This window comes from Blennius ocellaris, assembly GCF_963422515.1.
Source record: "Blennius ocellaris genome assembly, chromosome: 15".
Classification (NCBI taxonomy): domain Eukaryota; kingdom Metazoa; phylum Chordata; class Actinopteri; order Blenniiformes; family Blenniidae; genus Blennius; species Blennius ocellaris.
Genome location: NC_137664.1, coordinates 12,103,990 through 12,221,602, shown reverse-complemented (window position 1 = coordinate 12,221,602; position 117,613 = coordinate 12,103,990). Strand labels below are relative to the sequence as shown.

Genomic DNA, 117,613 nt, shown 5'->3' with positions numbered 1-117,613 from the left:
ACATTCAGCTGCCACTCTGGAAAAACAAGGGGAAATCCCTAATATGGATGAAGATCATGGAAGAGTGGCAGGGCAGATGGAAGGCAGAAAAGCGGGGAAGGTTTTTATTTAATTTAATGAACACTGTAAAATCACCAGTTCCTAAATTTGGATACTCTCGGAAAGAACACACATTCTGTAATAGAATTACTTTGAGTGACACAAATTTAAACAGTGCACTACACATAATAGGGAAACACCAGACAGGGTTATGTGAGCAATGTTGCACTGAAGAGACAGTTGTACATGTTTAATTTAATTGTCCTCGTTATGAAGAAAGGGCAGTTCTGGAAGCTGAATTGAGAACGAAATGAGTTCACCAATTTTCAATTAATAGTGTTGCCCACTGTTCGAAACCTCTGATCACATTCCTCATACAAACGGGATTAATAGATAGGATATAAATATTACTCTCTGGTCACACTCCTGAACAATAGGGGGCGGTAATGCTCCATTTAAATGGTTGCTGACCGCCTTTAAAATACAACGAAGAAGAAGAACACTCCCCTGGTGTTATTGTAGTCCCGCACAGTCTGTTTGGGGCGCAGGAGAGTTCTGCATATACCCTCCTCTTCTGGAGACTTTTGCATCGTGATTAAACACCAGACATCACTCTGGCAGACAGTGGAGCACTGGAAATAACACTGTTCAACAGTTTTCCAAGCACGGCTGGCTTCAGCTGGCTGGTCCCGCGGCACTGCTAGCCGGCTAGTTTGTTAGCAGTTATGGAGTGGCTGGGTAACGGAGCTTCACTTCAGCCCGACGAGGAGTTCAGCAACGACCCAGCTTCGACTCCAGCCCGGGGCAACTGCGGGGTTCATCCTCACCAGCAGGTACTTCTCTAATGCCAAGTGGCCGGGTCACTGTCAGGAGGTTTTCCTTGGCACCATGCAGATAACTTAACAGTATTAAAAGCATGCTAACAAGCTAAGCTTGTTTGAGGCTCTGTGGAGTGAGTCCAAGCCAAGTTACATGGCGTGATGCTTTGTGACATGATGTCTGATTTTATACTTTGTTTTTGTCGTCGTCTTCCCATCCTTCATACAAGGGAGTCACCTCATCTGCTGGGTCATTTATAGTGTATGCCATGCCTAATGCTAACCTCGCACAAACCCATATGTCTCTGTCGGCTAACCAGCTGACCCGTGGTGTCCTCGCCTTGTCAGGAGGAAATTGTCCATAAATAGGAAGGGCAGTCAGATCAGATCAGAGGCCACAAAAAGCAGCAGCTCCCGTCCACAGTCCCCCAGGTCCTCTGTATTTCCAGACACTGACAGCTGAGTGTGATAGCTGTTGTTGACCACAAAGAGCATTTGCCTGTTTGGTCACCTACGTAACTATGAATGAAATAGAAAGGAGAGTTCGTTTATGTTTAGCCCCCTGCTGGAATCCTCCTGTAACAAATGGTGTTCCTGGCCATCCATGATGAAAAGCTTTTAGTTTGTGATTCTGATTCTGATCCAGCACATTATAGGCTCAAATTAAATAAAATCAAGTAGTTCCCCCCAAGAGAATGTGGCCTTATGGGACTTTTTTATCGAAACATTGCATAAACAGATTATGGTGGTGTGTATTACAACACACTTTAGTTGTGAGTCCCGAAATGTTAATACAGTGCCCCACTGAGCAAAAACTGTTCCAAAACACGTCTAAAAGACATAATCTCTATACATCTAGAAGACGTCCTCAGAAGAGTCAGAATGAAAGTTTTATAGATGTCTTTCTTGGACATTGTATTAACATCTTGTCTGGTTGACGTATGGAAGTCAATGAAAATACATTGTGAGGACAGGGTATCAGTCTATCACAGGACACATACAGGTGTAATTTAGCATCACCATTTACAGTCACATGCATGTTTTAGGAATGTGGGGGGAAATCAGAGAACACCGATGCTCATATAAGCAAACTCCAGAAAACACCTCCAGCTGGATTTGAACCCTTAATCTTCTATTCTATCGACTGACCATAACACCTATGAGACAGCTATGTTCAATGTTTTGCAACCAAAACAATAAATGGTCAAAACTTAGACATTGTGCATTAAACTTCATATGCTGTCTCCTCTTGCCTGTCATGATCTTCTTCCCTCAGTATTTTAATGACAAATCAATAATCATGGACTTAACAGACAGCTTGTGACCTGTCTCTTAAAACTGATTCTGGGTGCCTTAGATGTCCATAATTTGTATTATTGTCAACTACGCTGCCTGTCAGACGTCCAGATTACGGCCTGTTGAAACCTTTATTTTCGACTGGTTCTGGCTGTTGAATAGAAGTCCAGATTACAGCCTGGACAGAGAGACGTGTTTTGGACATCTATGGACATTGCTTGCTCAGTGGGATAATTCTCAACCATCCGCAGTCTAATACTCACATCCAAGGACATCATACATTGACTTAGTTATAAAATCTATGTGTTGTTCTTGTAGTGGATATCTTAATGGTAAATTCTTCAGTAATTTTGTTTTGAATAAAGAGTGAAACATCTGCACTCAACGCAGAATGTTAGTTGATGTTTTTCAAAGTTTATTTTCTGATTTGTCTTCTGAAATATCTCATTCCAAACGATGCTGAACGCTTCACACAAGCCGCCGTCTTTGCCACTCTGCGACTGTGCCATGGCGTCGCTCTGCCAGAGCCAGCAGCGCTGCCTCAAGGCCTCCATCGTGTCGAGCTGGAGGCTGGCTGAGGCGCAGGACCAGTTCTGTTCTTTAGGGGTCCACAGCTCCGAGTCGCTGGAGCAGGAGCGCGCTCGGACTCTGGCCTGCCCCTCGGAACTCACGCACACAGAGGAAGAGTGGCGTCTGAAGGAGAGCATGCTGGGAGGTCAGGAACCCAGCCGCAGCCCCGTGCTTGGCACTATCGGAAGTTGGGACGTCTTTGATAAGGCAAGGCATACACAGAAGTGGAAAAATTAAAATTGTTTTGGTGGTCATCTCAGATTGTACCTTGCTTGTATTAATGATGCAGTTGTATAGGTGGGTCTTGAAAACCTGGTGTGCGATTGAGAGGTTAATTTTTCCACAAAGTGTAATTCAAACAGTAACATTTTCCTTATATATTATACATAGGCTCAATTCACTTAATTTTTGTATTATTTATTTGAAAAATTAACAATACTGGATTCTAAACAATATTTAGTTACTTGAGACTCATCATCACATTTGAAAACACTTTCAAAACTGAATCTTTTGACTTCAGAAATAAGTAGTTAGTTAATAATATTATACTTGTCCATTTGTAATGTCTTTGCTGTTTTTTTCTAGAGCATCATCAATGTCCAGAATCAAGCTGCAGAACAGGATCAAGACAAGTCCCCATCTTTTCTTCAGAAGTATGAACAAGAGCTTCGGCATTTTGGTAAATGATATTAAATCATTCTCGGTCTCATCAGTTTGAAAGACAGTCTCGTTAATTATCAGATGTTAAACTTGTGGCTCACCAATTATTGACAGGGTGTCCATTCCAGCCTCACTCAATGTTTTATTCAGGAATTTCATCACGTGTGCATCCAGATGCATCACCTTGTGTTTAGCCATTTTTATTCAGGATGACAGTCTTTGATTTAATTTTCATTATCAAGTGTACATCACTTCCAGTGTTCTGTCAGAACACGAGCAACATGTGCGGCTGCTGGTGTTTTCAATAGCGACAGACATGAGAAGTGAGTAGATGGTGTTTTTGTTTTGCTCAACTTGATATTAAGTGTTTCCTTTATCAGGTATGTTGCGGAGATGGGACGACAGTCAGCGGTTCCTTGCAGACCTGCCTCAGCTGATTTGCGGAGAAACGGCCAACTATTTAATTCTGTGGTGCATGAGACTACAGCAGGAAGGGGTAAATTATGTTTTTTAGGATTCTGGCTGCTCCCTTCAGGGGATGAAATAATAATACATTTCTAATAATCATATTAAATGCATCCCCAGGACGTCTAGAGTTATTTAAACATTAGATTTTTAGGTTTTAAAAGTTTGCTGTGAGTAAATATATATAACAATGGAGGTGAATGTTTTCCTGAAGAAGGTTAAGTGCGAGTGAATTTAATTCACAGAAATAATTTATTATGACATGCTTCAGTGATGTTAAAAATGTAGATTGGTCCTATATCTTAGAGATAGGGACGACAAATACAAATCGCTTGTCGACTCGTTCTCATCTAATTGTGAAGGTAAAAAAGTTCATATCTCAGCAGTGAAGCTCCAAAATGGACTTAAGTTAAAGAACAAAACTGTGAAATTGCATATGCAATAAGATAACATGGTATTAACACTGTGAACTAAATGGCAATGTTGGTGCCGCTGCTTGGCATCATTAAAGCTGTGGGAGTGCTGGACTGTGTTGGTTCCTGCTTGATCGTTCTCTTTCCTGTGTGCAACAAACTGTGCAAGGGTATAATTAACTTCCCTCCCTAAAACAAACATCGAAGCCATAAACACATGTTATGGGAAATTATTATATGCCACTGAAGGATTCTGCTTTCTCTCAGGATCCCGCTCAAAGCCATGTTTATTGTTTCGTTTTGGCGAAAGCAAGGGTTCCCATCCTGGTACATATAATAATTTTTCATAACACACACATTATCTTAGTAGTTATTAGACAGGTTTTGTTTGTTGATTGCTTGACATAATAATTACCCAACCAGTCGACTCGGAGGACCATCAACTAGTCAGAAACTTCTTTCCACAATCCGCACAATGCGTGCCGTGTTGGTGTGACGCTTTGCATTCCCGCACTCCTGACTTTATATTTGCCTTCAAGAAATGTGCACGGTGTGGTAGAAGCGTTTGTGTGCGGTCAAGAATATGACTGAAAACCTGCAGTCTCAATGTTTTGTGCTGTGCCCTGTAGAAAGAAGCGCTGATGGAGCAGGTGGCGCACCAAGCTGTAGTTATGCAGTTCATCCTGGAGATGGCTTCAAACTCCCAGCAGGATCCTCGAGGCTGCTTCAGACAGTTCTTCCATAAAGCCAAAGTAGGACTTCCATTTTCCTTTCCACTGAAAACTGTCCTAAGACCCATGACGGAACTTAATTATTTAAAATCCTTTTATTAAATAAATTACCACACCCCAGATGGTTATCTAAGGGTATTTTAATATTTGAAAGTCGGCATAAAATACTTGTTTGTGCCGTTAACATGATGGAAATATGTTAAAAGGAATGTACGGTACTTGATATATTTCAAAAAGAATAATGTCACACTGATTTAACCATTTCTTTCTTGAAAAGCATCTACATTTATTCCCCACTGTTTCAATGGGAAGATTAGCTCCATGCTACTGAGGAACACAGCCTACTATACATATCCTTGATGGAATCTTGTGTTACGTCTCGCTAACGGTCTTTTTGTTCCTTTTGTAGGAGGGACAAGACGTCTATTTAGAGGTCTTCCACACAGAACTTGAGGCCTTCAAACGGAGAGTCAAAGAACACACAGCAAAATGTAGAAGTGATGCACACAATGTTGAGCAGCAGAATACTGGCACAAACTGCAGACCCATCCCAAAAGCAGTCACAGACTCTTTACCTTTTGTGAGTACTGGTTGCTTTTTTTTTTTTTTTTTTTAAGCTTAGTGTGGATGTGATTTATAGCCTGCTTGCAGTTACACCATCCAGCTGTGAGGTGGTGCAATTGAGCTGTTTTATTCTAGTCCTGGTTCTCCTTCCATCCATCCCTCTTCTTCACCTGGAGCTGACCCCTGCTGACTGTGCACGGCGCATCCTGAGGTCACAGGTCAACTGTCCATCACGGGGGAAACACATTTATACATACAGGCAATGTTAAAAGACACGTTTTGGGACTGTGGTGCAATCCGCACAGAGAATGAGTCAAGATTCAAACCCGGGGACAGTCGTGCCGCGTTGGCTAAAGTACGAACCACTACACCACTGTACAGCCGCGTCGTCCACTGAGTCTTCATGACACGAAGATGCAACAGTTATTTCCACGTCAGCGTGCTCATGTTCACTCTCACAACTTCCAAAACATTGATATTTGATGTTTTTCAAAAGCATTGACCACAGAGTTTAATATATCCCAGGGAATCGTAATCTTGTCTTTGCAAGTGATACCTCACTCGACGTGACAACACCTGTCTTAATTTGTTACCAAAGGGTTTAGACTGAAGTTAAACTTATTTTGCCTGTCTCTGTACATAATACAAGTAAAGCTTCAACAAGTACAGAGTAATATAGAGAGGGGGAAATGCCCCGCTGGTTACTTAAGTATCAAACTTTAAAATTCAACTGGTTGGTCAACTGAAGAAAATGTATTCCAAAAAGTTATTTTGGTTTTTAAAAGAAATGTTTACACAATTCTTACACGGAAGGCTCAGTTCAAATATTTTTATATTCTGAGGTCCACATTTTATTTTAAATCTGTTTCGACAGGTTTCAAGTTTGGAAAGTTTAGCTGAATTATTGACCCATAACTGAGATATCGTTAATCAGTAATAAATGTCCGGAGTGAAAGCTAATCATTTTTCAAATCGGCTGATGTCTGGGTGCATGAAAATACGGTTCTTTCTCATCGCAACAGTTCACAAGTGTTGGATCCATAATAACTCACCTTTGTTTATAATTTGAACGCAATTATTGCTAAACAAATCCAATGCTTATTTAAAAAAATTTTTAAATCTGTGTAATGCAGACAAATATGTGAAATTATCGGAAGTTCAACGAGACAAATTGGGTGTGAGGGAATTTCACTCTCCATGTGTCGGGATTGCATTTTCTTGGATTTTGAAAAGCGTTTATTGAATGTGTTTTACTTCACTCAAAATAATTGTGAACCACGTCTCATTTAATTTTAAAGCCGACCATAAGCTGCCGTTTGACAAGTAAACAGTGTGAATGGTGAGCACAATCTTAAATAAACAGCACTATCAGAGCAGGGTCAGTTGGATGGTGTGAACACACCATGAGGGAAATACTCAGTCTCACTCGCACGCCTGTTTCAAATGGACGGATCACTCTCGGGCCTCACGGCAGCCGGTTTTGAAACCGTTGATTTAATTCTACTCCAACCATTGACGGTTTCCCCAGAAACTAGGTTTGAATGAATCATCTAAAACAGAACCCGATCTTTGATCTCTTTGAACAGATTGTAACAGCTGACATTAAATGATACCGTTTCATACTGAGACTAGTTTGTGTACCAGCTCCTTTCACATCAGTCATCTGAACAAAAAACCTTTTTATAAATGGGGGGGGGGGTAGGACTGGCTCCCTCCGTTGGCCCCATTGGCGCTCTGGCTGCCAAATGTCCACACTGAAAAGAAGAAAACTTCCTCTCGATAAGCGTCTGTCGACAGTGAAATTGAATCTGCATATTTTGTCTGTGCTCGACGGTGATCGTTTGTTCTCCTCCCTCCCAGATGGCAGAATATCCCATGAAGCGTTGTATAGAGACCGGACTTTGGACAAGCACAGGGTGGTGGACAAAGGAGGACACTACAGAGGCGGATGACATGCGCATGATGGAGACGTCTTAGGAAATGTAGGACCAGCCACTGCTTTTCTTCCATCTCCGCTATTTTACCCGTTTAGGAACCGCCTGGGCTGTAAAGCGCTCCTCTCACAGCCGACCGGGCTGGAAAATGTTGCAGCAAAGCAACCGGGTCTTCTGTGTTCCACCGTTCAGCAAACTGCAGGAAAGCAAGTTTCGCAAGTGACAATTTTTTTTTTTTCTTTTTGGGTCACTGCTGCTTTTCGTCGGTTGCTGTTTTCAGCCTCTTGCAAGGTGGTTCCTGTTGGATCTGTTAACAACTAAAATGCATGCTGTGTCATAACCACCTTTTACCAGATGGGCTTTTCAATCCTTTCTGTGGTTCTTGTGCAGCAGTAATAGAACTTGCAGAATAAGGTTGTTTTCCAGACAACACAAAGAATACATCAATAAAGCATTTGAACAAAAACTGGTATCAACCAGCTGTTCGGACTCAGGGTGGAGGAGGATGTTTACCAGATCGTGTTAAGTCTGCGGGGGGGGGGGTAAGCATATCCGACTAAACATTGGATTTATGTCGCGTAAATGGCTTTTTCATTTTAGCACTTAAGCAGTCTCGACAAGCTTTTACATGATCATTCACATCCACTCACTCGTCATGCAAGCTCACCATTTGGAGAAATATGGGTGAGATAGAGCATGAGTACTGAGCTAAAGCTGCTAACGTTTAACATGTACTCACTGCAATACATTGGTCATTGCCCGATTTTTACTTAATTTTGTGTTCAGGTTGTTTCCATGGAGATGTGTTTATGCTTTAGACATTGAATCCATCTTCAGAATACTAATGCACCAAGGTAAAAGTGCATCGTAGAAAGAATAGAGAATAACATCCTGATGAGATTATGTGTCATAATAATTGACGATGTATACTGTTGCAGTTTCAAAGTCAAATGTTTTGAGAGTTTGGTTTTTTTTTGCATTTGTTGGTGCTGTAATGCAAATCGTGTCTAAAGGCATTTACAGACATACAAGCCTGTGTGGATTTCCAAACTTTACATTTGATCTGAATCATAGGGGGGAAAAAAAACATGTCTGGTATTTTAACATTGAGGACAAAGTTTTTATAAATAGCCACACACATGGTTAATGGAGTATTGTCTGAATGTTAAATGTATCCAAAAAGTATTCCTGAATTTGTTATGGCATTGATAGATGTAAAATATAACCCACTGAAAAATTGTATCCCAAGCCTTTTTTCTTCCCTTTTTTGGGAGGTCGGCTCACATTGTTCTTTTAAGTTCCCCACAGCTTTCAGGCTTTCACATGACCTGCATACAAAGGAGATTTCCACAACTCATCAGGGCTCTTAGGCCGATTACAGAGACGTGAGATGGAAAATGTAGCATTTCTCAGTCGTAAGGTACCACAAGTTCGAATATTGAATTAAATGCACAGTTTATAAGACAGTACTGCTCCTCTAAAGACAGAATGGCTTTGGTTAGTGAGTTTTATACTAGTTGTGTTACCTGTCAGGTGTATGAATGTGTGTAGTTCGTGAGAGATTCATAACTGGATCAGCAGATGCGGTTTGTGCATTAAAGGAAGGATGAGGGTGTTTTGGATTTTGTTTTCCATCAAGTATTCATTTGTGTTGTCTGGACGGGCTTTAAAGCTTAAAGTTTGTTCATAACCAAACATAAAACCCTTTTTCCGCTCATTAGTAACATGCACATTTAAATTTGGGCAGACAAATGGGTGTGAACTCAATCTACAAGACATCTACTGTAAAACAACAAACAAACGTGTATTTCCAGGTAATGTAAAAACTGCCGAAAATTACAATATACAATGTTCTTGCACGTTTGTTGTGCTTTTGAAAGAGTGCTTCTGATTTTTTTTTTATCAAATGTTTCAAAAAATCTAGTTTTCCATCACCTTAAATGCTTAATATAAGGAAACCATGAGCAATGACAATGTGCATGCTTTAATGTATGCAAGACGATGTAAAAGGGGATATTCAAAATGACCTGCTCTTCATGCGACGTGTCTTTTAGAGATTTGAAACCTGCTTAATTTTACCTTGAGTCTCGTTTGACAACATGCATATGGACTCCAAGTGGCACAACGCAAAGTTTCATTCATGGAGGTTTTCATTTGAGCACCAGGGTGGGATCAGTTCATATCATGCCAAAATGTGTCATTACTGTTCATTGGATTTGTATCTTGTTTTTTGGGGTTTTTTGTTGTTTTTGTTTTTTTGTCAGGGTATGTGATGTCATAGACTAGAACAAACTCAAGTTGCTTGTTTCTAGCACCTGAAGCCAAGTTCTAACCACCAGTTTTCTTCCATAAGTGCTCTGTGCAGACTGCTCTGTGTTCCAGATTGGTTCAACATCCAGGCTGAGTTCAAGCTAAATGAAACAAAAAGACACCAGTGTGGAGGGAAAGGGCTGCGCTCTTTAAAAAAAAAAAAAAAAAAAAGTGTGTGTGCAGAAATGAGCTCTGCATCTGAATGTGTCCTGCACTTTATTTCAATATAGAGCTAGTTCTGTTTTACTGAGGTCAAAGAGTATGTGATGTTTTTGACTTCTTTTTGTTGTGTTCACAATCAAAATTCTGTCGTTATGTTGCTTGTTTCATAATCTGAACTTCCTTTCTTGTCGTGTGAGTTGTTTTTTTTTTTTTACCAGATTGATCAGACTTTGAGTTCATCTGTCCCTTTTTTACCGTTGTAAACTTGATGATCCTCTTTCTGCTGCTGCTTGCGTGAGTTGGTGACCCTCTTTCTGACACCACCCTATAGTGCGATTCAAATCCCAACCTTCTGGTCACAAGCTCACTGCCCTCACCTCTGGGCCAATACTGCCCCTTACAGATTATAAACTGTATAGAAATCCGTAACAATTTCACTGCAGTGTGAGGATTTAGTAATAAGTTCAATGCCCCTCCTGACTGTGTTTAACCGTCTCCGTCTCACTGTTAAACTGGTTTGGCTTATTTTCAACTGCTGTGCACAGCACAGGCCTGTATCCATGGTAAACAACACACAGGTATTTGAAGTGAATGTAAATGGACATTTGTTTTGTTTATTTTATATTTGTTTTTTTCCAGTCCACTACCACAAGTCGACTATGCAAGACAAAATGTTGAAATTCTCGACTGAACATGCGGCCACCCTTCCTGGCGTCCTGCGTCTCTCGAAGCGACACTCGGCAGAACAGCTTGTGTCACCGAGCAACGAGCTTTTAAGTAAATTACACTTCACATCCACGGTGGGCGAGAGTGAGATCTGTTCTCTCTTACTCCTTGGTGAATGTCAAAGACAAAACCAGAGCTTGTGTCTTCTCATCAATTGTTCCAGTGCTTTGTTGACCTGCAGTAACAGTGGGAACCTTTGACGTTAAAATATAGCAACTCAAAAAGGCTTGGTCATTATATCCCCATGGTGTAACTCCACCAGTAAAGCCTGTTTATTCCGAGGAGTGCCACTATGTAAAATCTCTCTCCACAAAGGACTTCTGTGGCTTTCCGTTTGTGTAAATGTATAAAGGTTCACAAAAACCGCAAAGGGTCATCTTACAGGCTGAGGGTTACATTAGCTGTTCTGAAGAGGAACGCTGAATTCTCCCGCCAACATGAAGGTCGGGCTGTGTTGCAGGGAATGTAGACACTGAACTTTGGCAATAAAGATTGTGCAGAATGAAACAGTTCTTGTGGTTCTGCTGCTTTGAACACTTTTAAACGGTTGGAGAGTCAATCGATAGTGATTTTGTTTTGTGGAATCGGTAAAAAAAATAAAGTTGTGATATGCAACATATGAATGGAAAACATTCTCACTATTCAAAGTCAAATATGTTGTCATTGGTGATTAAAAAAAATTGGACATTTAAATAACCTCAAGAATAAAGATGTGAAATGGTGATAACACTTTATACCTCACCAACTTGATGTCATAACATGTTTCACAAAGCTGGTGGACTGAGATGAAGTGATAATATGCTTAAAAACATTTTTAAAAAATCAGCCAAAATGTTTTTTTTTGTCAGTTATTCTTATTCTCAGCATATTTTTTTGGTTCACTTGGGATTTTTTTTTGTTGGCCTATAGGAACATGATCTGATCTTATAGAACATATTTCATATTAAAGTGTTGGGAGCTGTAATTAATATTGGAGCACAAGAAAAGCCAGAAATGTGCAAGTTTGCGTAAAACTTCAGGTTGAAAAATGAAGTTGTGACAGTTGCAATGAATTAATGTAGTTTTTACAGCTTCCTATATTAATGAGAAATATGGCTATCGCCTTGATGAGGATTACACCTCAGAGAATATTGGGACCTGTTTATGTTTTTTTTTTTTTCTGTATAAGTATCTTTTGAGTGAATGGGAAAAGCAACCATTTGTTTTACAGTCCATCTACTTTTTTATACTGATTTATCCACTTCAAGGTCACAGACTGCTGGAACCAATTTCATCACAGGGCAAACGCATAGCGACAGACAAAAGGGAGGATTATCAGTTAACCTCACGTGTATGTCTTGGAGGAATCTGGAAGACCCTGCCTAAACACAATTGCAAAATAAAATTCTGTGCAAAAAATGTGGCATCTCAATGCCAGGTGGGTGCCATCTTGCCTCCTATCTCTGGAGTCCCCATCTTTATGAAATCGCAACTCTCGCTTGTTTTAAATCCAGAACAAAGATTAACGCGTTGAACATTTGCTTGCAAAACTAAATTGAGTTCTGCCCCATTTCATACTGTTCTCAGTCCTTGAGCTCTCTGTTTGCTTCTGTTAGGCTTCATTGTGTTTTAATTCATTATTCGGTGACCTCGAATGCTCAGAAAGATCCCTACGATTAGGATGTAATTGTTAATATAGTTTTATTCTAAATGAAAATTAGTTGGTATTTTTAACATAACTCATAAATGTTACTTTCACAAATGAAATATGTCATTGACATATGTGACATTTACCAAAATGATTAGTAGATTCGCTCATGATTCTGTAATATATTCATCTGTTCAACTTTAAGTTGCAGAGCCCGGGACGGACTCAGACCCAGGATTTCCTCACTGTGACATGAGAGGGCTCACCACTATACCAACATGCATTTTTCACACGTTTGAAACAACAACTCAATCCAGGCTCTGTCATTTTCATCTAAAATATGATGTATATTTATTGTGCTTCATGAAGACTTGAGACACAGTTGTTTACACAAAAATAAAGATGTGCTTTCAAAACATTACATTCAAGTGTTCAAGGAGTACACAGTGACATCTGGAAACACGAGTCTTTATCAGAGGTGGACACTCCTGCGCGGTCCTGCTGGTTTTTCATGAGAAAACCTGATAAGAGGCCAGTCCTCAAGATGGGCTGGTCCCTCCAGGACCAGGAGTGTCCACCCATGATGTCTGCAGCTCATAGCAAGGCAGGAGAGCAAAGTGCAAAAGGCAGCACATCAATACCAGAAGCTGCAATATCTTCTAACAAGATGACAGCCCTTCACAAGCTGTTATAATGTTTACATGGATTTTTTTTTTTTTTTTCCTTTTCAGGTAAGATTGTCACATTCGGGGGCACATTTCAGTCAATAGAAATGGCCACAGGAGGGAGGGAATGTTTCAAAGTGACACAATGCAGCTTCTTTTAAAGGCTGCACCAATAAGACTTGAGGTGGATTGGGGAAATATGGATTAGACTCAAAATACTGGTTATCAAAACTGTTGATCTAATAGATTACAAGATTATATAAAAACATCCATTAATAAACTACAATCGCCGCACTACATGTTATATTGCCAAAAAGCAGCAGAAGGCACTTGAGTGCAGAAGTGAATTTACAGTAATTTGAAATGCACAACACATTTCCCTTTCAGGTAACTGAATTAAGAAAAGCATCTCCAAAAAAAAAAAGTGTCCCCTAAGTCAGTTATTTAAACAAAAAAAACCGAAGTCATTTGGAAATAAAAGCATTAAAGATACAACAAAAAATTGAGTGATGAGTCCTTTTTTTTTCCAGTTACTGAAATTAGCAAATAAACCTCATGAGTGCAATCAAAAACATAACTAAATAGACAGGAATGACTCTTTAAGGCTGAATTTACAAGGAAATGGACACACAGTATTCATCATTGCCACCAAAGACACATTGTGGAATGAAGACGCGATCTTTCTGGACAACTAATGTTTGAACTCTGTGAGTTCAGGACCTCTGTGGACACAAGGCAGCTGTACTACAGTAAGCATCTAAAATGTGGAGTCCTCCACTTAATATACGACATAAACAATCTTAATGCTGTTTTCAACGTTTAGAATATATCATTTTAAACATGACTCTGCCCGGTTATTCACACAGAGTGGAGCTGTGGTCAGACGGTGCACACGGGGTGGTTACTGCTGGTAAACGTGAAGCCTTCTTCTGCCTTTTCCGCTCAGGAGTCTTTCTATGCGACTTTCTGACGGAGGGAGGAGAACTTCGATTGGAGGAAAGCCTCGACGTGAGGCCAGATCTTGTTGGTTTCTGTCCCCGTGAAAGTCTCAAGCATGCCATTACTCCTGGGGAGACACAAACACGAGAGCCTGTTTTAATCGTCTCCATTTCACCGGTTTGTTCAGGGGAGTTCAAGCGGTGGGAGAATTTCACAATTTCTTTTTGCACATTATGACAATTTACTGGTAACAACTGTTGGGATCCATAACCAATTAAAAAAAATTTTTATTTTTCATTTAAGTGAATTTAGTCTTTACAAATATTCCATAACTTTTTGTTGTTCTAAGCTGGAGGGTTCTACCAGATTGCGTGATGTGAATTTCATGAATTTGAGTATAACACTGTCGATTGAGCAATGGTGACACTGGCTGCCAGAACAAATTTAATGAGATAAATACGTAAATAAAATTCACACATAAGTAAATTTGAGAAAAAGGCCCTTGTCCCACAGTTTGAACGCCACTGAGTTAATCAACTCAATCTTTCATGTTTCTATTTAAACCACATTGTACATCGATTACAATAAAGCACACCACAAACAAAAGTGACTTTAAATCCAGTAAAAAGGTTCTGCCATCTCAAGAGGTTAGAAAAACAACTAACAGGCTTTCAAGGCTTTGCTGTTCACATAAATATTCTGAATTCGCAGTTTGTCCAGAAATTATAAAAACCAACACACGCACACAATGGAAGTACTTTGTTTTGCCTGAATTTCACATTTACTGGAAAACCTTTAACCTTCTTATGACTGTAATTATATTCAGGCAGCCTGGATCTATTTTGGCTTTTTGTTTGTAGAATTGACAAAAACCATGCAGCGGGTGATTGCTTCTGACATTTTCCTCAAGACATTTTTTTTTAAAATATCTAGCATTCCTTCAATATTACTGTTTTTTCACTGTGCTTCTTACAAATATGTGACACGCTGAAGGCCACTGAAGGCCACTGTAATGACTAGTTTAAGAAAACAAATCTCTATTTCTCCGTTTTCCAGCAGCTCTTCCGTTATTTAATGTCATAAATGATTTAAGGTTACAGTAAAAAGTAGGAAGTACTACAAATGCTGTCATGTAATGTTTATTGTTCATCGAGCTGTCTGATAGAAATGTGGCTCCTCAGCTGCTGTCTGTAAGTTATTTATAAAAAAAAAAAAAAACAGTTGTTGAAAAACAACAAACCACTTTCTTCTTTTGCATATGATTCGGTGCAATAATGCGACATAAGCGGTTAAAAGAATCTCAATCAATGTACGGTACCTGTAGTACTCTAAGACGGGCTCTGTTTGGTTTTCATAAGACTTCAGTCTCGTTATGACCGTCTCTGGTTTGTCGTCATCCCTCTGGACCAGAGCCTCTCCTGTTTCATCATCGATGCCCTGCAGTGATTAAAATAAATGAACGTGTTGACCATGAGCTGTAAATCTGCAATAGCAAAAGAGTGGTTTGATTACTATTTGTACAAAATCTAGACATATAATAAGAGTTTACGTGTTGAGAGTCGTTGCTTCCACAGATGATTGCTACAAACACAATTACTGAATGTGCAGTTAAAAAAAAAAAAATGTTGCAAACGTCAGGAAGAAATCAACATATATTGCAGTACTTCACCCTTCTACTATTACTTTTTACCAATTAACTTTATTCTAAATGCAACTTTCTGCCTGAAGGCTTTCGTGGAAATGAATGAAAAGATCATTTAAAAAAGAAACTGGTTAAAATCTATGGAGTTTAACGACAACCCAGTGACCTGTATCATTTTGAACTTCACCCAACTGTTGTTATTTTTGTGTCTCATTTACACTCTGTTGTGTATTTTCACAGTACATCCCGAGTGCTCACATCTTTGTCTCAAGTGTGTAATGGGTATCTGTTTCTCTTTTCCTGTTTGCATGAACGCCTTCATTTGGAGTCGCTCTCATTGTCCTAAGCATTTCTATTTCTACTTTTAATTCAAGCAGGGTATAAAGTCTCTCCAAAAGCGTTGTCCACATCTGATTGTGTAACGTTGATTTCAATAGAATAGCGCTTGGGAAAAATGGAGGGAACAACGATAACAAACGCAAATGATTTACAGGGCGTTTTGGTGGGTTGAAGTCGATATTGTAGACCCGGCCACTTGGAAGGTGAGTCCAGCGGGAGGTCAGCCTTTGCTTGATGGTCTCAAAAGGTACGTTGAGGTTGATGACTGTGTCCACGGTGTAGGCGTCATCCAGGGCCTCCGCCTGAGCGACGGTACGAGGAAAGCCTGGCAAGCAGACAAAGGGGCACAACGAACAACTGCTGTTAATCGAAGGAAGCATTCGTTTAAGCAGTTTGTCATTTCCTTGAGCGATGAACTCAAGCGACTGATGAGCCACGTCTCACGAACAATGTGCCGATGACACGTTTCATTCGCAGCGATTACTACAACTTGTGAGCGCCTACCATCAAGCAGCCAGCCGCTCTGGCCTATTGTTCTCAGGTGACTCAGGATGAGACGAGACATGACATCGTCAGGTACCAGCTGACCCTGGTCGATACAAGACTTCATCAGCAGGCCGAGTTCTAAAAAAAAAAAAAAAAACAGACAAAAGACAAAGAGCTTACACACTTTGCAGAACAAAGAGGTCATTTTCCAGACTCCATTTTGGAATCAGTTCAATCATTGACACTGAAAGGTTGCTTTATTCACAATATAATAAAAAAGATATCTTAAGAGGCTATGCCTACTTTCATAGGTGGGAATCACTGAAAAGATATTTAATTTCCATCTAATATACTATCATTATAACTTTCCCAGTCTCATTCACTCACCCACACAAATCTAACGATAACTTTCTGCAGACGTAATACGTAATTTTGAGAGTCTGTAACTTTGCATGTGCGTGCAAGAGACGAGAATTATTAACAATATGTTGACAAAAGTTGTATTTTGTACTATGAACATGTATTATACCCTGCTGCATAACAAAATCTGGCCAAAATGATGAACTAAACATACAGATTTTCCAAATTAAAGCAACTTAATGGTAAATCCAAAGCGGTAGTACTGGAGTTAAAGCATGGAGTTGTTTTATCAGATGTTGTTTTTTTCTTTTTGGGAAAGAGTTAATTGGACAGAGTCCAACTAAAGAAAAGAATTTCCTGACAAGCCTTGCATACGTAACTGTGCCAATGTACTTATCTTTCACTGTGCAAATAGTTCAACTCACACTCTAAATAAGTCACATACACTGCACCTCGGGAAGCCTTGTGGTCCTGCAGAATAAATGTAGTTTAGTAATCCAACACATGGCTGCATAGCTTCCACTTTAAGATATAGCGGAGAAGTGACAACTTGGACAGATTGCTACGAGGAAATGCATAAACCATCTTATAGTATTTAAAATCCACAAATACATATGCAAGGTTTCCTCTGTGATTGTGAAGGTACAGCATTCAAAAGAACTGGATTGTCAGTGATAAAGTGAAAGGACGTTCAAGGGAAGTCCATAATGAGAAGAAACATTTGGTCTATTCAGATTCCAACATATGATTTCAAGGTAAAGGTTTCATGTAATTCTTCAGATCAACCTAAAATCCTCAACATAATATGAAACAGCAGTTTCAAACATTGTGGGAATATCAGCTTAAATATAAAAAAAGTAAAGTCTGTCCTCATCCTCAACAAGAGAAGAAGTAGCAGCCGGAGTTAAAGATGTGAGATAAGATTGAGCAATGCAGCACTTGGTAGATTGTAACTACCAGCTTTGCTCATCTATGCATTTTCTTTTGTCACGTTATCAACATATAAATCTCAGTCCTTCTTATAGGCCGCGCTGTCTTCTTTTTGTCTTCTCTTCCAGAACTTGAATGTATTTATCTCTGGTTAAAGGTCACTGTGGCTGCTGCTGCTGTCCACCTGTTGATTGTCTGTCCACCGATCTCTAATCTCTTTATTATCCCCAACCCCAACTTCTCATACCAGATGTCTCCCACCTCTCTGTCTGATTTTGCTGCATCTTCCTTTATATTATTCTGTATTATTCACTGTACCCTGAATCAAAGACAGTGGGACAGAGTGATCTAATAAAAATGTGAAAATTAAATTGAATTTGCCTCCTATTGTTACCTCATCCTGCTTACCAATAGACAGCTATACCAAGTACTACATGTCTTTAGGATATTTTCACAAAATAATATGACTTCTGTCCCAGCTGAAACACAAAAAGCAGGAAGACAAAACAAGGAACTCCTTTTTTGATGAAAGAACATGTAGAAGGCGATCACATAGTGAATGACACATTGCCAACAGCTTTAAACAGACTCTATATTATCTGCTTTGGACTCTGCGACCAGCAGGTGATCTATCATCCAGCTGTAAAAACACTCTCCATTCTGCAGCCTCTGCTCACAAGGTGCAAAAGTTCACATCTCTTATTACCTTTAGTATCTTTCCTTATCTCTACCCAAGGTGATATTGAGGAGCACTGGGCCTCCTTCCAAGGTCCAGGTAATGTTCAATCAAATGTTTGTAGTATAAACAGCCACTTCTTCCCTCGCCCTGCTATAACCACGATGACCTTGGCAGGAAGGAAATTGTGCAGCTTTCGGTTTGTTTTTCTCCGATTTCCTAGACATGCATCCGCAAGAAAAGAAATCCAACTGCTGTCGGGTTTTTGGATGACCTTGCTATAACAGTGCAGTGCATAAATGTGTCATTACTGCTGTATGTATGAGTATGAACAGGCGCATAATCAGTGATAATAACATTCCATCACACTTTATCCTCCATAGTCGAATAAAACACCAAAGTCGCATCACCATTGCATCATCCCGGCTTTGGATTGAGATCTTTCTTGTCTTACCAGTTTTCGCGTTGATGTTGGCTCTTAAAATGTCTCCACTCGAAAGGTGTTTGAGTCCAAAACTTTTGCTAATGCGCCCGGACACGGTTCCTTTACCCGATCCCGGAGGACCCATGATGACAGCACGGACGACTCTTTGCAGAACCATTTCCACACGAGCGCAGGTTCAGATTCAGTCTCTCCGTCTCACAAAACCCTCCTCTCTGGACGCTCACGGGTCGCTGATCGGTGCACGAACCGACAGAACGCGCGCCAAGTAACAACGTGTCTGGTGGCGCGAGCCTCGAGTCTGGCTGAAACAGAAGATTGTTTACGTCAGTCCAGCACAAACCGAAGGAGGAAGAGGAGAAAGAGGAGGAGCGGAGAGGAGATGAGAAGTACGTGCAGGAGGAGGAGGAGGAGGAGGAGGAGGTTACAGTCCAGTGCAGATGAGGACGCCGAGGGAGAAGGAGCGCCTCTCTCCGGCGCGTGCATGGGAAACTTAATCGCCACTGTTTACGGTTTATTGGATGTGTATTTATTGTATAACCTATTATGTAATTCATGTGCTGGCGGGGAAAGAGCTTGTTGGCAAGGTTTAGGTGATTAATCCCTTCCGAGAGAGGCTGTGGCGAATAACAACCAATCTGCGCACAAATCCGCAGCTTCGGCTTTTATATTATCTGTCTCCTTATTCGTCCGTTAATATATGATGCGAATGGTGGTACAGTAGTCAGCACTCTCAATTCATAGTGAGATGTCCCTGGGTTTGAATCCAATCTCGTTTGCACGTTCTCCCTGTGCAAACACGCTTCTTCCCATAGTCCCAAAGACATGTGCCTGGGTTAACAGTTGACTTGAATTTCAATTAGGTATGAAGATGAGTGTCCACTACCCACAGATAGCTGGCCTTCTGTTCTGACCCCAAGTTAGATGATGTGACGTAAAAAGCAGAGCAAGGCAAGGCAAATGTATTTATATAGCAGCCTTCAGACACAAGGCAATTCACAGTGCATTACAAGAAAATAAAGAAACCCGTTTAAAAAAGGCAATGAAGAATCTTAATCTTATACACACAATCTGAAAAAAGAATAAGCACAGCATAGAATTAAGTAAAATATGTATCAAGATACATATAATAAAATAAGTAAAACGTATTGTTTAATGGAAAGCCTGAGCCAATAATAGTGTTTTAAGGTCTGATTTAAATGGCAAGATAATGCTCCCGTTGATAATTTAAATCACAAATAGTCAAAAATCCAATCAAACAACAATGATGTCCGTTGATTATAGATACATATAGATACTTGATAAAACAGAGGTTGTTTGTTTATATTACGGCCCGTGCTATGCCTTTAAAGATGTGCCATTTGGCCACGCCCTCTCTGTTTTAATGAATGGACGTGGTGCCCTCTAGTAACTCCACTGAGCGCTGCACCCTTAAAAGCGCTTCTTTTGTCCCTCGCCGGCAGCCGTCGCCACCCCTCCCACTACACGTCTTCCTGTGCAAACACACGTGGATTTCACTGACGCCAGCCACAAACAACAATAACATGGCAAGCCACGGGCTCACCTACGAAGGTTGCAATTTCTTCCGGCAGCGGCTGGTGCTGTCCACATTGACCGGGAAGCGTGTGAAGATCAGAAACATCCGCTCCAAAGAGGACGAGCCGGGGCTGCGCGGTAAGTTGGTGGCGTCGCAGTTAGCTCGGAGGCTAACGAGTGGCTAGCTGCTACGCAGTTGGGAGTGTGTTTAATCTGGGCGGCATCTGAGGGAGAAAAAGATGGGACAGTAGTGGTGAAAGGAGATGAGCATTATCTCATTTCACCAAAACGCTACTGATGATAAACTTGTTTGTAGCCTCGAAGTTAGGTTATTTGTTTCGGAGCGATTTTTTTTAAATACTTATTGTATGGATTGTCTTAACTTCTCTCAGTAGTCTGAAACACGTGTGATCGATCAGGACCAATCAGGACGTGATTGGACAAAGTGCAGATAGTTCACTTAAATCATATTGGAAAGATTTGGTTTGAATGTTTGTATATGAAGTTGTTTTCTGCGTCTTTTTTCAGATTTTGAGGCCAGCTTCGTCAGACTATTAGACAAAGTGACCAATGGCTCCAGAATAGAGATTAACCAAACAGGTGAGTTTAATAAGAAAACAGTGACTTTAGTATAGAGATTTTTATATAACCTGTGTTGGAAAATAATACTTTTTGTGTTTTGTTTTTTTTTACTTTTTAGCAAAAATAAAACATTTTTTTCATATAATTCTATTTCTTAAATGTTGCTGCATGTGTGATTTCTAACAGGTTTCAGGAGCACAATTCAACATGGTTGTCACACCCCACATTATTATACCTTAATATTTGATCATTTTCAAAAAGTTACAGGCACTTGTGCTCCTGCTTTGCTTTGGTCACACTCACAATTCAAAATATTTATAATCCTTCTCTAAATTTACTTTTCAAATTTTCAGCAGTCTTTCATGGTAATGAATTGTACATTTGTACACTGCAAGGAATAATGTCTTTTAAAAGGTGTTCTGTCCGAGATAAAAATGATCCAGAACATGTTAAATATGAGTAACAGTGCTGCTTGTCTGAAATTGAATTTAAATATGCATAACTCTTTTGCTCTACCATTAGAGCAATGCACAAGCAAAATTGAAGCAAAACTTCATATGATCAGTAGAACCAATTTGAGTGGTTTAAAGTAGTTTTATTCCTAATTCTGCATTGATAAGTTTTCAAAATGCATCCGCGTTCTGATTAATCTCGAGCATTTTAGTTGCATTTGTGTTGACAATAATGTGTAATGGCACCAGTAGTTTTGAAAACCCTAGTGCGTGATTAAAAATGAAATATAGATATTAATAGAGCTTTCAGTGGCTTATGTCCTGCATTATTCAAGTTTTTGTCTTCCCGGCTACATGCCTTGCCATTTGAAACATCTGTTGTTATGCTGCAGACTTGCTGCTCATCTTCTCTTGTTTTTTTTATTTACAGGTACTATGTTATTCTATCAGCCTGGCCTGTTGTACGGAGGCGCTGTGGAACATGACTGTAACCCTCAGCGGTCCATTGGATATTATCTGGAGGCGCTGCTTATGCTGGCCCCGTTCATGAAGACCTCTCTCAAAGCAACTTTGAGAGGAGTCACCAACGACCCCACTGATCCAACGGTCAGCACACATTCATAGATACAATCACCTTTTCTTTTCTGTAGATCGGCGTGAGTTTAGCCCTTTTGGTACAAGTCGATTCAGTGCAACCACACGATTACATTCCGTGATACTTAGTCATGTTTTTGTTTTTAAATAAAAAAGGTCAACTGCCCCTATTGGTTAAGACCTCATTGCCCACATTGGTTAAGGCCTCATTGCCCACATGGCCAGTTTCTTGGTCTTTGTATATATAAACTTTACAAAGGTGTTTATTTTTTTCTCCTTCAGTTAACATATTTAGCTCACTTGAGAATGTTTTTGCAAACCTGTTCCGATCGACTTTTCTTTTCTTTTTTTTTTTTAAATTCTTTGTCTCAGTTTATGTTGTATGTGTCGGTAAGGTAATAACAGACTCTGCACTGTCTTGTTTTGCTATGACGTGTATTGTCTAGACTATAATTACATTTACCTGGGCATTGATTTAGTTTGTTTTCTTGGTCGCAACATTTTCAGATGTGCCTGACTCTTCTGCGCCAACGTCATTAATTGGTATAAATGAATGACGTTGGACAGAATGGAAACCGTAATCTGTCTCTTTTGGAAGCTTTTTGTCCACTGAAGGCTTCTGCCTTGTTCTTTTATATGATCATTGTCATTTTTAAAATCCTGAAAACACTTTGAGATTTGTTTAAAGACTAAACCCTCTAAATCTCTTTTCTATGCAGGTGGATCTGCTGAAGTCCACTGCCCTCCCGCTGATGAAGCAGTTTGGGATTGAAGGGGAGGGGCTTGATCTCAAGGTGACCACACCTTTGGGAACTCAAAATAGTTTTATTTATTTTCTGGGGAGACAAATATTATGTTGGAAAAACAAGAAGAATCATGTTTTTCAATGCTGCTGCTCCCTCAGGTGGTGAAGAGAGGAATGGCTCCAGGTGGGGGTGGAGAAGTGGCGTTCACATGTCCTGTCCGCAGGACGATCAGACCCATCCAACTGACTGATCCAGGCAAGATCAAGAGGATCCGAGGTGTAGCGTATCCTTCTGAGGCTTACAGTCATTGGTAGGGAAATCGCATAAAAACTGGAAAACCCTTTTCACACTGGTCTTATGTCATTCTTTTACAAATGTGTGATTTTTGTATTGATTGTCATTGTAACATTTGAATAATAGACAACATATGCATACATAATATTAAAGTGCTCATAATGTTCTGAAGGTTCTTATGAAATGGCCAATTTTTTGTACATTTTTAACTAATTTGTGACGAAAATGGTCACTTTTTTTCTTTTCTTTTTTTTTAAGCTCCTTTGGTGGTTGTTTGGTTTGCTAAGTGTTCTTAATTTATTTGATTGAACCGATGTCAAACACACGCCTGCATTCTTCATTATTGAAGCTCCTTGACTTTGGAAATGCAGATATTCTGCACGAGTTTCTCCTCAGATGGCCAACAGGATCGTGGACTCGGCCAGAGGCGTCCTTAACCAGTTCATTCCAGACATCTACATCTATACTGACCACATGAAAGGACCCAACTCTGGAAAGTGGGTGTCTCGGGCTTTTCCAGCACTTGCGCTACTCGCTACACACCATCATGGTTGGACAGTTGATAATGGTTGTTGGTTACCCGCAGGTCTCCAGGTTTTGGTCTGACTCTGGTAGCAGAAACGCTGAACGGCTGCTTCATCAGTGCAGAGGTGGCGTCCACCCCGCAGGGCCAAGGGGAGCCCATACTGCCGGAGGACCTCGGCAGCAATTGTGCCAAACTGCTTCTGGAGGAGATTTATCGGGTAAAACACACTTCCACGCAACAGTGTTGCCATTTTCAAAAGATCTAATTAGACTATTTTTGTGTTAAAAAATAAAAAAAAATGGGTAAAGTGACGTAGGAGTTTGCATTAAAATGCAGCTAATGTAGCATAAAAATAAATAATTCTGTCTATGCATCTGCATATGCTGGTCATTTTGACTTCATCATTAAACTGTACATCCTGGATGGAATATTCTAAGAAACTAGCGTGTTCAAACTGCATCCAATTTTATGCCAAAGGGTTTGAAAAATACACTTTATTTCGTGATGTGGTTTGTAGGTGGTCATTGACTGTAGACCTGAAAACCAGACCACCACTGAGCTGAAGGTGCCGTGTGTCTTAAAATCAATCAAGCTATTTTTTTTCTCCAGAGACACAGGAAGTCAAGCTGCACTATTACTATTGACACATTGACTAAGGATTGAAAAACATTCAACTGCAGAAATAAACCCAGCTATTCTTTACATTGATATGGTTTAGTTGGCTACATTCCTCCTTTACTAGTCTTCCTTTATGAGAAGCAGATGTGTTTTTCATATTAGAAGAACTTTGTTGCAGCAAATTAATGCACCACGAACTGTTTTTTTTATCCTTTGCAATATTTGAAAGAAAATGTTTTCATGCCTTTCTTTTTTGTCTTGCACAGTCACAACTGTTAAAATTGATCTTGAAATAATGGTGGGCAAAATTAAAGTCGTAACTTTTTGATTATTTGAAATATCAAGATAATGGAAAAACAATAAAAAGTTATGGGACTGCTAAACTACATGCTCATGAACATCAGAAAATACGATGGAAATGGAGTATGTTACGGAATTGATCCTTGATGCATAATGTCAAGATTCTCTAAATGTATGCAATTATCAAAATTTGAAATCTGCCATATTTATCAATCATAAAGCACTGGGATGGATTTATATTTCAGTAACTTTTCACTTGTGTGCTTTATGTTAAAGCTGAAGTAGAACTTGTTTAGAATTGAATCTCTTCAGAATATTTGACCTGCTAACATGAAGGAGACTGGAGAATCCGTCTGCTGCCTGTCGCTGGAAGAGGGAGAAACAAAAAACTGAATTCTTGGGGAAATTCCTGACATACACCGCCGGGATGCATCAGAGTTCATCTGCTGGCTTTGTTTACCCACATTCCCTGGTTGCGAGTGTGCCTGCAGTTCAGCTCAGAAAGTGTTTGTGGTCAGAGACTCTGTTTAGAAAGGAGTTGTAGAGTATTTCCATTCTGATTCTGGTAGAATTACATATTGAATTGTTGGTTACTGCTGCAGGTCAGATAAGTGTTTATGGGTTGGTATTTCATGAATGATGTAAGAATCGGGCGTTTTTGTCATATTTGTTTTGTATATTTTCACTGAAGGATGAACACTTAAATGTGGTGGCTGTTGATGAACTAGTAAAGGTCGTTTTAACCCATCAGATCCTTTTGCTCCCAGCAGCATTCAGGGCAAGTGTGTATACATGTTCATACATTTTAGCCTCCAGTGATTATTGGAACATGTATTTTCTTCTCCATATATTCAGGCTTCAGGCTGAACTAACTTTACTTTACTCGGCTGCCAGAAAGAAAACCTTGGGCATAGGTTTGACACTTTTTGGTGAATTTGCTATCGAGTGTGAAACTGTACATTTAGTGTCACCTCGCATGCGTGTCGACACCAAACTCTGTCGCTTGAGGGTCGCAGTCTTGCATGTTTTTCATGTCTCAACACGGCTGATTGCAGTGAGTGGATCGTTATCTGGCTTTGTGTTGAACGTGGTGATGAGCCATCAGGACATTCAGTGGAGAGAGACGAGGAAAACGTACAAGACGACAGCTCTCGAGGACCAGGGTTCCCTACCCCTGCCTTAAAGGACCCGAGTGAATGAGAAGCTGAATATGTACAATGCGCTTGTGTGACTCGTGTTTGCCTCCACATGGCTCTGCCTCTCCGCTCCCTCAGAGCCATGTGAGTCCAGTTAGCTGGTCAGGGTAGTGCTGATTAACTCTGAAAGACCAATATTGTTGGACACGTCCTCTTGGCTCGCAAGCAGCAGAGTGCAGAGGTTAAAGTTGTTTTTTTTGAATGCTTCTTCGATGGCAGATGTTTAGAAGAGCACGGAGAAGAAAACTGGCAAGAAACTAAAGATTTTCGTTTGGAGCGTGGAGCAGTGGGATTGGATGAATATTGGAGCTGGGGAGACAAAAGCTGAGGCGAGAGTGGCATGGATGTGCAACTTGTGTCGAGGAATGGCCCATTTTGTAAATTTGTTCGATCCGCATCAAAGAGCACGGCTGCTGTTTATGCGCAAGACTGTTTGCTTTATGGTTAATCAGTACAGCTGTCGAGTAGTAAACCGAAGCTACACCGTGGGCATTTTGTATTTGGGGGCAACGTCAACAGACGACATGATGTTGGTACTCAAATCTTAACTTCTTTTTTTTAATTATTATGTATTAAGACATGCATTTAAAAGTGTATTGTAGTTATCCTTCAAACGGATCAGTCTGGTTTCTGGTTTCTGGCTGAACAACCTGTATTTAAACAAGATACCGACACATTATTTGATCTCTCGTGTCAATGTCGTCAACAATTATGGAAAGTAGGTCTGTGCATGCTTAGAAATGAACTTTTATTTTTTAACTTTGGCTTGTTTTTTTTAATCTTCAACTTTAAATTTCAGTTGGTTCTTTGTTTCCATTAAATGATTGAAGGGACTTTTCCGTAAGGCCTTGTGCTCATCGGCCTGCCTCAGGAGGGATTTGTCTTTTAAGGGACGGCAAGCGAAACCAGCGGTTAGAAACGGGGTTAATGCGTTAATCTGTCATGAAGTGAACAGGCACAACAATTGAAATAGTTTTTGCTTCTTTTCTTCACGTCGGCATCTTAAGAAGGTAAGCTACTCCATTTAAAAACAGTTTTTGAAAATCTGGATGAAATTTAACTTGGAATTGAATCCACTTTGGACTCTTTATTACCGGAGAGTTTGAGGGCAAATGATACTGATTTTCTGGCATAAAGCTAAAAATTCTCGATCAAATGTATAATCATGTTGAAAATAAGATGTTCGTTCTGGGTGGGGTTTTATGGGTTGTTTTTTTTTTTTCAAAACATTTAGATTTGAATCTCAAATTCCATTTATGGAAATCTAAAGTTTAATAAGGGTTCATTTGTAGAATCAATTCAGCCTCCATGTTTTCCACGACAAATACAATGCAGCCATAGTTTGAGTGATATGATTATGTAATTGAATCATAATTCTGCTGACAAGCTGCATGACTGAGCCACATGAGTGCTCTGCTGAACAGGATGGGTTTGTTGTATTATGCAGCCACTCTTTTCTCTTCTGACGGCTGCTCTTGTTCCTGCGTATCAGAAAGTCCCAAGTTGTTCTGGAGTTATTCGAGCAAGAAAAAAATCCTTCCGTGTGGGTCCAGCTGTGCGTCAAGCCCTTCATATGGGTTGCAAAATTTGCACAGTTCTTGTGGTGTAATGACTGTGGTGTGTAATATTGAATGCAGAGAGTGGCTCTTCTGTCGCCTAAATATCATTTATTGAGAAAGTTGGGGAGCCGATGGTGATTAGAAATTCTGGGGGAGGAGAGAAATGGAGCATCTGGAAGCTTTTGTCATGATTGGACTGAGCTGAATACCTTATGTTATTGTTTAATAACACTTAAAAACATTGTTTTTCATTATTCAAAATGTAAAGAGTCTCAATGAGAATGCGGGCAAATGTGTTTTTGTTTATATTTTTGATTAAGATCAAAGACTGTTGGGATTTGACATGAAGTGGTCGATGCCTTCCTAAAAATCTCCACCTCTGACGTATTTCGAGTGTTGTTTTTGTTTCTGACAAGCACAACCTCTCTGCTTTTTTCTTTTTTCCTTCGGTTTTTAGGGTGGCTGCGTGGATTCGACCAATCAGAGCCTGGCACTGCTCTTGATGACCCTTGGCCAACAGGATGTGTCGAAGGTTTTGCTTGGACCTCTTTCACCATACACGTAAGTCACCGTCACACATCTACAGCTCGCGTCTAGTTTACAAACAAAACTGTAGATTATTTACAAGTTAATGCACCGATGACCAAAGTGGGACTTGGTCAACCCAGCATTTAGTTATTCTATCAACGACAACAATAGAGGTGTTGGTTCACTCAGAGGTGGGCTCATCCAACTTGGCTTGTGATGAGGTTTTCTACAGAGCTTCATTTTGACATTTTCATTCAATTCAGGATCGGTTTACGTCATTTTTTGAAAACTGGAAACAATCACTTATTTTGCTGTTTATTTACACAAGTGTTTAAAGTCCCAATCGCTTACAAAGCGCAACATTTTCCAGAAGCCACCCATCTCCGTCTGAACAAGCTTCCTGACATGCGCAGTACTACATATGCAGTCAATACTTTCCTTCACATATGTAATTAGGTCAACAACAATGACTATAGCGGAGTACAGTGTTTTACATTTCTTATACAGTGATTGTTCTTGAAACATTCGTTACTCTCCACCCAAAATGGAACAAAAATAATTTCTCGCGGATTGTCTTTGTGTGAGTGGGGCCTTGGGTGTGTTGGAGCAGGAAGACATTGCGCCAGTTTACACACTAAAAATCCAATTTCTGGAGTTACCAGGCTACTGAAGTCGTGTAAATAGCATGGATAACGGCTGTTACTGGATTGATGCACATACATTTCTTTGTATACTTTTTAATCTGACTCCTATTCTTTGACATGTAGTTTTTATGTTAAAACAGGCGTGACGCCACGATGTGAGTGAAAAACAAAAGACAACAAATATAACATTAAGTTACACAAGAAGATCATGACGGATGAAATGAAAAACTACATATTGTGAGGATGGCAGGAAGTTTGTTCATACTCCAGAATAGATTCATTTGCTGGCAAATATGTAAACCACCCCCCCCCCCCCCCCCAATTATTGCATTAGTGCAAGGAAATGTTTCACATTAAATTACTCGTCACCTTAAACCTCCCAGTTGTTTGTTATGGTCACGTAACAGGCTCATTGAAAACAAAACGGTGACCCACCAGAGTGTCCACCGCTGCTGTTGATGGTTGGTTATTTATTAATCTGTCGGTAACAGAAAATTACAGCATTCTTTAAAATGTAATTATTGAAGTACATTGTATTATGTCCAGTCTCCACATGTTTCAACTAAAACGACGAGGCCAATCTGTTTGTGTTGATGAGCCAGGGGCGAACTATGAACTGTCCATTTTCAGTTATCATGGTACCGGTGCTGTGTCCCTCTCAAGTACAGTACTATGATAACTGAAGATTGGCAGTGCCATCTCAATACACGCTTCAGTGCTCGGGTAGTATGGCAAAGAAGATGATCAACAGTCAGTGCTGCGTGTTTAGGTTGTCAGAAGAGTCACTAGAGTTGACAGATGAGCAAATTATTTTCTTGGCAGGATTTAAATACCAGTCACTTAAAAAATAAAAAAGTTGGCGCCATCTGCTGGGTAACTGGGTATTGCATGTTTTTGGACACTTAAACTTGGAAATATTGACAAGAAGGAAACTTCATCAAATTTGGAATAAATTGGGTTTTGTACCTGCAATTTTTGCTCCAGTGCATTTAAATATCCATTTTCATTTTTCCTCACACTGTATGAATAAAAAAGGGGCCTCCTTTAATTGTTCAAAATAAATGCTGTCAAGGGGGCCATTCCTGAATGTGCACTCCTGTCTCGTATTTGATAAATGTGATGGTGGTGCATGCAATGACAAATCTTTCACTATCTTTGCAGAATCGAGTTCCTGAGACACATTAGAGACTTTTTCCAGATTATGTTTAAAGTCGAGGTCAAGAAGCCTTTAGAAGACGAGCGGAAAGGAGGAGACAAAGTGCTGATGACCTGTGTAGGAGCTGGATACAGCAACATTAACAAAACCCTGAAATAAAGTTTTTGTATGTATATTGTCATCTGTGTGCTATTTGCATCATGTGTAGTTTGATTTTATTGGCATTAATCAGTGGACTTAAATGTCTTTGCTGTGACATACAAGTACTGATGTCAGATATAAGCAAATGAAAGTCAAATATTGAACTTGACAACTGGTTTATCTGGTTTTGGACGTGGTACGAGTTAACATGAGCCAAAAGGTAAAGTAAACTACAAGCAAGTTGCTCATCCATCACGCAGGGAAAGCGGAGACCCATTTAGAGCCACTCATCAGCCCAGAACATGCATTCTGATTGCTCGAGTGACTGCAAACCACTAGTTTGTTACTTCAATTTATTCATATACATTCACTGGATTGATATTACTGAAATAAAAAGATTACACTTTTTAATGTTTTATCCTCTCAAACCAATTAAGTACCTTTGGGGACAATGTTAAAAATACAGAGATTGCATGATTACAAATGTTGGATTAGTTTGGTCATTAAATCAGACATTACACAAAGTGTAGGAGAAGAAAATGTGTTGAGTAAATAAATGTAGTTACAAAATCAGTCAAATTCTACATTCTCAAAGTGTCAACAATTTTGGCCTTGTGAAGAGCTGAAATTAACTGATCAAGCTTCAAGGTATTTTCAGGTGGTAGACTCCAACCATCATTGTAGTTAATACATGGTGCTGTAGAAGAGTTTGTCTTTGGTCATCAACAGATGTTATTCTCGTCATGAAGCTGCATTTCACACCCCAGGATTTGGGCAGAGTTAGTCGTCTTGGCCACATAGATGCTTCAGGGCGTCGCCATAATTGCCCGACACTTCAGACTAAAACACAGAGGCAGGAAATCATGTTAGCAATGTACGTCATATACAGATCTTTAAATATGGAATAAAATGAGTAACAACTATGCAGAAAATGCTCAAAATTACATCATTGAACATTTGTTTTATTTTTTACATTCACCCAATATTTTAAACAAAGTAAAAAGCCAATTATAGCCTCTGGTTTAAAAATAATCCAGAAAAACATCTGGTCCAATGAATTATTCTGATAGTTTCCATATTTGATTTCCAAAAAAACTTATGGGATATTGAATAGTTCATATAGAATAAATCTTAAACACGGGAGCGTCAGTAAGATGAGCGTGTTCACTGTGAAGTGGCTTGAAAGGTGCAGTGTTGACTGTAAACCCTCGGGGGGGGGGGGGGGGGGGGGGGGTGTACAGACCTCTAACTGGGAGTAGAGTGTGTATCCAAACAGCTTCTTGTACTCCGCTCTGATGTCCAACAAGTCGATCTCTGAGCGACTGACAATGATCCTGGTGAGAGTGGACTCTGTGGTGCCTGCTCCCTGGACAAAGCAGTTTGAGAAACAGTCAGTGGCTGGTCCTCGCACATTCTGCTGTCATGGCTGTTTCTGGATCTGTAGTTGCACGTTTTGCTTTGTTGTTTCCCCCCCCCCCCCCCTCCATCTATTGACACATTTCATCCACAGAAGCTCATTTCAGTCAAAGCAGCAATAAAACATGGCTCAACATTCCCTTCCACACCAGTGATGATTGATACAGCCCGCTTTAGATAAAGAGGATGCAGTGCAAGCAAACAATATGCAGGCTGTTTAGAGTTGCTCTCTCAGGGCTGAGGTATTTAGAGACACAAAAATGTGGGAAAATACTAGTATAAGATTATTTATTTTTGTGAGTACATCTACATTAACTGAAGTGCGATACCACTGATCTCACCAATCCAATACCAATTAAAGCCATAGGCTGTACTGTTGACACACACATGAGACTGATACAACTGAGCTTATTGTGAGGATAAAGCTTATAGTTAGGAGGTATTTTCTTCAAATTATAACTAGGCAATCATATTCTGCAATGTCTTTATTCTTTACCTCAGTTCCAGATATTACTACGTTTGAAGTAGGTCAGAGGTTGATCACAAATCAACCTGTGACATCTTTGAGCTTCAGTGTTTGTGGGACATTTATAAAATATGGAAATATGACTTAAATTGAGCTCAACTATAATGAAAAAACAAAATCAAAACCCTGACACATTTATCCTAAAAATTGGTTTCATACTTCATATTTTGGTCTCAATCTGCACATCAATAACAAACAGAACATTTTAGCCCAGTCAGGCACAAATTCATGGTGGCTGTTTCTGGTGATTCTTAATCATACAGAAGAAAAATAATTACCTTCATGCTCTTGAAAAGCCTCTCAGCCATATACACAGGGACACTCTTCACACACTTTACTGCACAGATAAAACGGGTGAAATGGATCATGGACTTTAATGCACTAATAATCAAAAACGGTGGCATCTTTTTTTCTTTTATTTCCTCACCAACAGCCACAAGTAGATCCTCCAGGCCTCCAGACATCTCGCTCTCGATGCTCTCCTGCAGAGTCTTTTTGCTGATGCTTTTATACTCAACCAGAGCTGTAAGACAGAAAGAATACAGATGCAGACAAAATAGCATTCTTAACTGCTTTACAACATTTCAGAACTAGTATGATTTTCTTTTTTACTATTCTATAATGCTTTAAAGCCACTGGTCAATTCCTCATGCACCAATAATCTTGCCTGACTATTGTGTATGGTGTATTAAAGTGTGTGCCTGCATATTTTGCCATCATTGTACTTATATATGATGTTCCTTATTTATATTACTGGGTGACTGAATATAAAAAAATAAAACATCAGTGCTGTGATGTTGTAGCCTTTCTCTCGCTGGCATTTCTAAACTAAATTTTCAACAACGTGCCAGAGGTCAACCCACTTTGTCGAAGCTGGGGAACGCTCCGATGGCACAGGATGTCGATGAACTTCGCCTCATCAGTCCCCCACTTCTTCTCCCCTGCCTCATACAGCGCCTGTGTGGAATGAGAGGGGATATTAATGCACATAGCAAACGATTCACAGTGGAAACGTTTTAAAGTTAATACTGATGAACGTGTGCTTCCACTGACAGCTGCAGAGAGGAGACTCTGATATGAAGGACGTGAGCAGTGAAACAAGTTCAGGCTTGCTACTGAGGAGTGTTGACTGGTGAGATCTCATGTTCCACTATACTAACCCTTTACTGGGAAAGGGATGTCCCATATTTAGAGAATTGTGCATTTATTACTACCCCTTTTCTTTCACATAATGTTAGGATTATGATGGTCACACCATGTGTGATCAAATACTTTTGCTAAACATTATCAGTGCACCTGATGAATACTTTAAATTATACATTCTTGTCAGTTTGGGTACTTTTTTGCTGTTACTCAGCAGTATACAGGATTGGGCAATAGGACTGTGGAACAGTTCACATGAATCCAGAAATGTATCCCACTTCAACATATTTTGTCATAGAAAATATGACAAATATGAAAACATAACCATGTAAAACGGCAATCGTTATTCATACTGCCTTTAAAATGTCACAGAGGCAAATATGAAGCAAACATTTGCATGGAAAACAAACACTGACCACAAAATGAGTGTTTCCCATGAAAGGAGCATACATACCTTAGCGTCAGCTTTAGCTTTAGCATTGTCCACATGGGTGCTCTCATCTCTTTTCCCCTACAAGAGTAAAAATGAACACATTGAGAAAATCCCACTGGTTACAACAGGAACTATACAGTATGTGACTTAAAAATGACAACAGTGCAAGTTGTAAGGACTTGCTATTGTGTCCATTCTGAACACTGACTTTTAATAGTCGAGTGCCCAGATACCACAAAAATGTACAGACATTTCACTGCTGTCCCTTTATCTAATGGCTGATTTAGTCGGATTTACACCATGTGGGTCTGCAAAGTGTTTTTGGATAAGTTAGGAATGTTCACATAGGTCACATAGAGTCGAAATATCATTTGTTGAGAATGCACAGTATCTCAGTGCGCATCGCAGTTTTCATTAGAACGCGTTACCTCGGCCAGGATGAGAAGAGCGTTGCCATAATCTCCCGACACGTCCGACTGCAGATCCTTAATCATCAATCGTCCCGTCTCTGACATGAAAAAGCAAAATGCACATCATTTCACAACAACCTGGACGAATTACATCCTTAACAGCTGCTGGCTGGGTTACAGGAACTTTATGAGCAGTGAGATTACAAACACAATGCTGAAGTTACCCACCAGCCAGGTATGCGTCAGATATGGCCTTAATCTGCCTGTTAGATCTCGAGGCAAAGATTTCTGTCAGTGTACTCTCAGTGGTTCCTGAACCCTGAACATGAAAAGACAAAATATGTAAACAGATTACACAAGTGATTAATAATGTAACGGTAATACCATGTAACACAAGTACATTGAAGCTGACTGACCAGGTAAATGTCTTGAAATATTTCAGCTTTTAAGCACAAATCCCATATATATGCTAGCTTTAATGTATTTATGAAGTCATGGAAAATCTTTGACATTGTTTCTAATTTTTGAGACGCAGAGGGTCACATTTTATGACAAATTCATGGAGGCCGCTCTGACATTATATCAAATGTACTCAGGCATATATCTTAAGTCTTTCACGAACCTTGATGGCTTTAATAACTTCATGGCAGTCGTAGACAGCTGGAGCCTTCACCAAGGCGACTAACAGGTCTTCAAAGTCTCCATGAGTGTCTCCCTCCAGGTCATCTACTAATTTCTGAATAAAAGGAAAACAAATCTTCACTTCAACAAAAACAATCTCACTTCAAGAGTCTCTGTTCATTCCAGTAATAACCAACATTTTACAATGTGGATACTATTTACCCTTCCTGTGGCTTTCTCATAAGCCCGAGCTATAAGCTGACGCTGAGCATTGCTGCTCTTCGTCAACACCTCGATCAGAGTCTTTTCTGTTGTACCTACAGAAAATGACAACAGTTATACCGTGGAATCAGAGCCACTTGTATTATACCTCAAGTAAAAGGTACATGTTGTGGCTATTTGGCTCAAGACGAAGTGTTTTACACATTCGACTGATATAGAATTTAAACTATTGTGCTGATAATAAGAACTCATTGGCTTACCAAGACCTTCCATTGCTTTCCTGAGAGCAGCCACATCATCTTCCACCTTGAAATTTGGCTTATCCTTCACAGTTCCTCTGGTATTGGACTGATCAACACATGAGCACACAAAAGTCACACATTATGTCAAACAGCAACACCATCCCGTATTTACACAGTGTGCAGTGTATTATTGGATGCACAACGCTTCCTCTTGTATTTATAACAGCAATAAAGCAGCAAAAATGCCCTAATGATACTCTACTACTTCATGAACACATCCTGCACACAAAATATAAACTTACATTCACGGTCAAGGAAGAAGGAGAGTCTAAAAGCAGGTCCAAGTCATCCTGAAATAACAGAAACACATATTCTCAAAAGACCAGCTGGTGTTTCAGATATGATGAATGACGAGCCTTCAATATAGAAATGGATCACTTTCACCGACTTCACTACTCACCCACACAGACATGATTTCGGTTGAAGAGAAGCGTGTTAAACTAGAGTAAAAGAAGAGAAAACACCATAAATAACTGTGAAACAATGTCTAAACTTCTGGTTTCTGCTTGTTTCTTTGGCTCTCTGCCCCGTCATCAAATACTTTGAGTTAAAGTGAAAAGAGTTTTGGCCACCCACACACAAATCCTCCAAGTATCATCGTTCACAATAGTTACCCAGATCTGACTTTTAACAGTCCAATGATACATATGGTGTGGAAAAAAAAAAAAAAAGGTTTACGCCTGTGTCGTCGATAGAAATCTGACTGACGCACGAAGCAGAGGTTGTCGACGTTTACGCGCGCAGAGGTTGTAATAAAACGTCGGAATGGAATGGCTGTGTCTTTAGTCTGAGGGTCTTACCTGCGTGAAACGAAAGGAGTGATGTCAGCGCAGGAATGTCGCAAGAGAGAGTCGGGATTGCTGCACCTTTGAGAAAAGCTCAGAGGGAAACGCCCATAGAGCTGCGGGAAGTTGAATCATGAGTTCGTCCATAGACTCCTCCTCGCCGTCTCCATGGCGCACGGCGCAACTCCAGCTCCGCTATTCACCCTGTTGCCAAACACTTCTCCACAAGTTGCCTCGTCTGATGGAGCAATCAAATATTTCAAGTTCCGCATTCAACAATGTGACGTTCACGAGTGGTGCAAGAAATATATACATTGAGAAAAGCACCTGCGTTCTACGGAGCCCCTCTGGTGACATTGGTGAAAAAAATACAAATATTATTGCTTAATAAGTCGTGGCCACGCGTTATCAAGGCGTGGGAACGAGATAAATAAGGCGTGGCCACGCGTTATTAAACTGCCGTCAAGTGAGCCGGCACTCAATTTTAACGGTTTACACCCAATTTCACTTCAGTGCAATACTAGGCATACTCCTTTGTTACTACAAGAAATATGAAAGAATATTACTGTATAAATTTGGAGAAAAGTACTCTTAAACTTGGATGTGTTGATCGAAAATGATGGTCTCATCTATTTTCAAATTGCAATAAAATGGAATCCTTAATAGGTTTATGCCTGATTCCACTTCAGGCAGTACTAGACATACTCCTTTACTACTACAAGCAGCATCAAAGAATATCACTGTAGGAATTTGGAGAAAAGTACTTTTAAACTTGGAGCAAATTAACGAAGGCAAGACCATTATTTTCGACCAACAGATCCAAGTTTAACATTACTTTTCTCCAAATTTCTACAGTAATATTCTTTGATATTACTGGTACTGGTAAAGGACTATATCTAGTATTGCACTGAAGTGAAATCAGGCATAAACCTATGAAGAATCTTTTTTTTATTGGAATTTGAAAACAGGTGTGATAAATCATTATTTTCGTTAATTTGCTCCAAGTTTAAGAGAACTTTACTCCAAATCCCTACAGTAATATTCTTCGATATTGCTTGCAGTAACAAACAAGTATGTATAGTATTGCCTTGAAGTGGAATCAGGCATAAACCTATGAAGGATTCCATTTTATTGCAATTTGAAAATAGACGAGACCATAATTTTCAATCAACACATCCAAGTTCAAGAGTACTTTTCTCCAAATGTATACAGTAGTATTCTTTCATATTTCTTGTAGTAACAAAGGAGTATGCCTAATATTGCACTGAAGTGAAATTGGGTGTAAACCTATGAAGGATTCCGTTTTATTGCATTTTGAAATCAGACCATCTGTCTTTCTGTCAGCATTGCGGCCGTACGCTGACCTGTGTTTTACCGTAAAGGCGTTAATAAAACCGCAGTTAAAATTGAGTGCCGGCTCACTTGACGGCAGTTTAATAACGCGTGGCCACGACTTATTTATCTCGTTCCCACGCCTTAATAACGCGTGGCCACGACTTATTTATCTCGTTCCACGACTTATTAAGCAATAATATTTTTTTCACCAATGTCACCAGAGGGGCTCCGTAGCATTCAAACACTTTGCCATGCCATGTATTATGAAGTTAATTACTTGAGTAAATGAATGATCATATGGTAATATTCATAATTTTGTATAGTATTTTGACTACCTGTATCGTTTGCTTTATGTATAATTTATTTATCCATCCATATATTAAGTATGTGAACTGTTTGAATTTGTAAAATGTTGTACAAAAGAATGCATATTTATATGTATACTGTAAAGTAAATTTATGATAATGTATTTATTTGTATATATGATCTATCAGTTGTATTTCTTTGTTTCTACCTATCAATAATATTAAACACAGTTTTTCACTAGTCTGTTACCATGCTGCTTTGTTGTCTTCCGGTATCTGGATCATTAGCAACTTTACCTTAACCAATGAGATAAGCGGGATTCTGAATTGTCAAACTCGTGCTGTCAGCTCATTGGTCACAAAGCAGGAGAAGCGAGAAGCGGGGGAACACGTTTACCGTAAGTTTTAATATAAAGCGCCATCTGTCATAAATTCCATTTGAATTTTCCCAGACTATTTTTGGTTCTCACGGTAATACGGGAAAATGCGTCCCCGGGACGCATACGTTTGTTTACGAATACAGGACGATTCTGTTTTTCAACGGTAGGTTGGCAACCCCACTCACTGTGTAAGCTCATGGTTGTAATAATGAAATTCAAGTTTGAACGGCTTTCATCTTGGTTTATTTCATATAATGAGATTTGAACCAATATTGAAGCTACAGGATTGATCTGCTTCACCCAATCCTATTGGTTACCATGGTGGCCAGCGCTCGTTGACCGGCAGAATAACTTCCGGTGCAAAAGCTACGCTCTCGTCCAATATCTCTTGCTGCAGGTAGGTCCTTACCTCTTCCGTTAATGTTAACGTCATCGTGTTTTTCTTTTTGCCGTTGTGTTTTTCAATTTGTTGTTGTGTGTAGTGGTTTGTTGTTGTGTTTAGTGATTTGTTGATATGTTTTTCAACTTGCAGTTGTGTTTTTCATTTTGTTAATGTGTTTTTTGATTTGCAGTTGTGTTTTCCAACTTGCAGTTGCGTTTTATAATTTGTTGTTGTTTGCACTTCAGGGCCTCCATTCTTCAGGGCCACCGTACTGGTTTTATTTCTTAGTTTATTTGGATGGGACAGTGCATACTAATGAACAGGGCATCTCTTCATGAGGTTACTGTAAACATGCCGGATTTTGCACAATGCTAGTTTCCCATTTGTTGTCCCACATAAAATCATACGAGATTACAAACATATAAAAACAATGAAAACATAGAGAAACAATGTGGTAAAACAAAGACAAAGATGATAAAATAATTCTTTCAAAAAGATCTACCATAAAGTGCAAATATTAAAGTGCTTTCTCAGTAGTCTGACAGAAGTGAAGTGCTGTTTAAAAAAATATACTGTTTGTATTTTAAAGTGCATGATTGTCCGAATGATCACAAGTTTCATTGTTGATCAGCCATATTTTATACACAAAAATGTATCACAAAACCAGAGGATTTAATCTGGACAATAATGAACCATCCGAGGTGGATGTCATTCCGAATGTCTATGCAGGTAACAGCAGGTAACATCTTTTTTTGAGTTCATGCAAAACCTTCCAGATGGTTTCCAAAACATATCTGTGGAACTTTAGCCACCCTGCAATTTCAATCATCTTATTTTCATAACAGAAATTACGCAGAAATGCACTCTGTGACACGTTTTGATATTAGATATTAGATATATTAGGTCAGAATTAGATGTAGGAGGAGATGTGAGCCTGAAAGAAAACCAGCAGCTTCACGGCTTTTGTCTCTTTGTGACAATTTTATACACAAATATCTGATCTGTGCAGTTATTGTGACAACGACACTGACATAGCACCTGCTAACACAACTAATGACATTTTATTTTGATAGCTGATTCTGATGTCTTTGTCTTTTTTGGACTTGCTTCTGCTCCTACAGTCTACCCAATTTGAACCATTCAAGTATAAAGTGAAGATTTTTTTTTTTAAGACATTCTTGTTACATTTATCTGTCCACTATTCAGGTGACCTTCTCAGCTGTAGTCCAGCAAGTCCAGAAGACCCTTTCAACGGAGCAGCTTTCATTTTTCTTCTTATATCACCACTAATACGCACAATGATTCTCCCCATTGATTCCCTCCTGAAATACGGAAATCCAGTTTTGATCAGCAAGAAGACGGATCAAAAATCAAATGTGAGTTTAAAAGAGCTTCACATTTAACTAATTACCTAAGAACATTACATGACAGACTGTCATGTTTAAAGAATGAATTGGGGAAAAAGTCGAATCCCGAGTGTACGTTGGGGTGTATTTTTCCACACAGGCACGACCTTTGACAGCGAGCACTCGACAGCTGACTGACTCAGGACCCACTCCACCTCCTCCCACATCAATTTCTTCCTTTGCTAAAGCCACGGGGCGGCAATATGAGGAGATCCTGGATGTCATCCATCCACCCAGGTGAGAATCTTCCAGCATGCACAGTTTAGAAAGTTCAAAGGTAGTTGTTTGGGACAGCAGTGGCCTTCAGAGGTTCAAATCCCACTGCTGACAAGTTTTTGACACCGGGAGCTCCCAACACCAACTTGTTTCGTTAATGTTAACTATGGATACCTGGCTACAGAGAAGTAATTTCCAAAAGGGAGGATTAAAGTGTCAATATGAATCTAAATGTTACTTTGCATTTGCAGGGAATGGATTGAGGGAGATGAACTTTGGATGCAGTATGTGTCCACTGCACCTTGCACAAGAGTGGATGTTATGAACTTGGAGGAAACACTTGACACAAAGATCCAGCAGAGGCAAGCCAAAATGACAGGCATCTGCCACATCCGCAGGGAGCTCTACTCCCAGTGTTTCGGTATGTCACTGCCATTCCAACGCAGATGTACACATAATAAATATGCACAATGTTACTGAACCAACAACCATGGATTAAATCAAGCTTTGCAAAAAAAAAATCAGCATTGTTTTTTTGGGGTTTTTTTTAAGATAATTTTCTTCGTCTTTCAGATGAACTCATCAGACAGGTCACTATCACCTGTGCTGAGAGGGGTCTGCTGCTGATGCGGGTTAGAAATGAAATTCTCATGACCCTCGCTGTCTACCAAGTGCTGTATGAAAGCAGTGCGGCTTTTGGCATTCGAAAAGCTCTGCAGGGTGAGAAGGGCAAGACTGACTTGGAAAAAAGAGTAAGTTTAACAGGATGCATTCAAACAATTGGAATATAATTGAAAAGTGAAAGGTTTCATCAGTCCTACAGTGAAACAAAGAGGTTTCAAAAACATTTGATCAGTTTAGGTAGTCTAATACTTCAAGATAAATTTAGTTTTTTGACATGTGTCAGTCGGAGGAACGTCAGTAAAATGTAATTTCACTTTATGCTCAACAGAGAGCACCAGATCTCTACTTTAGAATGACTACAAAACACATTCAAACAGAATTCACTTTGCTTCAGAAACAACCTCAAGCATTTTTTTTCAATCCTCAATCCTATTCCTAGATTGAAAACCTGGAAAATGAGGCAGAGGACCTGAAGAATCAGCTAAAGGAACAGAAAGCTAAATCTGAAACTAATGAGGAGAGAGAAGCTGAAAAGCACCTGCTGGAAGAACAGAGGTACACCGAGGAGATTCGTCGCCTGACAATAACCAAGGAACACCTTAAGGTGGTGTTTTCAAATCACAAGCAAATTATATATTGCTTTCAAACGGCAGTAAATAGTGTTGGCCATCTAAAGTCTTAAATTGCCTTTTTCTTTTTTTTTCCAGGATGAACTGCGGGTGTTTATTGCATGGAAGAAGTAACTTGGTGAAATAAAAAAAGCAAGAATGCAGTTGCCATGTTTCCACTGCTTGTGTTGCATTTGGGATGCATGAGGTGGGCTCAAAAGATGCCCGACACCACAGATGAATGGGAAAAAAAACAAATGTATTTGTCCAAAAGTCAAAAGTCTTCCACAAAAGGGTGGGAGTTGCAGCACAGGTTCAGAAACGCAGAACTTGTGTCATTCATTACGTTTTCGTTTTTTTCGAGGATTCTGATTGGCTGGCATAGTTTCATATTACAATGCCTCCTGCAAGTTTGGCATGCTCATAATAGTTCTAAATCAGAGTTTTAAGTGAGTCCTTGTAAATAAAGATGTTTTTGAAAATCCAGACGGGGAAAAGATCTGTTTTTTTGTAAATACCTGCCTACATGTTAAATAGGGCCAGAGTAAAGACACCCACAAAAACACCCGAGCAAACATGAACCATGACAACTTGATGTTAATAAATGACGGACTCTGGTTTATTTCTCAACACACGAATACAAGCAGACTGTTTTTCAATATATTTTATTACAGCATTGCATGACAAGTATACTGTACTTCAAACAATCACTGTACGTTTTCTCTTGAACATCAAGAGAACTGTTCACTTGTGGTTGATGAATGAAAAGTCATTCAAACACAGTTCTGGACTGAAGTGAAAAGACAATTGTGAAAAGGACAGATACAAAATGAAGTCCTTTTCAGAATGACTTTTCACCAGTCAGCTTCACACCTTCTCTCAACTTGTCCTGCAGAGCTCAAGGGATTGGTAACCGTCGCAGCAGACCACCTGTGAAGAATGTGTTGTTCCACTCCGGTACAGTGGGGGGCGCTGCGCAGCGCTGAAGCACCTTTTCGCTCCCGTCATGACTCATTAGAAGGAAACGAACATACAGAGTGAAAGTGGAGTGGACCTTAACAAACAAATGATTAAAGTTTACCATCCGAGCATCAGCTCAACCAGCGCGTTTTATGGTGAGTCCATTCGCCCCGTGAGCACAACGACGCGTGGCTGTTAATACGTGGTTTTGCTTTTTGACACGACGAAAATAGGGCTGTGTGGAGATACACAAAGCTAGCCCTGTGTGCTACCTCACAGTGAGTCCAACACAAACTCAGCTTCAACACTGCAGTGGTTGTTGTTTGAGAGACACTGGACCCGGTGAGACTTTGCCGCTTGGGTGGGTGTCATTACGGAGTGCTCGTGGTTTGTCACGACCGACCAGGCGAACATTAAAGTAGAAAATAATAACTCGGCTGTGCGAGGAAGTTGAGGTTGCGCTCCGACGCCGCTAGATGGAGCCCGAGGTTAAAGAACAGGGCGTCGCGTGGGAGCCTGGTTCCTCCTCCTTCCCCCTGGACCAGACCAGAACCGCTGCTGGATGCCAAGGCCCGCCTCCCGAGCCTGCAGACATTCAGACAGGGAGAAACAACCAGACTTGAGTCCTAAAAAAACATCCTCAGCCTGAAATCAGGTCTCATTGCCAGCTGGCACCCTGCCCTTTCTCAGGCTGCTGTTCCCACAGCTTTTCTCTGTTGCTCGTTTTAAACTCCTGCATGAATAAAACTCTTTGTTCAGGTTCGATTTTTCACTCATTTATTTATTTATTTTCTCATTTTAATATTGAACACTTGCATTCATGTTTGTACAATTGTTCCATTCATACACATGGTTGAATAGTATACCTGCGCATACTGAATCAAGTAAAGCTTATTTTTTAGCACACATAAAACATGTTTTATCTTGGTAATTTTTTGATATGTTTGGATAACGGATATCGGTACTTATTTTTACTCCACCTTGTTCTGTTTTTCTACCTCCACAGAGTGACATCCGCCACACCTCCCGTGACTAGAAATGTACTGTGCTCCACAGGCCAAGGGTTTGTACCACTGTTTCACTAACATCGATCTCTTCGATTCATTGAACACAAACTCCAAACAATAAGCATTTTCCTCTTGTTTACGACGGACAATGGTGCCCGGGGTCACGAGGCATGCATTTATTTTCATGGATATATAGTCATTGACAGTTTTTCGGTAGCCCACCACAATGGGTGGGAAATTAAACAATTAAGATTTGCTTTCAGTGTCGACTTTCAACTTTTTTATGAGCATCTTCACCTTAAATCAGGTTAACAACTTAGGATCTACATTCTTTATATCTATCTGCCACTGATTTACAGGATCAGAAGTATTGACATTTGGCTGTTCAGTGGCTTGGTGTGTATTTCCTCATGTCATTCATAGAGACCACGTCAAAATCTGAGTCGAAATTGGAGTGGTGGAAATTGTTTAGAATCTGGTGAAGTCAACTCTATGAACAACTGAATACTACAATGCCATACCTTTTATTATAGACCTGATTGTGTCGTGAGTTGGAGCTGCTTGAAAACACAAATAGGCCAATGGCAAGACATGTATTCCCATCGTATCTGATTAGAGTCATTTCTGAGCAACGTAAATCAAGAGAAAGATGAGTGAATGAGGGAACCCCCCCCCCAAAATAAGCAATATTACTGCTCCATGAGTCAGGAAAAAAAGAGTGCAGTGTCATTACCAATATCAATTGGTGTGTATCTAAAAGATTTATTGGGAATAACTACATGTTTCACAATCCAACACCCAGTAATGACTTGGTGGCAAATGGCGACAAATAAGAAAACCAATGCAATCAGTCTGTTACATTTTTATATTATTGTTTGATGTAAAGGTTTGAACTCGCCCCCACTGGATTGATGAGTTGTAAAACTCGTATCTTTTTTTAAACTAATAAGCTATGGGTGGCAGATTGTACACAATCAGCAATGTGTCGATATAAAATTCCCTTGTCATGTTTTGTAACCAATCCAATTTATTCACCGAAATCAGCTCAGGTTCTTTAATAAAATGTTATATTCTCACTAAATGTACTTCTATAGACTCTTCAGTTGTGTTCCTTCTGTAATATGTGTAATTCCGAAACTAATTTCTGAAACAAAGCTTTGTTTTAGAGTTTCTTGCCAAAGTTGGTTTGCGAAGCACTGCCCGATAAGGTCAAGAAGTGTCCAATCATATCGACATCTCCATTGCTTTTTCAGTGTAGGTATGTGCCACTCGACATTTGGGGAGAGTAGGTTGTAGCCGGTCAGTTATGGAGAGGCTATTAACATGTAAACGCCTCTTTAATAAGCATCATATTCCCGAAGTGCTAGTATCCTGTGAAAAGCCCTCTCTAGCACCTACAACAAAACACAAAAGAAGAGAAGTACTTGTAGAAGAATGTTGTGGCATCCTTCCAGTGGAGTTGAGCCACAGCAACCACTGCCAAGTCACACTGAAGCCGTTCTGGTGGCTCTAGTGACACCAAATGCCCCATTTAGACACTTGATCTTTGTGTTTCCTTTATTTTGGCAGCTGCCTGGCAACATGCAGTCAGACCTGTCTGTGGTTTTGACCATTTCTCATTTTACTGATATAAATTTGTTGAAGCAGGAGACTTGATGATAGTTTTGCGTTACATGAAATGCATTTGCTTCTCATGTTTCCAAAAGTCTTGTGTTTGCGATTGGGGAGAAAAGGAAACGGAGGGGGGGGAAGAAAAAAAAAAAATCACCTTCCCAGAGGTGAACGAGTGCATGTTCTCAATGTGTGTGTCCGTGTGATTGTATGCGGTGATAGGGTTATTATGTTGTAATGAATGGGGAGCCTCTAGCCCTGTCATTCGCCTACTCGCCAACACTGTAAAGAAGCTATGTGCTCAACATTCCTCGACTCTCCCCATACAAACAAGAAGACTGAAGTGGGTTGCGCTGTTTGTGTTTGTGCGAGTCCCCACGCACATACTATATGCGTTTTCGTTGGTGGGATGAATGGGCTAGAGTGGAGTGTATAACGCCCGAGAATCATAGGAGAAGTGCGAAGGAATGCCTGCCAGCCAAGCACATTTTTTAATCCAAGGATTATTTTGTAAACTGTAAAATGTTTTTTTTTTTTTTTTTCTTTGTTCATGTTTATGCCCTTCCAGTACGTAACCTGAACTGTTGAAATGAATCTGCGACTTTGAGTGTTTGTTTACAGAAATAAAAGTACTTATTTTCAATCTGAGGACCTGTAAAGCATCAGTAGCCCATTGTAATCTAGTGTGGCCAAGTTAAATTTGAGTAGCTGGGTTATTGTATTGAAGTCGTGATGTTTAAAAATAATGTGAGAGAGAGGGAGGGAGAGCGAGCGCTCTTTTGGTCTGCTTTCCCAGGCTATGCATCAGGAAGGCTGTATTTTTTTACACCATGACCAGCGCATAGCCTTTTCCTGGGGAAATCCGAGACAAAATCAAGAGAGGCTGGTGCAGGGAGGGAGAGGAGAACAGGAAAAGTAGCCTTAGGAAGGAACGAGGGAACGAGGGAGGGAGGGAGGGAGGGAGGGAGGGAGGGAGGTGAGAACGGGGAGACATGGGGATGGTGGTGGGGGGCAGGTACGTTGGAGGCCACACAGCATGAGCAAACCGTGAAGCCAGAGCTTTTTGGGAAAGCTAAGTGGGACCCACGCACAGACAGACAATAAAAAGAAATCAAGTGAAACGAACACTCGCATCTCCTCCTGTTTCCGAGCCCCCTGCCCTCCGCGGGTTTCCTAAAATGCGCCCAGAGAGTCTTCTCAAGAGTATTTTGGCTGCAGATTTGGCTGGAATGCAGAGCTAATGCTGGGTTCCTCTGCTGTCCAACCCGCCTCAGCTGTTAATCCGATGTTATGGCTGCACTGTCATGCCTGTTAAAGAAATAATATTTGACGCTACGGATCGTCGGTTATGCCTGTTTTAGAAAATAGTATTTCCAGGATATGACATCCTTAGATGGGTGATGATTTAGGTGGCACACAAAAGAAAAGGACCTTTCATTGTTATAACCAGTCACCTGGTAATGTTTAGATGTAGTGGAATAAATGTGTCATCGTTGGAATCCAGAACTGTCCCGAGATCAGATCCATTCCTATTTGATAGTATTAAGGCAAAATTATATATTGGAAACCTCATATATTGGAAAAGTTTAACCTTTCCCTTTTGCTACACAGAAGTTCATGCAAAAAGCAGACACACACTGAACGTTTGAGACACAAACTCAATGTAGACCTTACGAAACTAACACCTATTGCATAGTCTAGGTCTGTGTTCCAAGAAGTACTAGTGTGTATCCTGTTTCACCTATGTCAGCAAGATTAAATAAAGATGCAAGTTTGCAAATCCTATTTCAAAGAGGGAATTTGTTGTTTGACTTTTTTGTCGCCTACGCCGATCCAGGGCAGGTACAGATATTCTGTGTCTGTGCAGTTCTGCGCACTCTCATGCAGACAGTTCTGTTCTCTGTGTGACTTGTCTCGAAGCTTCGAATAAAACCTTGAACAAATAAAACGTTGACAAGAAACCTTTATTCTGTGACAACAATTTAATTTCATTACAATAGCATTAGCCAATTCTTCCACCGGGGATCTCGTTGTTTTTGCAAGATTAAGGGACATAACATAATTCTAAGACCTGAGAAAAGTACGGTAATGCAGCAGTGACAGATTATTGTCAGTGATGTGAAAAATTTATGAAAACTTGCACGCTAAAGGCGGCAGAAATCTCGTGTTCTGAAAAGGGACATTCTTTTGCCAACATAAACTGAGATAGAAACCCCATATTTAGAGATGATTTCAGATCCTTCAGTACATTCACCAGATTAAGGACAAAATCGGATCAGCTGTTACACTTAATATGTTGTAGAAAAATGCAATGAAACACGATTTCTTTGTTTGGTAATTGGACTATTTTTTTTTTTTCAGTTAAGAGGATTTCTACCTTGCCAAGTTTTCACAATAAGAACATCAACAGACCACTTTCTATATCTATCAAGTGCCGCAAACAGCCAAAGATGAATGAAGATTCTTTAAGTCCTTGTCATGTCAAAGGTTGGTGTGAAACCTCATCTAATGTGTTTGATCCTCCCAGGTCTCGACCCCGCCGTGCTGAGAGAGGAGCTCTTGGAGCTCTGGAGCTGGAAGGATCTGCCCACAGTAAGTCATTTTTCACTCCCGTGTGCCACATCCATACGTCCATTACCGAGTTGTGTTTGTTTACAAAGATGGCAGGATGGAGTCTGTGTGTGTGTCTCCATATAGTTTTGTCAAAAAAAAAAAAAAAATGAAATAGGAAGAAAGGGTCCAAGACCCCAATGTCTTTAAATGAAGCTCGGCAGTGTGTGACTGAGTGTTAATGAGGAAACCAGACTGTCTGTCAGAAGGTAGGAATTTGAGTTGCTCTGAATGAACTTGAGATCAGTGCGAGGAGGATATTGAGTGGATGACATCTGTTTTGCAAATTGGGATGCAGCGCAAGGCTTTCTCACACAGGTATTATTTTCGCGTGTAGGAAGTTTATAATGTTGTCTTTAGCAGTCTTAAGCTCGGGCTAATAACGTGCGGCGAGCTTCTGTTCCTTCTGCCGGACCCAGACAGGGAAGTGACTGTCGCTGATTTCTTGTCGTCAGCTGTTGTGTTTCGGGATTTTCTCTTCGAAACACTCGCCAGTGGCCTCATTTTACCAAACATGTTGAGAAAAGGGAAGTCAAAAGATGATCCTCTTTTGAAAAAGATCACACGAAGTAATGTTGGCCTTTTTCCCCTCTTAATATATATTAAGAGGGGAATGCTGTTTAAATGCAGCTTTATTATATCATATTCTGTATTGGTTTGAAGATGTCTATATTGTACACGGCTGATATTTGGAAAAGTTTCCAATGTCCTCAGACAGATCATATTACTTTTTCATTTTGCATCCAACATCTAACCCTAACGCTTTTTAAGATCTGTTTCTGGGAAGAAAAAAAAATAGCTTTATGATATTGAAAATTGGAATAAAATTTTTTTTTGAAATCACATTCTGAATGTTCCACTCTGGTTTGCTTCATTGACTGAAATTTCGTATTTTTTGTAATGTTGTTCACATTCACCTTTTTCTCTCCAAAATGGCCGTTTCACTTCCCATTCCACTTTTGTTTTTTGTCGTCAGTTACACTTTGTAGCACATCAGGGCTTCTCTAAGCTTTCCAAGCCTCTGGAGGACCTGCTGACCATCCTGGAGAGCTGTCCAGGAAAACAGAAGGGCCGGAATCAAACCATCTGCAATCACATCCTCGCAGAGTTTCACACATGGATGAAGGAAAATCCTCAGGTAGCTGCTGTTTAAAGATTTCTAAATGAATGTCTCAATTTCAATCTGTTTGTATAGATAAACCGTCATAACCTGTGGTCACGCATGACTGTAAAGATTGTTTTTTAAAACGGTAAAAGAATTAATATATTTTGATTTTATGTCCTTCAAGGTGAACCTCGGCTCTTTACCAGAAGACAAAGCAGCTTTACTCCAACATCAGGCTCTCGGTCTTTTAACAGACACACACCCCAGCTTTGCAGACAATCTTATAAACATCTACCAGCTCAATTCCTTTGACCGAGCCGCACTCAAACAACACATACTGAGCTTACAGGCTCTCCACTGCTACAAAGAGGTGGGTACCTGATTGAGTAATATTTGTTTCATGGCACAGATAGTCGTAATGTTATGTGTAAAGTAATGTTACGGCACTGCTGGCGCAAAAGTTGTTTTGATTCTGGCGTGATGTGTCTCTACAGGCTGCAGCGCTCAGCATAAAGCTGAAATTACAGAATGAACTGAGCATGGAGGAGGTGAGGTGAAACATCTTCGTGTCAGATACTTTATTGAGCTCGGAGGAAGTACCTTCATAAAATGACACGCACAAATAAGACTGAATACACTCCAGCAATGCCAGTTTAGAATCCTTAACAAAAGGAAATGGGTTACAGAAAGGCAGGAAAATACTAACAAATACATAAGTAATTTGAAAGAAATGCACTACAACAACACTTTTCAGTTCATTCCTGCAACTCTGGACATAATGCAGTGGGTTAGAAATTGGATAGATGGAAAATTACTGACGTATAAACCAACTTATTTAACAATGTAGACACTTTGACTACAATAAAACACCAGAATATATGCAACTTTATACGCACGCTACAGAGAGACAAAGATTAAGATACTAAAATTTAAACTGCCTGTATAAAAAAACACACAGATGCACAACTGGACGCCATCATATATGTACCAGTATATACAAATGCTACAGGAGTAAAGTTGGGACAGACAAGACTATGAACCATTTAGTGCACTTCAAAAAAATACAATATTTAGATTTTACAAATAACTTTCTTTTTTTTCAACCTCTTCTTCTTCTTCTTCCGTAGATGTGCATCCCGTTAGTCTTGGCGGACAAACTTTCATTGGCGGAGGCCTTTGTTGCAGGCCATAGTCATTTAGAACAAGAACTCATCATACTGCTGGACTCTTGGTGCAACCCCAACTACAACCTGGAGGACTTAAGAAAGTCCGTCTGTCTGTAATCTGTACATTCAGTATGCCTTTTAATAAATGTATACACTCACATTTGCGCTTGTGCTTCCACAGGCAGTTCCCTCACCTCTCGCTTTCCAAACGCTTCACGAGCCAGCTCCAGCCCAAACTGCTCACCAAACATGTCCTGCGGCTTGTGGACAAATTCAAGATTGACCAAGGTGGGTGACTGGGCATATCGAACAGTTTTCATAGACAGTAGTTGTGAGTCTCAGGCAGAAGTGTTGATTAACCTCATGTTTCTTATTCAGGACTGTGTCCCAATGCTCTACACAAGAGGAGACTAGACTCATTGCGGTTCCTCATGTACAAAACATTCGTTGAGGTAAATGACGCTGCACGTTCTCTATGAGCCTCTTTTTTTTTTTTTTTTTTTTATGCAAATGCCATGCCTCCATCTACCTATCCATTTTCTACACTTCTGCCCTATATATATATATATATATATATATATATATATATATATATATATATATATATATAGGGTCTTCAGTTTAATAAGTAAAGACAAGACAGTATACATGCATGATTTAGAGGAAGGCAGGTGGAAAGGTGAAAATACCAAAAGGCGATGTCGTGATGAGTTGAAAGAGTCATCCATCCAGACCAACAGTGCACAAAAGAGGTGAAGAAGCGAGAGCAGGCATGATGGAGCAAGTGGAGACGACTGTCGGGGCTGTTGTGCGATACACAGACAGAGTGAAAGGGAAACTTTAGAAGAATTTTGATATTTTGCAATGAAGAGTCTGCAATGTATAAGATTGTAAATGTTTGGATAGAATAGTGTGAGAATCAGGAGGAAGACCTGTTTTGGCAAATAACAAACGTGTGCATAGTGAACAAATAAATCTACTCCTTCGTAATGCAAAAATACCATTTACAGTTTCTAATATTTTTTTTTTTAGCAGCTTTATTTACATCAGTTTTGCTTTTTCAATTGAACACTTTTCCGTTGAAGTCTGTATCCTACATATTTCCCCACTAGTTGCTTGCATGATATCCCACAGTTGTAGATGTTGTGCTATAAGTCTGTCCAAGCAGAGTGTTGTCATGCTAAACATATATTTTGGAGTACTATTTATTTATTAACCATTTCAGGGTTCACTTTGTTGACTTGAAATGCACATTAATAGTCATGTTTTAACATGACTATATTAGGAATGGAAAAAAAATTAATCACTTTTTTTTTTTCTTGTAGAAAAGCATGACTGAAGAAAACTGGTGTGACCATGTGCAGGTAGGTTTTATTTGAACATGCAGAGTTTGGATTGTCAGTAAAATCTGCAACATATGATGTGTGTGTGTGTGTGTGTGTGTGTCCGTGTGCGCTGCACATGCGTAGTATGTCGTGGGAGACGATCTGGAGCTGCAAATCCAGTTGGTGGAGAAGTTGGAGAAGTACTGTGGCCAGCAGAAAGCCTCTCAGTGGTCACTGAGATACAATATTCCCAGGAATCGACTTCCCTTTGGTGTGAGGGAAATGCTGCAGAGTCTCCCACCCGATCTACAGTGAGTCGGCCAGAATATGTATCAACAAATCCTATGATGCAATGACTTTATAAAAGAGGAAGAACTGTAACCACAACCGTTTTTTTTTTTTTATATCATTGACATATATCCTATAGTGTCTATTTTTCCCACATCCCCTTTCTCAGATGTACTGTATGTCCATCTGATGTTTTCTCCTTTGCCGACAGGATCTTAAATATTTAGTACTTTAATGTTTATTATTTACTTTTTACATTGATCTTCTGACATAAAATTGGCGAACAGTTTTTGCGCAGAGCGAGTGTCCCTGTGATCATTGTCTGCCACATTTCTCATCAGGTGACACAGTGGTTGTGAAATTTCTGTCACTTTCAGAAAAAAGTTACCGAGATGACCTTTTTTGCATGACCGAAGAAAACGGCTGTGACTAATCGCCTCTCTTGATGCATAAATCCACCGAGTTTGAGATGCTGTTGTCACAATTCTTTCATCTGAAACAGTAGATGCTGTATTCTAGTTTTCTCGCAAATCTAATTTGCGAAATGAAAAAGCATGCACGTGTCCCCTGCTCAGGCACATGCCGCTGAGTGCATCGGCACAAAGTCAGGAGTGGGTTCCCCCTCAGTCACACCGACAGAAGTTCTACCAGGTACCGATCCACAAAGAGAAGGTTGAGCTGGTGGACACGCTGGAAGCTCTCCAGACCTGTCGAAACATTCTCCTCAAGGTACAAAGAGAGGAACAATACTTAATCAAGATAATATCAGCCTTGCTGATAATGTCATCTCAATTTTCAAAATGGAAAGCTTTAATCTATTGTGAGCTTTACAGACAGTTTTCAGTTAGCTGCTCTATCAGGGGAATTCAACGACATTTAAATGTGAAAAATATTGTCTCAGTAAATATTATGAAGGTCAGTATAAAAGATTATGAAAAAGTGGCATCTATTTGTAAATGTTTTATTTGATATATATGTACTGCATTGGTCTGATTATAAGACAGGGTTTTATTCCTAGAAAGAGGCTTGAAAAGTAGGATCGTCTAATATTCAAGTATTAATGTTGACGTTTAATGGAAGGAGCTGTAGAGTTGGAGAATGAGAGTCACAATAACTATCGTAACCAGGTTAAGGGGAGATCTGTGACACTGGGGACTGTACATGAAACTGCTTGTAACCACTAAACATCTGACTGGTTTGGCAAAGAAGCCCGTGAAAAGTCACGTACATGTGACCTTGACGATTTGCCAGCTTTTAACTACTGCTGTTTACTTCCATGTATTGTTTTTATTTATTTATGTATTTTTCTTCATCTGTCTTTTTTTCTAGGAAGGCGTTGTCGTCGGTGTGGATATGGAGTGGCAGCCTACGTTTGGCTGTGCCTCGGCTCAGCAAGTGGCCTTGATACAGCTTGCAGTTTCTGACCGAGTGTTTTTATTCGACCTCTGTGCTTGTGGATTCAGTCATCACCCAGAAACGATTAACTTCATCAGGAGCTTGTTTGCTGAGCCAAAAATCCTTAAACTTGGTTAGTAAGAGTCTTTAAAATGACAGTCAAATTCATGTGAGCTGCTTTTGTTTTTTGTTTTTTTTTCCATCCTTCATTTGCTCACATGTTCCCCTTTGGTTTCCTTTCAGGTTACGGTATGGCAACCGGGGATCTCAAGTGTCTCTCAGCCACCTGGCACAAGTTACTGGAGGAGCCACTCAAGTTGGCGGGGATGCTTGATCTTCTTAGTATACACCAAAAAGTAACGTTATCCTCTTTTTTCACATAACTCTGTTCAAGTGGTTCTGAATTAAATCCAGCAGTTGGCCTGAGAGCATCACATTTCTGTAATTGGCAAGGTTTACGGTTTCACAAAATCTTTTTTTATTTGAAAGCTATTGGAATAATCTCTGAGATGGTATAGTGTTTGACTGTCACAATAAGGGTCTGCAAACAATAGGACATTCAGTATTCTTAAAATCCATTACCATATGGCACATGTAATGTCTCTCAAAAATATTCTAGGTATCTGCGTGATGCAGGACATTAGATTTCAAGGAACCATCAGTCATATTGCCTGGTTACTCTCAATTTCCCATAATACTCCCATGATTTGAAATCCATCATTGCTGCCATATAATTTATTTCACCCATGTTACAAATTTTTTTCTTCTAATGACTACATTTTTTACTTTATATCCGTTTTAAGTAGTATTATTTCATCTAATTTAAATGTCATTCTGCCTTCTTTTTTCAATCAGTTTTACCATTATGTTGATGTTGTTGTTGTTGTCTGCTTAAAGGTACCTTTCTCCACTTTTTTCTTGTATTGACTGGTTTCTTGCTGTTCCTTGTTTTGATCAATGGATCAATCTTCCTGTGAAGCAATCTGATTTGTACCAATTCTGATTGATTGATCTCATACAGATTCAGCGGCGGAAGGTCAACCGTGCTCAAAATGGTCCCAGCGAGGTGCTCGTAGGAGAAGACAGTGCAGAAAAAGGCCTCAGTCTGCTGGTACAGCAGGTCCTGGGAAGGCCTCTGGACAAGACGGAGCAGATGTCCAACTGGGAGAAGCGGCCGCTGCGCATCACCCAAATTAGATATGCAGGTAAGGTATTATGCATGCATACACAGACAGACAATGACATGGAGACAGATGGTCGCTGTTCTCTTCTCTATAGGGTAATCAGAGATTATTTTGTTATCCCCTGTCGAACTGCAAGCTAATAAATTGACCCCCCCCCCCCCCTCTTTTTCTCGCTTCTTAACCTTCTTCTAGTGGCAGATGCCTACTGTTTGCTGGACGTGTACTCTGTTCTCTCCAGCAACCCTGTGCAGTTCGGGCTGCCAGCTGACCTGCACAGCATTTCCTTAAGCCAATCAGCGAGGACCTCAGAGAAGAAGCGCAAAGAGAAGCAGAGCAAAACTACAAAACAGACCCTTGGGATCGAGGTCAGAGGTCATTTTCTTTTACTTTACGGCTAAAAGTTATCGACATTGTTAACTTCTTTCTGTTTAGATTGGTTAAATGTGTTGGCAAATAAGAGTAACAATTTTCTCAAAAAGGCAATAAACAATAGATAACGCATTGTGAAACTTGATTCTACTCTTTTCTGTTTTACATTGAAGAAAAGATTTAATAAGAGTTTGTTCAAAGCAAACAGGTGCATAAAGTTTCAATTAAGAAAGCAAAACATCACTTTATAGCATTTAGTTATTTTCGTTAGTTGAAATGTAACCAACATTATTCTTCTGAGTAAAAATATAAAGAAATTCTGAGTAAAAATAGTATCGTCTTTATTTTCCCGTGATAACATGCGACCTCTCGCATTACATGTGACCGAATACAGAGAAGCCTTGACTGACGAAGCAGAGTTTGAGCATCCAGCCTGCAGGGAGGCACAATACGTATTTGACTAAGGCACTTCAGCAGTTCCTATCAGCTCCAGGGGTGCAGTTGTATAACTCACCCTGTGCTCTGACCCCCCTGAACCGCGGTGCAAGTGAAAAGAAAATCCCCCTGTGGGGATCGGTTAAGTATCACATTATTGTCTCTGTCCATTTAGGAATGTCAGGGGGCTCAAAGGGTCAGTTCCACTCCTTCTGACACAGAGAAAGGCCTCCTGTGTGGCAAGGAGCCCTCGCAAGATTGCCCCCCTCTGCCCCCGCAGCAGTTGCGAGTGGTGTGTGACAACATGCTGCAGGGACTTGGGAGGTACCTCCGCTGTTTAGGAGTTGATGTGGTCATGCTGGAGAGCACTGATGATCACAGAGTGGCAGCAAAGGTGAGTCACTTTGACAGAAAAGTAAAAAAAAAATTTCTTCTTCCATGCAGTGATGTGAAATGCACAAACACATACATGGTCAGTCAGAGTTCTGCAGCTGTCCTGAAACTTGAAAGATCAGCTGACCTTCCTACTTATGTAGCCTACCTGTGTCCTTTTAGGGGGTTTAGACTTGGTGGGCTGCTGGATCAGTCTGAAAACGCCCATTTGGTGACGTTCACAATTGTACTGAGGGTGTCATGACTTATGTTAATACTAATTACTAATCATGAAATAAAGAACAAAAACATGCCCATGCAGGATTTTAGTGACCTTGTTTACATGCCTGCTGTTAATTATTTTGTTGTTATCCTATTTAAGCACAAAATATTTCCACATTGGCCTTTTGTTTCGCCTCAGATGCAAATGTACTGCATGTAGTATCAACAGTCCCATAGATCAATGAGTAACATCCTGGTTTTGAAATTATTGCCACTTCTTCATCCTACAAAATACTTCAAAACATGCTTCTAATTTATTTTGACATGATCTGAATACATCCTAATGTGATTCTTTCTTATGTTTAATATCAGCTAGCACAAGCTGAAGGCCGTGTCATCCTCACATGTGGACAGCCGTTCCTAACTGTAAGTGCAACATGAACTCCAATTCACAAATGCAAATGCCATGATACTGTATATATCTTTGTGCCACACTCATTTGCGAGTATTTCCAACATTTGTCTCTGTCTACCCATATAGTTGCGTTCCCAAGTGGGTGAGGGTCGCTGTTTGTCCCTCGACTGTTCCGACAAGGCCAGAGACCAGGCTGTGCAAGTCCTCAGGCACTTCAACATCCGGCTCACTCCAAGTGACATCTTCAGCCGCTGTCAGGTACCCCCATGTGTGGAAGTGTTTGTAATTAGTCGAGGCTATTTGCCCTGGCACAGGAGAGTGTGTGAACTTCTGTGCTACTTTCGTTCAGCGGGTAAGATCAATACAGTGTTACGTTTACAGCAAAGTAAAGGACAGCTGGATGCGAAGTGGAGGACACATAACGCATTCCTTCTGAAAAGTTTTAATCACTGCCTCTCTGTGTCTTTAAGTCTTGTATACAAGTAGGATGGAAATAGTGACAGTTTAACAGTTGGATTGGTACAAACCTGGCAATAATATGTTGTGTGTATGTTGTACTGTCCATTATTTGGTAGTAGCAACTGAGAACATGGGGCAAAATTGATTTCCCTTTGCAGTGTTTCACCTTGAGTAAAAGAACGAGAATTTTGAAGTTGAATCACTGTACTTTCATGTTCAGAGTATCTAATTAGTCTCCCTCCTGGTTGCCTCCCTGTGGAGGTATTTTGAGCATGCCCATGTAAGGGTGGGGGGGTGCCTTGGGCAGGCCCATGGGACTCGAAAGGGATTGCATATCCCATCTGGCCTGGGAATGCCTGGGGTCCCCCAGCAGGAGCTGGAGGATGTGGCTCTGGAGAAGAATGTCTAAGTTACATTGTATTCAGCCACCAAAGTCTCAACCTGAGTATTCATCTGAAGGCTGGAGTGATGGGTGAGAAAATGAATGGAGGAAAAATAGAAGGGAAGTGAAGGGATATTGACATGATTTACAGTTGGAGGATGAGAATTTGATTGAGCAACCAGGAAATCAAAATAGGAAGAAGTATAACTTGAAGGGGAAATGAAACTTGATATATTTTTATGGATTTCTTGCGAAAACCTTTTCAGCAACATTTTCCTTCTTATTAACAAAACGGTGTGTACTTCTTTGCAAGTACACTTGGAAGAGCCTTGCACCTTTGTTGATCAATCCCCTATTTATCCTGTTTGTGCAGCCTTTGCTGAGCAGTTACTATCAATAACAGTGTGATTTACGGTACCTGACCCATACATATCTCAGTGGGTGGCTGTTTAGGAAGACCGTGTGCTTCAATGACGGTGTTTGTGTTTGTGTGTGGTGACTGCGAGGGGGATCCTTGCTGGATCCTTTCTAAACTTGGGTGTTCTGGCCTGCTCAGAGTAGGAGGGGGTCCCAAATGTGTGGAGATACACCACCAGCTGCTTTTCTTTCCAACACAAAATGCTACAATCCAGGACCACCTTGTTGCTACCTCCTGTCCTGATGATATGATGACACAAACACATGCTCACTCAGAAAAAAAAAAACCAAACCTCCCTTCGAACAACCGGGAGCCAAATAGTGTACCTATCTGGCCCGTTTATCAGTCAGTCCACAACATCAGGGGGAAGTCACTCTGAACTCAGGCCAAATGTGACCTTTAAAATAATTAAGTGTTTCACGTCACTCGTTACTGCTCTGGTACAGATCTTTCTCTAAGTTCAGGAGCAACCTGAGAAAGCTTTTGTCCTTCAGCGTGGGAAAAAAATCTTCCAAACGTCTACATGGGTAAAACTACCTCTCCCTGAGCCAAAAATGCGTTTAAAGTGGCTGGCTTTGGTTTTTCGCTGTAATTGTTCATATTTTATAGCTTCAGTTAACCATGTTTAAAATAATCAAAAATGGTCTTTCTGAAATTGAAAACAAAAGACCAATAATATCATCATAACATTTTTACAACAAGTTTGTTTCAAAGTAGTAAAACTAGTTGGCTCGCGTGTAAATCGTTACAGATTATCCTGTTTCTGCTCTGGAGAGTGAGTTTCACCCTGCAGGCTGCTCCACAGCCCACCCAGGCAAAGTTAACCCTTTTGTTATCTGATGAGAAAGCTCTCTGAAAGGCAATGGAAGGTTTAGTTTCTCTCCCTTTCTCTCTCTGTTTCTTCCTCATTCACGAACATCACTGATGAATGTCTCGAGAAACCCCCCCCCCAAAAAAAACGAGTTACATAATGAATGAAGCAGCCACTAAAGAGATAAATCACAAACCTGTGCACTTGTGGTTATGTCATAAGGGTTTGTGTTCGTCTATCAGTGGTTTACACAGAAATTAGGAACGGCGTGTCCACCATTGAGACCTCAAGAAAGAGTGTAGAAAAGCCTCTTGTGTATACGTGTGCTTTGCCAGCAACGCTGGATAATAAATACACACAGAATCACCTGTCTTTAATCTGAAATGTCATGTCGTCTGAAAATACTTCTCTGCAAGTCATCAATTACCAGTGCGCTGAAAGAGAAAATCTGTTTTCGTCTTTTTTTTTATTTTTATTTTTTAAGTTCTTAGTTCTTATTGGCTTTATTTCATCTCGTTTGTTGGAACGCATGTTCGTGGTATGTTTTTGTGTCAGACAGGTGTACCGCTCAAAAAGTGGTAGATAATCTATCATGTCGAAAACGGCACTCTGTTAAATTCATGTTTCTCTATTTCAGTAACTTAAGTCTATTTCTACCAATTTCAAATAACATCCAAATATAGGCAGCTTTCTATATAGGTGGGATTGGCTTTTTCTTGCCACTGTGCCGTTATTTGATTTGCTGTAGATCTAGAAGGGAGAGACATTATGATGCCTACCTATACATTTTTATTGGATGCAGAATTAGGGAAAGGCCCCAAGAATGGCCTGATTCATTTAGGAAGAAAAATTCTTCAAGTAAGTGTTTGCAATTATTTTATACCAAGTGAAAAATTTAAGAGCTTGCCCATGAGCAGAAATCAAAAACTTGGGAAATCTGTTTCTAACTTCATGGGACGTTGCATCTATTTGTAGTTCTGTTTTAGACTGCATGCATTTTCTTTTTTTTAAATGTCTGTCAGGAATATGGATTGAGTCAGTGCTTCTGTGGAAAATAACCAAGATTCTATATTTGCCGGTTATATAGTGTTATGACGTTTTACTTTTTACATGCTGATGTTACAAATGCATGATGCTGGATTGAATCTAATCTGCGATTGTTAGAAGTATCCTCAGTCCTGCTGACTGGACGGGAGTACCAGAGACAATGGCCATGCTCTGGTCATGTTCCAATAATCATGTTTGGAAAAATCAATGCAGCTCTTCTTTTGTTCAGGCGGGTCTTTTTTTTTTCAAGACAAGATGAATTATGGAAAAATGATTATCTTGAGCATTTAGTACATCTTACAGATTCAGATAATCCAGCAGTTCCATAGCACACATGCAGATTATAGGCTATTCTTGACATGTCTGGACTTTAGGTCCTTAAGATAAAGTGGCATATGTGACATCTAGCATCACAATTAGAAACAAAGAAGTAAGGCAATAAAATTTCAGGACAGGCTGAAGATCTCAAACACACCTCATTTTGTTTTAAATCCCATTTAACTATGAACTTCTTTGATCAAAGAGGGATATTATAGTTGTACTTTTTACTATAGTATTACTCTATATAATTATATACACTGTTTTTACCACACCAATCTACCTGAATTTCTTTTGTTTCTGCATGTTTGTAAAAAGAAAAACAAACAAAACCGAAAAATACCTTAACAAGTGTCGTACAGAATTTAACAATGTTTGTATTTGGGTTTTTTTCACATTAACCCAATGTTTAGCTTATTGTTTTATTTTTATTCTGACCAAGTTTTGGTAACCTCAAAGAACTTTTTGAAGTGTTAATGGGTCAAACACATGTCAGCAGGTCTGTTATTTAACAACGGTAGTCCTTAATCCTCAGCCAATCTGCACAGATTCCAGCATAGGGTTTGTTTGGAGGGTGCAGTTAGTGATTGGACTAGTCCAGTTGTACATCACTAATGCCTCCTACACACACACACACACACACACACACACACACACACACACACACACACACACACACACACACACACACACACACACACACACACACACACACACACACACACACACACACACACACACACACACACACACACACACACACACACACACACACACACACACACACACACACACACACACACACACACACACACACACACACACACACACACACACACACACACACACACACACACACACACACTTGGATACACGTTCAAAACTGATATATAGAAAAGGAGTAAAGTCACTACCGTAGGAATGTTCACATCATCACCTTTTCACATACGTTTGAGGGGGCATGCAGTCTCTTTTGCAGCAGAAATGCTGGTTCCCACGCACCAGACTGCTGGGGAAGTGAAAACAAGAGCAACAGGAACCGCCACACTGTCAGAGGGAAGGGTGGGAGAGATGGGGAGGGGGTGGGGGGGGGGGGAGGTGAGAAAAGAGGGGATGGCATGCAAGTATGAAGATGAGGAAAAAGCAGCACAATGAAATGAATCAAGTAGCGGCAGGTGAGTCAGTGAGGGAGACAAAAACGGAGAAGTTTACCAAAAGTGAGTGGGTCAGCACATATAAATTCAGCTTGTGTACAAGTGAGGTGTTTGTGGAGTGCGGAAGAGAGAGTGAAAGAAGAGGAGGAGGAGGCGAGCAAGGCGATAGAAAGACTTGTCTGTCCTTTTGATCTACAAAGAGAGCCGCAGGCTGAGAGACAGGAGGAATGTGAAAGGTTGAGACACGTTTAATGTTAACCTTCAGAGTGTGTGCATGCGTGCGTGTGTGTGTCTGTCTGTCTGTCTGTCTGTCTGTGTGTCTGTGTGTGCACACAAGTGTGAATGAATTGCTGAAATCAATGTCTGGGCATGTATGTATGACATTCCAAGATTAGTTTTTATGTCATTGGCTCACGTGTTAATTCATGTTTTCGTTTTCAAATACAGCATTTGGACAGAGCCACAAATATACACTTTGTCATATTTATTTCACAGGTGTGCTATGAAACCAAACATTCAGAAAATTTGGCACATAAGCATCCAAAGTTCAAGGGATTTAAACCTAAAACTTAGTGTGTTTGTGTGTGTGTGTATATATATATATATATATACTTGAATGAGTTTCATGAGTGAGCCACCTCGGTGCACGCACAATCTGGTGACAGAATGGGTCATGTTTGTGTGTCCTGTCATTTTCCCACTCTCCTTCCCCTCGTTTCTTCCCCCTCTCTCCCGGGAGACAAGAGGGGGGAGGAGGAGGAGGAGACAGTAGACAGGAGCAGGAGGAGGGGGTCAGCGTTCCATAGGCACGCCAAGACATTCCGAGGGAAACCATCCCAAATATTTCCCACTGTGTGTGGCGGGGGCTTCGCTTCTCCTGTTACACGCACACGCACACGATGCCCTGCAAGTGAACATTGGGGTAAAGTGTTGTTTGCACATAAAGTGAATCACTCTCACCCGTCCTGTTGATACACATCCAGGGGCGGTTATGAGTGGCGTATTTGCGGCTTGTATGTCCATGTCTTTTGTTTGTTTTCTCACCTCCTTAGGGCAACATGTACGTTTTTCCTCTCTGTCAATAGGAGGGCCAAATCACGGAAAAGGTATTGGGATTCTTGACATTCCAATACACGGCTCTATGAATGAGCAAACAAGTATGAGAGTTTCAAAAGTATCATATTGCTTGCAAATACTTACTCAAAGCTTTCATTATGGTTATGACATTTTTACTGGAGATATGAAAATGCCTTAGAAACTTGTTCATACCAAAAGCAGAAGTACGTCAGTTTACTTCACTGGAATTACAGAAGCCGCTACTGCAAAGGGAAACAATCACTCAAATGAATTAATCCTGCATAAAGAAAAATAACTAGCATCATCCCATATTCATACAGTTGATCAAATACAATCTTCGATGATGATATAAAGTGTTTTTACTCATAAAGAAATATAAGGAACATTTTTAGTAATATCTTTTTTTTTTTTTTTTTGTGAGAAAGTTCCATTATGTTGATGATTTCCAAGAGGGACCCAGCCTACGTAGGTGCAAATCCCACAGAATAGAACCGACAAATTGTATGAAATCACGATGAAAGAACAGAATACGAAAAAGTTTCAACTAAACTCAATTAGGTTCTCGAGGAGCATTAGTATGGAAATATATCATATATTTTTTTCATCAAAATTGTCGTATTTAGATTGTATCGCTGTTCTGTGTACTTGTACATTTTATGTATAACTATCTGCATTAACATTGATGACTAAAACTTCCTTTATCCATCATGATATATTCTGTTTATTTGACTTTTTCCTTCATCTACAAAAGGATTTTGTAGATGATGTATTTTTTTTAGAACTGTGTCGTCTTAAATGAGATTGATTTAACTACAAACTTTGTGTACGAATAATAGCACCTGGTAAAACTACACACGGCTCTAGAGAAGCCAAAGGCTTTCAATGTGATATATAGGTTTGAAGTTGAAAGAAATTAATACAAAAATCATTTTATTAAAAAGGTTTTCCACACCAGTAATTGGAGAAATGTTTTTTTTGAAGTGCAGTAATCGGACACGTAATGGTAAAAATATGAAATTATGAAACTAATCTGTTTAAATGTACTTACTTGCCATTAAAATGCTTCCTAAAGCTAAACTCATTTTGGAAATTTGCTGATATATGATGAAATACTTTGTCATTCTTACATGAAATCATAAACACTTCACTTGTCATCCTCCAAATTACAATGGAATGCGATTTAAAATCAGATCCCTTATTGTTATACTCTTACTGTATTTTCCCATGCATAGTTGAAGTAGGGACGTAGTCTATAGTTGCTGTCAAAAGTTGAACTCTCATGAAACAGTTGGCTTTTTTGGGGAAATAGTGTGAAGATCCCAAAGAAAAACCCACAGCTGTCTGGGCAGACACAATAGCAGATACATATACGCACGGTGTGATAAGAAAGAAGATGAGCAATCACTCACCAAGCATTGAAGAAACCAGGCCCGCTCCTTTTCCCACAGTCAAGTTGGCCCCAGGACAACATAGCAACGCAATGACACCTGTGTGTGCGGGGGCATGCATGAAATGTAGCTGTATGAATGTCTATTCGCATGACGGTGTGAGAATGTATAGTTTCCTCGAAGCCGCTCAGCCTTCTTGTACGTATTAGAAAGCTGGATGACTCTGCATTTAACAAGTGTTGTCACGCATTTCTCTTTGTATTGACAACACATATATAGATATAGATATAGATAGATGGATGGATAGATAGATAGATAGATAGATAGATGGATAGATGGAGTTCGGCTCCAGGTTGTTGGTGGCCTTTGCTATTTTCTTTCACCATGTTTGTCATTTACAGTATGCTTGTGGAATAAGCCTCAATACATAGTTCCTTTGAACGTAGGAGCATCTTAAAGAAAAAATAAACCACACAGGGGCATTCTGGTGTGCTTGTGTTCATGTTACACTCTCACTGTATTTAACTTCTTGTACTTCATTGCACCCCAAAACAGCCACACTGAGACCATTGCAAAAAAATGGTGTTCACAGCCACCCTGCCTCAATTCGTCAATCCCAAACTCCAAAAAAGTCGGCCTTGAAACCGGTGTCAAATCACCCAAATAAGAATTACTGTTATTGCATTGCCTCATCGTCACAACACCCCAATACGTTTTTGAAGTGTTCCCCCCCACTCTGCTCAGCAATCTCTCTTTGCCCCGCTTACCCTCCGTTTGGCCTGCTGACTTTCCATCTCCCCTGCTCTTCCAAAGTTCTCACCCTGCCTCCCTGCTTCTCTCCACTCCCAGTCTCACTCTCCGTTTCAGATTAGCCAAGGCGAGGAATCCGGTGCAGCCGGCAGCTGGAATGTCCTGTTTGTCTTGCTCTGTTTGTGTGTGACTGCATGTGTGAGTGTGAAGTTGGTGAGGCTGGTGCTGTTTTTTTATTTTGATGTGTTCCATTGTCTAAGAGCCAAGCTGCTTCCTGCCTCTGCCCCCCCCCCCCCCCCCCCAACCCCCGGCAAAAGCCCTGAGAGAAACACGGAGGATGAAAAAGAGAGCGGGAGAGAGAGAAATGGTGAGAAAACAGGACAAGGTGACAGGCTGAGATGGAGAGAGGAAAGAAAGTGAAGTAAGAAGGCAAAAATAGCAAAGGTGGAGATAACCAGGAAGAGAAAAATATGAGGCAGGAAGAGATGGAGGGATGGAAATGGGCGGAGAGAGTTGGCGAGGGAGGAAGAGAGGTAAGAAGGAAGGAGCGAGAGCTTCAATAGGGCTTTTCCTCCAAACACCAATACAATGAAGTAGTGCGTAATTTCCCATGTCTCCCCTCCACCCCACCACACACGCAAATACACACCGAGATTCTCATAGGTGATACAGTTCTCCTCTCTGCCGTCAAGGCGTTATATATTGGTCTTTCTCATGCGTGGTCTGTGTGTGTGTGGTCCTGACACTGTGGACCACGCAAGCAACGCAGATATGAAGGATGGAGAGTCATTGAGGAAAGAACTAGTAAACAGAGCGATAAAGATAAGGGTGGAGATGGGGAGGGAGAGGACGTCTGACAAGCCAAAAAGGATTGCCAATTAAGAACATGTCAGAAGATCAAATTGTTTCCAAAATTCCATTGAAGTGCATGTTGTGTATGTGGTGCATTTCCCTGCAAACATGTGGACGTGCATAAATCACCTAACATGCTTTTGCGTGTGTGTGTGTGTGTGCGCGCGGGTTTTTGGTTGGTGTGGAAGGCTTTGACGTGGCAAAGCGGAGCATTCCTGCTGGGTGGTGATGTCATGAGAACTCGCTCTCCACTTGCAGACAGACAGCCCTGTTTATGTTCCCCTCCAGAGGAGAAACCACACTGTGTGTGTGTGTGTGTGTGTGTGTGTGTGTGTGTGTGTGTGTGTGTGTGTGTGTGTGTGTGTGTGTGTGTGTGTGTGTGTGTGTGTGTGTGTGTGTGTGTGTGTGTGTGTGTGTGTGTGTGTGTGTGCGCGCGCGCATGTGTCTGACTGCGTTATTGGCTCATGGGGGAGGTGGGGAAGCCAAGAGGCACTCGAGAGGGTCTACTTTCCCCTGCTGCTCAGGGAGAGGGAACCACTTACTGATGCCTTCCTCTCAAACATACACAGAGAAAGAGGAAGTTTCTCATGTTTTGCAGAGCACAGTAGCTGCACGGCCAGACTGTGCTGCCGTGAGTGATTGCCCCCTGCTTCCAAATAGTCTCCTCGGGGAGGCAAAATTCTTTGCAGTGTAATAACAAACCCTGGGTCAGCTAATGACCACAATACTACTCGGGGAACTGATCTTAAGTCATTAAAATTGCATTCGAACATGTTGTGTAACTTTCAATTTCTTAGGTTAATGAGGCAGACCTCCAACATGTTTCAGGCCTCATGAGATCTGAAGTCCATTAAACTACTTGTAAAAGTAGGCCAGATATTTATTAGCAGCAACAGTTCCATTTATTTCACCTTTCAAAGTGTGTGTGTACATTTATGTAATCGAGATTATCCATAAATTCAATCTCTATCAGTAAAATTGAAATCAAGAAGGTAACTTAAGAAGAATGTTGTGAGAACCAGCTCTGGCAATCATGTTCTCCTCTCCCAGATACTGCTGGTATGATCGTCTTTGTGTCTGTGGTCATGGTTTAATGGTTTCCCTTGCGATAGTGAAATGTGATCTTTGGTCTTTGCAGCTTAGTGAATCATAGATCATTCTCCCACACTCTGCATGCACCACAACAGAGCAAGCCATCCGAGCTTGTTCAGCCCGCGCTGCTGCACACAACCGGCAATGATAAAGAACTCTTGTCAGCCGTGCTAATACCTGCCAGTGAGAAATAGCTGAGAGGTTTAAGGTTGTTATTATCACAACTCTCAGGCACACGGGCCCACTTTAGTGGCATGAGCAGCAGCTCCTCCTCATGCAGCCCAGCTTTTGAGGTGGCCACACTTACTCACATGTGGTATGACAAATGAGCTCTCTCAGCTATTTGTTTTAGCGGGAAGGGGGGGGCTTTGATCTGCTTGCCATGATTTTCACATATGAGGATAACTTGAGGGTGAATCACACGTTTCTGTGCAGGCTAAGGTTGCGGCTGTATTCTGTCAGAATTTCTGAGGTAGTCTTCCACCACACAGTTCAACTTGACTGCAACAGTAAAAACTGCAGGTGTTGTTGCTGTTAAAGTTTGCCTTAAAACCACAAAGAACATGATTTAGTCAGCTGTGTGGCTAAATCATGTCGAAAACAACTGACAATACCAGTAATGGCTGCAGAGGATACAAAGATCTCTGAAAAAGTGAGGGATCAGACATTGTTGAGCCCAGATGATGCTCAAGTCTATTTAAACTGAAATAGAAATAGTCATCTACTTGCAGTGCAGCTGATTCAAATATGAAAATTAAAGGGATTAAAATCAGAAGCATTTCTGACACAATTGAGCCAAACCTTGAACCAGTCTTAGTCTTTTGTTCTGAATATATGAAAAACAGTCTTGGTATCACTGCATGATTATGATTTCTTTTTTTTTTCTACTGGTAAAGAAAACTGTTTCTGGTTGCCAGCAACACTGGAAAAGGAGCAACGCATTGTCCTCTCCGGGTTGGTGCTTGCAGCTAGCTTGAATACACTTTTCAAGCAATTTACGCTCCCTTTCCTCTTGATGTTTCTTTAATGTTAGGTTACCAGATGACTCATTTTAGCTACTGTTCAGCTTATGATTGCTATCTCTCTGTGCGATGATTATGTGTGGTCTGTTGTCAGTACTTTACAGTAACACAAGACTGAGGGTGTTTAAATTCCGTGGCTGTATGGGTCTTCCTGTCTGCTGTTAATGGGTTAGAACTGTTTCATAGTCCTAGTTCATAAAGGGGTGGATTTGTTGGCTTCTTTTTATATTGACATTAAACCCAGAGGGAAATTCTTAGAGTTGCTCCAAACAGAATTAATACAAAATAGTTCCAATGTGTTTCATTGCTATTTTATCCGTATTCTAATTATTCTGGTGAGAGCACTGCTACAAAGAAGTTCACTCTTTGATTTATTTAAGTATTTCTATTCTTTTTTATCAAACCATTTATCACATGGTCTGCATTTGACTTATACCCTCTGGTCTAAATTCTGTATCAGTCTGCAGCAACTGGTTTCAGTTGTCGCCACCAATGAAACAAATATTTACGTTTTCATTGGCATGTGAATTTGAAGGCATAGAGAACCCCTCCGAATACTTGGGTTCACTGTCCTGTATCTCAGTACAATACTAACTGTACGTCGACCATCTGTGTGTAGATTGATGCTGTGTGTTACTTCAAGCTGGTGTGTGTTTGAGTGTGTGTGTCTTGCAGTTTCTGAGAAGTCGTTGTGTCAACAATTGAATTTAAACCTCACGGAGACGGAGATAATCAATGGTCCCCCCCCACCCCGTAACAGTTTGCGGTTTGTGAACTAAACTAAACCTGTGTGTTTGTGTCTGTGTGTGTGTTTTGTTGGAAGTTTATGCATTTTGTGATGTATTGCTGTTTTGTTCTTACTTTGTCTTTCGTGGGCAAAACTGTGAGTGCCATCATTCCAACTGTTTGTTTTCACAGTTCTTCGCAGAGGCATGCGCAGTCATTGTTTAAATAAGTGGAGCGTGTTCGCTGCTTGTAACGTGCACTTGTACGTCTCTGGAATGCAGACTTGGATCGGCCAGAAAACCTTCAGCTGTGTCTTGCAGTGGGTTCTTCCCAAAGCCTGCCGCTTGCGTGATGTGATGTTATCAGGGGGTTAAAAGTTTGTTTGCTTTGGGAGCTCCAGGCTTGGCGGGTGCACACATTACACACATTTTCTCTTGTTTTGTTCTCTCTTTCTCCACTGCTGCTCATGGACTCAGATTAAAGTGAAAGTCTTAGCGGGATGGGAATGGTCAGAGGTACACAACCCCCCTAACCCCCGGGAGCAAAGAGGTAGACGACTGGAGAGGTCAGGCTGCTTGGCCTGGGAGAGGCTTGAAAAAGCAACTGGGGGTGCTAGATAGATGGATGGGCATATATAGATGGATTGATATAGATCAGAGGACAACGGAGAGCAAACTGAAGAGGGGTTTATGGTAAATACCCCTGTGATTAAGAGAAAGAGAAAGAGGTATATGTTGATGTATGGGTCAATCAAGGATGTGAAAATGACAAATACAAAACAGACTGACGGGATCATCTGCAAAAGCAGTAAGCTTTGCAAAGAGAGAATGAAAAATAATCAAGACGCCAAGTGTCATATCTTAGACTTTAGACTTACTTGAAGCATTGGTGATATAAATGGAATGGAAAATTAGATCCACGCTGGGTTAAACAAAAAAAAAAAAAAGATGATGCGCTGCTTGCGTCTTTCCCCTTCACATCCCCTAGAAGAACAAGGAAAAGCCCTGTTTCTCATCAGAAATACATCCCAGACCATTAACTGAATCCACGCCGTCCAAAAACTTTGTTTGCCTTTGTGTGTACTTTTTGGGTACATCAAAGTTTGCCTACGGGCCAAACGTACAAAACAAAAATGGGTCTCAGTATCTCTCATGTGCAAATGCAGGGAGACTCTGTTAGTTTTGTCGACAAGCGCAGTAACAGAACACTTCTTTGATATATGATTTTAGATTTAAACAATAAAAAATGGTTTTCTGTTAGTGTTCTAATCTTAAATTGGGCAATGTTGTGACTCATTACTATCAAATATGAAATCTGAACAGCTTCTTTGTATTTACCTTTAAGTGTGTCAGTTCATTTGAATACCTAAACACTTGCCTTGTATGAATCAAATAACTTTGCTTGCTTATTGCTTATAAATACTTGCTTATTTAAAGCTCCTGAATACCAACCATTCCAGGCGCCTCATTCATTCATAAGACAGAGTGCCGGCCTTTGCATGTTCCCGTGGATGTGCATGGGTGTGTGATGGCGTAATGATACTGACTTGTCTGGGTGTGGGTATTTGTGGCTTGGGCGTTGCCTTTTTTGCGTGGGACTCTGCTTTTGACTGTCAGACCGTTAACGTTGTCCCTGTGTGTATGTGAGAAGACGCACCACCAGCGTGTCTCATCACCTCAAACCAAATCTGCCTATCTAATATATAATGAATGTATCAAGTCAAGCTGCCCAGCATCCCCCTCTGTTGGGGAGAGGTGAGTTCTTGAGTACCTGTCGGTCTCAGTGATCCCATGGACCCACAACAAGCACACACACACACACACACACACAGACTCGCAAGGCCTCCTTGAACGCAGGGAGTCCTTTCTTTTCTTTCTTTCCCTCCATTTTCCTGCTGTCTATTTTGGTCAACTGGTGGCCCGTTCCCACAGTGCTGCTGTTCCCATGGTTATCGCCGCGGAGATAGCGAATGGGGGTTGTGGCGGTGGTGGGCTTGACAGAGGGGGAGAGAGAGAGAGACAGCGTTGCTCTGTTCGAAGAGATAGGGGACTATGTGGCTGTAGCAGGGGAGGAGGGAGTGGGGCGGGGTGGTTTGGGGTTGGGGTCAGGGTGGTGGTGGTGGGGGGGGGGGGGTGCATGAAGAGCATGGGGTTGAGTGTGTGTGAGAGTGCGAGATGCATAGCTCTCATCAACATCACAGGTGGCCAGTGAGGATTCAGCCAGCATGAACTTGTCAGTGGGATTATCTGATATATCCTCAAAATTTCTAATTAAGGAGATTATTTGTCTGTATGAGAGCGTATGGTCACATTGGACATGGATGATGCAGACCTTCCAGACCCTTTGACATCAACTATATGTACACCTACCTACCCACCCAACTGCTTTGTGTTACATGTTGAGATGCTGCCTCCAGCAATCGTGAATTTAAGGTGGGGTGGCAAAGGAAGTAAAGGGGAAGGGGGTGATTGTGGGGGGGGGGGGGGGTGACAAGGGCCAGCGAAAGGAGAGAGAGCAAGGGAGCATGGTAGGGCAGGGGGGGGGGGGGAGAGGAGGGGAGTACGGGGCTCAGAAAGAGGGACGGATTCAGTTCCCACACTTCTAATTACTGTGTCACTGGAGACTGAAAGGGGACTGCCCCTGGCCCTAGGGAATTTGCCGGGGCCGGTCGCAGAGAGGGTGCAGGGGAGGAGGGAGGGAAGGGGGACAGGGGCGGGGAGGAAGGGGAAGGAATGGTGAAATTACAAGAGGACTTCACAACACGGGAACTCTCTCCATCCTCCTTTCTCTTTGGTCTTACCTCACTGCCTTCACACTAGAGGTGAACCCCTTCACTGCGAGTTCCCTTCACCCCCCCCCCCCCCCCCCCCCCCCTTTTACTACCCACATGCCCCAACCTCTCACCTCCGACCCACTTCTGTTTAACCCTTCTTTACCCTCCTCCACCTCGGTCCACTCTTTCCCTTTGGCCTTTGTTCACCATCGTGTACTGCTTCCTTTTTTACCCCACACCCTCTTTTTTTAACCTCCCCCTCTACCTCTCTGCTTACCAATGCTGTGAGCCTCTCCTGCGTGTCCTGTTGACATGAACAAGGCTCCCAGAGACACTTTGAAGTGAGTTTGAATTCACAGACCCACACACACTGGTGTCTTATCCCGTATCATTATTGCCACTTAACCTCAAGCCCTTTCCCTCTTTTATTTGCCTTTATCTCAATCTCCCATAGTCTGTACACTGTGGGCTGTGTGTGTCCTGATAATATCCATATGATGACTCTGATTGATGTGTGAATCTGTCTGCTTTGGCCGGCAAGCTCTGCAGAGTTTGAAGCAGTAATTATGCGCTATCTGGCTGAGCATCTTCAGACGTTATGCTTGAAGTTATGCTTCTGTGTCGATCTCGAATGGCAGTCCCTTACTTCAACGCCGCCGTGGCCTTTTCGGAGTTCTGCGCCAATAATTCACCGACGTTAATGCGAGGGGGCATCGGGTTTCTGAAGGATTTGTCTTGAAACCGCATGAAACTTGTTGTTAGTGTCATGGCACACTTGCAGTGATTAAAATATTTGCGGCGTGATTTAAATGTGATTTGTTATAACTAAACATGCAACTGTTTCCAAACAATTTTGTTTTATTTCGTGTGTGTATACAGATCAAAATGGAAACGTGCAGTGCCAGAAATTGCGTAGCAGACAGTCTGCAGTCTCTGTTGGGTGAGGCTCTGCGGGGGAGGCTAACGGCGATGCAGAGGGTTTGCGTCACAATGGTGTCGATGTCTATTTATTTCCCCGGGGTCTTTTGCAGTCAATTGGCCAATCAGACAAAATTCACCAGGGTATCACACTTATTTAACATGAGCTTCTCAGCACTGTCAAAAGCACAAACGGTAATGTTTAATTTCATACAGTTTACTTTTTGTGACTACCCTACAGCTGTAGACCCTCCCCCCCATAATTTGTGAAATATGCGAGCGTGAATAATTGCAGTGGAGCTACAAAACACTCGGTGGCTCTCATGTTTTCTTGCTGTGTCTGGTTCCCATCAGTCAAATCTCATCAGTGAAAACCTGCTTTAATTTATGAAGAGTGTGCTCTTCAAATTTCATGGTTTTTGTGTGATTGCATTTATAGGTAGAATTTCTATATTTGATTGTCCTCTGTGTTTCTTGGTAGTCTTCCAATGATGAATCATTAAGGTGTGGGGTGACAAATCTTGGCTCTGGGCCTCCACTCCACTGTCATCTTTCACCTTGATTCATATATTTTGCGTATCTTCTACATAGTTATGCTGAATGATGTAGATCAATTGTTTTTGAGCTTGTAAACTTGTACTGAATGGGTTATTTTGTTTGTTTGTTTTGTGTTGATAGTGTAGTTTACTGAAAATCAATGTAGGTGATACTGTAGGTGACCATCTTTTTTAAAGCATCTTTCAAGTTAGGGTCAGATGAATATTAGAAATATTTTCTTTTTCCTTTCATATCTTGGAGGTGTTGATTTGGAAATGTAAAGTGCATTACTGTACAAATTCTGCTTCCACTTTCATGAAATCAACTATATATATATAAAAACATCTTTCACTGCATTTTCTACTGTGTATAATTATGCTTGTGACAAATAACGGTCTTAACTTGAAATGACTATCCACTTGTGCGTGCACATGTTGGTGCCCTTACTGTATATGTAGTTAGCAAGTTTTACGCATGCAGAGGTCTTTGAAGAAATGAGGCAGACGATACAGAGATGCATAAAAGAACCTTAAAAATTGAAAGCACATACATTAGCTCTGTGGCAGAATGAGAATTTCGTCATTTCCTGCTGTTAGCCTCTCGTATCTGATTACACAACATTCACCTTTGAAATCGGTGACTGAGCATGTGAAATTATTTGCTGGAATCGCACTTTGACATTCACACCTTTTTCCTGTCAAAGAGCAATGTGAGAGTCTTTTAGCCGCCGTTCCCTCACAGCTCGCGGTGAGAGAACAGACCAGACCAGCAGCAGCCTCCACTGTCAATATTTACAGTCCTAGATGAATCACTCTGCATTACAATAACATTCCCTGCGTGCCTCGGCATCAGGAAGAGATTAGAAAAAAAGGAAAAGTGAGAAGAGGATGGGGGGTGGGAAGGTGAAATATGCGCCAGCAGCGATAAACGTTGACCAAAGGAATCTGCCGGTGGCTCTCCCATGACGAGGCATTGTGCGTGTGCAGATGAAGTTCAGGTTTGATGGATCCAGTGGGTGGAATTTCAGTTTAAGTGTGTGGGTGGAGTGACAGTTTGAGAACTGTTAGCGCATGTTGAGGAAAAGCTGCGGATGTCGTAACGTCAGGTCATATGAGTGCAACGAGGGCACGAGCTCAATAAGTGGATTTGACAGTTTTGATCTGGGGGGGGAGAAAACACAAATGTCCCATCTGAGACAAACGTCAGGGAGAGGGGAGAACATTTGGAGCCCCAAGTCAGGTCCAAATGTCAACTAACTGTTGTGTGGTTGCTTTTTTTTTTTTCATTTGAGAGAACCAAGTGGTTTTTATTGCCCATATGACGGTACCACAAAAGCCTCCATTTGTGGGACCTGGGCAATTGTGCAACGTTCAAAGGAAAACAAGCTGAAATCCAAAGTGTGTCAAAGGACACACTGCGATTCCCACAGGATTTCGTGAGAGTATGGCGGCTGGACCTCATTTGGGTTTGAACATGTGGCCCTTGTATGTAGTAAAATCCAAATACACTCTCCGCTAATAACAATATTGTGACGGGACATATATGTACACTATTGTAGGCTGCCTCAATCAGGACAATCTATAAGAAAACTGGCCAATCGTTCATCAATAAAATTAGCTTTTGCTGCTATTGCCGTCACGTTTCAAAGTCAGTCAGATTCAATGGCTGCTAGTTTGTAAGCCGGTGAAATGTTTCACGTCTGATTCAGTGAGACTCTGGGTGGGTGTACCTCTCTCGGTCCCTTGAGGGTGTCCAAGAAAACGGTAAATGTCATATTTGATTTGAATTTAAATGCGTCATTCTGGTGCACTGATGCACAGCCTGGGTTTAACAAACACTTTGTTTAAGACAACACAATGAAGTTTCTGTTATTTTTAGAATTACAGAGACACTTTCAGTTCATTAAGAGTTGTGGTGAGACAATGTAGACAATGGCTCACGACCACAATCTCCGTAATTAAAGGGGAAACACTGCTACGTTTAAAACCTGCAATTATTTAGTTTGAGAAGCTACGACCTGTAAATTGTTGCCGTCAAACACTGTGCAAAAAGTTTATTCAACATTTGCAGCAACTTTCAGCTCTGACTTTAAATATTTAGCGTTTTAATTTCAAGCCCTATTAAAGAAGGAACATATGAATAGAAACTGGCTGAAGGGTTTAATCCAGCTTTATGTTTTTAAGATGAGGTGTTTTCATCCCTCTTCAAAACTCATTGCCCAGTGAGCCGCATTGTTACCCGACCTTTTCAGATCCTTGTTTTCCTGAGCTGTTTGGCTTAGACCGGCCCCAGCTATCTGGCGTCTGAAGAGAGAGGGAAAGAAGAAAAAGAAGCACTTGGGGGAAGGAGAGAAAGAAATGGGTTAGAGGTGATGGACAACCAGAGAGAGAAATACATGGAAATGGAAGGTAACACTGGAAGGGGGTGGCTGGAGCTCCAAGCACGACACAGAGGAGGGAAGACGTCAGCTGAACTGCATCGGGAGGGAGAGCTGGAGGTCGGGGTTGAAGGTGGAGTGTGTAAAAAACAGAATGAGCTGGCTGTGCCAAGCCAAGGGAAAGCATTAGTGCTATTTGTGTGACGGCTAGACTGTTATCTGCTAGACTCTAGACTATTATCTTCTTCATTACCCCTTTTAGTGAGCACAAATAAAGGCGGGCCGGGCGAGCGAAAGAGGAGGGGGAGAGAAAGGCAGAAATGTTGAGGGCAGGAGGAGGTTGAGAAAGTGGTCGAAAGTGTAAAACAAAGTCGAGAAGGGAAAGAAACAAGCAAACGGCCCCATGGATCTTAAGGATGAGATTTTGCAGGTTAACTAAATCAAGGCCATGATAAAAAAGAGATATATGGTTAGTCATATGTAATAATTGCTCACATCCGAATGCACAGTCGATACATTTAATTGAATTGAATTGAATTGCATTTATTGTCATTGTAACATGTAACATGTTAGATATTTATGATTTTAAAGTTTACAATGATTTATTTCACAGTAAATGGCCTTAAGGGTTTTGCACACCTGTTAGTTCATACTGGGGTGCACATTTGAAGTAGACCAAAATGTAAATTAGACACAGAGCCGAGGATTAGCGTCTTGTTTCCATGACCACTGAGCATGACGACATCAGGAGTGGAATGTTTACGTGGCAAAAAAAAAAAGAAGAATTGAGAGAAATGAACAATGAAGACAGAAGCACTGGTGCTGGTATTGTATGTTGGTTCTTGATGAAGCATTAGTTTAAAAAAAAAAAAAAAAAAACCCAGCTCCGTAACAATGCACAATTCAGGTGGAGGTGTGGATTATTAAGTGAAGTATTGATCAGACAGAAATGTTAACAAATTATCTCGAGGAGTTATTTTTAAGACAAATGAGCAAAGCATCAGATGGGTTTCTACTGGAAACACTTCTTTTCAGAAGTCATGGATATTGTGTCCTGTAGACCAGTGAGCCCCGGGACCATCCAGCACAGTTTAAAAGCTTCCCTCGACAGTGGTTTCGGCTTTATCTTGTGCTCATTACAATGTTAATGCAACGTGATATTTTCATGTTTTGTACGTTTTGTAGGCTGCTTTCTACATCGTGTCCCCTTTCTCTTTTTTTAATTCAGAAAAATATTCCAAACCACACTCTGCATGTTTTACAACAGCAGAGCTTTGTTATAAGAGTCAGGATGGTGAAACATTTAACACGTGCACCGAGAACTAGCAAGGTACTGAGGTTTCCCGGCAACAAAAGGAAAACCCTTCCTGTGAAAATGACAGACGCTGCTCTCCTCAGTTCCCATTTGCTTCCAGTTTAGTGAAAAAAGAAGAAAAAAAGTGTCAAAGAACGTCAAACTAATTGCCAGGATATGCAGTAATGCACTCTTCTGTGACTTGTGTTCCTGGGAAAATCCGGGACAACATGATGGGACTTCTATAATTTGCACTCCGTGCAGGTAAAGCGGTAGTGTGCAACATGAGTCAAGGATGGGCAAGGCTTTCATGTGAGAGTTGCATGCAAGTCTTTACATCTTTTGCATGCCTCTGCAGTGTGTGCCAGTTTGCATCTGTGTGTGCGTGCGTGCGTGCGCGCACGGTGAGTCAGGCGAAGGTGTGTGTGATGTCAAGTCCAGACAGGCTCTGCCGTGGTCCAAGTTCAGGTTGCCGTCAGGTGGTAGTGGTTAGTTAGCAGAGCTGGTAATTACCTCAGACTGTCGGGCTGAGATGCTGGCCAGATACCCTCAGGATACTGTGGGAAAGTACATTTAGTAGGTCAGCACAGTTTCCCCCCACGATGCTCATCTCAGAGCTGAAAAGTGACCTTTACTCCAGGTGTTTAAACACTCCGTAGACGTCAAGAATTTATTATGACGGTGTCCACCAGACAAATGTAGAAAGTGCTTTAAGATAACAGCACATTGTATAGGATACAGTCGGTTGTTTATGTCAGTGTGGCAGTGCCTGCAAGCATGTGTCAGTTCATGAGCTTGTGGTCGGGGGGGAAAAACAAGATTTCTTGTGACAAGAGAATTTTTGTTTGTGCTTTAGAGTTAATTACTGTTATTAGAAAATGACCTGATTTGACATGGCAATGCTTGTCAGTTACACGTTTCAATTTATTTTCTTTTACACTTTGACAACCCACCTTTTGAGTGCATTTCAATAATACTGTGGTTTCACACTTCATTTCAGTTCGCATCTGATTTCTAAAGTATATGACTTGTCTCTAAAGCAAAATATCAGTTTTTCCAAATGAAGGGGAATCCGGACACCCAGTTGCCTCATAATTTCCACATTCATCATCAGACTTTTCCCGATTTTTCAGCCATGTGCACAGATCTTCTCTTTTCCTAAATGTCACCATGTATATACATCAGAACATATAGTTAATAACACGGTCCGGCTAAGAGGTGAGATAACCTGAGTTGCAATTTTCAAAACTGAACTGTGTGAATGCTGCAGTTAATTTTTTGTTTTACCTTGTTAGCTTTCTACTTAATGTGATTGTAATTTGGCCAATTAAAATGAAAAGGGGGTTTCAAATTGTGAAATTATTTTGCTCTACAGAATAGGTAATAATCAAACTGTTGCTCACCTGAATATTCAATTTTCACTGAAAGACTGCGATTTAAGGATTAACACTTAAAGGATGCCTGCCTTTTTTTTTTTTTTTTTTGAAGGAGTGATCTTAAATGGTTTCATTCTATTAAAGAAAGAAAGCACTGAACATTACTGCAGTTCTGTATCGCATGTCTTTCGGAAAAAAGACATCCAAAGTCACTGAGCATGACCTTAAGCACAACATGGGAAGGCACTAATCTTTGTCTCCTTAGTCATCGTTTTCTCACCAAAGTGAAAAGGCAAATTTCTCCCAGTTAAGCATGACATCCCACTTCCGCTGAGCTGGCATCGATTTACAGTGACAAGCTGTCAAAGTGTTTCACATGGTCTTTCATGCAGTGATGGCAGCAAAGTGTTTTTATATTTGTCTTTTCTTAGATGAGATTCTGTAGTTTTACACCACAGATGTCCTCAGGCAAACTTTCTCAATGTGTTCATGTGGTCATGAAATTTACATAAATTACACAATCCCCCCCCCCCCCCCCCCCCCCAAAGGTAAGCAAAAGATCTGTTCATGCTTCCCCTCTCACTCTTCTTCTCTCCATTTCCCACGCTGCCCCTTACCTGACTTTCCACAATTTGAATCAAATCAGCAGTGCCCGATTGGCTGGTCTAACCATGTGACCTACATCGGCCCTAAAAGCACCGCCTCTTGAGATCAGTTTAGGATTTTCCCATGGGAGCTGCCTACAGAGCCAGCGCAGTGTGTTTGAGCACGTTGGGGGGGGGGGGGGGGGGGAAATCCCCCCACCACCACCTCCTTTTTTCTCACCCCCCTCTCTTTCCTACCTCCTCCCTACCCCCCCCCCCCCCCCCCTGTTCTCTTTCTTTTTTTTTTTTTCCACCATCTCCCATCCTTTGAAACACAGTATCACACTTTAGATAGCTTTTGTTGTCACGGCAAGGAGCGTTCAGAGTGTGAGAACGCAGGAGGTTCCCTGAAGAAAACTCCGAAAGAGCAAAAGGACAGAGCGAGCGAGACAATGCAGCAACCGCCTGAAACTTTGCAGAGTTAAATTTAAAAAAAAAAAAAAAAAGAAGGGGGAAAAAAAAAATACCAACACTGTTAAATGCTTTGGGACGTTGGGCTGGTTTGAATTGGGTGTTGAGGCCCTCCCGCAAGCCTTGAATTGTCGTTGAAAAACAGTTGAACCGCTTCTTGGAACCCCCTTTTGAAAGAGTTATTTTTTTCATGTTTGCAAATGTTTCAAACCAGCGCTTGGTGTCAGCGGGGACATTTTGTGGTTTTGCGCGTAGAGCGGAGCTTTGCGCCAATGTGACATCTGCATCAATTCTTTAAAAGTGTCAAAGCAGGTGACCAATCTGCATGTAATTGAAGCCCCACGAGGAAACTCAAACATGCACAGGGTTGATTTCTGTCCTGGAATTGGGTCAGTGGTGCTTTAAAGCTCCGCAGGAGGCCGCTTTGTTTATTACCTTCTCTGTGACGGCGACATGCCTCTGGAATCCTGCACTTAAGTACAAAAACAAGTCCCGGCTGTTCACAGATATATTTTATGTGTTAGATCGGCTAATATCAGTGTTTGAGTGTGTGTTTAATTTACACCAGTCATCCTCCCACATTGCTGTCTGGCGGATTTCTGCTGGATCATTGCTCTTGTACCTAAGTGTTTGGATTAATTGTGGAGTTGTTTCCATGCAGGTTTGCGTGTGTGCCCGCTGTCCGTGGCTTAGCCCTGAGAGTTCAGTGCAGGTTCTGGCTTGCTCAACTCTGGGAAACTTTTGAGCTGAGCAAATAGCTCGCTGTGTTTTCCTGGCGGCGGCCTGCTTTTCGTATGCGTGAGCCATGTGTACAAGCTTGTGTGCGTTTGTATGCTTGCGGTTTATGCGCAGTGTTGTGTAGCCCTCTGCAAATTGTAAAGTATTTTCTCCCTGTGGTTTTCATTTTTTTTTTTTTTCTATGCCCGTTTGAGGACAAGCATAAAGAGGTCAATGTGCTGAAGGAGAGGGAAACTTCATTCCCACAGTCGAGGCAGGAGATTACACCTCTGCCATTCCCACACCTCTGCCGTCTCCGTCGCCACTTTCTCCAGTCCTGACCTCCGTCGCCACAGAGACGGACCCGGCTACTCTGCGTGAGCACACAGAGGAGGGCACTCACTTTTGTGTTACCCGCATTTATGCTCTTTTTTTTTTTTTTTTTTACCCCCCCACCCCCCCTCAAACGTAGAGATGAGCCTCAATCGAGCCGAAGATCCCGGGTTTGATTTATTGCGCACCTCTAAGTGGAATGCTGTTTGCTGGGTGGTGCTCAGGTGTATTGACAAGGTTTTTAGCACCGACACGCTGTCAGGATGGCTCACAGACAAGTGTGTGTGCTCGCGTTAGGGGCCGGCAAACAAGAGCTCACTAATGTCCCAGCAGGGAGCCCTTTGCCACGGAGGAGGACAAGGCAGCACGGACATGTGAACACTACCCAGGCGTAAACGCTGTCTGAACGCTCACTCACACCGATCTGATCCCTCCTCCTGTGACACTTGGACCCTTTCACACCAAAGCAACAACCTGGGAAAAATGTGCCTCTGCTGTCGAACGTGTGAACGGGTCAACACAAGTTATCAAGCAGCCCTACTTTTACCCGTTTTATCTCGCTTATACAGGGATGTTTGGTAAATGACAAGCCGTGACTGATTATATGCCATCATGTTGGCATCATGCCATCGCAGTCTACCCCAGCACAACGGTGTAATATGTGTGCAATAACGAGGCGAGTTAAATCAGCTCTTGAGTAAATTGGCAAACATGTTAATGAGATTAAGTCTGTCCACCATTTCAATTATCATTTTAGTTCTTTTTTTCCTCTTCACTAAATGAACAAATGAATTCTCTGCTATATTTTGATGTCAGTGAGGAGAGATCTGTCTGTCTGCCCGAGAGGGGTTTAACCCTTCTATTCCTGCTCTGCTAGCATTTTGGCAAATTATACCAACTGGACCTTTTGTCATATCTTGACAATTCAAGAACTCCGGAAAGCAGAGAAAGAGACATTTTGGAGCGTCATGGTGGACTTCCTCAGTACAACTACCCAATCAGACAAACAAGCTCCTGCGACACATGAGCTTCTCAGTCCAGTTGAAAATGCACAATAACACTGAATGACAGTCATATTTTGAAAGTGGAAGTTGTTTTTGAAAGAGGAGCAGAATCATTGTCTCATTGTGTTTTCTGCAGCATGAGAAAATGTGACGCAATCTAGTTATTAAAGGGTTAAAAGCCATTTTGAACGCAGTTAACCCGCTGTTTAGGAGGACTCGAAGCACAATGTAAAGTTTGAAAATGTTTGTTTATGGTCTCTCTTCCAGGTTAATTAGTCCGCTGTGTTTTGTTCTCTGCAGGCATGCAACAGCGACGAGTATGCGTCTGTTCCCAGAGAAGACATGACCAGGATGCTCAAACAGAAAGGTGCCCCAAACCTTTATCTCACCTCACGATACAAATCAATGTGTTTAAAGATATATATATATATATATATATATATACATGCCAAGAGTGCTTCCTTCTGTTAAAGCGGTGATAAACTCGTATTTGCTTCGTAGGGTTTTTACCGGAGCAGGACGACACTGACGACGCATGGCAGGAATCTCACCACCAGGACCACGAGGATCTCGCCCCCTCCGTGAACCCCGGCCTCCCCAGGTATGCCCCTCAGTGTCGGTGGGCCTCCCTCTCAGGGCTGGACCCCGACACGCTGGCCTTCCCCGGGGGGTCGCCCATGCAGCTCCACGCCGTGCCCCCTGGACTGTTGCCGAGGATATCGCTGTTCTACGTCTGCACCAGATGTGGCAAGGTGTTCTGGGAAGGCTCGCACTTCGGCCGCGTCCTCTCCATGTTTCAGGAAGTGTTGAGTCTGACCGACGGAGACGATGAAGCATCTGCGTCGCCCGTTACTGCACTGGCACTGCAAAACTGACCACACAAACGAAGGCGTCGGCAAATTTCATCTGTGGTCAGATAAAAGTATACGTTTTCAGTCGACTTCCTACCCATCAATTACTTTGAGATTATATTGTTGCTACTTCTCTACTCCTGAATTTTAGTTGCCCTTGTTTTAAGTACAAAGTCATCAGCTTCGATCTTTGGGTTTAAATCCAACTGAGCTATTTAAAGTGAGGACAGTGACGGACCCTCACATCATTTTTTTGCTGAATATCAGCTTTATTCTCTCTTCATTTCCTATTTTTTTTTATATTCCAGAGACATTTCTCAGAGGTACGGTTTTACACAATATGTGAAAAAAATTGAGGTTTTAGTAAACCAAAGAGCGCTCACGCCAGGATCGCATCGTCGCGTATCTGTTAAGAGAAGTCATGGTTGGAGTCGTTCTTAGTTTTAGATGTGACACGTTGAACTGTATGTGATATGTTAATTCCTCGGGAGCGCGTTCATTCACCGAGGATTTATGTGATCAGACTGTAAAGCGTAAAACGTGTGCATCGGTGTGGATTTTGTTGCATTCTGCACTTTATGGGGTCACATCTGGTGACAGCTGTTTTTGATTTTACTGTTCTGACTTTGCCAACATTTCTCAAACTGTACTTTTTCATCGTGATTACTTTTATGCAATGTTTTTTTTTTTTGTTCCAATAAATCTTAAAGTGTTATTTTATTCTTTATCAGTGGGAAGCAGCATTAGCTTATGAGGGTCAACAGATGGCTTTTCTAAATTCACGAAGCAGATGGCCAAGGACTAAAGGTGGGCAGATTGATGAGATCATCTGAGCTTCACTGATGCCTCTCAGGTGTAACATCAGCGTGGGGGTTTCCTGCCCCGGAGCTGTTGAGTCACAGAAGGTAACTTGGCACATACCTACACAATCCCTTCGCATTTTCTCCTCCAATCCCACAAGCAAGACTTGGTTTCTGTGAATAAGAGATTGAATCTGGAAAATTCTGCAATTTAACTGTCGAGAAGCCAATTTTTTTTCTTTTTAAATTGAGTTTTTATTGAGTCTTCTGCCAGTTTTTGGCTCAGTTTGACTTTACTTTGATTCAATTTCGTCCAGCCATTAAAGGGAAGAAAAAAAAAAAGATTTTTCCCACATTGCACAACATCGCGCATATTCTTTATCCGGTGAAGCTGGCTTGTCACAAAACAATGCTGAACTCAAGAGTGAAGCCGCAGTAATGGAAAAAGAAACATCACTTTGTTTTCTTCACTTCTAGCTTTTGGGTTTTTTTTGCTTTGCGATGGAGCTGAAAACCGTTTCATGTAGCGATAGACATTATATTTGTGTCAGAACATATGAGTAAAGTGATTGCATGTGCAGTGCTTACATCTTTGCTGGGTTTCCAGTGCTGGAAAAATCAGATTGTAGATAATTTTGGTACAAATTGTAATTAAAAAGTCACACTGAAGATGTGGAGGTCTCAGAGTCTCACTTTTCACTTTGAGTGTGCCTTTAAAGGGTTAAAGTAGGCATTGTGTTGAAGCTGCATCGTATGGTTGAATTCAGATTGTTATACAGTCATAAAACGTAGGGATCTCTAACCAAAGCCAGATGTGCGCCTAGTTTTATTGATCGTGTAATTTGCATCGAGGCAAAAAGCTGGAGTGATTCTCAAAGACGGGGTCACACTGAATCACCGAGATCGGCGTGTTTTTCAATGACTGTGTTTGATTCACAGCAGCTGCAGGACGAACAAGTCGAAGAGTTTTGTGTCTCTGGGCATATCCTAACACTCCAGAACATGCACATTATCATCCCACTAATAACCACATCACAGTCGCTTTGAATTCTTCCAAGTGTTTGATGTGCGCGAGGTGAAATGTGTCAGGTGGCATGGCACGTTATTCCAACTGATAGAAGGTAAAAGTTACTGTGGAAAAACTCTGGATTTGAATCAAAATGCCTGGTCGCTGTATCCGCTTACTCTCCAGATGTGAAACTCATTGAAGTCTTGTGGAAGAAATTCACTTTTTTTTTTTTTTAACCTTCCATGTTCAGAAGAAAGGATGCGGACTAAACAGCCTTAAATCTATGCAGCAAATGTTTGTTTTTTTTAAACTGATTAAAAATAAAATTCCTAGAAATATAGAGGATCAAAGTCTAACGTTGAATCTTTTCTGAAATCAGTGAAATATTTTGTCTTTTCTACAAAAAAGAAGGGATACGTTCAGCCTCAGCTGAGCAGCGCGGTATGAAACCTGACGGATGTTAATGTCCGAACGTCGACTGAGTCCGAGCACACCGGCGACACTGACAGCAGATCACTGATTGTTTAGTCGGCCTGACTCTCGAGCTTGGAGATCTTGTATGAAAAAGCCACCCTGATGAGAACTTTTAAGATTTTAGCAGCTACGCCCGCCTCTGCAGTGATAACTTCACACCTGATAGTTCGACTAACTTTCATGAGAGAGAACGGGGATTCATGGCTTTTTTTTCTGCTGGGACTGATGAACGACACTGAACCAGCTATGATTTACAGAACATGACCACCATTTTGTGTGTTTGTCACGGTGCAGTCAACGACTCTAACCTGGTTTCTGATCCATTTTATTAGCCGTTTGCTTCACTTTTGATTTAAGCATGAACCCACCTTTTCTCTTTGCCCTTCGTCACCATGTGAGCTGTTCATACAGTTTTTACTCAACTTTTGAACGTCTTTTAAATCACCCGTTTTTATCCCTTTCATTTTACTTGAACTGCGTTTGTTTTAATGTATCGTCTGGATCTTTCATCTATTTCATGTAAATGTGAACTGTGCACTTTTTGGGTTAGTCTTCTCTTTCCAACGTTTGCACTGTATTTGTGGGCTCAGCTATGAAATTGTGCCTCCCTGTTATTTTCACTTACAGTTTATACTTTGTTTCCCATTGAGGTTCTGAAAATCTGGAGATGCTTGCCATTCTTGGACGCAACTCTGTACCAAGTCATCTGAAATGAGCTTAGAACCAGTGTGGAGATGGGGACGGCTGATCGTCATGTGGAGATGAATGGAGCGGAGTTTGCTGCAGGAGAGTTTGGACCTTCTCTTGCCAGGTTACATCATTAAAAAAGGAAGAGATCCACCAAAGATGAGACAATGTACATGATCTGTTGCATTTCGAGCATACATCCTGAAATGGAGAGGAGAAGAAGGGGAAAAAAAATTCTTGGCATTCAGCCACCCCTCCTCCCAAGGCGAACTGTGTCATAACTGCAAGTGACATCCAGCTTTCCGGAAGTATTTTTATTGGTATGAACAAAGTTGACACCCTATAGCTCCCTAAAGTAACCCTCTCTGCCTCCTGGTCCTTGTCCGGGTGGTCGCAGCCCCGGCCTCTGCAGAGCGCGAGCTTTCTGCTGCAGCACCGTGTTATTTGATCCTTGCTCTTTCTTTGCTGGGAAGAAAAGCTCGCCTCTTTCCCACGCTCTGAGGACACGTGGTGCCCGGAATGAATTGGATTCAGAAGAACCTCCCCGCCTGGTGAAACGTCACCTCCCTCTCTCTCTCTCTCCCCCTCTCGCTCTCTCTCTCTCTCACACACACTCGCTTTCAGTCATGTAAAAGAACAATACTGCCACTGCGTTGTGGCATTTGTGCGACACGTTTCATTTTGCTTCCCTCTTGCATCCCGCAGAGTGACTTTTTTTCCCCCTATCTTGGCTCTTCAGCGACATGCGTCTTGTCCGGGCGACCGGACTGGACGGGAGGGGGGGAGGCTCCTACCGTCTCGTCCGGCCCCGGCTGGCCCAACATGTTGTGTCAGAGTCTTGGTCCAGGTACACTGGGCTCTCGTTGCGCGGTCCGGCTGTCTCCGTGCAAAGCTCAACGTCTCTCGCTTCTTTCTCTTTATGGAAAAATATGCACGCCTTGTTTATCAACACATGGCGGCTGGGCAGAGATATGGCTGCACAAACAGAACCAGAATAGATTTGCGCTATCTTGGTGGAACCAGTTTCCATTCACAAGCTGGAGGGGTGCTGGATTCAGGGCACCAGTCAGACTTCACTGCCCCCAGTCGTTGAAAATGACGAATAAAAGTCCTTGGGTTGAATTACTTTAAATAAATAAATAAATTGTGTGCACTTTTACACAGTACAGGAATGCAGAAGTATTTTTTTAGCCTGACAAAGTAGCGTAATAATAATTGGACATGGGGAATTAGAAAAAAAACAATGGACCAAGTATTTTATCTCTGCTTAAACGAGCATACCTTGGCTGCACCCCAGGCACACATTACCAGGAAAGACTCCAGAGTGGAGTGTACTGTGTGTTGGGGAGGGTATTTGGGGAGAAACTCATCCAGTGGAGAAACTTTTGGCTCCTGCTGTCTGTGCAAATGTTTTCCAAGTGTCCAGACGCATTGCAAGCTAAAGCTCTGATAGCGGACAGATGTTCCTGATTTTCCAGAAAATGTTCCGCACCATTCAGTAACCCAAGACAAAAGAAGAAGGAAAAAATTAAATGTGGAGGGTTGTGCAAAAGTTTTGGACGTTAAAGGAGGAAAACAAAGTGTCTCCACCAATGAACTTCATTCAAATACAGAAATGATTTTTTTTTTTTTAACTCATTGACTATGAGCTCAACTGGCTTTAAAACCATACCAATGCTCCTTAGGTTTACATTTTTCGCACACTGTGGATTTCAAACTGTCTCGATTGTTTCTGTCCATCCGTGTCATATGCAGGTGGACAGGAGGATACAGAGGAAGCTATATGTTGGTGTGTGTATGGGGTAGTTGTCACACTGCACAATAATGTTGGGATCAATCCGATGTCTCGAGTACGTACTAAAGTTCAAGATACCTCAAGTATCTTGAACTTTAGAGCATGACTATGTGTATTAAATTAATACACCCTTTGAAGGAAGCACACATTAGTCAGAATCTTTTCACACCTGTCAGTGGAGACCAGGCTCCACTGTTCTCATGAGTTGTTGATATTGCGTCATTACTTGCTCACTGGCACAAGCCACAATACGCACCACACGAGGATATGGCAGCATTATTTATTTTAGCTCAAGCCTGTGAACGCGTGCTGCAGATGGTTGCACACCCTGTTGTGGTCGCTTTCACACTACATGCCCTCCACCAGCGTGTGACTGAAGCGGCACCAGCAACCGGCCCGCTTGTTTGTTTATTGCAATCCGTTGATCTCTGGCATACTTCACTCGTTGTCTTCATCTCTACTAGTTAGACATAAAGACGTACCAGCAACTAGTGAGCAATAAAAGTCTTGCACGTTTAACTGGTGGACAGTAAAGCGACTTTGACTTTAGACTTCACGAGTGAGCATTTTTTTGGAAGTCACTAAATGAACTCCTTCAATAAAGTATTCAAGTAAGATGATAGAACTTGACGAGTTGCCTTGTTGTATATTTTGGAGTTTACTAGTGACGGTTTCCAATTCCATTGGTGCATTAGAGCCAATCGTGCATTGTTCAGTGTTGAGGTTTGTTTTACAACTACTTCAACAATAGCATCACTGGTGACTGGAAATGAGTGATGAGTCAGATGAAATGTTTTACCGATTTGCCCAAGGAGTTTTGAAAAAGACTCAACACGTGAAGGACAGTTATGTCAGATACTAGAGATAAGGAATAAACATTTAAACTACTTGAGATAAATGAAAGTATCATGTTCACATCTGTCCTGCTGCGATCTCTCTCTCGCTCTCTCTCTCTCTCTCTCTCTATACTCGTCCTGTGACTCCTACTGACAGGGCAAATACACAGTTTTCCTCAATATCGTTTTAACTTAAAATAGAAGTTAAAACCTGTGACGGACTTGACGCCTTAATATTTCTTTCATCTCTGAAATGTACTGAACGACGTTCAAATAAATATTTGTGTGTGCGATCTGTCTCGTGCATTAGTTTTCATCTGTCCTGATGTGAAGGCTCTCAGTGATGCATTAAAAACTAAATTAATCCCTTTAAGATTTTCAGTCATAAAGATTGGCAGATAAGGTTAAGAAAAGCAAACTGCGTTTTCTACCTTTTTTTTTTTTTTTAGTTCTCACCTCCAGGAAAATACATCTAACTTTGGGCTGTATGAAACTGTTTTCATCACATTTCTATGAATGAGTCATAGCTGAAGTCTTTGAGTGTTTGCAGCTGTGGACTGCTTGATGCAAAGGAACTACCAAAATAAACAAATAGTCACAGAAAAGGAAGAATACAGATGAGTCATCGTCCCTCAGGTTTGATGTTTTGGACCTATTGTCCATCACTGGCAGTCATTTGAGCAACTTTGCAGACATAAATATGAACATTAGCAATGTGTAATTACATAGCAGCTGACAGACACACTTATTTCTGGCTGGCTGACATAAGTGTGGTTAAATTATACTGCACAATGAAACATTTTACCACATTGCCACGTGAGCATGTGTTTACTGTTGGCAAAGACAGCATCACATTATGAAGTCAATATGTAGCTCAAAGTGACTCATTGTCCTTTCAATATACAAAATACTCCTTTTTCAACCAACTACAAAACACAGTAATAGCCTGATGTCAATAACCTTGGTGTGACCTGAACACACTCGATGGACCCAAGCTGTTGTACAGTCCTTCTAAATGTGGATCACACCACTTTGTGAGTGTCATGGATGAATGCGGTGTTAGAAATGTGTCTATATTTATTTCAATGTATGCATTTAGTCAAGCTTACATGTTTGTTGTGAGTTCACATTGTTGCACTTTACATGAGTTCACTATTAAAGTCTGTTTTGCGTGATTTAACCAATGATTGTAGTCAGTTTTCAGAGATGATGGCAGTAAGCGTATATATCCTGTTTAAGGTTATGCAATTGTCATTTTACCTAAACAGTATGAATGAACACATTTAAGCTTCTATACAGTACCAACCAAAAATCATGTGTGTACTTTTATCTACCTGGACTACAGCTATTTATAATCATAGAGAAATGCAACCAAGTAGTTAACGTGAGTGCCTGCTAACCGTAAGAGTAACTGTTAGGGTTTTTCATAATGTACTGAATGTATGATAAGAAATGGAATAAGCAGGTGAGGGAGATTACAGACGTCATGGGCCTCATACACAGGCTGTGGGGACAAATTACTGTTAGAAAGGCATTATAAAGTTGATTTTGCATATTATTTCACCTTTATAGACTACAACAGTCATTTCCAAAAACATGGTTGTATTAGAAGTATTAGCAAAGTGAAAATGTACTCGTGGAAAAAAAATCTGCAAATAAACAAGTGCTAAAAGAATTATATTATTATAATTAAGTAATAGGATAGTTACATAATGTGATCATTGAATAATGGGGAAGTGGTAAGTTTTACTTCTTCCTATCAATTTTCAGACATTTTGACTTGGATATATGTGACACACACACACACACACACACGAGCTGCAATCGCACCCTCTTGCAATGCAGATGCGGCAGCAGACGTGCGCCAAATGTACAGTTGACAGTGTGGGAAAATGAGGACAGTGTGAAAGCCACCAAACCATCAGAGCGCAGAGCGGCTTTTTACGAAGTGTCACGCTCGAGACGGTGGATGTTATCGGGGGCCGACAAACGGAGCAGACGGTCTGAGGAGGGGGCTGAGAAACCAGGCTGGAGCCGCTGTGGTTTCCACGTGTTTTTCTCCATCTATCTATCTGTCTGACCATCTCTCTCTCTCTCTCTCGCTCTCTTTCTCTCTCTCTCTCTCTCTCTCTCTCTCTCTCTCTCTCTCTCTCTCTCTCTCTCTCTCTCTCTCTCTCACACACACACACACACACACACACACACACACACACACACACACACACACACACACACACACACACACACACACGCACACACACACACACACGCGGGCGCCCAGTTCCCACGGTGGCGGGCGCAGCTGAGCGGCGTGTCAATCTGCGCAAAGCGTCACCTCTTTTCACTTGCAAAGAGGAAGTAGCGCAGAGCTTTTGTTATTTGAAGTCCCACAGTCTAGTCATTTAAAAACAACTGGACTATATCCGCCGTTTATGATTTAAACAGCCACCTATAATCTCCTGCTCGGAGGTGTTTTTATAAACGGAGAGGTACAGAGACGCGGCCCGTTTGGAGTTTCTGTTTTACTGCCGTTACCATTTGGTGCGCCGAGAATAAACCTAACTCTTCGCTGATTTTGGTTGAACATAAATGGTAAAAATGTCCCACGAAGAAGCACATGTTGAATATTCGGAAATGTTCTTTTCAATTCACAGTTCTGGTTGACTCTTACCGTGAGATTACGCAAACCAACACCAACACAGTTTTTACTTTTATTTCATATTTGTGCACAAATGAAGTGAGATCCTCACTGACATTGAAGAAAATTCGTGCAATTCTCTGACAATTCAGCACGCAAAATATTTAATATGTCCATGAATAAATTTAAATAAAGTGCCTTATAAATCTTTATTATGCAATACATTTCTTCATTTAGTCATATTTCTTCAGTATTCCTGAAATCTATCTTTTAGAAATGATAAACTTCTCCCTGATGCTCCTGGTGTTTATATCCCAATATATGAACGAGCCATGATTGGGATTTTTTTCATTTCTCGCTGTTTTTGCTCATATTCCTATGTCCCTTCTCTCCATGATGCGCTCCTTGTCACCATCACAGCCTCCTCTGGCTTTCTGTCCATCTCACTTGGTGGGTCTGCTGGAGATCGGATATGAAGATCACCATTGCTGCGGGCGGCTTGTTTAATATTTCTGCGGCAACATTTTAGCGTCGCCCCCCCCCCCCCAATCAGCCCAAGCATCTCGGAACACCACGCCCCCTCCCCGCAGATTCACAGGGCTCCTGATCCCTCCCTCTAACCGGGCCGGCAGCCTATAACCTCCGCGGGTCTCCGCCCATTCCTTCACAGTTGATTCTTTGGGAAGGTATTGTCATGCAAAGCAGCCTAAAGGACGCGTAAAATATTCCCCCAGAGCGCAGCGCAGGGCAGAGACTCACACGGACCGCGAGAGGACACAGACCGGGCCAACACGGTGGATTTCTATCGTTCGCGTCGCTACGGACCCGTCCATCTGTCACAGGTAAGTCCCAGATCTGCACCGGATTGCCGCTCCAGACGCGTTTGGTGGCACAATTCGCGCTGTGTATCCGTGCGTAAAGCTCGTGCGCACGGAGGTCTCCTCGCTCCTGGATGTGGCGGAATGCGGGGTCTCTCTCTTTCTCTCTGGCAGCCTGTTGGGGAGGATTCGGGATTCACGTGGACCCCTCTTGTCTTTTTGTGTGTGTCTTTCCCAGAACCGCTGGCCATATGAGCAGTGACATATAGCGGGGATACAGGTTGGACCGTTCAGGGGAATCCGACGGGTGTCCGACAAAGAGGAGGCTGCCCTGTGGAGATAGTGCACCAGTTCCCCCACGCCAAGTCGGAGGTGTTTCTCTCTTCTCCATCCCCTGTGTAGGCTACCTGCTACTGCTGCTGCTGCTGCTACAAAAGGGGAACTACATCTATAGACCCCTGGATCTCTTGAGAGCACCCTCTTAATGTTTTAGGGGATTTAGGATCTCTCAATAATTAACATTTTTTTGCACACCGAGTGTGTCGTCTCTTCTCTTGTCCTTTTTTGGGGATATATCCATTTGTTCTTTTTTTTTTCCCTTCCCGTTTTAGTACTTTAAAGTGCCTTAACGACTGGTTGTAATCCAGTGTAACTGTGGCATTGTTACCAGACCAGAGACGCGCAACAGGGAGAAGACGATTATTATCAGCTTTAGAGCCCCAGGCAGGATTACCCGCACCCCTTCATCCACCCACCCTCCCTCCAGCGAGCTGCAAACATGAGCCAGGCGGATGTGTCGACTTGTTCCGCGCCGCAGAGGGTTTTCCAGGAGGCGGTGAATCAAGGCAACACCAGGGAGCTGCAATCTTTGCTGCAGAACATGACGAACTGCGAGTTCAACGTCAACTCCTTCGGGCCTGAGGGCCAGACGGCGCTCCACCAGTCCGTCATCGACGGCAACCTGGAGCTGGTGAAACTGCTGGTGAAGTTTGGCGCAGACATCCGGCTGGCGAACAGGGAAGGGTGGAGCGCTTTACACATCGCGGCCTTCGGGGGCCACCAAGACATTGTGCTATACCTCATCACCAAGGCCAAGTACTCATCTGGCGCCCGGTGATCTGTCTCTGCTGTCAGGTAAAATATGGAAAAAAGTAGAAAAGAAAAAAGAAGAGAAAAATCATCAACAACAACACGTGAAATATAAAACTGCAACACAACACACAGGAAAGCCGGGCTCTTGTGGGGTTATTTACATAGTTGTGCCAAATTTTATATAGTAAAAAGGAAATAAAATTTACAAACAAAAAAAATAGGTATGCACAATAATCTTTCCTCACTGTAAACCAAAACGGGGCCCTCTCTGCACTCCTGAGTCGCACACTGCGCCTCCAAACAAACCCCAATCCGCTGATTTCTCTTGGTACTAAAGCTTTCCTATTGAATGTGCATACTCGATCGTGTCGTCCACTCTAAAAGAAACCTGTGTGTGTGTGTGTGTGTGTGTGTGTGTGTGTGTGTGTGTGTGTGTGTGTGTGTGTGTGTGTGTGTGTGTGTGTGTTTGGACTCCTGAGTGCAGATGGCCCAGTTTTTTTTTCCATCCCTGACCTCCCATTCTCAGTACAGTTGAATAGTTTCTTTGTGGGAGCAGCAGATTTGACCTGTTGCTCCTCATTGTCTGTAAAACCCTTAAAAGAAAGAAAAAAATAAGTTATTTTATATGAAACACGGCACTTGATGCTACATGGCTGCATGCTGGAATATCTGAAAGGGAAGACACATGAACTTGAGAAGGGTTGCCCTCTGTTGGCACCCAGAGGTCTTTATTTTCTTTATTAAATTCATTGATAAATTTTTTTTTAAACTCAAAGAGCGGCATTATGGCTATCCAACACGGTTTTTCGCATGTGTAATCTTTATGTAACAACAACAATTCATAGTTGTTGTGAAGTACTGTACACAATAGCTTTACTTTGTTTCTGTTTTTTTTTTTTAAGGAAAAGAAAAAAGACAGCTGATTCTTGCCATGCTGGCGTCCAACTTTTTCAGGCCAGTGCGACCACTTTGCCAATGGTCATTGTGTTACTAAAAAAAAAAAAAAGTACAAAAAAAAGTACAGCTGCTTTCGCTTTGTGTAAAAAAAAAAAATACAAATCGCATTTTGGAATTCACTTTATAATCTCCTTTCAGTATTTTATTAACATCCTAGTCATCACTGTGAAAGCAGGCTGGGTTTTTTTCTATTTATGAAGGTACATTGAGAAGATGCATTTTGAATATGTTGTGGTTCTTCTTTAAAGTTGAAAAAAAAAGTCTGTGTGAGAATATCATGGGTGACTCAAGCTGCTTCAGACTCTTTTAGTGTAACCTGTCCCATGTGGAGGTAGACCTGCCACCCCACCACCTTCCTCCCCCACAGTCCTAGATACCCTCTATCTCTCACTTTTCTTATGGCCTGATGACCCTCAAGAGGACTTTCTCCTCCAATTCAAAAAAAAAAGAAAAGAAAATGACTTTGTTTGGTTGCCTTTTCCCAGCTACCTCGACTGTAAAGTATTCTCAAGTTGTCTCTGCTTTCTCACCACTCCTGAGTCTGAAGAGATTCACAGTTTGTCCTGTGATGTTTTCTACTATGTAAAGCCACATGGACTTCAGTACAGAAGATGCAACGACAAACCTTTTTCCTGCATCCTTAGTCGGGATTTTTTTTTTTTTTTTTATCTTGATTTATTTTTTTTCTTCTTTAATTTACACTACAACCAAACCAGTGCTGACAAGCAAAGCATCAAAGCATCATTTCTGCAAAGGGGAGTCTCTGTGGTTCTCTCCCAGTCTTTCTTTTTCTTTTTTTTTTTCTCCACACACATAATGCCATTGTTGCATGTTTCCCCTCGTAAACGTACCCCCCCCGCCCCCATCCCCGTCTCTTTCTCAGCCTGTATCTTTGTTTTCTATTTGTTTCACTCGTACAAAAAAGTGGAATTGTATCGCATGACTTATAAATGCAGGGAGTTTTATTGCACAAAACACCAAGCCTTGTGCGCCCCCAGTGTTCGCACGGGGTAACTGCAGGAGCCAAGGCTTTGGAATAGTTACTACTACTGAGCAGGACCCTAATACTGTTGGACAATGAAGACTTCAGAGAAAAAAAAAAGCATGACTATTGCAGGATGTCACAGAAAAGGAAAAATTGGTTTTTAGAAACTTGCCTGCTGCATTTCGAACGTCATGGCAACCCTAACATTTGTAACAATGCTGCTTGTATGTTTCTTTTCTTGTTAATGTTGATGTTTTTGTTTGTTTTTACATATTGTTTTTAAGCCTACTGCTCAAATGGCCAACAGGCTTGTGTAGAAGCTTCGCAGCAGCAGTGGCTCACTTCACGAGAAGCTATTGAGAAGTGTGTGTGTGTGTGTGTTTTTAATGTGTGTATGTGCATGCTTCTCGTGAGTTCTGTGCCACTGTGTTAGAGCAGTCATCCTGACTGAAAATGAAAAACTTCCCATAGTGCAACCTGGAAAACAAAACAACAATTAATACAATAGCTCCACACTTCATAGATTGGTATCAGGCAACAAATGAATATGCATCGCTTGTCTTAAACTTGATTTTTTTTTTTTTTTTGAATATTGCACTGATGACTGTCGTTGAAAAGTTGGCTTTTATGTGTCAACATTTTAATTTTTTTCTGAATAGAAAAAAAAAAAACAAACACAACAAAATACTATTGTATAAATATATGCTCCAGGTGATAAAGTCCTAATGTGTGTATTACTTTGTGGAAAAAACATGGTGTTTTTCAACAAAGGCGCGTGTATCTCTGTGATTGGGTGTATGTATATATACATATGGATATATATATCAATGATGATGATGATATCTTGGGGCACTTTCTTTTCTGAAGTGCTGTCTTCCTGTTTTTGTTTTTTAAGGGGAATAATACATTTGATGGTAAGATCATTGTGACAAGAATAAAAATTGCACGCTTGTGCAGTTATTTGGCTAACCAAGGTCATAACATTTATGACTAAGGAGCCAGCTGCCGGATTGGTGTACACAAATGAGAGGATTTTTTTTTTCTAATAAAAAAAAAAAAGAAAAAGAAAAATACAGAAAAGAGAAAGAAAGGAAAAATTGCTGACTTCTTTGGGCCAACTTGTATTTCTGGTCTTGCTTCATTTCAAGCGAGAGGAAACGGTTGAATTTTCATGAGTGATGCAGATGTTCCATCATGTCTGATTTTTGGATGGTTTTTTTTTTTGTATTCTTTTATTTTGAACATTTGTAACACTGTGATGATGACGTGATGTCATGCGGAGATGAGTGCTGTATTATTTTTGTACGTTTGTGTACAAGCCAGTAAAGAAATCATTAAACCTAAAATGTCTGTGTGAACGCATACATTTCTTCCTCATCTTTCCTTCCTCCAAAGCAGAAAGTTGTGGTCTGTGCCCGGCTCAACGCCCTTCTCACCCTCCCTCCTCCTCTCTTTCTCACAGAAAAAGGTTGGTTTGGGAATCACACCCCCACCCTGCTCTCTCTCTCTCTCTCTGTCTCTCTCTCTCTGTCTCTCTCTCTCTCTCTCTCTCTCTCTCTCTCTCTCTTGCTCTCTCTCTCTCTCTCTCCCAAGCCGAGCCCAACCCAGATCTCTATTCTCTCCTTTTGTCATTTATCTGGCCTCATCCTTTCACTGCCGGGATAAAGGAGCCCAGTGCATTGTGGGTAGACTCAGTTTAAAGAAGGGTCCCCTCCCCTGTGTGTGTTGTGGGAGAGATGGTTTTATGTTACACACACACACACACACACACACACACACACACACACACACACACACACACACACACACACACACACACACACACACACACACACACACACACACACACACACACACACACACGCACACACACACGGTCAAAGGAACTGTTCCAATACACACTCTCCTCTTGTGCTCTCGTTCTAATGATTAAGACCCCAGATCTCTGCAGCCATTCAGCTCTTTGCTCACAGCCTGCTTCCACCTCTCGCTCTGAGCTTTCTGCAGACACTCGAGTGTCTGTCACTCAGGGACAAATAAGGTTTGGCAAGATGAGCAAATTAAGAACCTTTTACGAACTTGTTTTTGAAGCACGCAACTGGGTGTGTCAAACATGTCCCGCCTGTCCTCACGCCAGTCTCACAATTTTCTTTTTGAGAGAAAACTGCACTTTTCACAGTTTTTTTTTCTAAGATATTTTGATTGGAGTTGGGAAATCATGTAAATGTCAAATCTTCACAAAACTTTGTACAATTTTTTTTTGTCCCTGGAAGAGTTCTATTGTTTATATAAAATATGTGTTTGTATTAATCTAGTTGGTTTCAAATGAGCAAAGCACGTGTTAATGTTTTGCAATATGCTTTTTGTGACTTTTCTCATTCTCCACAAGATACTGTATGTAATTTAACATGGTCTTACCTTCTATATTGAGGCATGAAAAGGTCCTGGAAATGGTTTGCAAAGGTGACGACTTAATTTCAACTGTATAAGAAAAAGGGCAAACTCTGCGAATGCGAAAATGAATGCGATGAGTTACACCTGGTAGAAGACAAAAGCAATTCACAAGAAAGATGACAGAGGAGTGTACTGTCTTGAGTTGCCATAAAGCGGATATTGATCCTAAATGGTTTTTCCATCTCACTGAAATCTCATGTGTAAGCGATCGTACGTTACATGAAATCCATTGTGATACTTTGAAAACTAAACTTGGAGGATTTTTGTGTTTACTTGCTGTAAACACAAAACACAGGACTGCTTAGAATGTATATATTGGTGTGCATGTTTCCCGTGTACCTGTTTTTCTGTGGGAAGGCACCTTGATCTGACTCACATTCACTGTTTCTTAGAAAGTCGCAACTGCTTCTGCATGACTGTACTGAGGGACTGTGGGAACCGCCGCGCAACAATGCATTTTTCGACACGTCGGACCTGTTTGCGTTGCAACATTTTCTGGGTGTCGACCAACTCCTCACTGTTGCGGGCATTTTGTGGATTGCGGACGTGATGGAAATAACGGTTGTGGTTTGAGACAGTTCATGGGAGAGAAAAAAAAGCCAGTGTCTTTAACTTCTGGTTTTCACTGGCAAGTGAAAGTTTTGTGCCGTCGTTGCAGCAGCTGTTGGGGTCTGTTTCCCGGGCTGCAGCTGAACTGCAGTCGACCTCAGCTCAAATTTTCAGCAGCGATTAACTGCGTCGGTCTGATGTGCTTTTTTGTCGGACACAAACACCGGGAAAGTTAGCTCCTCCAAACACCAAACCCATCGATGTTTTGATACCGTGGCAGGCAAAGCGGGTTATCTGGCCTGCTGCTCGCTTGTACTTTCCTCCATCTCTCTCTCTCGCTCTCTCTCTCTCTCCCTGCTCGTCTCTCACTTCTGCAGGATGTTTTTGTTGAGCTGGGTTCCCATTGTTCACACACTGAGTTGGCTGGCCTCCCAGGGTTGCTGCTGGCTGCTAGGCCCCCTAATAGGTTCTTCATGTGCTTTGGCTTTCCTTGCTCATCTCAGTCTGGCCTTTGCATCGAGGAGACTGCATGTAGTCAGCCAGACGACACAAGACATTTTGCAGAAAAGACAGTGGGAGGAAAACAAGATGAATATTTGTTTGGGGAATTGCAGCAAGTCTGGAAAACAGACGAGGACTACATTGAAATCCCATCAGTTTTAAAGGGAAAGTTAAGAGTTGACAATGGAAAACAGAGCAACTTCTAGTGGCGTATATTTGCATTGTTTGTGTTTTTTGTTGTTTTGTTTTATTCCGCAGACATGTTCCATATTGTTTCTGGGTTGATGTCACAGCAGCTGCAATCAAGTGCATCTGTGTGACTATCTGCCACCTCTATTCAAAAGGCCATTGTTAGGAGCCTCATAAAATATTCATACCCATGCTTGCACCCCTCATTTGAAGGGTTACACCCAATCTGTGGCACACAAGATTAACTGAATATCTTGTGATACGTGTAAAATGCTATTTAACTGGTTTCGCATCAGTGAAGTCCTAATTTTATTCTGGCTACTGTTCGACTTGTGCTCAGTGTTACGCGGTTCGATTGCACAATCTTTCTCACAATGAGCTGGTATTGACTTGATTACTGAGTTATAAGACTTAACTTTAAATGACTCGACTGCCGCACAATGTTATTTTACCAGGCAGTTGCTTGAAATCAAATTATCTCTTTTACAAGCCAGGCCTTGCCAGAATGGCAGCAGGTTGTAATTTAAAACGAAAATCTTTTATCGACATATAACAAGTTAACAAAATAATTTGATTCATTTACATTTGATCAACAAGTAGCTGTTTTTTTTTTTTTTTTTTTTTTTTTATACCAACGGATTTTAACTATTGTTAATAATACGTTGTTAAAACAGCATGACATGACTTCTAAAATCAACAAATCTGTATTGATATCATGTTGAGTAAATGGCACTACAGGTAATTGTTTTTTTTAATATCGAGGCAGATTTGAGTGGCTAAAAGTAAAGTATACATATACATATAATGAAATCTTAAACTCCTGCAAAAATGGTTATTTGGTGAATTTACATCAGTTGGTCGCACTGCAAATGACAGTGAAACAACTTTTTTGTTGTCTGTAGCAGTTCAGGAAATCTATCACAACCTTTGGAGGTAAGAATACTGTTTAATTGACCCATGCTCAGTATTATCTGTTACTTTGGGAAGAAACTGATAGCTCTATTTAAAATGATTTGTTGTCTTAAAATTCTGACCAAACCAAACTGATGCTGCATTCCAGTTGTTCCACTACTCAGATTTCCTATTTCGTGGGTGTTAGGTGGTCCAGTTACATCATAACATTCCAAGTCAGACAACATTATCGACTTGTCATGTAAAGTTATTCATGTGCATCCCTTTTGTTAAAAATCTGGCTCCATTTTCATGCATAGGAACAATGTAACTTGACAGGCCGGCGCAAGAACTCCATGTTTGTCACTGAAATGGTTGAAAACATTAAAACATGCCATAAACCAATTACAGTATAAGCAAAATCCAGGGTCCTCAAGCTGCCCCGTGTTTACTACTTAATCTCCACAACACTGAAAACTACTCAGATTTCCAACCACTGTCAGTGTGAGGTGGGAAAGTCCTGATCAATCAGGTTTGAAAAATACATTCTGAACTTTTCAATGGGACTCTTTGATCTTTCAGAGTTTTTTGTTTTGTTTTTTGTAATATATATTTTACCACACCCAACAAAGGGGTATTCGTGCAACTTCATCAGTGCACCTTGTAGCTGCTTGTAAAAGAAGAGTCTGTTTAGCTTAGCCTACATGGCGTGGCAAAAAAAAAGAAGAAATATTGTACTCACAAGCACCTTCGTCTGTGTCAATGATCAGCAGGTCAAATACATGCTAGACTTATCATGTGACACTCCAAACTATGAAATGGGAAACTTTCTGAGTTTCCACCTGCATAAACATCAATGTATCCATTTTAATACCGGCTTATCTACCTCAGGATTCTGTATCATTGGTATAAGGCAAAAGGAAAAATACAACCTGAACAGTTCATCAGTTCATCACATGCTTAACACAGACAACAACACCCCTCTATAGTCAATTCAGAGATGTCGGTTCACCTAATCCTCGTGAATTTTGACAGTTGGAACCGACTCGAGTAAAACCTCACCCACAGGTTGAAAACATTACAGTAACACACACACTTGATTGAGTTCCTTATTGTTTAATAATAGGCTGGAAAAAACTTAAATACTGATCACACACAATAGGTACCGGTAATACAACCTATTGTGTGTGATCAGTACAAGAACATTTCACTAAGTTGTGGTAGTTTGTATTCATTACTAAACAAGACAGAGCCATTTTCGAAAATATGAACATAAGAGATTATCTTACTTGTTGAATGTCACTCAACTTCATATGGTATGGGTATCACACAGCATTTTTAAAGGGACTTTGGTAATGAGCCGAGGTATACAAACCGAAAACAACATTTTATGTAATAATATATATCAGATACTCTTGCTTGGAAGAATCTGTAGCTGTTGATGACCATTGGCTAACAACATAGGGTGATCATCGTGTAAAAATGATGGTGGAAATGACAAAGAAAATATATCAGTATATAAGTTGTCTCAATCTATAAGCATAGTTGGAGTTTATGAGTTGCATGCTTTAACTTTCAAGTCCACCCGTGCTTTATATTGAACTTGTTTATCTGAAATAAACTGAAATAAATTGAACTTTTAAAATGTTCAGACTCGTATTCCATCGTTGTATTTCCTGACTTGTCAGCACATTTTCTGTATATCCAGCATTTTTTAACTTGTTTTCACAAACTTTATTCGGTTGCAATTTGATTTGGGATCATTCCACAGACTGCGGCCTGATTTCCATTTGAACATCATCACTTCGCCAGACGCAGCCAAGTCTGTCCAGAGTCAGCGATGCTGCTGGATGACAGAGAGCTTTAAATCCTGCTGATAGTGCACTTTCTCTCTCAAAACAAAAACATGTCTGTCACTAAACACGACCAGCGAAACACCACCCTCCCCAAAGTCTGCCTATGAGTAAGAAGGGGAGTAAAAGAAGAGTGAGAGAGAGGGAGAGAGAGAGAGACAGGTGGTCAGGCTGGTCTTTTCCTTGCCCTCCGCTCCTTTTTGAACTTTTCTTTCATTCTTCCAGTTCATTCTGTGCTTCTTTCCATAGCTCCAGTGACAAGGCGCTCCATTCACTGCCTCATTCTTCCACCCCTCTCCCTCCTCCCTGCATCTCCCTCGCACACCCCGACCCCGTCCCCTCCCTCCCGGCTCCTTTTGTCTCGCTCACGGGGGCCTGCTTTAGCTGCTATTCACCAGCCAGACGGACCGCCATTGACTGGACCCCCACCCCCTTATTCACTCCACTAACATCCCTCCCTCTGCAAAACACCCTCACACACATATGCACACAGCAACCTGGCCATTCTCCACCCTACGCCCTGTATCAGGCAGCTGCTATGCTAATGGGGAGGAAGGGATGGATGGAGAGAGGGGAGGGAAGGAGGGATGAGGAGGAGAGACAGAGCAAGCAGCCTATAGTAAAAGGACAGAGGGAGGGAGCCCAGGGAGAGTGACCCCGCTCCTCCATCTCCATAGCCATGCCAGAGCAGCAGCAGACCTCCTGTTACACAAAGGGAGTCCCCCGTACCTCCTCCCCCCCCCCCCCACTCGCCCCTCCCTCCACCCCTCTGTTCCCCTCTTTCTCATTCAAATCCATTTTATACCCCAGTGGTAAAGGGAGCTGTAAGTGCAGTATGTAAAGTAACCTCACTCCTGCCCTGCGGGCGTAACCATTCAGTGCTCCATACACACAGAGCAGCCTGTGTGTGTGTGTGTGTGTGTGTGTGTGTGTGTGTGTGTGTGTGTGTGTGTGTGTGTGTGTGTGTGTGTGTGTGTGTGTGTGTGTGTGTGTGTGTGTGTGTGTGTGTGTGTGCACCTCCATTCCCGTGCTTTGTTTCGGACTGCGGCCCATACCTACACACACACACACACACACACGCACACATGCACGCATGCACACACGCACGCACACACACACACACACACACACACACACACACACACACACACACACACACACACCTGTCTTTGAATCTGGTAGTTTTTTTCTCCTTCACTGTCAGATTGCACGTTGTAGACCCGCTTCCTTTGCACGAACAAACACAAAACAATTCTTGCTCTTTGTAAAAAGACACATTTGTTGCCCAGTTCCCAGTTTTCAATATGCAAGTGCAATCACTCGCAACACTCAATGCTCATGCCATAAATGCTGACTTTGCTATATTTCAGGGGGCCTTATTTAAACTTTTTGGTTTCATTGTTGGTGGTTTTGTTTTTTGTTTTTTGTTTTTCACAGCTAATCAACTTACTGATGAATTTTCTTACTCTGGTAATGTCAGGATGGGAAAATAAAAACTTGACATTCCCAATTTCCAAATGGCCACAACATTGATCTTCACTGATCTGTTAAAAAAAGGAATGTACCATTGGCCTATTGAGCAATCCCACAAAGCAGAACTAACTAACTAGCAATAGCATAATAGATGTTACTGAAAATGATTGAATATGACTTCCAGATGAGTTTTACTTTAACCGATGCCACATTGTCAGTGTTCTACTTCTACATCACTTGGATTAACAATAATAATGAAATGACCGACATAGCTCACTTCAACATTTACGTCTCCATTGTTTTCCAATTTAGAAAAGACTTACAATCTCAAAATATATATATAAATGTACAAACAATAGACACATTATCAATTTTTTTCTTCCTTTTAGCAAACTTGAGAAAAGTAGGATTTTATCTATACGTGAGTGAATGTAATGTTATGCAGTATGGTTGTGTGTTGGCATGTTTGTGTCAGCAGCTTTTTCCCCCTTGCAGCATGTGTACACATCTCCTTTTGCTGTGTTTAGAGGGGGGGGGGGGGGGGGGGGGTGGGGGTGAGTGAGGAGGGGACCGGGTGGTTGGAGGTTGGGGTGGAGGGGTGTTGGCAGGAAGGCATTTCTCTTTCTCTCTTTCTCTCGCTCTCTGTCCCTCCTGTTCTGTTATTTGCCCCTGTGCAGTGTGACCCTGTGCCCCATCAGGGAGGCACGTCCTATTTGACATCTGCCTGTTTGCAGGGGGAGGGTGGGGGGGAGCAAACGAGGGGTGGATTGCCCATATGGAGCTTCAATCTAAACCCCCCCCCCACCACCCCACATGCCCCATCCCCACCACCTCCACCACACACCACCAACCAAGCCTTCCCCTAGTCTCTGTCACACACAGGCAGTCACAAACATTTTGCACCATTGTTGTGCAAAACTGAAAAATATATTTGATTGAACAGGGTACAGTTTGTACCCTCTACAAAAAAAGATACTCCATGTTCTGCTCTTCTTCTGTTCACTACACTTTTTCATTTTCAAACAAGTAGTTGTGGTCAAGTGGTCCTTCTACACATGTGGTCCTGACTTATGTGATGAGCTTGTAGGTGAAACTCCTCTCTGATGTTGGTATAGTAAATCTGTGCACTTTCACTGCTGTGTATTATTTTCAACCTTGATGCAGCTGATCTGCTGTTTTTATGAGAAGTTTACTTGTCAGCCTTTTACCAGAAATCTTTCCGATTGGGACTCCACTGTGGGACATCATAGCAACTCATTGACACTTGTACCTATAGATTTGGCGAGTTTTTAATCAGGATGACACCTTCTTGGTGCAACTTGAATTCAAACCCGAGTCCCAAACACTCAAGGTCAAGACTTCACATAGAGGAAAATGTAAGCTGGAAACAATACTAACATACTTGCAACCCTCCATATAAAATAAACAACATGGTTTATATTCAACAATCTGCCTGCTATGAAATGTTTTGATTTCTTCTGCAGAGAATAAAAGATGCATAGTGATGAATAGGTGGTTTAATCCTGTTGTGGTGTTTCAATTTGTTTAGAGTCTTAATGGCTAAATGGTCCTTGTGTTTCAGTGTTTGATGTTTTACTTTTATGTCTTGTAATCCTTTTGGTACTATATCTTGTTTTTTAATTTGTCGTCAATTATGTTGGTTTTGGCCCAATTGATATATGAAGTTTCAAGAAATCAATGTCTTGTCTTGTCTTGTGTTGTATTGTCTTGTTTTGTCTTGTCTTGTCTTGTCACATGGTTAGTCTTTTACAAGTAGTGTGTCACGTGTTGTCCTCCTGTCTGTCTATGTTTTTACTCATACAATTGTCTTTCAATCTGCCCGTTCAAGCTTAGTCATGCCACGTCTTGTCATGCTTTAATTTTATCTGTTCATGTCTGTGATGTCACGTTCAAGTTTGATGCTGTGGCTGATGTCCCTAACTCTGCTCGTCTCAAGTGTTGTGTTGCTTTTCCCTTCATGTTTCTCATCGCAATTGTTTCCACCTGAATCTTATCAAGCCCTTACCCTTTATGTGGGCATAAAAGTCTTAGTCTATATTTTGATGGTCTATTTGTTTAGCAGTGTTTACCAGTGTTGGGACCTCCTGATTTTCGTCCTGGTGTTTGGCTGTCATTGATTGATTCAGACCTTGGCTTTGGCTCACCACGTGGAGAGATTTCTGTTCCACTTTAGATTATCATTGTCTTCAATTTATCTCTGGTATGGGTCCCTCATCCTCGCAACCTCAAAGCTCTTATAGACTGTGTGATTCAACAGTTTGATGTGTTGTTGAGCTGCTGCACTGTCCAACATGGATTTCAGAAACAGGGGTATGACTATGAGTTTGACCACATGAAGCCAATCTTACCTGAATCTGAGGTGTCGACACCATGACGGCATACTTCAGTACACATGAATAACAAATTCATCCTGTCATCTATACACAAGGGTGCCTTCAATAAATACATAAACAAAGGTAAAGGACAGTGGAGTCATTGTTTTCGTAACATTGAAGCATATGGAAAGTGTTTGGCATTTGGTAAGAGGTAGTCATGGTCCGGAATTGTAGTTGATTGAGAATCTGCAATCTATTGTTTTGGTGCAGCACTGATGTTGATTGATCATCACCTCATTTTCTGCTGCATTTCTTTTGGGTTTTTTAGTAACTGTAGCTGTCAACAGCAGTCACAGTGTAGTCTGTTGTAAAACACATTACACTTATCTTATACACACTTTGCTTATCTTTTATCTGAGTGAAAATCACACAATGTGCAGCTATATTTTATGCTACATCTTCCAGTGTTTCCATGTTGCCTCTGTCATAGACCGTACCTATCCAGGGTGCATTTCTGTCGCTGTACAGTTGACTGTCATAGTCTCCAGTCATTTGGAACTGCAGTGTGGAGAAAGATCAGAATACGAACATTTGGTTTGTTGATAAGGCTGTACATTTTTTCTCATCTTGTTATTTCCTGTTTTCTTTTTTAAACTCAACACATTCTGTGTCATAAAAAAACAATAAAATACACTTGTGTTGATATGGTAGCAACACAATAAAAAAACATCAAATTACTGCCATCTTGAACTTACTGCGGTGAAGAAAATACCAGGAGGTGAAAATATTGCAAAGAGCTGTTTTGAAAACATGATATTCATCAGGATTGCAAGAGGTAAGTGATTCAAGTCGTCATTGTTTTGAAGAAGTGTGAAGACAAGGAAAAGCCCTGCGAAAAGTAGCTTAGCTTAAGTAGAAGGTAACTGTGTGCATTGCCAATGTGACTACGTAATAGTGTGCCCGTATAAAACTGTCATAGATAGATAGATAGATAGATAGATAGATAGATAGATAGATAGATAGATAGATAGATAGATAGATAGATAGATAGATAGATAGATAGATAGATAGATAGATAGATAGATAGATAGATAGATAGATAGATAGATAGATAGATAGATAGATAGATAGATAGAACAGGCTTCACATATAAGAAATGGAGCTACTGATCCATTCACATCTATACCCTGTGTTCCTCATGTGCTGCATGACAGAGTGTACAGTTGCCCTGTATGGATTATCCTCCCACACAATGATTCAGTGTGCTGGGCGCACAATGAGCAGGCTGGCCGAAGGGCTGGATCTAGGCTAACGAGCTCGGTGGAGTTTAAATGGCTCAGTGTAACACTGACAAAAAGTGACGGTGATACCGCACTCTGTGACAGCACTTTCTCTGTGGAGCCCCGCTCCCTTTGTCTGACAGGCTGCTTACGATAATACCTCTTGTTAAAGGGCTTACAGTGAATTAGGTTGTTAACACATATTGTGACACAGCTGTTGCAGAATTTTCTTTTTCTATTACAGCAAAGAAAATGACGCTTGGATGGTATTGGAGATTAATCTCTGGACGCACCGGCTGAATTGTTTCTCTTGAAGGTGACCGGGTGCACATCCTACATTCAAGCCATCCAGATGGAGGGTAAATTCAGTGAGTGGGAAAGCACAGTATGGGCATCTGCACAGTGGATTAGCACTTCTAGATTTTAATACACTGAAATATCATTAGACAAATGGTCAAAGTGACAAAAGGTATGATGCTCATGTCAAAGTCAACTGTTCACACAATATTTTGCAAAAACTCTTGTTTAATTATTGAAGAATAACTTGCAGGTTAAAAGACAGCATAAACTAGAGTAAAATGCATCCATCTATCTTCTATACAACTTTAATCAATGGAGATGGTTGTGGGGTGCTTCAAGAGGGTCCTAGCTGGTTAGGGACAAAGGCAATTTACAGCTTGGAAGTCCAGTCCAACAAAAGACGAGACACAGTCACACAAATCCATGACGACAAGCAATTTAGACACCTCACTTAACCTGAAAACCATATTTTTGGAAAGACACCGGAGTGCCTTGACCAAATCCAAACCCACACAGAGAACATACAAACTCTGCCATGAAGTGGACTTCAACCTGCAACAACCTCCTAATGGGACGTGTGTAAAGAATTTTGGTCATTTGTTTATACGATTATAATTATGTGTTTAATACACTCGTGGCTGCAACTTGCAATATTTTGCGATTAGTCAATTCACTTACGATTTTCTCACTTAATTTGTTTATTCATGTATGAAATTGTGACGAAGAGTAAAAATGGGATTCAGAGATCAAAGCTGTTATAATGACTATTTCATTTGGTCTAATTTTGATATCATGACTGATAGGAAAAAAAGATATATGAGTAAATGCGGAAACAATACATATTTTAATGTATATTTAAATCAAACAATAAAGAAATGAATGAAAAATCAGCTAATTAAAAACAGAAAATGTCCCAAAAAAGGTTTTATATTAACTTTATGCATCCTAAAATGTCCTTTTTGCAACTTGCAGTTTTTCTGAGTATATACACATAGCCACTCCATAGTGAGAAATATACACATTTAATTTAAAAAGATTAGGTATTCAGTGGGTTGCTTTATGCCTGCAATCTGTTGACTAAATAATCACAGATGTACTTTGACTCTTTTAACTAAACATGCCAGAGTCAGTATTAATACATCAATCATATAGAGCGAATTTAGCTTAAATAAATATATGTATGTGTTAATATATACGTGTGTGCATGTATGTGTGTGCGTGTGTGTGTGCGTGTGTGTGTGTGTGTGAGTGTGTGTGTGTGTGTGTGTGTGTGTGTGTGTGCGTGCGCCCAAGTGTGTATACATGTGTATCAGGGAGTAATTATGGAGAATAAAGGCCTGCTTGTACAGAGTGAAACTGTGGGTTTTGAAGTGAGATGGAGATGATTTTCTGTTTGGCTGAGCAGGCTCAATGGTCCTATTCAACTAGTCCCCTTACTGCCCATTGTCCTCCCACCACCAGCCCTCCACACACACACACGCACACACACACACACACACACACACACACACACACACACACACACACACACACACACACACACACACACACACACACACACACACACACACACACACACACACACACACACACACACACACACACACACACACACACACACACATGGCCATCGAGCCTGGGGGAGACAGAGTGACGAAGAGTTGGGGGTTGATGAAGCTCCAGCTGAGTTTGAGACCTGTTGGAGATGTTGCTGTGTTGAATGGGAAGAAAACTGTGACACTCAGAGAGAAATATGGATTTCTTCACATGGTAGGTCTCTTCTCCGGCTGCAATCAGATGCTTGTGGTTTCTCCTGTGACAACACCTCAGTAATTGATGTTGTACAGCTTGAACACTCATCACAGTCCCTCCAACGTTTTGGTCCATGTCCAGTTTTTTTTTTTTTTCTTCTCTTTTCTGTTTTGTGAAGGCAATGTCACGCTCTGGGTTAAACCTGTTGTCCAGCACTTATCCAGATACACATGACAGAAAAGCTTCACACATTAGTCAATGTACCAACACCCAGTGGTCACACAATAGTCTGGGAAGGCGAATGAAGGACTTGCGCCGGTCAGGGGGTTAATAATTGTCTGCCATTGGTTTGGAGCCCATTAGGACATTGATCCGACTGCGTCTTTTATGCCACCTGGGGAAAGGAATGTGTTGGGTCTCCTATTGTGTCTGCCTGTCTGGGTGCACAGAGTGGTCATATGCTCTGTGCGCGCGCGCGCGCGTGTGTGTGTGTGTGTGTGTGTGTGTGTGTGTGTGTGTGTGTGTGTGTGTGTGTGTCAGAGAAAGGTCAATCAAAGCAGAATGGGCCTGAGCGTCACACTGTGCAGAGAGACAGTGGAGTGCTGAGAATTGTTGAGGTCAGTTGGGCACTGGTCACTCCGTTTGTGATGATTTCAATGACAGAAACAAATTACAGATGAGGAACGATATTTACACATTTATAAAGACTTGTTGACAGGATGTCAACAAATACATGTCATCCAATTGGTGTCTATCCTCTCTGAAACCATGCTGCAGGTGTCCCTGATGATATTTACGTGAATATTGAAATGATAATTGAGATTCCAGCAACACTGATTTGTTGGTTAACTTCTCTCATCTCATCTCATCTCATAGCATATTTCAAGTTTATATTTAATAGTATGCTACTATAGTACTTTTAAAATTTTTGTGAAGTATGATGAATTGCCTCGTGCATCAATGGTGCTGCATAAATAAACAAAATATCGGAAAACACAAAGTTAACTGAAATGATCACAAAAATATATCAATAGTAAATGTTAACACAGATGCTTGTTTACCTGTAGTTGCTCGCATTCAATAGCAGTAATTATGCTATTATTATGCCATTGTCTTTTTTGTTGTTACAGTAAACAGTAAACATGTCAAAAAGCAAGATACAAAATTACTCAATTAAGTGTATTCTTTGCCAGTTGAACAAACATTTTGACTATTTGGTCAAGAACAAGTCTGAATTAAAGAGTGTTGGGGTTAGTTAAAAGAGGTCAAGTAAAAGAGCTTAGGTCTGTTTTAAAAGGTCTCTTTGAAATAAACCAGGTTCGATTTTATAAATCCAGGTTTGTTCCAGTTGTTTGAAGTGTAAAAGTCCAGGTCTGAATGTGAGAACTGGATGTAGTTTACAGGTAAAAAAAAAAAGTGGTTTCAAATCTGTTTCTATTTTAAAGAGTCTAGGTCTTATGTTAAGTTCTAAAAGTCTTCTCTTTTTTAAGGAGTCTGAGTCCATGTTAAGAGACTCTGGGTCAGTTTAAACAAAACTTTACTTCTGGTTTAACAAATACATTTTCCTTACTTTTTTTTCTGCTAAGTGTAAAAGGTTAACTTTTTTTTACTCGTTCAAGACAAGGAATTTTAAGTTCTTGTTTGAAGATAAAACTCTTTGAGGGAGGAAACATACTGTCTGACCTGAAGAGAGTAATTGTTGTAATCATTTAATGTGCCATTAGAGACTGTATGGGGTTGTTTTTAGAAGCGACATGTTCTTGTCTGGATTTATCATATTTGTTCTACTTGACTAGTATTTGGACAAAGTCTAATCTTTCAGCCCGCTTTTCAGACCCAAACTTCAAAATCCAGCTTTCTTGGCCAACCATCTGTTGGATCTCAGACTGGCTGAAAACACAGATGACACAGCTGGGGGTTCAGAGGAAGGGGCAGAAGAGGGTCTTTAAATGTTTGGCGGCTGCCAGTTGGCCGGCTCCGTGGTCAGATTTGAACTTGAAGTAAAGAAAATCATGAGGTATCACATGTGGGTAGGGATTAGGAAAGCGGAGCTTGTGGTGATGACACATCCCCGAGCGATGAATGGAGAACAGTGTGATGTCCTCTGAAGTGTGTGTTGTTGTGTGGAGGCAGGGGTCCTCGGTTTGCTGGATAATAGACAGTGGAGGCAGCAGCAGCAGCAGCAGCTTGCTGACCAGAGAATCTCTTCATCCTTTGTCATGTTATGAAATAACGTGTCTTCCAAACACACTTAGCCATTTCCCTCCTCTTACTGATGATCACGTTTTCCTCTGTATAACACACACACTTCATGTATTTATGCATTCTGCCCCATCTGGATGTGTGTCTTTCTGCTTGTCTGTTTGTGCAAGTGAATGTTTTGTATACATGTTTTCTCGTCTTCACTCCTCAAGAATGCGATGTCTATAAAACAACCCACACTCAGTAAGCGCCACTTCCACAGGCTTCTACATGTATGTATGTTTCCTGTATGCATGTTCTGACACCTCCAGTACCTTGGAGACAACAATAAACTAAGCATGTGAGTAAAGTGTATTGTACATTATCATTTATTATTACTGTGTCACTTTTCATGCAAAACCTGTAAGGGTTTGGAAAATGTGTATTGATAACAAAGGTAAGCTAACAGTCACAACAACCTCAAACCTTACTAAATACTTGTGTCCAGTTTCAAGGCAAGCGTCTCAGTCAATCCAATTCTTTTTAACTAATTACAAATGAAAACTTTATAAATAAATACTTTTCAGGAAAAATGGTTTGAAGCAGTTGTCCCCCGTCCTTGTTTTTCTACCTGGTGCCACACTAGAAATTGAAAGGAAAGGCTGGCAAACCCATCTTCAGTCTCTGATTTGCAAAAATATTACAGTGAAGGCAAAAACTGGTGGAAACATCCACCCATACCTACAAAACAAAAGCAGGAACTTTCATGATGAACACAATGGAGACTTTCCCTGTCTGATCAAGGTTTTATACAGCATTATGGTTTTCTTTAACACGTTCAGATCTATTTTGACAACCGCAGAGTAGAATAGACCTCTATGTAATATCTGGAATGTCCACCATAGTGCTCACAACCCCTGGTTGGGATTATGGTGATGATTAGTTGAATTTTCATTTATTTGAGACTCTGCATTCTCATCAGAATTAATAGAGCTGTCACAGTGGTGTAGTGGTTAACATGTTCACCTCACAGAGAGAAGATCCCAAGTTCAGTGCTGGTTTGGGCTCAGAGGCCTCTGGGTGTGCATTTCCTCCCACACTCCAGAAACAGTCCAGAGATTGTTTAGTGACTCTAAAATGACATGTAGGTGTTTCATGTGAGTGTGTCTGATGGGCTGGCTCCTTGTTCTTGGCCTGTGATCGGTTGGTCATATGAGGTGAAGCCATCTGGGAGTGGCTGCTGAGTCCTACAATTGTAAGTTTATACAGAAGATGGATGGAGGGATGTCTTCTCAGACATAAAGTAACACGTGCAGGCTGGTGCACATCAGAAAAGTCTTAATAGAAGCAAACGTGAAGAACCAGCTAAGCCATGCTGGAGACCTTCAAGCTCTTTCAAAGATTTTTTTACACAACAGATTTGATCACTTTCCTTCTGTTCATCTACTTTTAGAAATACGTTGTGAATCCCAAAGGAGACATGTATGTATTTATTTATTTATTTACTGATGTACTGTGAATCTGATTACATGTGAGTTTGTGCTTGTTTGGTCGCTCTCATACAGGCAGCAGTACCAGGGATCTGTCCTGGTACGGGAGGTCACCGCTGTGATGTCAGTTCCCCTTCCTCTCCGGATATTCCCAGCATTCTCCTGCCAGCAGCCGGGAACTCTTGGAAGTGAGAGCAGGAAGCCTGGCTCCTTCACATAGGAGAGAGAGAGAGAGATGGGGAGAGAGAGAGAGAGAGAGAGAGAGAGAGAGAGAGAGAGAGAGAGAGAGAGAGAGAGAGGGGGGTTGTGTGGTGATTTTACAGCACTCAATGACTCATCATTTGTTGTGTAAAGTCAGGAGAGTATGTATTTCTGCAAGATTGTGTGAAATGATTGTGACTCACCTGTCGATGGACTGATATTGCCCCCTCCTGGTGTTTGTCTCTCAATGAAGGCTTGTACAGTGACAGTTCCCTCTCATCATGGTCATGTTTTTTTCCTAAGTTTGTTTTTGTTTATTCAGAAAGTTTAAAAGTCACATGAACAGTTTATGAACAAATATTGTGTTGACAATCGATAGCAGGGAGTCAAAAACATCAAAATTTAAAATCTTCATTAAGACAAATTGAATAACTTTCAGTCGTGGACAAATGTTATTAGTATAACAGCAACAAACACCAACGTTATACCCAGAGAAAACTCAAACAGGGGTCAGTTCCATACCTGAAGCAACATAAATTATACACAGTAACAAGAACACAATGTTTCTGAACAGGAACGTTGAGACAAACTCAGGATTCCGTCCGACTTGCAAGGTCAGTCAACAGACTACCGCCACACAAACAGAAAATCACCACAATGAACTGATTAACTTTAACAACACACGAACTAGTTGTGTGGTCCATCACTTTCAAAACACAAAAAATTAAATAACAACACTGATGCTTATATTCAGACAATGTTTCAACATTTCACATTTTAGGCTATTATAAATCTACAACGTCAACGTCAACGTCTTTCATTAGGCACCGCAAAACAAAGTTTTATTTTGTAAATCAATCATAATTCAAAGCTCTAAATTGTCCAAGTGACCTCATGTGAAAACGACGAAGGGACAAGAGTGTGCAGGGGCATATGGCGCCATCCAGTGTGCAAGCATGAGAAGACAGGTGATAATCTGCTGTCTGCTTTTTGTAAGAAGGGTTCATAGTGAGTAACTGTTGGCTGCACTGGCTGCAGTTTCAGATGTTGTTGGTTATTGTTGTGGCTAAGTGTTGACAGGAAGGTGAAACCGTTTTTTTTTTTTGTTTTTTTTTTTTTGCAGAAGTTGCACAGTAATGCAACAGCAGGAGGAGAAAGGCCACAAAACAAATTGCTCAAAATGAACTACATAAAAAATATTAATTTGCATAACTTTTCAGTCATTATGGTGGAGTGCACTTTCCATATTGTTCTGATACACCAGACTTATATTTGCATTGGAAATGCAGAGACACAACGGACTCACTTCATTTAAAGGACCAAACTGTTTGTGAAAAATGTGGCACTATACTACAGTAGCTATATCACTATTGATTGATGCATTTCTTCAATAAGCCTTGAACTGTAAATTGTATGAATTAAAGAACTAGACTTCAGTATACAATGGAAGATAAACATGTTAAATGTATTATACGTATGAAGACTCGGTTCTTCTTCATGATTTGCACAGTGTAACAGTGGTTAGCACAGGGTGGGCTCGTCCTCAGTTGTGGTCTCATTAAAATAAGTTCTTCCTGTGTAAGTATCCGGTGGTTCAGTTTCTTCTCACAGTCTAGAACTGTACATTGAGGCTATTTAGTGACTCTAAATTGTCCATGGATGTGAATTATGCCACATGTTTCTCTATTAAAATTGTTGATGACCTCTGAATTAACTCAAAACACCATCATGGGGCATACTATGGGAGTATAAAACTAAATTGTTGTGGTTTGTTGGTTAGTTTATTATCGATTGTAACTATGTCATGTCTGGTCTTTCATCACATTCAGTGGATTTTATCTTAATTTAAGTTTCAATAAAACAACACAGTACTAATTCCAACAACCTGGTGATAAGGAATCTGAATGGTCTCGACCATAATACAAGCGATCTGTGGCGTAGCCTTGCAAAACACTAGTTTGAAACCAGAAACATTCAGCTCTACATATATAAACAATATTTGAGTCTTCACAGATGCTGATATTGCTCATGCTATATGTACACTAATACTTTACATTTCTCTACTTTGCTAATAGAGAGTTAGTTAATCGGTACCATTGAAAATAATTTAGATTCTCTTTTTGTCCAGACAATTGAACCCCTTCTCACCTTTACACTTCCGAGACTCAACCTTTATGGGAAGTTGTGTCTGACTTATTATTAGTCAACCTGCCTACGGGTTGTTATGTCTTCTTTCTGGAAATGTGTTTCAAAACTGAAACTTTCACCCACAGAGGAGACAATTCTCACTTTAAATCAATATATAATTAAAAAAAATGAATACATGATTCCATTCTATTTTTGTGTCAAAAAACAGCCAGTTCTTATCACGATCCACGTGTACTTAAAACACTGTAGTAAGAGAGTGCCGCTCCACTGCAAGAGATTATCAATGAATTATCAAACATGAACTTTAGAGGAATGCAGCAGAAATGGCTGCAAGTCTCATGTAGATGATAAATGATAACCAGAAGGAAAATTCCTTTTTGTTATTGAATTGACATAAAATGCTTCAATTCAGAATTTTATCAGAAACTTGCAGCTCTATTTGTTTCCACTCAACCATTTCAGCAGATTGTTTCGCCGCCTTACATGCTTCATATGTTCATATTCGTATATCAACCAGTCAATCCTTTTCAAGGTGTCTTGGCTTTTCATTTCCTATCAGCATCAGTGTGCTCGGCCTCACACAGGAAGTGTGAGGTCGGCCCTGCCCTGGTTTCAGTCGTGTTCAGTTTCTCAGCTTCAAAGTATGAGCAGTATCTCACCACGACAGAGGAACTATAGTTTATGCTCCATGAGGTTTTCTTCACTCACTGACTGTTCTGAGTGAGACTGCAACCTTATCTCAGATAATCAATTGATTCCCCAGCTGCGACTGAGCCACAACATGAGCCTGCGGAAACTCGGTGAGTAACTTGTGCATGTCTGGAGAACCGCAGCACTTTGTGCAACTTTATAATAAACCTGGCTGTGTGTCTGTGCAATTTGGTATTTGTACACTACAATACACTGTCCTGTCAGTTGTGCATTTTTTTTTTTTTGTAATAATGGTAACATGCAGCTTGTGAACATCAAAATAACACAAATGGCTTTCAGTCAATCACTTGTATTTCATAGCTTGTTTTCATAAACACTGTGAGGATGTTATCTTTTGTTGTTATAAGAAATACAAAGTGAAAATTGTGAAAACAAAATGGTGATGTCTGAATGACTTGATCTATTTGTCATCACAAACTTAAATAATGTTGAACATGCCAGTAAACTGCAAAGCATTTAGGTATCCAGCAATGACTTGGCAGTCAAAATAACTTTCTGAATTCTTTCACTTCTGCTTTTGTTACTAATTTCAGCAATGTGATGATGTGTGTTCCTCAGACACACATGAAGGGTTGAAACGTGAGATGTGTTGATTATTTGTGGGTTTGTTTTTCATTTTGGTTGTTATAAAACTTGTTGCATTAATTATTTCATGTTTTTTTTCCCTTTTTAGCATAAGACAAATAAGCCAATGTCTTAATTGTCATTTATATTTCCTCAATGCATTTTTCAGCCTTGCGCTTCCTCATGGCTAACTGCACTGATTTCCACATTTTTAATCTGCAAAATGAGTGGTGAGATATCACATTTCTATTGTCAACCACCATCAATGGCTTTTATTTACCACTGAAGCCTCATTCTGTTATTTATCTTATGGAAAATATTGAAATAAAAAACAAAAATAAACCAAAACCTTCAAACACCCATCTAAATAGTTGGCTTAAAATCCTGAGTATGGTGGAATATTTGTTTGTTTTGACAAGGTTCCCACTTCTTAAGATTCTATCCCTGGGAACCAGCAATCATCTTCAGTGTCTTTTTCTTCTTTTTTTGATTCTGCAAAACACAGAAAAAAGGATGACAAGACAGAAGACAAGATAGTGTGGGGTGTATGAATAGTATCTATTGAACCTTGTTAATGGATTCAACAAATCTAATGTGATGCCGGTGGAGGTCCATGCAAAATAGTGATCAGGCAGTTGGAACACAGGCAGAACAAGAGTTTCACAGCTATTCCGCCTCAGGGACCAGGAGCAAGGGCCACAGAAGAGGGTCAGATCATTTAATAGCATGGAGAGTGAAGTAAATCTGATGATGGCATAAGGGTTCAAATCAATCCTTTAACAAAGTGGCCCCCACCTAGGAACCACTCCCCAAAAACTGTCCATTGCTTTTATTTGGAAGGTTCTCTTTCTGGCTTCAGCGTCATGGTTTGGTAAGAGCTTCAAAGTCAGCCTCCCTTGATCCAATGCAAAAGGATGTAAACTCCTGCTTCATATAGTACATTTAGTTATTTCAAGTTATCCGTTGTAGTCATACTGAATCATAACCACTTGTTAAAATAATTGTATATTTAGATTGATCTGCATGTACAGTGAAATCTAATAATAAAAAAAAAGAAGTTATTTGTAAACTAAAAAATGTTGGTCAAACTTCAAATGCACCAAGAACTTGTTTGAGGATTTGTTACTCTGAACCTTTCCTTCTTATCCCCTTGAACTGTTTGTGTTTTTAAGGTATGAAATGGTTTGGCAGCCTAACCAAGCTCAATTTCCGCCGCTCGACTGAGGAATCGGATTCTAAGTGCTCTAAGGTGAAGCCCAGTGCCGAAGCAGGATGTGTATCAGGGGGTGGCCATGAATACTGTCCTGCAGCAGCTGCCCTGACTGCAGTTGCTGAGACAACGGTGGACGACATGGGCGCCATGCGTCCTCGCACAGCCAGCTACATTCGCTCCAGCGAGAGCTACACACATGTGGGCACGCTGCCTCGGCTACTGATGAAGAAGAAGGGAAAGAATAATAAAGGTGATGCTGTAAAAGTTATGATTCTTTGCAATGGCATTTAGAGGAAATGTATGATGGGCCTGAATAATGTGCAATCCCAGTCAGTCTCTGTTTATCGCCTTGTATGGCTTCCTCTGTTAAACTGTTTACTCTTTTTTTTCCCTCCAGGATGCCCCAGCAGCAGAAAGACCGAAGACAAGATTGTCATCAGCAAAAGTCAAAGCCAGCGGCCTCTGGAGAATCAAGGCCAGGGGTCACTGAGACGCACACCTGTCTCACTGAAGGCAGAAATCCATCAATCTGCATGTACACCTGACAGCGATTTCAAACAAGACCCAGAGAATCACCCTGAGCTTGAGAATGAAAATGGTCCACCAAACCGCACAAATATCAAGCCTGGTTCCCCAGCTGCTTCTGGTAATATGTGTCCATCTAGTGGCTGCATTGAAGCTCCACAACCAGAGAGCCAGACAGACTTCAGCCCTGAATTAATAAAGCAAATATCATCTGATCCACCGATGCAAGAGATTAACAAAACCCATCACGAGGATCAACTGCTGAAGTCTGGAGGTGAAGTGAAGAAAGAAGTCCGCTGCACAGACCTGACGGAGGGAGGAGAGGAAGGAAACCACGTCTCCAACAGTGTTCGCAGGTGACTTTTCTTTTATCTTTTACCTTTCTATCTTTTCATAGTTTAATTCAACTTCAACAAAATTGTCTTCTTTATTGCCGTAACTTAAAAAAAAAAAAAATCACATTAAAGCCATATATATTTGGACGATCATCATGGATAACAAAAAACTATGAGTTTCGTAATCTATTAATGAGGCGCACTTTCACATTTAATTCTCCAAGATTATTAGAATAGAATAAAGAAATACTGTATTAATCACAGGAGAAGATTCTTCACAGCATTGTGCCCCACAAAATAGTTTCAATTTATAGAAATAGGATGAAATAATTATGAAATATGTCATTTTAAATGGCTAACTTATAGAAGGGTATATTAAGGTTTGAAAGTAAATAAAATGTGATGACCACAAGAAGGAAGGGGGGGGGGATTATAGCCCTTGCCGTTGTGAAGTGACGCTGTGTCCACTGCGCGAGCCAGAGGGCGCACACGTGCGGCTGAAACACAAAAAGTTGTGCAGTCCAGTTTTGTGGCGACATTCTTTCCGGACAGGACTTTTTTTTGTCAGAGGCAATGGGCGTGAAGTGAGAAGAAAACAGGATTCATTGCTTGCTTCACTCCTTTCGGCAACATCGATCCTCTCTATTGATCACAGGCTGTAGGAAATCAGCCGCTGCGCTGCTGCTTTCATAGTTTTTGTTTTTCCCCCCATTTTGCATCGATTTGTTCTTGCACACAGAAGAGTAACTAAAAAGTTAAGGTAGGTGTGTGTGTGTGTGTTCTCGAGCAGATTGGCTCCTTGCCTCCCATCTTTTATTCCCTGTTTGCAGAGTTGCAGCGAGCTTTGCGCGTGTGGTTTGCACATGCGTGCGCGCTGGTACATGGACACTTATGTGCGCGCGCGCAACATCGGCATATTAGTTCTGGCCAAGAACCGTGGGAAATACTGTACAGCTCTATAGTGTACTCCCTCTTCAGGGTGGGAACTTCAACGAGCTCGGCCTCCTCTTGTCAGTCTAACCCTAAATCACAGGTCTTTCCACCTCTCCGCCTGCCTGCCCATTCCCTCCCGTACTCTTTATCTGCTCACAGTGCAGATCTTTGCTCTATTTCTCTGTTTTCTTTCAGGAAATCTTTCAGTGGTTGGTAAGATCCTTCCCTCTATTGAAATGTCACAGCGTTTCAACCCCCCCCCTATAATCAGCTCAGGAAGTTTGGTTCCTTCGCTTCATTGTCTCCTGTGAAACAAAGCAGGCCTCCTCCTTTTGTTTGGTAGTAATTTGAAAAGGAGCAAGGGGGCAAATTTACACATGTTATGTCATGGCTCGAGCTGACAAGACAATTAGTCAATTAGTGGATTAATCCATCAAGAGAAAATTAATCTGCCTGAAAGGTTTTAATGGAATCTGTGATGCTTTTCTGTGGGATGGAGTGGATGACTTTCACATGAATGTCTGTCAGCAGTGCAACAGTCTTAATATGTCATCTTAACACCATTTATTTCTGTGTTGTTGTTTTCTAAAATCAAAACAATTACTGGATTGATTTGCTACCAAATGTTAGTTGGGGAAGCTGTTGATACAGGTCGTAATCAGACAAGTCAAATGGGCACACATTTCTTTCTTCTGTGTACACCACATGGAACCTCGCGTGTGTGTGCTTGTCTGTTTTTCTGCGTTTGCCTTGTGATGGACTGGCGACCTGGTCCAGAGTGAAACCTGCCTTCACCCACGGATTGATTCAAGCAATCCGTGACTCTTGAGTTTCATAGTATGATGGATGAGTAAAATCTTTTTAGTGTTGTTACTTCATCTGATACTTGAGAACAGACGTGACTGTTTTTACAGTTGCACTGCAAAGCTCCTATGTAGTTATTTTCTGAACTCTTCAGTTTGATTAAAAAAAAAAAAGAAGCCAGTCTTATGTCACAATTTCCCCACAGGAAGTGGGAAAAACAAGTCTGATGACATGAGATGAAGTGAGCTCTCCAGAGGTGACTGTTGTTGGATTGTTGATACAAACATGAAGATGAAGCAAAATAAAATATATATTTTTTTCTATTGTGATCTCAAGTTTAGCTAAAAATACTCTTGAGTTATTTATTTATTGCCCCCCCCTTGGCCTCACGGTGTTGTGGCTGGAAGCACTTTCCTCTCACAGTGAGAATGTTGCTGTTTGACTCTGTCAAGCCTTTCTATGTGGAATCTGCACATTCTCCCTGTGTGTGCTTCTCCTTGTATAGTCCCAAAACATCCATTTGAGGCAAATTGGTGCTTTCAAATTGTCCCGTATAGGTGAGAATATAAGTGTTTGTCTGTCTCTTTGTGATTGGACTGGGGAAATCATCCCTTACATTTGACCTACGCTGGAAGCTATAGGCTGCCGCAGTGCAACACCTTTTCAGCTGCAGCTGTGTTCATTGTGGATTTGCTACAAAGCAAGTGTTTGCAGGGATGTGTTTTTGTTTTGTATATTTGCAGTATGTCTGTGTTTTATAATCTTGATTGGACATGTTGCATTTCAGTGTTTTCTGGTTCTCAAATAACCCTTAAATATATGATGCGTGTGATACTGTTCTGTGATAATGTTTGATATTTGCTGA

At 41.1% G+C, this 117,613-nt stretch overlaps 7 protein-coding genes across 7 annotated transcripts; 5 read left to right on the top strand and 2 right to left on the bottom strand.

The window, feature by feature from the left end:
• The first annotated feature begins 571 nt into the window (after positions 1-571).
• Positions 572-7,999, top strand: cdc37l1 (cell division cycle 37-like 1). Its single transcript, XM_080509612.1, has 7 exons — positions 572-872; positions 2,631-2,930; positions 3,309-3,402; positions 3,764-3,879; positions 4,891-5,013; positions 5,402-5,572; positions 7,417-7,999. The coding sequence occupies exons 1-7, from the start codon at positions 765-767 to the stop codon at positions 7,531-7,533; spliced, it is 1,029 nt and encodes a 342-aa protein (XP_080365738.1). The 5' UTR covers positions 572-764; the 3' UTR covers positions 7,534-7,999.
• A 4,680-nt stretch (positions 8,000-12,679) lies between these two features.
• On the bottom strand, positions 12,680-19,100 carry ak3 (adenylate kinase 3). The gene is made up of 5 exons (XM_080510393.1): positions 18,807-19,100; positions 16,405-16,524; positions 16,053-16,225; positions 15,238-15,356; positions 12,680-14,046 (listed from the first exon to the last, which is right to left on the bottom strand). The coding sequence occupies exons 1-5, from the start codon at positions 18,952-18,954 to the stop codon at positions 13,935-13,937; spliced, it is 672 nt and encodes a 223-aa protein (XP_080366519.1). The 5' UTR covers positions 18,955-19,100; the 3' UTR covers positions 12,680-13,934.
• A 1,170-nt stretch (positions 19,101-20,270) lies between these two features.
• On the top strand, positions 20,271-29,698 carry rcl1 (RNA terminal phosphate cyclase-like 1). Its single transcript, XM_080510634.1, has 9 exons — positions 20,271-20,468; positions 20,859-20,930; positions 21,795-21,970; positions 22,678-22,752; positions 22,863-22,987; positions 23,370-23,495; positions 23,585-23,741; positions 27,655-27,758; positions 29,531-29,698. The coding sequence occupies exons 1-9, from the start codon at positions 20,339-20,341 to the stop codon at positions 29,682-29,684; spliced, it is 1,119 nt and encodes a 372-aa protein (XP_080366760.1). The 5' UTR covers positions 20,271-20,338; the 3' UTR covers positions 29,685-29,698.
• Positions 29,699-30,005: 307 nt separating this feature from the next.
• LOC308140722 (annexin A3-like) lies at positions 30,006-35,616 on the bottom strand. Its single transcript, XM_080510621.1, has 14 exons — positions 35,540-35,616; positions 35,140-35,179; positions 34,982-35,029; positions 34,698-34,785; positions 34,438-34,532; positions 34,217-34,330; positions 33,823-33,913; positions 33,613-33,692; positions 33,206-33,262; positions 32,472-32,565; positions 32,036-32,131; positions 31,887-31,945; positions 30,910-31,032; positions 30,006-30,506 (listed from the first exon to the last, which is right to left on the bottom strand). The coding sequence occupies exons 2-14, from the start codon at positions 35,149-35,151 to the stop codon at positions 30,447-30,449; spliced, it is 1,017 nt and encodes a 338-aa protein (XP_080366747.1). The 5' UTR covers positions 35,152-35,179; positions 35,540-35,616; the 3' UTR covers positions 30,006-30,446.
• Positions 35,617-39,224: 3,608 nt separating this feature from the next.
• Positions 39,225-40,915, top strand: LOC308140234 (axonemal dynein light intermediate polypeptide 1-like; the record flags this gene model as incomplete). The annotated part of the gene is made up of 6 exons (XM_080509919.1): positions 39,225-39,302; positions 39,433-39,569; positions 39,800-39,969; positions 40,122-40,300; positions 40,612-40,776; positions 40,880-40,915. The coding sequence occupies 6 exons, from the start codon at positions 39,225-39,227 to the stop codon at positions 40,913-40,915; spliced, it is 765 nt and encodes a 254-aa protein (XP_080366045.1).
• Positions 40,916-41,805: 890 nt separating this feature from the next.
• exd3 (exonuclease 3'-5' domain containing 3) lies at positions 41,806-81,269 on the top strand. The gene is made up of 21 exons (XM_080510162.1): positions 41,806-41,895; positions 42,747-42,803; positions 46,886-46,950; positions 47,945-48,106; positions 48,258-48,443; positions 48,568-48,621; positions 49,201-49,340; positions 49,421-49,527; positions 49,618-49,691; positions 50,565-50,603; positions 50,709-50,875; positions 51,428-51,581; positions 52,182-52,380; positions 52,491-52,603; positions 53,269-53,452; positions 53,624-53,796; positions 54,411-54,629; positions 55,202-55,255; positions 55,370-55,501; positions 79,424-79,490; positions 79,625-81,269. The coding sequence occupies exons 2-21, from the start codon at positions 42,779-42,781 to the stop codon at positions 79,996-79,998; spliced, it is 2,688 nt and encodes an 895-aa protein (XP_080366288.1). The 5' UTR covers positions 41,806-41,895; positions 42,747-42,778; the 3' UTR covers positions 79,999-81,269.
• A 7,671-nt stretch (positions 81,270-88,940) lies between these two features.
• On the top strand, positions 88,941-93,395 carry nrarpa (NOTCH regulated ankyrin repeat protein a). Its single transcript, XM_080510173.1, has 2 exons — positions 88,941-89,055; positions 89,270-93,395. Exon 2 carries the CDS (start codon positions 89,810-89,812, stop codon positions 90,146-90,148), a length of 339 nt encoding a protein of 112 aa, XP_080366299.1. The 5' UTR covers positions 88,941-89,055; positions 89,270-89,809; the 3' UTR covers positions 90,149-93,395.
• Positions 93,396-117,613: the final 24,218 nt, after the last annotated feature.

Excerpts from the sequence above, each read along its gene's own strand:
- ak3 (XM_080510393.1), bottom strand. The coding sequence starts at position 18,954 with ATGGTTCTGCAAAGAGTCGTCCGTGCTGTCATCATGGGTCCTCCGGGA. Across the intron at positions 16,226-16,404 it reads GAGCGGCTGGCTGCTTGATG|GCTTTCCTCGTACCGTCGCT; the intron begins GTAGGCGCTCAC and ends TCTGCTTGCCAG. Across the intron at positions 15,357-16,052 it reads TCAACCCACCAAAACGCCCT|GGCATCGATGATGAAACAGG; the intron begins GTAAATCATTTG and ends TAATCACTGCAG.
- cdc37l1 (XM_080509612.1), top strand. The coding sequence starts at position 765 with ATGGAGTGGCTGGGTAACGGAGCTTCACTTCAGCCCGACGAGGAGTTC. Across the intron at positions 873-2,630 it reads GGGTTCATCCTCACCAGCAG|CCGCCGTCTTTGCCACTCTG; the intron begins GTACTTCTCTAA and ends GCTTCACACAAG. Across the intron at positions 2,931-3,308 it reads GTTGGGACGTCTTTGATAAG|AGCATCATCAATGTCCAGAA; the intron begins GCAAGGCATACA and ends GTTTTTTTCTAG.
- rcl1 (XM_080510634.1), top strand. The coding sequence starts at position 20,339 with ATGGCAAGCCACGGGCTCACCTACGAAGGTTGCAATTTCTTCCGGCAG. Across the intron at positions 22,753-22,862 it reads GGGAGGGGCTTGATCTCAAG|GTGGTGAAGAGAGGAATGGC; the intron begins GTGACCACACCT and ends CTGCTCCCTCAG. Across the intron at positions 23,496-23,584 it reads AAAGGACCCAACTCTGGAAA|GTCTCCAGGTTTTGGTCTGA; the intron begins GTGGGTGTCTCG and ends GGTTACCCGCAG.
- exd3 (XM_080510162.1), top strand. The coding sequence starts at position 42,779 with ATGTACTGTGCTCCACAGGCCAAGG. Across the intron at positions 48,107-48,257 it reads GGATGAAGGAAAATCCTCAG|GTGAACCTCGGCTCTTTACC; the intron begins GTAGCTGCTGTT and ends ATGTCCTTCAAG. Across the intron at positions 52,604-53,268 it reads TTCTTAGTATACACCAAAAA|ATTCAGCGGCGGAAGGTCAA; the intron begins GTAACGTTATCC and ends GATCTCATACAG.
- LOC308140722 (XM_080510621.1), bottom strand. Across the intron at positions 34,533-34,697 it reads GAAAGCAATGGAAGGTCTTG|GTACAACAGAAAAGACTCTG; the intron begins GTAAGCCAATGA and ends CATTTTCTGTAG. Across the intron at positions 32,566-33,205 it reads AAGCTAAAGCTGACGCTAAG|GCGCTGTATGAGGCAGGGGA; the intron begins GTATGTATGCTC and ends CATTCCACACAG.
- nrarpa (XM_080510173.1), top strand. The coding sequence starts at position 89,810 with ATGAGCCAGGCGGATGTGTCGACTTGTTCCGCGCCGCAGAGGGTTTTC.